Genomic DNA, 123,903 nt, shown 5'->3' with positions numbered 1-123,903 from the left:
CGGGGACACCTTTCCCCCATAGGGGCTTGGCAGCTGTACCCTATAAAAAATGGAGGCATCAAACAAATGTCAATGACTGTAAAGTGCTTAACTTTAATTACATTAAATCATACAGAAGGCTGTAACAGGAACTGTGACAGAATGACTTTTCCAAGCTAACAGTTAAATCTGTCCCAGAGAAGTTTTGTGCGTCAGTTCTAAGGGCACAGCACTTCTTGGCTTGCATCCCTTGGACAGCAAATGCAAGGGAGCAGGGCTACTAAATATTAAATAAAAATACCTACCGTTTCCCCTAAGGATGCAAACTCTAATTTCCCTTGCTCCAAAGCCCAATTTCTTCATCACTTTTTCTTGTTTTGTACTGGCAGCCTTTGGATATTCAGGGAAAGTAAATAGTGTTGCAGGACCCAAATGATATTGAAACCACTTAATAAAACACATGGAAGATGGGCCTTTGATTTATCTGCTTAGGAATGGATTTAGCAGTGCTGGCAATGAGCATTCCAAAGGCTTTTCCTGTCACTATCTTTATAGATAGATCCAAGCGGGAAGCTGTGTTGGTCTGAAGCAACAGAACAAGGCGGTAGACAACTTGCACCTTTAAGACCAGCTAAGTGTTATTCCGAATGTCAGTTTTCATATTTCTTTCCCTCCATGAAGGCGAGGCAATGGAGCAAGGCTTGCGGGACTGCTGCAGATCTATCCGAATAGGAAAGATCCTGATCCAGAGCGATGAAGAGACCCAGAGAGCCAAAGTGTACTATGCAAAGTTCCCACCTGATATCTACAGGAGAAAAGTCCTCCTCATGTACCCCATACTGAGTGAGTGCCTTGAGGTATTCTTTGAGCTGAACCCTGTTTAACTAGCAGGCCCTCTGTTGGAAAGGAGAGAGGCCAGGCAGTGTGTGGCTGGCTGGGGGCAGCGCAGGTGCATCAGCTGAACTACATCTGAGAGCCAAGCCTTGGCTGCTCATGGTGGATCCAGCAGTAGAAAATGAATGCCATTTGAGACACTGGGTGGCAAACAAGAAACGAGGATCCCAAAGCTGGCAGCAGCTAGAAGGTACCCGTTTTGATGGAGTGGAAGAGAAGCTTTCACAAAGTCTCACGAAAGACTGCTAAAAGGCAACGAAGTGGGTTTGATTCTGATATTGACACCAGTACTTTAATATAAAAATAAATGCCTGTAAAAATGGTTGACCACCTAACAAAGTTCGCAGTCTGACTCCGGTCCCATTCCTAAGCACTCGGTCGAAATGAATTCTGTTGAAATCAATGGGATTTGTTTCCAAACGAGGGTCAGGCTGTAAGTCTCTGCCCTGAAGGGCTAAAGCTGCTTATGCAGTGGATTGCCCAAAATTGCAAACATTTCAGGCATTTGCTGCGGCTGTAACAGCCGTTCCATTCAGTACTCAAAACCTTAAATGGTGTGAGCTGACTGCTTCTCTCTCAGCTGTCTGAATCCAGCCTTGTGTACCATCCGAACTGCAGGCGGAAGAGTTCCTGCCCAGCGGGAGGCTGCTGATCACAGCAACTATCAGTACAGTCATAATAGGCCGGTCCCTATGACAGATACATGGACATAAGTCTGACATTAGAAACCACAACATTCAAAAACTAGGGGGAGGGGGGGCATTTTAATCATCCAGGACATTCAGTTGCTGAGAGTAGCAGTTCTCTTACAAAGGAATTTCTAAGGGAGATTAGAGAGACTGCTGAATTGCAGCTGATAATGAAACTCAAGACAATGCATGCTCCTGGACTGCATAGGGACCCAGGTTTCCTGTCTTATTACCAGTGCTGGTTTCCTACTACCCCTCCACATATCACACCTATTCCAATCATGCCTGCTACTGCCATTCACCTGAAATCTGTCATTCATCTGAAATCACTCCATTCTCCAAGGTATAAGGACAGATGGACTCCCGTTCTAGCTGTATCTGAGGAAGTGAGCAGTGACTCACGAAAGCTCCACCCCGCCACAAACTTAGTAAAATGATTGACCACCTAACAAAGCTGTCCATTTATGGGGCTTCTGGATTCTTGCTCTTTGCTGCTGCTGCAGACAGACTAACACGGCTACTCATCTTGATCTTTGATTATTCCTGTTTCTCTTTCCCTCTTCCCTTTGTCCCGTTCCAGGCACTGGCAACACTGTGATCGAGGCTGTGAAGGTTCTTATAGAACACGGAGTGCAGCCGAGTGTCATAATCCTGCTGAGTCTGTTCTCTACACCCCATGGTATGTTCAAGCGACAGAGGGAGAGGCTGCTCAGAATTAGGATTTCGGATCTTCTGGTGGCATTAGCTTGGTATTCAGTGGGGACTCCTTCTGGCCAAATGAAATTATTTTGAAAATTTCAAATCTTTTCCTGTCCTGTTGGCTGAAAAGGAAAGGGACTGAACTCTTGGCTTTGTTTCACCGTCAAAGCAATTCTGTTGGGTCTCCCCAAGAAATCCTTGCTGTAGCCCCTACAGGAAATGTTTTTATCGTGACCATACATAAAATACATACTGCATGCTTGAATAAAAGGTCTCTTAATGGTTTCGTGTATTCATAGAGCAGCCAGTCATAGGATGGCTCATAAAGTTCTTTTGACCTTTCTGCCAGTGTAGAAAGAGTGTAATGGAGGGGGCAAACCCTGCTGACCAAAGAGCAGCTGGAAGGCCTGGTAGAGAAGGAAAGGAGGGTTTCTGGGGCCAGAGGAGAGTGGCTTTTGGTCACTCTGCCCCAGGTCCCCTTCCATGTTGGTATGTCTGCTCCGACCCCATGTGGCATTAGGGCACGTTTTGAGAATTGCGTGCAGTGCCTTTGGGCGCATAGCCTGTCGTAATCGTGACAATTTTGTGCGTGTGTGTTAGAAAGTACTGCTCCCCTTTTTGTGCTGTGTGTTGCAGGGGAACTGAGTAACGATGAACAATTTGACTTTTAGGAAAACTTGTCTGCTGTTTCTGCCTGCCTCGCTGAGGAGACCCAGGATTCTCTGGGAGTCGCAGTTTTGAAAGCCAGAACCCTACAGAGCCACGTGGGTTCAGAGGCACAGCACTCCTCAATTAGCCATTGCTGATAGAAGCTCATATGGCTTCTGGATCACTGAATGTCGCTTGCAAACCAAGCACAGCTGGTTCATCTGCAAAATACAGTGGGATGGGGAAATGAGCCTTTGAAGTTTCCTTTGAGCACAGCAGGAGTTACTACTCTAAGCGTGTAGTTAAATAAAATAATTGGATGAAGTCTGCAGATTAGATGGGGTAGGATCGAAATGCAAAAAGCAAGAAAAACACAAAACTCAGCTCCAAGTCCCAAGACGCAATGGGTGCTCTGTTGCAGAGCAACAAGAGAGGAACTTGGTTCAGGGGGAGAGCTTCTGCTTGGCATGTTGAGGGTCCAGGTTTGATCCCTGGTGTCTCCAATTAAAGTAACTGGAGGGGAGGGGAGACCATGGAGAGCCACTTCCAGTCTGAGACAGGACTGACCTTTCTGGAGCAGTGGTCTGATTCAGTCTGCCATTGTGTGCATTCAAGATGAAATGCATTGCAACACGGGCGTCAACTGATTACTTCCTTTTCCTCTTTTTCAAGGTGCCAAATCAATCATCCAGGAGTTCCCAGATATCACTATTTTAACAACAGAAGTTCATCCTGTTGCACCAACACACTTTGGACAGAAGTATTTTGGAACGGACTGAAGTACTTAATCAGTTTGTCTTTTATTACTGTATGATATGACTTCCCCCCCCCCTACATTTTGTAATTTGAAGTGGAGGAATCTGAGTGTATTTAACACTTTTCTTTTCTTTTTTTTGCTGAAGGTGAAAACTGCTGTCAACTTTTTTTTAATTTAAAAAGAGGATCTTCACTTTTTTTTCTATTTTAACTGAGTTTGGGGCAACATGAGGTTGCTGCCGATATCTAATGATGCATGTGTCTAAATTACGGCCTTCAAAAATCCCTTTATCTTCCGGAGCCAGGTTAATTGGCTGCTTGCTAACGCAAAATAAAATAACTGTGAAGGGCACCTTTTGCAGTCACGTTTAAGTTTGTCTTTCTTGCTCCCTTTCAGAGGAAGTGGGCATTCAGCTCCAACACAAGCGGCAGGTTTTGGGCAAAGCCTTCGAGCCACAGGTATTGGCTGCAGCGTGAAGGCGGTTGTGTTCACAAACCACATAGCTCTTATGTGGCTGCTTATAAAGACATGAAAAAGAAACAGCAGCCCTGGTCAAGAGCATATCCCTAAGATGAATACTTCACATCTGCCTGTGCATGAATAAGGAGGCTTTGGGACAAAATAGCAAGCGGCTTGTGTTGTCTTGAAACAAACAATGTGCAGTTGTGGAACAGGTCAAGATGGGCGGTCATATTAGTCTGTCTGCAGCAGTATAAAAGAGCGAGAGCCCAGGAGCTCCTTCAAAGAGTTTTTAAAAAAGTGGCGGGGGAGGAGGTTTTGTGAATCTCTGCTCACTTCAGATACAGCTAGAATACGAGTCCCTCTTTCCTACGTAGCTGAACAAAAGCTCTCCTGCCACAAATTCTGCTAGTCTTTAAGGATTCTTACTGGACTCTTCCTGTTTTCATTTGTGGAACAGTTCCTCTGTGCCCAACTGCTGGTTTTTCAGCCTGGAAATATTAAAGTATTTCAGTTTGGCTTTCCTGTGGTGATAAGTACGATGAACGAGTATTGCTCCTCCTAGTACTCTTTCTCCTCCTCCTCCCATTCTACAACCAAGCTTGGGCTTTCTTGGCTTATCAGTTGTGTTTTCTTTACAGAACTCCTTATATTTTGCTCCCATTGATAATAAGGGCTCTATGTGTGGCAGAGATGCTTAACTACATCACTTAATAGCAAGTTTCTGTCTCTTCTAACCATGGGGGGCGGGGGCGTGGAATATGCTTGAAAGTGTAGGCCATACCTGCTGAATTCTCAAAAGCCACAGGAGTAACTTGCTAAACTTTCTAGTGCATAGCTGTTTCTCTCCCTATGGCTAGTAATACCAAAATAAACTATACAACAGGGGTGGCCAAACTTGTTTAACGTAAGAGCCACATAGAATAAACGTCAGATGTTCAAGAGCCACAAGACACGAGCAGCAGATGTTTGACAGCCAAAAGGCATAGATTGAGGGGAGGAAGGAGGGAGAGAGAGGTGGAAAGAAAGCAACTTTAAATGCATTCTCCAAGCCACTGATTGTCTTGGCTGGGAGAAGTGATTCAAAGAGAGAACTGCCTCCTCCAAGCCAGCCGATGGGGCAGTGGGAGCGTCAAGAGCCGCACAGTATGTGTGAAAGAGTCACGTGTGGCTCCCGAGCTGCAGTTTGGCCACAGAAATATGCACATATGTGTACAGAATTAGAGCTGCTGGGTGCAGGACTATATATTTAGCAAGAAAGACACTTTTAAGCATTTAGTCTTTCTTGCTAAAAAATATAGTACTTTCTTAATTCTGACCGCTAGAAATTAGATCATCAAAGAGGTGTCCCTAATGAATGAAACCTCCTACCTCAGATTTTTCTGAAAGCATGAGACAAATCTGTCTTTGGGAAACATTTGTTGGCACTAAGGGGAGAAGCTGCTCCCCCAGGAAAGAGCCAAGATTGAGCAAGACTTCCAAGGTCTCCCTGAGGACATTTCAAAGCCTCCTCTCCTCTCCTCTCCTCTCCTCTCCTCTCCTCTCCTCTCCTCTCCTCTCCTCTCCTCTCCTCTCCTCTCCTCTCCTCTCCTCTCCTCTCCTCTCCTCTCCTCTCCTCTCCTCTCCTCTCCTCTCCTCTCCTCTCCTCACCTCACTTCACAGGCAGAACTCTCTTATCCTGTAAATTAAGTGCTCAGAGAAACATAAACTAAATTTATTTCAGAGCCGCTTTAATGTTGCCCCTCCAGTGTCATATGCTGCTAACTGCAGCATTCATATGACCAAAAAAATATATATATGCCAAACTCATGTACATCAACATAAAGCATTAGACACCCATTTGGAAATACAGTAACTTCAAAAAAGGCAGCGTAAACTCCATTTGATACGAACCACACCCTTGGCCTCGTTATATTCATTGTTTTAATGGGACATTACTTGTGCACTCCTTTTTTTCCTGAGCTTCCTAGGAAACTGAAATGTGTGTAATCTTCTGATTGGTTGCAATCTAGCATGTTGACCTTCCAAGTATCTACTGTATAGTTGCCTCATGGCTGGTGCTAATAAGAGCCACGAGTATGCAGAACCATTTCCAGTAACTGGCAGGCACCAGCTTTAGCATAAGAATTGTCTCCCAATCAGAAACAATTGTGTGCGCAGTTGGAATGTTCTGAGAATCGTGACTACCACAGCACTATAGGCACAGGTGGCTGTTCTGCACACAATGCCTAACCATTGTTTTCAGGGGGTGGGGTCCCACAATCCTCTTCACACGATTCCATCCAATTAGCTCCTCTCTAGTTCATAGTTAGTAGTCACATTTGAATCAACTAACATGTTTGCAACCCAGGATTACAAACCAACCTGTTGTTTATGTTCTTTGTCTTTGCCCAGTGGCATTTTTGCTGCTCCATTTCAAAAGAAATTGGACTGTGTGTTCACGTACCCGCAGGAAGTACATATGAACATATGAAGCTGCCTTCTACTGAATCAGACCCTTGGTCCATCAAAGTCAGTATTGTCTTCTCAGACTGGCAGACTGGCAGCAGCTCTCCAAGGTCTCAAGCTGAGGTTTTTCACACCTATTTGCCTGGACCCTTTTTTGGAGATGCCAGGGATTGAACCTGGGACCTTCTGTTTCCCAAGCAGATGCTCTACCACTGAGCCACCGTCCCTCCCCAAAAGTACTTTTGGACACCCAAATAGACAGCAGAGCATCCTGACTGTATATCTGGGTTATGTGGTACCCTTTGAGTGCATCGCAGTCTGCAGGTTTAGAACAGTGTTCACTCTGCTTAGGCTTGTCTGGTTAGTATCCACTCACTGCAGTGCAGAAGACTTTGTAGGCTCTGTACCTAGGCATTGAGGCAACTGGAAGAGCCCCATGGGAAAATCTACAGAAAGTCAAAGACGACAAACATACACCTTTAGGGTTTGTAGAATCTTTCGGGATCAAGTGCCGTGTTCTACTGGAGAAAGTTTTCCTTCCAGACGTTTCGTTCTCAGCTGCGGAGAACATCCTCAGTGGCGTTGCAGCCGGAGCAGGCGCTCAGACCTTCTTGGCTGCTGTGTATTGAGTGAAATAGCCTAGAAATAGCAGCTCTCCAGCAGCCCTGGCCTCACTCAATGCACAGCAGCCAAGAAGGTCAGAGCGCCTGCTCCAGCTGCAACGCCACTGAGGATGTTCTCCGCAGCTGAGAACGAAACATCTGGAAGGAAAACTTTCTCCAGTAGAACACGGCACTTGATCCCGAAAGATTCTACAAACCCTAATGATGTTACCAGCCGTGAAAACCTGAAATCTTTGAAAACATACACCTTATTGGTTTGAAGTGTCTAAAAGCCTGGTAGAAAATCTGAGCATCACAGGAATTTGGCATAACACATTTCAAGACTGTATTTAAAATAAATGTTTAACTGAGCTTTAGAAAACATTCTTCAAGGCTGTCATGAAATCAGACATCTTGAAAAATGAACAACCCCTAAGATAATTTGGACTAATCAATATTAGTGATCAAAAAGTTGGATCTTAAGAAAACGGAGAACATTGCTCTTGCCAAATGCTTAAAAAGTGTCTGTTCCATCTGCTACTTCTTGCAAAATTTGCACAGTATACTTTTGAAACTTAATCAGTAACACAACTTACTTTGTGATTAGACAGGAGAGTGTAAGGGTTGAGTTTCAGATGTATCCCTTCAGTCATGAAAGGTTTAAACTGAAATTTCTGTAAACTAATAATAGCAAGTTTAGCATAGAACCAATTAGGTGTAGATTCTTCCCACAAAAAGAGGGAGGTTTTTTTCTTAGTGAGATGACCTTAAGACTGATTATTGGCAAATCAGTACAGGAGATAGTTCATGCTATTCAACCAGTACACAGGGGGTGGAGCTGTGAAGGGAAACAGAGAAACAAGATGGAACGAAGAAACAAGATGGAATAGATCAGAACAAGAAAGATGAGTTAGCTAGACTGTTGCATTCTTTACATGTAATCCTTTCCCTAATTTAGAAGCAAAATTAGAAGTTAAACACGTGTGTCTGTGCTTCATTTACTCTGTTAAATATCGAACATGTAAGGTTATGGGCCCAAAATACTCTTAAGAAGCTCCTGTGTGTTCTTTAGCTTGCAGGCAACAGGGAGTGGAATATTTCTGAGAGGAATCAAATCTTTTTTTTTTGTTTGTATTTTTTCCCAAAACCTATTTTTGGGAAGCAAGCGAAAGGATTTTTTCCTAGAGTCTGCTTTGAAACAAGACAACAAGAAGATATCCCTTTTGCTTGATTTATGCCAAGGGGAGGGGAAGGTGTGCATCAGCAAAGAAAGGAGAATTTAAACTGCCTGCCGGCAAGAGAGACAGTGGGTGGTTCACACACACTAAATAATGTGCTTTGCAGCTGGATTTTTATTGTGTAAGAATGGCAAAACCCATTGCAAACAGTTACTGGGTGAAAGTGCCCAGAGTCTACCAATCACAGCAGCAACTCAGCTCACCAGCCTGTTAGTGAAAATATCCCTCTTTCCTTCAAGTTCCAAAGTTAAATGACCAGAGCTACCTAATGTGGAAATCAAGAGTTCTCTGTTTACTGGAGAGTCAAAGTATTGCATGCTATTAAAGGTGAATAAGGTGAATACTCCTCAGAATGTAAGAGAAAAGGAAAAATCCCAGGAAGCTGATGTCAAAACCATTTGGAATACCTCCATAAGTGATAAGGAGATCCCTCTAGTGGCCAGTAGTAATACTGCTAAAGAACGTTGGTTAAAGCTGGAGAATAAATATTGCAAAAGGTTGAATAAGCACTCCCAGCTCTTTATATGGAAATGTCATGGTGGAAAAGTGTGCCAAATTGTTTCCTTGAAGTTACTTTCTCCAAAGCTGAAGTTTCATCTCAAAGGCACAAATGCTGTTGTAAAATTCTGTCACAACTTTTTTTTTGACCCTGCATCTTCGTGTTGAGACAGTTTGGGTGTTCTGTAACATCCATCATAAAGGCAAGATCTTGAAGCCATCCCTTTCTTTACCATAAATATCTGCATTTTACTTTACAGTTCATAGAAGCGTTTCAGTACAGTTCCACAACTTAAGACATTGCACTTCAGTGTGATGTAGTAGCCCAGGTCTGATCGAGCTTTCCTCCAGAAGACTTAAATTGCCTGTGGTTGAGCTTGAATATATTTACCTATTTATTCATTCATTACATTCACTTTATTGGCCGCCCTTCCCTAAGAAATAGGGCTCAGGGCAGCTTACATCAGATGTATGGACAATAAATAAAAAGTTTAAACAGCGATTAAAATAGTTGAGCAGGAAATCAGTTCAATATATGAACATATGAAGCTGCCTTATACTGAATCAGACCCCTGGGTCCATCAAAGTCAGTCTTGTCTTCTCAGACTGGCAGCGGCTCTCCAGGGTCTCAAGCTGAGGATTTTCACACCTACTTGCCTGGACCCTTTTTTTGGAGATGCCAGGGATTGAACCTGGGACCTTCTGCTTCCCAAGCAGATGCTCCACCACTGAGCCACAGCCCCATTCATGGCTCTGCAGGATCTCCAGCTGAGGTTTTTCACACCTATTTGCCTGGACCCTTTTTTGGAGATGCCAGGGATTGAACCTGGGACCTTCTGCTTCCCAAGCAGATGCTCCACCACTGAGCCACAGCCCCATTCATGGCTCTCCAGGGTCTCAAGCTGAGGTTTTTCACACCTATTTGCCTGGACCCTTTTTTTGGAGATGCCAGGGATTGAACCTGGGACCTTCTGCTTCCCAAGCAGATGCTCCACCACTGAGCCACAGCCCCATTCATGGCTCTCCAGGGTCTCAAGCTGAGCATTTTCACACCTATTTGCCTGGACCCTTTTTTGGAGATACCAGGGATTGAACCTGGGACCTTCTGTTTCCCAAGCAGATGCTCTACCACTGAGCCACAGTCCCTCCCCTGACTGGCAGTGGCTCTCCAGGGTCTCAAGCTGAGGTTTTTCACACCTCTTTGCCTGGACCCTTTTTTGGAGATGCCGGGGATTGAACCTGGGACCTTTTGCTTCCCAAGCAGATGCTCTACCACTGAGCCACTGTTCCTCCTCCTACAGGTGGTGGACAAAAATTTTCCAGCCAACCTCTGGTAAGGAAGGAGGTGAGGTGGATATTAGAGTGCCAGACTGTCACTGTCATCAAATGCTGGTGGAACATCTCTGCCTTGCAACTCCCGTAGGTGTCAGGAACAAGTCCCTGACAGTTACGGCTTTGGTGTTTCACTGCTGTTTTCATTGCTGGTATTGTTAGCCTTGCTCATGAATGGTTCATTATTATTACACTGTATTTTAGCCTTCATGATTTACTAACCATATGCTGTAATTTGAATCATGAGGACTAACACCCGTTGATGTTCTTCGGGTATTTTATGTGTAGTGGGATGTTCTAGGCCTGCAGGTGAAAAGGGGCTGCGAGGAGACAGCTCTATTCTGGTTTCCCTGGGCAACGCTGATATGGACCAACTGAAAAGGGAAGAGTACTTGGAATGTGACCTTGATGGGAGGTAACACTGAGGCCTGAGAATGGACTTTATATTAATTCAAGAACCTTTTGGCAGGCATGGGAAAAAGAGGAGCCGTTATTCTGTAACCTGTATTTGCCTGATAAGTTTCGGTTCATTTCAGTCTGGCAAGACCTGGTCTTGTGAATGCCTGCCATTAATGTTTGCTTCAAGCCTCATCATTAAAAGCTTCTTTTGAACCAACCTAAGGAGCCTCGTGATTGAACTTGGGTAAAACCCTGCAGTAGGCTATGGATGTTTTCAGGCAGAGTGTTCCACCAGGTGGGGGCCAGGGCTGAAAAAGGCCTAGCTGAGGACAGCTGAACCTCTCTCAGGCCAGGGATCACCAAAAGGTTCTTATTATTCAAGCATAATGCTCTTCAAGGGACATACTGGGAGAGGCAGTCCCAAAGGTATGTGGCTCTCTGACCACTAAGGGCCTTAAGGGTTAAAACCAAAATCTTGAACTAGATCCAGTCTCCACTGGAAGCCAGCGCAGCTCATGCAACATAGGTTGAATATGTGCAGTTCGAAGGGTCCCTGTAAGGATCCGCACAGCCACATTCTGGATCAGTTGGAGCTTCCAGATCAGGCATAAGGCTAGGCCACGTAGAGCAAATTACAGTAGTCTATCCTGGAGGTGACCATTGCATGGATTACACTGGCTAGGTCAGGGCAAGACAAGTAGGGAGTCAGTTGCCTAACCTGGTGCTGTTGAAAAAAAAACACCTATCTGCTTTCCAAGTTTGGTGCAAATTGGATTGGGGGGGCAAGCTACAGCCCCCCAGATCAGGTGCTCCCAGTTAACTGCTCTCCTAAGGAGCTGGGGAAAGAAAGGGAAGCCGCCCTGCAGCTTCCAGTTGGTTTCACCCCCAGGAAGCTTGAAAACTGACTAGATGTGGCAGCTCTGCTCTCCTAGCCCCTGCACTTCTGTTCAGTTTCCTGTGAAACTGACTAGAAGCTGCAAAGGGCCAGGGAAAGTGGAATAGGTGCATCTAGTCAATTTCACTGGAAACTGACCAAAACTGCAGGGGCCAGGTGAGCAGAGTTGCAGCATCTAATCAGTTTCACTGGAAACTGACTAGAGCAGTGGTCCCCAACCTTTTTGGCACCAGGGACCGGTTTTGTGGAAGATGGTTTTTTCACGGACCGGGGCGGGGACAGCGATGGTTTGGGGATGATACAATTGTGCACTTTATTTCTAGGAAAATCACAAATACTCCCCCTCCACACAGACACACCCTTTCATACTTTAAATACAAACATACTTAAAACATTAACACTCTTGCAATACTTTGTTGGTGATGCCCCCGTGCAGCCTGGAGTGAGGGAGTCTACAAAACTAAACTGAAGTCTTTGTCTACAAAACTGTAGTCTTCCCCAGAAAAATAGCTGCAACTCCTAAGAGGAAGTACAATAATAGAGAGACAGCCAGGTATAGTGGTCAGTATGAGCCTACTATCTGGGAGGCTTAAATTCAAAATACCCAGTCTATAAAACAAAATGTGCTGGGTGAAGTTGGTCTGGAGTCTAGACAAACATTCTCACAGAGAGAGAGAGAGAAGCAAGGCACTGGGTTCCAACTTACTTTTGCAAACTGAGATGGGGGTGGGGAGGAAAGGAAGGGAAATAGATCTTAACTCTCCAGCTTCCCACAAGGAGCATGCTATGCAAGCATCCCCCCGCCCAACTCTCCTCAGGCTTCCTGTGACTTAAGGAAACTGAGTGGGGCCGGCTCTTGTGTAGCGTGCTCCTTGCAAGGAGCTACACAAGCGCCGCATGCTACGCAAGCATCATAGCTCTTCCCCTACCTCACTCTGGCGGCTCGAACTTTCCTTTGCAAACAAAGCGGGGGGGGGGAGATCAGCTTTCATGCAGCCCAGCTGCCAACAGTCCACAGACTGGAACCGGTCCACGGACTGGGGTTTGGGGACCCCTGGACTAGAGGCATGGGGGCAGGGGACAGTGGAGCTGTGGCATCTAGTCAGTTTCAGTGGAAGCGCAGGCCACCAGGGAAAGCAGAGCTGCCACTTCTAGTTTTACTGGAAACTGACCAGAAGTGCACATGCTGGTGCTAGGCTGTCTGGGAAAATGAAGCAAACACAAACCAAATGACATGCCAAAAAAACACACCTGGCTTATTTCATGTTCAGGTGCAGCAGATGAACCAGTTCAGAACAAATGACAAATTGGCCATTTTTAGCATGAATCAGGAGAATTCTTGGAGAACAGGAGAAGTGCCAGAAGATTATAGGCAGGCGAATGTTGTCGCAGTCTTCAAGAAAGGGAAAAAAGACAATCGGGGTAACTACCAATCCGTCAGCTTGACATCTATACCTGGAAAAGTTTTAGAACAAATCATCAAACAGTCGGCCCTGGAACATTTAGAAAGAATGGATGTGATTACTAAGCGCCAACATGGTTTTCTCAAGAACAAGTCATGTCAGTCTAACCTGATCTCTTTTTTTGAGAAAGTGACTGTAAAAGGTAAGAAGGACTCCTTTAAGTGGTGGAAAACCAGTCCAAGTGAGATTAGTAAAAGGGAACACAGGCTGTGGCAAATCAAATGTAAGACTGTGATCAGGCAGGCAAAAAGGGACTATGAGGAGCATATTGCAAAAAACATAGAGACCAACAATAAAACTTTCTTCAAATATATTAGAAGTAGGAAACCAGCCAGGGAGGCAGTGGGGCCCTTGGATGACCATGGGGTAAAAGGATTACTGAAGGAGGATAGGGAAATGGCTGAGAAGCTAAATGAATTTTTTGCCTCCGTCTTCACTGTGGAAGATGAGAACTTTTTGCCCGCTCCAGAACCACTAATTTTGGAAGGGGTATTGAAAGACCTGAGTCAGATTGAGGTGACAAAAGAGGAGGTCCTACAACTGATAGACAAATTAAAAACTAATAAATCACCGGGTCCGGATGGCATATATCCGAGAGTTCTGAAAGAACTCAAAGTTGAACTTGTGGATCTTCTAACAAAATCTGTAATCTGTAATCTTTCATTGAAATCTGCCTCCGTTCCTGAGGACTGGAAGGTAGCAAATGTCACCCCCATCTTTAAAAAAGGTTCCAGAGGAGACCCGGGAAATTACAGGCCAGTCAGTCTGACTTCAATACCGGGAAAGTTGGTAGAAACCATTATCAAGAACAGAATGAGTAGGCACATTGATGAACACGGGTTATTGAGGAAGACTCAGCATGGGTTCTGCAAGGGAAGATCTTGCCTCACTAACCTGTTACATTTCTTTGAGGGGGTGAACAAACATGTGGACAAAGGAGACCCAATAGATGTTGTTTACCTTGACTTCCAGAAAGCTTTTGATAAAGTTCCTCATCAAAGGCTCCTTAGAAAGCTTGAGAGTCATGGAGTAAAAGGACAGGTCCTCTTGTGGATCAAAAACTGGCTGAGTAATAGGAAGCAGAGAGTGAGTATAAATGGGCAGTCTTTGCAGTGGAGGACGGTAAGCAGTGGGGTGCCGCAGGGCTCGGTACTGGGTCCCATGCTCTTTAACTTGTTCATAAATGATTTCGAGTTGGGAGTGAGCAGTGAAGTGGCCAAGTTTGCGGATGACACTAAATTGTTCAGGGTGGTGAGAACCAGAGAGGATTGTGAGGAACTCCAAAGGGATCTGTTGAGGCTGGGTGAGTGGGCGTCAACGTGGCAGATGCGGTTCAATGTGGCCAAGTGCAAAGTAATGCACATTGGGGCCAAGAATCCCAGCTACAAATACAAGTTGATGGGGTGCGAACTGGCAGAGACTGACCAAGAGAGAGATCTTGGGGTCATGGTAGATAACTCACTGAAAATGTCAAGGCAGTGTGCGTTTGCAATAAAAAAGGCCAACGCCATGCTGGGAATTATTAGGAAGGGAATTGAAAACAAATCAGCCAGTATCATAATGCCCCTGTATAAATCGATGGTGCGGTCTCATTTGGAGTACTGTGTGCAGTTCTGGTCGCCACACCTCAAAAAGGATATTATAGCATTGGAGAAAGTCCAGAGAAGGGCAACTAGAATGATTAAAGGGCTGGAGCACTTTCCCTATGAAGAAAGGTTGAAACGCTTGGGACTCTTTAGCTTGGAGAAACATCGACTGCGGGGTGACATGATAGAGGTTTACAAGATAATGCATGGGATGGAGAAAGTAGAGAAAGAAGTACTTTTCTCCCTTTCTCACAATACAAGAACTCGTGGGCATTCGATGAAATTGCTGAGCAGACAAGTTAAAACGGATAAAAGGAGGTACTTCTTCACCCAAAGGGTGATTAACATGTGGAATTCACTGCCACAGGAGGTGGTGGCGGCCACAAGTATAGCCACCTTCAAGAAGGGTTTAGATAAAAATATGGAGCACAGGTCCATCAGTGGCTATTAGCCACAGTGTATGTGTGTATATAAAATTTTTTGCCACTGTGTGACACAGAGTGTTGGACTTGATGGGCCGTTGGCCCGATCCAACATGGCTTCTCTTATGTTCTTATGTTCTTATGACTACTTTGCTGGATCAAGGGAATGCTGTAGACGTCGTTTATCTTGATTTCAGTAAGGCTTTTGATAAGGTTCCACATACTATCCTTGTTGATAAGTTGTTAAAATGTGGTTTGGATCCTGTTACCATTAGGTGGATCTGTAACTGGTTGACAGATCGCACCCAAAGAGTGCTTGTGAATGGTTCCTCATCCTCTTGGGGAGGAACGACAAGTAGAGTGCCTCAAGGATCTGTCCTGGGACCTGTTTTGTTCACCATCTTTATAAACCATTTGGATGAAGGAATAGAGGGAATGCTTATTAGATTTGCCAATGATACTAAATTGGGAGGGGTTGCAAATACAGTAGAAGACAGAAGAAGGATACAGGATGACCTTGACAGGCTGGAAAACTGGGCTAAAACCAATAAAATGAATTTTAACAGGGATAAATGTAAAGTTCAGCATTTAGGTAGGAAAAATCCAATGCATGGTTATAGGATGGGGGAGACTTGTCTTAGCAGTAGTATGTGCGAAAGGATCTAGGGGTCTTAGTGGATCATACGCTGAACATGAGTCAACAGTGTGATGCGGTGGCTAAAAAGGCAAATGCAATTTTGGGCTGTAGCAACAGAAGTATAGTGTTCAGATCACATGATGTGATGGTATCACTTTACTCTGCTCTGGTAAGATCTGACCTGGAGTATTGTGTTCAGTTTTGGGCACCACATTTTAAGAAGGATATAGACAAGCTGGAACGGGTCCAGGGAGGGCGACGAAGATGGTGAGCGGTCTGGAGACCAAGTCCTGTGAGGAAAGGTTGAAGGAGCTGGGGATGTTTAGCTGGAGAGGTGGCGGCTGAGAGGTGATATCACTATCTTCAAGTCCTTGAAGGGCTGTCATATAGAGGATGGTGTGGAATTGTTTTCTGTGGCCCCGCATGGTAGGACCAGAACCAATGGGTTGAAATTAAATCAAAAGAGTTTCCAGCTCAACATTAGGAAGAACTTCCTGACTGTTAGAGAGATTTCTCAGTGGAACAGGCTTCCTCGGGAGGTGGTGGGCTCTCCTTCCTTGATGGTTTTTAAACAGAAGCTAGAAGGCTATCTGACAGCACTGAAGATCCTGTGAATTTTGGGGGAAGTGTTTGTGAGTTTCCTGCATTGTGCAGGGGGTTGGACTAGTTGACCCTAGAGGTTCCTTCCAACTCTATGATTCTAGGATTCATCGTTCAATTCATGCCCATCCCTAGTTGGGTTTCATCGGCATACTGATGACACCTAAGCTCCAAACCCCACACCAGCTGGGAAAGGGGGTGCATATAGGAGTGCTCCCTGAAGGACCCTACATTCTCGTGGGTACCTTGGGGACACTGACCCTCCCGATGCCACCCTCTATCCCCAAGCATGCAGAAATGAGATGAGCCATTGCAAGGCTACCCTGTGAATACCCGCAAATAAAATTAACAGTTTTTATGACCACACTCATAACATCCATTTTCAGTGTTTTGCTGCACAGAATTTCCTGGTACAAAATGCAATGGAAACTGGAAAACTGAAGTTGTGGGTTTGGAACTACCATTTTTTCTTTGAGTTTTGCAGCTACTCCAGCTCCCCCCAACCCAATTTGTGGTGCTCCATCTGTGGCCAGACTCACTACTTTTGCCCAGTCGACCCCATTTTATCCAGAATGCCTAACAAGTTCTTGAAGATTGTCATCACCTGTGGTTGTGTCTTTCACAGGATTGAGGTCTACAAATTCTTCCATGACGTGCATTTCTCTGTCAACTCCACGAATAAAGATTGCAAGCTGTGCTACATCAGTAACATCTGTGCTCTCATCTGTTGCCATTGAAAATGCAATAAAGCTTTTTCTGTCAGTTGCCCATGAAGATTGTCAGACGAATCAAAAACTCTTTCTGCAATCGTGTTTCTTGAGAGACATGCTGCTGATCTGGACAAACTACTTCTGCAGTCATGAGCATATACTTTTCGACAAATTGCCCTTCTGAAAAAGGTTTTGATGACACAGCTAGCTTATGTGCAATCCTATAGTTTAGTCTGTGCAGAGGCTGTTGCAGGAAGGTGACCAAATGCAAGTTTGCTGCGAAATTTGCTTGCAGGTTAAGGAAACGGCTCTAAGTTCTAAAAAGCAGCAGGGTGTGTACAATGAAAGACTGCTGCAGAAAGTCTACTCAGCCCCTTCCACCCTCCAGTTGGAGAAAATAAATACAGTTTGACTTTTGTTTTGTTTATATTAGATCTATAGATGCTAGAAAAATTCAAGAATTATGTTGCTGTTGTGAAAAGTAAGTTCAATAAAGCGCCAGAAGCCCCCTTTACAAACAATGGGATGGAATATTCTGGCCGTGAGTTCTAAGGATTCCTGGAGGAGGAAGGAATAGAGCATCAGACACGTGTGACTTATTCTCCTCAGAAAAATGGCTCGGCTGAACACCTTAATAGAAGCCTCTAGGAAATGGCACATTGCCTACTCTTACAAGCTCGTCTGCCTGACCCCTGCTGGGCAGAAGCAATAAACACAGTTTACCTCCACAACAGAATTTCTTCTAAACCTACCTGGTGTGGTTGGAAGGAAACCAGGTCTAAAGCATTTGAAGGCATTTAGCTTTAAAGCATGTGGCCATATACCCAAGGAAAGATGGGGAAAGATGGACCCCAGAACTTAAGAGGGAATTCTATGCTTAACATAGGAGCCACATAGAATAAGCATCAGATGTTTGAGAGCTGCAAGACATGGACTTCAGATGTTTGAGAGCTGCAAGGAAGGAAGGAAGCAAATAGATGGAGGAGGGGTGGGGTGGAAAGAAAGCAACTTTAAATGCATTTGCCAAGCCACTGGCTCACTTGGCTTGGAGAAGTGATATAAAGAGAGAAATGCCTTTTCCAAGCCAGCTGACGGGGTAGTGGGGGCTTTGAGAGACATACAATATGTGTGAAAGAGCTACATGTGGCTCCAGAGCCGCAGTTTGGCCACCCTTGATATAGAGTTATGAATTCTAAGATGCTTTTGGTTAAAGTATGCAAAGTGGTGCATCTTGATGATAGCAATGTACTCCAAGCTTCTAAAGAAATAGAATCTACTGTGCAAACCAGCCAGGAAGCTGAAAAAGTTTCTTTTACTGATGTGGCCAGATAGCTACCTGCTGGGACTGCCAATCAACTGGAAGTTCAACAAGAGACCCCCACAATCAGAAGGAGAGGCAGGAGAAGCTGGGCCAGAGAAGACAGAGACTACAAGAGAGATACCGCAGAACAACCAGTTCGCAATGAGGACGAAGAAGACCTGGGAGCAGAGGGTCGAGAAATACTCCAGATGGTGAGGAATGAGATGGTGGACATGGTGAGAGGGCTGAAGGACGAAATCCAAGGCAACGCCACGCTCATGGTGCAAGAAGTCAGGAGGCAACTCGACCGACTGGTGAGACCAGCACACCAGAGAGGGGCCCCGATGCCACAACCAGTAAGACCTCTGGCTGCACCCCCCGTGCTGGCTCTGTAACTGCCACCGGGAGCACCACCGCCGGCCCCACAAGAGTATGGCCGAGGACGAGAACTAGATACGACGTTTGATGGTGACCCCAAAGAAGTGGAATATTTCTCTATCCAAGCCAATAGTTACATGCACTATTGGGGGAATACCTTCCTGGACGAATTCAGCCAGGTAGACTACTTGGGGTCGAAACTAAAGGGGGCAGCCAAGCGATGGTACGTGAGCCTCTACGAGACCTGCAGCCCCAAACTTGACATGGTGGCGGCCTTCCTACAAGCCCTGCTCACCCAGTATGAAGACCCCTTGGAAGAAACAAGGGCGCTGACCGCATTGCGAGACATGCAACAAGGGGTGAAATCAATGCATGAATATGCCACTGAGTTCCGGGCGAACACGGCTAAAGTCCGGGGCTGGAACGAGCTGATGAAGATCGAGCAATTCACTAGAGGCCTGAATGCCAGCGTACTGGATCGAGCCCTGCAACAAGCTCGCCCCACTACGCTGGTGGGATGGGTGCAACTAGTGGGCGAAGTGGAGACCAACATGAAGCAAGTGGCCTTACAATGTCAACAGCAGCAAGGGGGGAAAGGGGGGACTTGAGTCTCGGTCAGGGGCGAAACCAGAGGGGAAGAAAGCCGCTTCTCCTGGAGGGGCTAGCAAACCGACTACCCCTAGACGCTGTTTCCGGTGTGGGGATCCAAACCACTTAGCAGCAAATTGCCTGGAGCGACCTCGAGGCCCCACCTTTCTTCGGAGCCCGGAACCCCGACTTCGAAGAAGACCACCAGCCACCCTAAGGAAGCGGCGAAGGGAAGCACCATAACCACTTCGGCGTTGGATGAAGAAACCATCGTCATAGACGAGCTAAGCGAGATGTCTTGGGAAGACGAACCGGTGGGAAACGGGAGCGACCTGCAATGAGAGGTGCCGAGCAGCAGGTCGTGTAAGTAACGGCATCGCTAAGGGTGAGAATAACCGGATCTTTATTCTTTGTCCCATTGTCTTTATTAAACTCAAAAGTAGAGATTCGTCCATGTGTGGGCCCTGATTGACTCGGGATGCATGAGAGAAATAATCACACCCAAATTAGTGGAGGCTTTGGGTTTCCCTACGACCCCCTTGCCGCTCTCTATACAGTTTGAACAGTAATGAAGGGAGAGCTGTGCATTGCTACAGGATTTTGCATATCTCCCAGAAAGGGATCAAACTGTCATACTCACTAGACTGGGGGGTGTATATAAAAGGTTGGAGGAAGTCCATCAAGCTCACCGAGGGAAAGAGGAGACGGATAGGCTTGAGTGCTTGAGGAATACACTAGTGAACCTAGATGAGCTCCCCCAGAAGCCAGACCCTGCCCCCCCCCCCAGTTGTTAAGCTGGTTGTTATGGAAGAAATGCACCAAATGCATCTAGAAGTAGGGCCTGGTAAACTATCAGATGTCCCACTGAGTAGTGATCTGTTAATTCTAGATACAGATTATACCCCACTCCAACACCAAATTAAATCTGACCTTGCAATTGGGGAACATTTTAATCGCTTTTTAGAGGAGCATGAGATTGGCACAACTGGCCCTCTCCCTGCTGGCTCTGTTGAGAGCCCCAATATAGTTCCTGCTTATACATATAGGAATGGGTCAATATTAGTTGATTCAAAGGAATTGGATAAAATAGAGAAGTCAGATTGACAATATGCAAATCAGAGTGAGTATAATATTAAGTGTATTTCCTGGAACGTGTCAGGCTGGTTTAACAAAATCTGTGACCCCATGTTTTTGCAATTTATAACTGGGTATGACATAATTTTTATTCAAGAGTCCTGGCTAACGTCAAAATTGATGTTAAATGGGTTTCTTACTTATTCGTTAAATGCCCTATCTCCCCCTGCTAAAGGGCGACCTAGTGGGGGTTTGGTTTGTCTGGTTTCAACTGCTTTGATTTGTGAGGTGATATCTCTTCCTTCCCTGTCCCTCCTAGCTATGGCCTGCCTTTTGAAATTTAAGAAATGGACTGTTTTGGCAGTCAATGTTTATATTCCACCTTACTCGTCTCCCCATTATGATAAGAATTGTTGGTCAGACCTGGAAGACTATATATGCGATCTTGAAGCTATTTACCCTGATACACAATTAATTTTGCTTGGTGATTTTAATGCTTGTATTGGCACTGGGCTTAATAGCGAATTTTACTATGGTAAGAGGCAGTCGAAAGACCTTGTTGTGAACAGACATGGTCAGTTTTTCAATTGATTGGTTGATAAGTTGGGTCTTTCAATAGTAAACGGCAATTCTGAAGGTGACAAAATTGGCGAATTTACTTATTTTAGTTGTATGGGGGCCAGTGTGATTGACTATTTATTAATTTCTCCATCTCTTTGGAGTAAGTTGGTTCACTTCGAAGTTGGATCGGTCCTGGAGAGTGACCACCAACCTCTCCTATTTTTCTTTTTGTCTCGAGACCCAATATGTCGCCCTGGGGTAGAGTCCCCTGAAATTGAGATTACGACCAATATACGCTTGAGGTGGTCGGAGGTACTCCAAAACGAATTACAGCAAGTGCTTGATAGCGACCCACTTCTGGAAATCAAAAGGAAAATTTTGGCTGAAGAAGATGGGGAGGCTATCTTGTCACTTTATGAAGAATTAACTGAGTTTTTAAATCCTTACCTGGTAAAGAAAGGTAAACCATTAATTGGAAGTCAACATATTAATAACAAATGGTTTGATAGAGAGTGTACTGATATGAAAAAACAGCTTAGGCATGCCATCAGAACCTATAAACAAAAGGAGGTAATTTTTTTACCTAAATCTTTTTTTGAGCTTCGTAGTACTTATAAGTCTCTAATTAGGAAGAAAAAAACAAAGTCAATAAGAGAATCTTGGCAAAAACTTGCCCTGGCTCTGAACCAGAGAGACACGTCAAAGTTTTGGACAATTCTAGCAGCTTTAGAAGGGAGGGCTCGGTGTGACTCAGATTCTTATATTTCCAAGCAACAATGGGAGCATTATTTTGTAAATCTGTTTAATGACCAGCTTGAAGATAACACAATAACAAATTGTGTATCCCCCTCCCTGACAACTGGTTTGCCTGAGTGGCCACCTGTAACTTTGTGTGAAATTAAATCTCTTATCTCCTCTATGAGGAGTAATAAAGCCCCAGGTGAAAATTTCATCCTGGCAGATATGTTTAAGGTTTTTCAATCTTGGTGGCTGCCTGTACTAGCCACTCTTTTTACTACTATTGACAAGACTAAAGATTCCCTAGGGAATGGTCCTCCTCTATTGTGGTCCCAATCTATAAGAAGGATGATCATTCCAACCCTGCAAATTATAGGCCAATAAGCTTGTTAGATGTTGCTGGAAAATTGTATGCTAGACATCTTTTATCCAAATTGGAATCATGGGTCTTTGACAACGATTTGTTAGCACCATATCAAGCAGGATTCAGGCAGGGTCATTCCACCCTGGACCATTGTATATTACTACGACACCTGGTTAACAAATACACAACTCGCCCTTTTAAAAAATTGTTTGTGGCATTTGTTGACCTTAAAGCGGCGTTTGATTCGATCTCGAAAACCTGCCTATGGGCAAAGCTAAGTAAATTGCGCATTGACCCAAGGCTCCTTGCACGGATAATAGGCCTGTATTCCAATACAAGCCTGAGGATCCAATTTGGCCCATAAGGCCAATTGTCCAGCCCAGTTAAAACAACAAAAGGTGTTCACCAAGGGTGTATTTTGGCTCCCCTTCTTTTTAATTTATATTTGAATGACAGTAGAATTCCTGGCAGGTCCTCACTTTTTTCCAGTTAAAGTTGGTGAGAAATTCATTTCTACTCTGCTATATGCAAATGACACCCTCTTAATTTCTCATACCCAAATTGGTCTAAGGAGATTATTGAGTTGCTTTAGCCAGTATTCCAAGGATAACCTATTACACGTAAATTATGATAAAACCAAGATTATGGTCTTTGCTCGAAGAACTAAATATTATAATTGGAAGATGGATGGGATACCACTTGAACAGGTTCCCTCTTTTAAATACCTAGGTGTCCTGTTCCACCACTCAGGCTCTTTGGCCCTCATATTGATTCTGCTAACCATAATATTGAAAATGCGATGATGGGGCCACTGAGATTTTATAGAAGAGGTGGATGCCTGGTTCGCCCAACTGTTGAGATATATCAAAGGAAATTATTACTGCAGCTGCTATATGGAGCGCCAGTGTGGGCCCCTGGTAATCTCCACCCTCTTGAAGTTTCCCAGAATAAATTTACGCGCAGGCTTCTTGCGGTTCCCCCTTCAACACCTTCACCAATGACTAGACAGGAGCTATCTCTACCTCAGATAACTACTTTAGTTTATAAAATAACTATCAACTTTTGGTTGAAGATTATTTTTCATATGGCACCGGAACTGTTAACCTTGGCATATGGGGAAATGAAGGATAGGGCTTGGCGCAGCTTTGTTCTGAATATAGTGGCCAAACTTGGGTTTTCAGTTGATTTTTTGGGTTCTCTTGGGTTTGACACGGCTAAATCCTTGGTCAAGCAAAGATTGTTAGATCAATCTATTCAAGCTGACATGGGAACTCTAGGTGAATTGAAAACAGCTGTGATTTATAATCATCTTTATCGTATCCGATATTTTCTTCATATTTTGTTACTTTAGCGAATCCCAAGCTTCGGAAAGCATTTATGAGGGCTCGCTTTGATTTATTACCTTTATTGGCCAATGAAGGTTGCTTTAGGCAGATTCTTTATTGGAAAAGAGTTTGTATTTGTGACCAAACTTCTATTGAGGACCTTCCTCATGCCATGTTTTATTGCCCTGATTTTAACTCTGAACGGAATAGGTTTCTGGGTCCTATTCTGTTGTCTCTTCTTGCGAAGTCAAATCAGGAGAAACTAGTTTTTTTACTATCTGATAGAGATAAATATACTACTTTTCAAGTTGCAAGGTTTGCGGCTGTCGTTATGGAAAAGAAAATGAAGATTACGCCTCATTGATTGCTCTCTATTATCACTCTCAGTTCCTTTCTAGTGTAGTCCTGGTTAAATTTTGTTGATGTTTTAAATTTTAAATTTAGATTGTAAAGGTTCTAAAAGTTTAGAATGTATAGATTTTTAGGCTTTAAAATTGTATTGATATTTTATTCTAGATACTTTTAGGATTGTATGACTTCTTATCGTAGTATGGAATGAGGTACTGGATGTTGCTTTGTGTTTTTTCTTCATTCCCTTTTATTTTATTGTTGTATTTGGTTGGTTGCTATGGCAATATTTTGCTAATGCAATAAAGATATTGTGTGTAAAAGATAAAAATGGAAGATTTGCAGCAGTAGAAATAATATTAAATGCAAAAAACCCGTTGTTATTGGGACTGTATGCACCAAATGGAGCAAAGGATGTTTTGTTTAAAGACATTATACAACAATTTGATGAAGTGACATATGATCAAGTTTTGATAATGGGGGATTTTAATGGAACAATCCAGAATACACTGGATAGGTCTGGGGGGAAAAAATAATAAGGAAGGAAAATTGCCAAAGTCTTTTTTTGAATTGGTCAAACAAGAAAACCTGGAAGATATATGGAGAAAATTTAACCCTAAAGTACGGGACTATACCTTTTTTTCCAGCAAGACATAATACTTTTTCCAGAATTGACATGTTGTGGGGCACTAAGGATTTAGGCCTTATAACAAAGAAAATAGAGATTTTACCTAAAATAGGGCTGATCATATCCCAATAATGTGAATTACAAAACTGTCTAAAATGTCGAGAAGATGGAGATTAAATGAAGATTTACTACACAATAAAGAAGTAGTGACATCTCTAGAAAATGAAACTAAAGTTTTCTTCCAAATAAACGTTAAAGAAGATATAGAATTTTAGACGGTGTGGGATACTTATAAAGCAGTAATGAGAGGAACATTGATTACACTGAATAATAAAGACAAGAGGGCAAAAGAAAAACAGATGTTGTACATTCAAAATGAAATAAAGAAAAAAGAAGGGGAATTGAGAAAAAGAACAGGGAAAAAGAAAATTATGAGAAAGATTACAATTTTACAAACACAAATGAGACATTTGTTAAATAAAGAACTGGAATGGAATCTGAAAAGATTACAGCAGAAATTTTTTGAGGGAGCAAATAAACCTGGAAAGTATTTGGCCTGGGAACTGAAAAAAAAGAGAGAAAGTAAAATTAATAATAAAATTGTGGTTGATGGAAGAGAGTTGGTAGATCAGGAAAGAATAAAAAGAGAATTCTTTAAGTACTATGCCAAATTATTTAAGGGTGTTAAAATAAATTAAGAAAAAATGGAAATCTATTTACAAAATATTAAAATAGCACCCTTAACAGAAAATATGAAAAAAGTTTTGAATGATCCAACTGAAAAAATAGAAAGTGAAGCAGCGATTAATGCAATGAAAAATGGAAAGGCACCTGGGCCAGATGGATATACAGCTAAATTTTATAAAATCTTCAAAGAGGAATTAATACCGAAACTTCAGAAATTAATGAACATTAAAAGAATAAAAAGGGAAATACCAAATACATGGAAGGAAGCTGTTATTTCGTTGATTCCAAAAGAAGATAGGGATGTCACGAATATAAAAAATTATAGACCAATTTCACTATTAAATAATGATTATAAAATATATACAAGAATATTGGCAGAATGGCTTAAACATCATTTGATAAATTTTATTAAGGAGGATCAAGTGGGGTTTCTTCCCAAAAGGCAAATAAAAGACAATATTAGAACTGTTGTAAATATCGTGGAATATTATGAAAGACAACCAGAAAAGGAAGTTGCATTATTCTTTGCGGATGCAGAGAAAGCATTTGATAATTTAAACTGGGACTTTATGTTTGCAGTAATGGAGAAAATGGAGTTGGGGGAAAACTTTATAAGGGTGATAAAAGCAATATATACTGAACAACGTGCAAGGTTATGTATAAATGCAGATCTTACAGAAGAAATGACAATTAGCAAAGGTACAAGACAAGGCTGTCTGCTTTCCCCACTGTTGTTTATAATGACTCTTGAAATATTACTGATGCAAATCCAAGAAGACAAAGAAATAGAAGGATTAAAAGTAAAAGGATTTACTTATAAATATAGGCCATTTGCAGATGATATAATGTTTATAAATGAAAATCCCATACAAGTAACACCTTTGTTGTTAGTTAAAATACAAGAGTATGGAGAACTGGCGGGACTTTATATTAATAAAGAAAAATCAAAACTGCTATGTAAAAATAAGCAAGTAAGCAAACAAAAGGAGCTGCAGAAGCTAACGAGCTGTGAAGTTACCTCTAAGGTAAAATATTTGGGTGTGGAGATAACAATGAAGAATATTGACTTAAAAAAAAAATAATTATGAGAAGCTATGGTGTAAAATGGATGAAGATATGATAAAATGGAATAAACTTAATTTGTCATTGCTTGGCAGAATAGCTGCAATTAAGATGAATATTCTGCCAAGAATAATGTATTTGTTTCAAACTATTCCGATTGTGAAAGACAGTAAACAATTTAATAAATGGCAAAGGAAAATTTCAGAATTTGTGTGGGCTGGGAAGAAACCAAGGATCAAAATGAAAATCTTAACAGATGCAAAAGAGAGAGGAGGATTCCAATTATCAGATTTAAAACTATATCATGAAGCAGTTTGTTTAGTGTGGATAAAAGAATGGGTGATGCTGTTAAACAAAAAACTCTTAGCGTTGGAAGGTCATGGAAATAAATTTGGCTGGCACACTTATATGTACTATGGGGAAAAAAGATGGATGTTTTTTTCTCTCACCATTATATAAGAAACAATTTGTTAAATACATGGATGAAATATAAGAAATATGGGGATGAGAGAAAACCGTTATGGATAGTGCCAGCAGAAGTAATAAAAATAACAGCTGAGACGGGTGAAGAAAAGTGGTTGTCATATAATCAACTATTAAAAATACAAAGTGGCAAAATAGAATTGAAAACTGCTGAAGAGCTGAATAATAAATATGATTGGTTCCAAATGCAACAAATAAAGAGATTGGTGGAAAATGATATTAAAACTGAAGGAATAAGAAAAGAGCAAACAGAAATGGAAAGAGTTCTGCTTGGAGACAATGAAAAATTAATTTCAAAATTATATCAATTACTCTTAAAATGGTCTACGGAAGATGAAGTAGTGAAATCTCAAATGATTAAGTGGGCAATTAATGTAAATAAAGAAATACAGATGGAAACTTGGGAATATCTGTGGAAGAATTCTATAAAGCTTTCGACATGTCATAGTATTAAAGAGAACTGTTTTAAAATGATGTATAAATGGTATATGACTTGTAAAAAGTTGGCAAAGATGAACAATAAGATGCCAGATAGATGTTGGAAATGTAAAAAACATGAAGGTTCTTTCTACCATATGTGGTGGACTTGTGAAAGAGCAAAAAAGTATTGGCAGATGATTTAACAAGAAATTTCTAGATCTTGGGATACGAAGAAAGTTGCAGAGACTTTTCTGTTGGGATTACAAATGGAAAAAATTCCAAAAGAAGATAGAACTATAATCTGGTACTTGCTTTCAGCTGCTAGGACATTGTATGCACAGTTGTGGAAGCAAGAAAAAATACCAGAGAAATGGGATTGGATTGTAAAAGTTATGACATGGAGTGAAATGGACAAATTAACAAGAATTTTAAGAGACTATGACTTAGTTTTTAAGATGGAGTAGAAAAAGTTTAGAAGATATGTAAAAAAAGAGTGGAAAATAAAAGGACATTGGACAATTTTTGATAATGATTAAGTCTTAGAAGAAAGAAGAATATTAATCTTGGTTGTTATTAGTTAAGGGTACCTTTAAATATTAGTATTTTAAGTAAAGAACACCAACGGGGGTCAAGTAATGGGGGGAGGGGTGGTTAAAAAGTAATATATGGGATAGATAAAAAGAAGTTATAATGATGCAAGAAATAGATATTGTCACCATATGTTACTAAATAATTTTTTTTAAATCAAAAGAACTCATGGATGTAATTTCTGAACCTCTGTCCATTATTTTTGAGAACTGGGAGAACAGAAGAAGAAGAGATTGGATTTATACCCTGCCTCTCACTCAGAGTGGCTTACACTCTCCTTCCCTTCCTCTCTCCACAACAGATGCCCTGTGAGGTAGGTGAGAGAGCTCTCTGAGGACTGCCCTTGAAAGAACAGCTCTGAGAGAACTGTGACTGACCCAAGGTCACCCAGCAGCTGCATGTGAAGGAGTAGGGAACCAAACCTGGTTCTCTTGATTCGAGTCTGCCACTCTTAACCACTACATCAAACTGGCTCTCAGGTGAGGTGCCAGAAGACTGGATGTGGGCAAATGTTGTCCCCATCTTTGAGATGGGGAAAAGGAGGATCCGAGTAACTACCAATGTGACAGCTTGACATCTATACCTGGAAAAATTTTCAGTCAGTCAGTCCTTGGGTATTTAGAAAGAATTACTGTGATTATTAAGTGCCAGCATGGATTTTTCAAAAACAAGTCATTTCAAACTAACTCTTTTAAAAAAGAAAGTTACTACCTTGCTGGTTCATGAGAATGCTGTAGTCATAGTTTATCTGGGTTTCAGTAAGGCTTTTGATAAGGTTCCACATACTGTTCTTGATGACGAGTTCGTAAAATGTGGTTTGGATCCTATTACTGTTACATGGGTCTGGAACTGGTTGAAAGATTGTACCCACAGAGTGCTTGTTAATGGTTCCTCATCCTCTTGGAGAAGAGTGACAAGTGATCTGTCCTCGGACCTGTTTTGTTTAATATCTTTATAAATGATTTGGATGAAGGAATAGAGGGAATGCGTCAGGGTACAAGTCCCTGACAATGATTTGTCTCTAATTTGTGGTTCAGAAACTGCCCAGTGATTTTCATAACAGTATTGTCATTGTTGATAAATAATCAATTATCCAAAATACATTAATGCATCCGTAACGGTACTGTTTTAGGTGTTCACACATATATTCACAACTGTAGTAACCCATATATTATAATACCAGTGTTCACTAACCCTCATATATGTTCATTGTATTCTTTTAAGATTGATTTAGAATAGTGTTGGGAACAAAGGAGGCCACAGTAGAGGGTAAACCACTGTGGGAAGCAAGGGCCTAATCTCGTCTCCCTGGTAACAGAAGATAGGAACCGACAAAAGATGTCTGTAAATTGCAATGTGACCTTGGAAAAGAGAAACACTGGAGTCTGGGAACTAATTCAAAGATTTTTGAGTGGGAGATGTTTAGGCAGGAGAAATGATGGGCCATTAACCTATAACCTATATTTGGACTGTAACTTCCGTTTTATGCCAGTCTGGTGCACATGCTACAAGCGTTTGGTACCTGATTCTTCATTAAATCTTCTTTTGCATTTACTCAAGAAGTCTTGTGATAGATTCTGGGCAAAACCTTACAGAACATTTATTAAATCTGCAGATGATACTAAATTGGGAGGAGTAGCAAATACAGTAGAAGACAGCATCAGGATACAGGATGATCCTGACAGGCTGGAAAACTGGGCTGAAACAAATAAAATGAATTTTAATGGGGATAAACGTAAAGTTCTGTATATAGGTAGGAAAAATCCAATACATCATTATTGGATGGGGGAGACTTGTATGGATGGTAATACGTGCGAAAAGGATCTAGGGGTCTTAGTGAACCATACAATGAACATGAGTCAGCAGTGTGATGCGGTGGCTAAAATGGCAAATTTGATTTTGGGCTCTATAATCAAAACATCGCACTCTGACTAGACCTCACCTAGAGCCACCAGGGGGTGGATGTATTTGTCAATTCCCTGCATTATCCAGGGGGTTGGACTAGAAGACCCTGGAGGTCCCTGCCAACTCTATGATTTTAAGTGGTAGCATGTGACCCTTATGCTGCAGTCTCTCAACATCCATACCTTACTTACTCAAAGCAGGCCATGCAATCCTTGACTTCCCAGTTCTGCACTGCTGTAAATTGGTGTTCTGGGGCTAGCTACTGCAGGGTCATGGAGTCCAGTGGCCTGATGTAGTGGTGGACTTGTTAAGGCCTTATTAATCACCACCTCTGCTCGCCATGAAGACAGCTGTCTGGGGATGGCTGTTACGAAGCTGTCACCTCAGCCAACCATTTCATGGTTTGAGACAGTGGGGGGAAATTCCCTTATGTCATATTTGTTGTGGCATTTTAGGTATTTCATGGTGACAGCAAAAAATAACCAATACAAAAACTGTGTTTCTTGCCCACTCCACATCCTACAAGCAGAATATCCTGTAAGCGTCGGACAGAAAGCATTCACTTTATATCATGCTATTCAATCTTACAACCATACATCTGAATGCAGCTGGTATACTGTTGCGTGCCTTGCTTACTCTAATTATTAGCTCCACCCCAATCCTAATGGTCAAAATTAACCAATGGAATAACGCTTCCAAAAGTCCTAGTTTTTCAAACCATAACTTACTAGTCGTTGTCACAAATACAATTTTTGGTAGACATTAATGAGACATCTTAAACTTCCGGTTAGAACATTCCTCACTGGAGGTCATGAGATGGAACCTGTCCCCCTGCCCTGGCATTGTCCTCAATATGATAACATTGAAAATCAGAAGTTATACGATTTTGTGTCTGCCTTTGAAGCACGTAGACATACTTTCCCTGCTCTTTAAATAGGTCAAATGGCAAATAATATCTCTATTATGGGATGAGACATCAAAGCATGCATCCCACTTTGGTGCTCTGATAGTTCCATACTTTTTTGTAGCAGGGACTCCTTTGCATATTAGGCCACACCCCACTTATGTAGCCAATCCTACAAGAGCTTACAGAGCTATTAGTATAGGGCCTACTGTAAGCTCTTGGAGGACTGCCTGTATTTTTTGCTATTATTTTTATTTGATTTGATTTGTATCCTGGCTCAGGGGTGTGTGGCCTAATATGCAAAGGAGTTCCTGCTACAAAAAAAGCCCTGGATCCATGTAGAAGAAGATGAAGAAGATATTGGATTTATATCCCGCCCTCCACTCCGAATCTCAGAGTCTCAGAGCAGCTTACAATCTCCTTTACCTTCCTCCCCCACAACAGACACCCTGTGAGGTAGATGAAGATATTGGATTTATATCCCGCCCTCCACTCCGAAGAGTCTCAGAGCAGCTCACAATCTCCTTGACCTTCCTCCCCCACAACAGACGCCCTGTGAGGTGGGTGGGGCTGGAAAGGGCTCTCACAGCAACTGCCCTTTCAAGGACAACCTCTGCCAGAGCTATGGCTGACCCAAGGCCATGCCAGCAGGTGCAAGTGGAGGAGTGGGGAATCAAACCCGGTTCTCCCAGATAAGAGTCCGCACACTTAACCACTACACCAAACTGGCTTGGAGGTCAACCATAGATGATGTATAATCTTCTTATAGGCAAAGAGGACAAACATAATGTGGCTAGTCTTTTATTAGTTACAAGGATGTCCACTGCTGGAGAGAGAAGAGGCCAGCATGCCTCGTGTTAGGGGTACGGGCCCATGTTTGGTTTAAATCTGTGGATGCAGCGCCTATGAAGCGCACTATGTTCCATGAGCATATTGGGTACTTTTGAAGCTTTGGGGTTTCTGCACCTGCAGGATAATGATATGGCTAAACTCTTGAGGCTGCAACTCACGAGCCCACTCATTCAGAGAACCCATCTCTGGCCAGGATGAGGCTGACAACCAAGAGAAAACCTGAAGTGACACTGGGCAGCTGAAAATGGCCTGCAGGAGTTGCTGCTCTAGCCCCAGAGATTGGCATTGGCCGTCAAACTCAATGTCAAGCACAGAGCATAAATTTTATTATCCTCCAAGTTCTTCAGCGTGGATATCAATATTTGCCACACAACTCTGCACAGTTTGACACCTTCCTCCTTAAATAGCTCTTCTGCTGGAGGAAAAAAACAATTTATTTACTTCTTTGGCACCTCGCTTTTCTCACCAACGGGGATTCAGACTGGCTTACAACGTTCTCCCCTCTGTTTTGTCCTTACAGCAGCAGCCCCGTGAGGCGGGTTTGGCTGAACATGTGGCCCAAGGTCACCCAGCAAGTTCCACAGCAGAGCGCAGATTGAAACCGCGGGCTCCCAGAGGCTAGCCTGACACTGTAACCACCATGCCACACTGGCTCCCACACCCATGGGCTGAAGGCATCAGACTATGCTGAGCAGAGGGGCAGGATCCTTGCCAAAGGCTGTAAAAGCCCTCTTTCGTTTTTTGCTAGCGGTTTTGCCTTCTTTCTCAACAGTAGTAATAAGGAATAACAATACTGAATTATTAGCAGCACAATCTAGGGTTTCAAGTTTAACAAGCTACTATCTCATTGGTCAAGCAGCTGCTGTTTCCTGGAATTCACTGACTGCCCAAAAGAAGGAAGGGAGTATTTGCCCTGGGGTCATGGCTCAGAAGCAATTCCCCATTACTGCTCTTGCCCCAAATACAGGTATAAAACAGAGGGACTCTAGCAGGGTCAGTCCTGATATGCTGTCACCATAATGCACCCTCCATCTATACAAAGAATGAGCTACAGCCTTGTGAGGAAATGACAGGATTTTGGGGTTCCACTTAAAAGCCATCAGTCTTGATAAAGGCAATGAAACATTTGGCAACGGCTAACCTGAACTGGCTTTGTGTCAATGAACTCATTCTTTAACCTTACACATAACTGAAATATTAGAGGACTGAGTTTGCATGACTGTTGAGTAATCTATTTGATGTGAGGATTCTGTGTCATTTCATGTGGAACCCATAAGAAGTGCCTGTGTGCACTCTTGGTGAAAGAATTCATCACAGACTGCTTTCAAGTGCTTTTGTTAATGTGCCATTTGCAGACTCTTAACCCTTAAAAAGTGCCTGCGTGCACTCTTGGGTATCCCATTGCGGACTGTTTAGAAGCAGAGGCTTTGGAATGTTAAAGTGCCTGTGTGTACTCTTGGGTATCTTATTGTAGATCGTTTAGAAGTGGAAGCTTTGGAATGTTAATGGGGTCCTTGCTGTGGGCTCACTCCTATGAATGCGTTGTAATATTTACGAGTCCTTTAAACCAGGGGTCTCGAACTTGTTTGTTAGGAGGGCCAGATCTGACATAAATGAGACCTTGTTGGGTTGGGCCATACGTGTCAAAATGTAATGCTAGGTAGCGGAGAAACTTGTGAAACATAATTAAAGATTTTGTATATCTCCTGTGTGACTGAGGGAACTGGGCAAAGGAAGCTCTGGCTCTTTCTCTCCCTCCCTGGGGGATGAGGAGGGGATGGAGCCTCAGCCAATAAAAGGAAGAGAGGCTTGGCTCAGTAGCTGTGCTGTGTGATTGAGAGAGCCTGACAAAGCTAGCTCTCCTTCCCCCCCTCCTCCCCAAGTGAGCAGCCTCAGCCAATGGAGAAAACAGAGGCTTTGCTCTGTAGCTCCTGTGTGATTGAGCAAGCCTGGCAAAGCAAGCTGTGACACAGAAGGAAACAAGCGAGAAGGAGAAGAAAGCAGACTTCCTCGCGGGCCTGATAGGGACCCTCTGGGAACCTGATCAATCCCCTGAGCTGCACGTTTTACATCCCTGTTTTAAACATATTGAGTTTTTCACATTGCCCTTTATAATTTCCTTGTAATAAATGCTTTGTTAGAATCATAAGTATTCATAGTTTCGCCTTTCATAGAAACCAATATCAGGCAGCTTCAGTTGAGAGTGAGCCCTTTGCAGAGGCCCTGGAGCAACCCACTGAAAGGAATGACATGAAGAAGTCACTCAGGCCTTCAAATCTCCCAGCTCCTGAGAGCTGACTTCTTGGTATGGATGCATTAAAATAATAAACAAACCCCAGCTATGGAAGAGCAGAGTTTTGACAAATCCATCTCTAGGTGACAGCAGTACAAAGTTTATAAGATGCTAACACTGGTCCCAGCAGCAGTGTCTCTCCAGTGTATGGTTTCTGTTCTTCCATTTATGACATCGTTACAGTGGAGGAATCTCTCAGGATAGAGTCTTATTTGGCAGGCCTTTCAGTATCAAAAGGGTCCAGAAGATTTTCGTGTGATGCAATCCAGGCAAAAGAAAAAGGCCTCACAGTTCCAGCATGCCTAATCAAAGGGCTGCTAAAGTTTTGGATGGAGATCCTTGATTTTTTTTTTTAAAGAGACATGCACAAATCCACAGCATCACTGCTCACGAGAAGAGCATTCAGAAGTCTGTGAATACTAGCACAGTTCACGGAGGGGCTCATATGAGGAGTGTTCCTTCATACAAAACAAAAATGACCTTTCCAAAAGAATTAGAAATCCAGGAGAAAGGTTCTAGCCTTCTCCCCAATGCGCTAGGGTCTTCTTTATACGCAGGAGTATGGGTGGAGGGCCCCTGACCTGGATGGCCCAGGCAAACCCAATCTCTGGGTGTCTCTTGCCTTGAAAACCCTGCGGGGTGGCCATAAGTCAGCGGCAACAATGGCATTTTCCTCCTCCTCCTCCTCCACCATCACAACGGGTGGGAGGAGGGGGATTTAATTGTGTGACCCTTGGGATTGGTGCAGCCCAGACAGTAAAATTGGTGGCACCTTGGCTGCTATTTGGCAGGTATCCCACTTCAGAATGTTGCTCAAGGGTGGGGTTTTTAGGGGGGGGGGCGTTAATAGATTTCAAAAGCACAGTTGCCTGCTGTGAGGACTGTGCTCAGGAGCTCCAGCAACCTCTAAGCATTTCAAGACCAAAAATGCTGGAGTTCCTCAAGGCTAGGCATTACTATGTCATGTATGTACAGAGAAGGCAATGGGAGGTGCCACTAAAGCCAGCACTTTTCTAACTATCCCACCTGGTTTGGCAAATGCCATTCCTGCCAAGAAGTGCTCAGTTGACCATCCGTTTGCAAAACCGCTTCTTGTTGCAGAGCCATCCCCACTTCAGCGAGATGAGACAGTAGCCATTCTGGCATTTAGGAATGCATTTGCACAAAGAACGTTCACTTATTTGCATTAAGACATAGATGCGGAATCAGTCATGAATGGCATTCATCACTCGCAAGCCACCGTGTGAAAATCAGGAACCTGCAGGAACTCTTGGAATCATGACCAAGGGAGCCATCCTGGAGAGCTCGGAGGAACAGCTGGTGATGAGGCTTTCTTCTCCTGAAAATCCACTTGCTTCCCTCCTGTGTTTTTCTACTCCAAGTGTCCATCATAGCAAGCAACTGATGGGAGAAAAGGAAGGTGTTACTCAAAAGGGGGTAGGCATAAGAATGAGTCTGACTGCAAGCAAAATCGCATTCTCTAAGGGTCAAAACAGACGTGGCAAAGATTGCAGATCTCCAGTGTGGGTTGGTTCCAATCAGCCTCCCTGCTGGTGAAAAGAAGTGGAAATGTCTCCTTTGACCATTCAAGAGGGAACACGAGACCTGTATGGACAAAAGCCATATGGAACAGGAGGGAGGGGCTGCAGTAAGGAGGGATCGTACTGGCTGGATCCAGCCCTGTGTGTTTGGACAGCTGTGATTCAAATTGGAGATGGGCAGGAGACAAGGAGGGAATCCAGTTCTTTAATTGCCACTCGCTAGTCAAAAGCTGGTTCTCCAAGATACTAGGGGGGGGGGGAGTTTAAAAACTTAGAGATACAGAGCTGAAAGGGACCTCAGGGGTCATCTAGTTCAACTCCCCACACAACACAGGAAATTCATAACTACCTCTCATTCCCCCAGTGACCCCAGCCCTATGCCCAGAGGAAGGCATGAAGCCTCCAGGAACCTTGGGCCAATCTGGCCTTGAGGAAAATCCCTTCCTGACCCAAAAGTGGCGATCGGCATGACCTTGGGCATGGAAGAAAAGGACACAAGAGCCAAGCCCTGGCTTCTTCCTTCCCCCCCTCTCATAATCTGCCTAATTTCACAGAATCAACGTTGCTGTCAGAAGGTCACGTAGCCTCTGCTAGGCTCTGCTAATCTCCAAAGAAGGAGAGCCCACCACCTCCCAAGGAAGCCTCTTCCATTGAGAAACTGCTCTCTCCAGAAGTTCTTCTTAACATTTAGCTGAAAACTCTTTTACTTTAATTTCAATCTATTGGTTTTTGTACGACCTTCCGGGGCAACAGAAAACGCCCACTCCATCCTCTGTATAACAGCCCTTCAGATACTTGACTGCTATTAAAGGGCAAGCAATTTTTTTTCTCAGTATTTTTGGTTTGGGTATCTACCAGTAAAGTATTCAGATCCAGGAATTTTCAAGAAATCCTGAATTTTACAGGGTCCAATAGACCCAAACTAAAAAATACCAAGGGGAGGGGAAGGAACAAAAAAAAAAATAAGCCTCTAAAAGCAGCTGAGCAGCAACGCAGCTGGGGCTCTTTTGGGTGCACTGTAAACTGGGCTGCCCCTAAGAGCTATCCAAGCAGCCACTGGGGTTCTGCTGGGCAGCCCAGTTTAAACCCGACTGCCCAACAGAGGTCACCCAGCAGCCAGTCCTGTAGAGAGAGCTCAGATGGGGCTCTACTAGACAGCCTGGCTTAAACGGGTTTGCCCAACAGAGCCCCCCTGCCCCCGCTCAGGAAGGCATCTCCCTGCAAGCTCCGCTAGGGCTCTGCAGGGCAGCCTGGCTTAGACTGGGCTGTGCAGCACAGCCCGCCAGGGGTCAATCCTGCAAGGAGAACTCTCCCCACAGGCTCCGCTGGGGCTCTCTTTGGCAGTTTGCTCAAACAGCCCCCAAAACCCCCAACTGAGCTGGCAGAGAGAGGCCCCCTCCAGCTGTTTTGTGGGCTGTTTAAAGGGACTGCAAAAGAAAGCCCCTGAACAGCTGAGTGACAGGGGCAATCTGCTCCATCCCTTCGTCTGTCATTTGTGTCGGATGTAATTCCTGAATATATTCGGGATTGTGGTGGTGGTGGTCTCCCAAAAAATCCCAGATACCTTTGGGAAACTGAAATATACTCCCAAAATACCAATAAGGTGTTTTTGGAGTATTTTTTGGTTCGGATGCACACTCCTAATGGCTCTCATATCACCCCTCAGTCATCTCCTCTCCAGACTAAATGCACCCAGCTCTTTCAACCTTTCCTCTGGACACATTCCAGCTTGTCAACATCTTCCTTAAACTGCGGTGCCCCAAACTGAACACAATACTCCAAGTGAGATCTGACCAGAGCTGAGCAGAGCAAAGCATGATGTGGGGAGTATGTTTCGGTTGATGCAGCCCAAAATTGCATTTGTCTTTTTAACTGCAGTCCTGCAGGGCCTGTGAGACGAAGCTCTTCTGCCGGGCTTTTAAGGGAATAAACAGCAACAGGGCTACAGCAGAGAGGAAGCGAAGCAAAATAACAAGCCATTGCAAATAATCAATATTGTAGTAGTCATCAGTGTGACATAAAGCTAAAGTCTCAAGTTCTGCATGTCAGGAAGGCTTATAGGGTGCTTCATTCGATTCCCCAACGACCCTCTCCTCAGTACCCTTTTCAACCGTGGCCAGAGACGGGGAATGCACCACCATCCCTCCCAAGGGGATGCTCAGGAAACACAAGCTGATCCAAAGCCTTCTATTTGGGCTATTTTGGACTAAGATTTTCTTTGAAGATCAAACTTTTACCTGAGTGCATGAGGTTTTTCATTGTATGCGTTTCAGTAGTGCTACGTCTCCATTTCTACTGCAAGAGAGGAACCCCAGCGACAATCTGGAGGGGCAAGCAGAACAACTGTGTCACCAACAGCAGCTTTCACAGTCACAGAATACAGCTTCAGAAACCTGGCAGGTGCATCAGTAAGATGCAATTCTAGGTCTCCTTTCTTTTCCTTTTATTTTGTACCCTTAGAAGCTCATTGATTCACAAATTTTCAGCAACAGAAGACACTTATTTCCTCTCTCTCTGCAAGGGCTAAAAGGATTGAGACAAATTTTGCAATTCCTAGAGTGTTCCTAGGTCCTTATCACTGAGCAAAAGAGCCAGTGTTTCCGGAGTATGGGGGGGGTGGGGAGATTCATTGAATTAAAACTTAATATAGTAATCACTCATAATCTCAAAAAATCTGCATTCTAGAAAGGCATAAAAGGATACATCAATCCTGTAAAGGCCACAGGAAGAAGAAAATGATTGAATTTATACCCCGCCCTTCACTACCAGAAGGAGTTTCAGAGCAGCTTACAATCTCCTTCCCTCTTCCCTCACAGCAGACTCACTGTGAAGTAGGTGGGGTTGAGAGACCTCTCCTAGAACTGCTCTTGAGGAGGAGGAGAAGGAGGAAGAGGAGACTGTAGATTTATACTCTGCCCTTCTCTCTGCATCAGAGTATCAGAACAGTTTACAATCTCCTATATCTTCTCCCCCACAACAGACACCCTGCGAGGTGGGTGGGGCTGAGAGGGCTCTCACAGCAGCTGCCCCTTCAAGGACAACCTCTGCAAGAGCCATGGCTAACCCAAAGCCATTCCAGCAGCTGCAAGGGGAGGAATGGGGAATCAGACCTGGTTCTCCCAGATAAGAGTCCGTGCACTTAACCACTACACCAAACTGGCTTTCCACTACACCAAGCTGGTTCTCAGGTTCTATCAGTGTAGGGCCTATTCTAAAAATCTCCCTTGCAAAACCACTGTAGGTATAATGTTCATTCTTGCTAACAAAAAAGCTCTGCAATAATGTGGGATGGTAACATAGTACATTGGGGGGGGGGGGGGGGTAAAGATTTTGGATGGGCTCTCAGGTTCAAACTACCATGGTCCATTTCAAGGACTCACTTTTTTGATCAGATGGGCTTTGGTTTTGCCCATCTCAGAAATACCATCACCCAGGGCTTTCATCCAAATTGACCTGTGGGTATCCCAAGTTAAAGCAGCTAACAAGCCATCTTCAGCAAAAAGCTGTTTTAATCTCAGTTTGAAGGCTTCCAAGGATATCTGTCCAAATTTTGCCCATAATATGAAGTCTGCATGCAGCAGAGAATATTCAATATTTTCCTTAAGAACTGGGCTAGTGGTTGATCAATATTATCAGAGATAGCTTTAATCCAAATAGCTGAACCATAAAATCAAATAAATAAATAAAATGGGAGGAAACACTTTCAAATTAAGGGAAACACTTTCAAATTAAGGGCTTATACTGCTCTAGGAATATATCCCCCCCCCCTTATTGTGGATAATCCTATTTATGGTGTTTGCACAAGGTTTTGCTTTATTAAACACTGTTCTAAACATCTCTTTGACTTGGAATCAAACTTTTAAAAAAGTTGCTACAACAGTGCTCTCAGAAAACATGGGAGGGGGGAGCAGCCTGAAAGCAAAGGGAGCACTAAAAGGGGGGGCAAATGCAGAAATACCCCCCCCCCAAGTTAATGGATATTGAAAGCAACAGGAAACACACATGCATATAGCTTAATTCTGAGGAAGTGAGCAGGGACTCAGGAAAGCTGCTACACGTCACAAATCGTTCATGGTTCAGCTATTTGGATTAAAGCTATCTCTGATAATATTGGTCTTCTATCGGGAGATGGTTTGCACCTTAGAGCGGTAGGGAAAAGGGTGTTTGGTAACAGCCTTGCTAACCTAATAAGGAGGGCTTTAAACTAAATTGTATGGGGGAGCGAGACAATAATTCAAAGCCTCGTATGATGCCAGAAACTGGGGATAAGAACATTAAAGATTTGCAGAGAGTGGCGCATATGCTAGGTAATGTGAACTTGCAGGCTTGTATGGAAACTAAACCCTTGGGATGCATAAAACGTGGATTCTGATGTCTCTACACTAATGCACAGAGTATGGGAAACAAACAGGAGGAACTGGAAGTCCTAATAAAGGAAGGAGACCTAATAAAGGAAGTCCTAATAAAGGAAGGAAGTCCTAATAAAGAAAGGAGTAATAGGCCTTACTGAAACTTGGTGGGATGACACAACTGGAATATTAGGATTTAGGGGTACAATTTATTTAAAAGGGACAGGCAAATGAGAAAGAGCGGAGGCTTAGAAGTATATGTGAAGGAGGTATATACTTGTGAGGAAATATGTGAATCTGAACATGATAGCTCAGTTGAGAGTCTCTGGGTAAAAATAAAAGGAGTAAGAAATAACAGTGATATTATTGTGGGGGTTTGCTATAGACAACCAAACCAGGCAAAGGACTTGAATGAGATACTCCTAAAACAGACTGCCTCAAGAAGGGATACAGTGATCATGAGAGATTTCAATTACCCGGACATCTGTTGGAAGTCCAACTCTGCTAAAAAGTCAAATAGATTCCTAACTTGTCTTGTTGACAACTTTTCCAGGAAGTGAGGAAGAAAACAAGGGGATCTGCTATCTTGGATTTGATTCTCACCAACAAGGAAGAATTGATTGAAGAAGTGGAAATAGTGGGCATCCTGGGCAGTAGTGACCATGTGTTTTCTGGAATTTACAGTCTTAGGGAAGGGAAAAGCTATACATAGTCAGACTTATAGATTGGACTTCAGAAAGGCAAACTTTGATAATTTGAGCAAATGGACGGGACGGTAATGAAGGGGGAGACGTGTGTAGAAGAAACCCAATTTTTCCCAGTAGGGTTTAAAGAGCACAGGGACATGGAGGTGTTTGTAATTGCACCCTCCTCATCCTTCGATGTAGTAGTGGGGGGGGATGGCTAGCGAGGCACCAACCAAACATCCAGTGGGCCGAGCAAACCATAGACTTTGACAGCAAAAAATGCACCCACCACCAATAGTCAGCAAAGTGGGCCCCCCCACTATGCCTAACAATAGAGGAAGTATGATCCATCCCGCAAGAGTATCGGGACTTACGTAGAGTGTTTAGTGAGGAAGAGGTGAACGAACTCCCCCCCCCCCCCCCACAGAAAGACTGTGCCATAGAACTCATACCGGTGCAAGAATTACCCAAAGCGAAACTGTATTCAATGGGATGGGCAGAGAAGGCAGAACTGAGAAAATTCTTGGACAAGAATTTAAAACGGGGGTTCATCCGACCGGCCACGGCCCCTCACGCAGCCCCAGTACTGTTCAGGAAGAAGAAGGATGGGGGGCTTAGACTTTGTACAGATTTTCGTGGGATAAATGCCATATCCATGTCAAATGCCTACCCCATCCCACTGATTAAAGACTTGTTAAGCACGGTATCGGAGGGGTCCATCTTTACAAAGTTAGATCTGAGAGACGCTTACTTCCGAGTCAGAATTAAAGAAGGAGATGAATGGATGACAGCGTTCAATACTCCCTTGGGACAGTTCGAGTATTTGGTGATGCTGTTTGGGTTGCAAGGGGCCCCCGGAGTGTTTATGAACTTCATCAACGAAGTACTGAGGGAGTACCTGTATAAAGGGTTGGTGGTGTACCTGGATGACATCATTATCTATTCGAAAGATCTACCCTCCCACATAAAGTTGGTGAGGAAAGTGCTCAACACCCTGCTAGAGCGCAAGCGTCCCACTCCAACCGCCGAACGACCCTGGTCAGTGGTGTCTATGGACTTTATAGCTGAACTACCTGTCTCGCAAGGACGGACAGTAATTTTAGTAGTGGTGGACACGTTTTCAAAACAAGCCAACTTCATTCCTTGCAAACAGCTCCCTACCGCTAAGAAACTGGCGCGCCTGTTTTTCCAGCACATTGTGAAACTACACTCATTCCCGGACAAGGTCATTAGTGACCATGGGTCACAGTTCGTTGCCAACTTCTGGCGGGAGTTTTGCAAACTGACAGGTATTGAACAGGGATTGAGTTCCGCCTACCACCCGCAAATGGACGGACAGACGGAACGAGTGAATTCTCTTCTCGAACAATATCTAAGGTGCTTCATCAATTACCAACAAGACAATTGGGTGGAACTATTGCCTTTTGCAGAGTATGGTTACAACAATAGCCTGCATAGCTCAACAAAAAACACCCCGTTCCAAATTGTGAATGGATACAAAGGGAAACCCTTCCCCAGTTTGCCAGCCACCAACCCTACAAGTTCCCCCACGTCATGTCACCAATGGTGGGAAACTCTTACCAAAGGCTGGGGAATAATCCAAGAAAACCTAGAAGTGGCCAAATGAGATTACAAGGTGCACTTCGACAAAAAACACTCGCCTGAATGGAACTTCAAATTGGGGGATACTGTGTTCCTCTCACCAAAAACTTACCATTACCACAATCATCCAGAAAATTGGCATACAAATACTTAGGACCTTTCAAAATCAAAAGAGTGATAAATGCAGTGACTGTTGAACTAGAACTGCCTAAAAAGTTTAGTAAAATTCACCGTTTTCCATTGCAGTCTTCTGAAAAAAGATCCTGGAGCTACGTCTTGGCATCCATGCCCTACGACGCCCACCCCCATTCAAGTGAGGGGTCAGAGTCATCATGAAGTGCAAGAGATACTAGATGCCAAGCTAAAACGAGGGATAGTGTACTTCCTGGTTAGGTGGAAGTACTTTCCCCCCTCTTGCGACAAGTGGGTTAAATCAACAGTTCTGAGGGCACCCCTTCTTTAAAAAAGATTTTACCTACTGCACCCAGACAATCCCCGAGCACGAGCTTAGGGGGGGCAGTATGTCAGGCTCTGTAACTCTATCATATTAAAATTGCAAAATACTAACCAAATGGACTCTTCATACTAACCCAAAGCCTTTGTTGTCCTGTAGCTAGCATGCATATCAAAGAGGGGGACATTTGATGTGTAAACTTTGTTTAAGTTGTAAAAGGAGCAAAGGAATGCGACCGTTAGTAGATACCGCGGCCAGCCAGCATCTTCCCAGAGGCAAAAAGATAAGCGGAAGCTCTCATGTGAAAGTTTGCACCTTCACTCCTCGTTGTTTTGAGAATAGTGGCTTTGTTTAGATATTGCTTTGATGTAGATTCCTTAAGGCTAAGAGACACCCATTCCCAGGTATTAGTCTCAACTTTTGTTTCCAACTATGAGTTTCCAATAAAGTATACATTGTTTCAATGAATATTGCCTTGAGTCTCCATCGCCTGACACCTAGAGGGGTTCCCCTGCCACACTCTTGATCAGAGAGTCCATTTTTGGGCACACGCAGCTTCCTGACCTTGGCTGTCGTCCTCCAGCCCATCTTCTTCCCACTGCTCCTCATTCTTCAAGAGGGGATTCCGAGCTTCGCTCAAGGTTCTCGCAGGGAAAAAGTGTCCATCCCCCTGACTGTAGAAATAAAGGGAGGCAGCGTCACTCCAGGGGAAAAGGAGAGCCTCTCTCTCCATGAGTGATATATTCAGCCAGTATTCCTCCTCCCACCTTCCCCAGCCCCACCCCTGAGCACTGGGAAAACCAGCAGCCCGCTGAGGTCAGGGAAGGTTTCACACACACTAGAGCCACGGCCTACATGGGGCCCCACCCGCACTGCTGGATGAGGCAGCAGCTGAAACGGTATGCGGCACGTTTCTCCTTTTCCCTCGAGCAAGACCAGAGCCAAGGGAAGAAGCCACCGCAGCTTCGACATTTGTCTAGAAGGAGCATTGCAGGGATAAGGGGCCACATGGAGCTTTGTCTAAAATGGACCTCCCCGTCCCAGGGATGCCAGCCTCCAGGTGGGACCTGGGGACTCCCTGGAACTTCCAGACTCATCCAGCTCAACTCCAGGCTACAGAAGATATTGAAGAAGATGATATTGGATTTATATCCCACCCTTCACTCCAAAGAGTCTCAGAGCGGCTCACAATCTCCTTTCCCTTCCTCCCCCACAACAGACACCCTGTGAGGTAGATGAATATATTGGATTTATATCCCGCCCTCCACTCCGAAGAGTCTCAGAGCGGCTCACAATCTCCTTTCCCTTCCTCCCCCACAACAGACACCCTGTGAGGTGGGTGGGGCTGGAGAGGGCTCTCACAGCAGCTGCCCTTTCAAGGACAACCTCTGCCAGAGCTATGGCTGACCCAAGGCCATTCCAGCAGGTGCAAGTGGAGGAGTGGGGAATCAAACCCGGTTCTTCCAGATAAGAGTCCGCACACTTAACCACTACACCAAACCGGCTCTCCGGAGAAAATGGAAATTTTGGCAGGTGGACTCTGTGGCCTTGTGCCCCACTGAGGTCCCTACCTTCCCCAGGCTCCACCCCCAAATCTCCAGGAGTTTTCCAACCTAGAGCTGGGACCCCTACCCCCAATCCCCCACTGGTGGCTGGGGAAGACCCAGCAACTCTACTCCAGCCCCACACTCTATCCTCTCCCACCCCCTACAGCCCTGGAGCAGGCAGTGGCTGCTTCCCTTCCCAGGCCCAACCCACCCCCTTGAGATCCTCCCCTGCAGGAAGCAGCTCCTCTCCCCGCTGAGAGCCCAATGCCTTCCCTCTTCAGAGGGGCTTTATATTGTTTCTCCTCAGGCCCTGCATCCCCAACCCCACCCGTCCAATCCCACAACACAAGGGGCTCCTGGGAGAGAATATCCCAGCCAGGTTTCCCAGCAGCAGAGAGGCTTCCTGGAGGCCTACAGGCTGCTGAGTCATGAGTGCAGGGTCAGAGCAAGGAGGGAATCCAGCCAGGGGCATCTTGTCGTGCAAGGGAGGGGAAAGCTGCAGTCCCCCCCCCCCCCACACACACACTGGATGGCTCCTCTTCAGTTTAAAGAAGGCAACCGCACCGTGACTGAAGACCAACAGAACTTTCTACTGCCTGCGGGTGGTTTCCTTTTCTCTTACCTGGAAACAACAGGTAGGAACCAGAGGCTTTTTTCCTCTCCAAACACCTGTTGGAGATTCTTTACAAGGCCTAGGTTGAATCCGTTTTTATCAGGGCCATTCTGAAACACGGGAGCTGAGAAAGCTTCTGCACACAAACACAGAGAGGGAGGACTGATTGTGAGCCACTTTTATTGATTTCACTCTGACGGGCACATGAACATATGAACATATGAAGCTGCCTTATAGTGAATCAGACCTTTGGTCCATCAAAGTCAGTATTGTCTTCTCAGACTGGCAGCGGCTCTCCAGGGTCTCAAGCTGAGATTTTTCACACCTATTTACCTGGACCCCTTTTTGGAGATGCCAGGGATTGAACCTGGGACCTTCTGCTTCCCAAGCAGATGCTCTACCACTGAGCCACTATCCCTCCATCTCCATCACCTACTGCCTGGACCCTTTTGAGTTGGAGATGCCGGGGATTGAACCTGGGACCTTCTGCTTCCCAAGCAGATGCTCTACCACGGAGCCACCGTCCCTCCCCAAAACATATGAACATATGAAGCTGCCTTATACTGAATCAGACCCTTGGTCCATCAAAGTCAGTATTGTCTTCTCAGACTGGCAGCGGCTCTCCAGGGACTCAAGCTGAGGTTTTTCACACCTATTTGCCTGGACCCTTTTTTGGAGATGCCAGGGATTGAACCTGGGACCTTCTGCTTCCCAAGCAGATGCTCTACCACTGAGCCACCGTCCCTCGCCTGTCACATGATTCAGGGACAGCGTGTGTGTGTATGTGTGTGTGTGTGTGGCAGAGAGAGAAAGAATTGTCTGACACTTGACTTTCATGACTGAGCGAGGTTTGGAACTCAGGACTCCCAAGCTAACTCCAGCACTGTAATCACAACACCACTCTGATCCTCACCAGGTGAAAGAGATTCTGTGCGATCCATGTCCTTACTATAGCATTATAGCTAGATTGGGAGAGGGGGGGACTGCTTTTCATTTCCTGGCTGTAATGGCTGGCAACTTTGCGGCTCTCCCTCACAAATAACCCTTCAAGCTTAAACAGGCTTAGATCCCTCTCAACTGCAGCCCCCACTGCAGGAAGGGGATTCCTGGGAAAATGCCCCCCTCCTTGGGACAGCAACTGTCCAGGGGACATCCAGCCTTTCAATGGTATTTCTAGCCCTTTCAAGAAGCCCTGAACAGTTCATAATGACCCCAGTCCTCATTTTATCCTAGTAGCCCTACAAGGCAGGGCCCAAGAACACCTGTGGTGGATCAAAGAACCCAGGACTCCACGGTCAAGTTCACCACTCTGTCCATTTCCTGATCCTGAAGGGTGTTTCATCTGTGTTGTGGCTGAACCACAGTGTCCACAGTAGTCCACATGAGTTTGGACTCTCTTCCCAGTATGGGAGCTACAGTTGCCACACCTAGTGAGTAGGCATCTAAAAGGCATCAAGTTCATCCCGCTTTGTACTTATAATGTGTGCCAGTTCACAATGCATTTGCTGGAATTAGGGTTTGTAGAATCTTTCGGGATCAAGTGCCGTGTTCTACTGGAGAAAGTTTTCCTTCCAGACGTTTCGTTCTCAGCTACGGAGAACATCCTCAGTGGCATTGCAGCCAGAGCAGGCGCTCAGACCTTCTTGGCTGCTGTGCATTGAGTGGGGCCAGGGCTGCTGGAGGGCCTACAAATAGTAGGCTGGAGGGCCTACAAATAGTAGGCTGGAGGGCCTACAAATAGTAGGCTGGAGGGCCTACAAATAGCAGCTCTCCAGCAGCCCTGGCCCCACTCAATGCACAGCAGCCAAGAAAGTCTGAGCGCCTGCTCCGGCTGCAACGCCACTGAGGATGTTCTCCGCAGCTGAGAACGAAACGTCTGGAAGGAAAACTTTCTCCAGTAGAACACGGCACTTGATCCCGAAAGATTCTACAAACCCTAATGATGTTACCAGCCGTGAAAACCTGAAATCTTTGATAACATTTGCTGGCACTTCGCAACTTACCAAAAAAGAACTCCTTGCATCCCCACCAATGAACTTAATAGCCTATGGGGAATATCTTACCTAATGTAGATCTGTTCTGACTTACAAGCCAGCAATGATAGCCAAAGAGGAAAAGGAGGCTGACAAGAAACATGATGGCCACAAAAAGCAGGAAAAGGACGTGGAACTTGGAGCGGCTGTTGGTCAGCTCCCCCTAGGAAAGAAAGCGAAACGGATGAACACAAACCTAGACCACACCCATGCAAGGTGCTTCTCTGGGCACATCATGACGAGTCTTGCGCAGCTGGGGAAGAGTCAAAGAGCTGGCCAGCCTGAAAGGCCAACCTGTGGCCAGATGGCCAGGGGAGCCTGTCTCAGGGCAAGGCAGCTTCCTATGCTCCCACCGTCAATATCAGGGATGTTCACTGGCTGGAACTAACTTGTTTTTCAGTAGAAAACATTTTAAAAAAACAAGTCTCCATTAAAAAAAAAAATTGGCCAGATCCTCAAGTTCATTGAGATTTCCTGGTTTCAAGGTCAGGTTCAAGCAGCCAGTAGCCGAGAGCTGCATGCAAAGGACATGCTCTGCCACATTCTATGGCTGATGCTTCCACGTTTCAAGGGTGTAGCAGGAGATAAGGACTCACCGTCCAAAACTTGATGAAATATTTGAAGACAGTAGCAGTGATGTACATGCAGTACAACAGAGAATATGCTAAAAACAGTAGAAAGAACTTGTAGTTGGAGAATCCAATGCAGTTGTTCACCCTATGGAGCAAAAGATACGTACAGCAGGCTCAAGAACCATTCCATATAATGGGACCCAAATCCAAGTGAAAATAAAGACAAACGTATGGGTGATCTTAAGAACGTAAGAAGAGCCCTGCTGGATCAGTCTAGTCCAGCCTCCTGTCTCACACAGAGGTCAACCAGTTCCTCTGTAAGGCCAACAACAGAGCATAGAGGTTGCGGTTTTCCCTTGATGTTGCCTCCCGGCTCTGGGATTCAGAAGTTTAGTGCCTCTGAATATGAAGGTTCCCCCTCAGCTACCATGGCTAGGAGCCATTGATAGACTTATCCTCCATTAACCTATTTTAAAGCTGTTTATTCTTGTGGTCATCACTCCAACTGGAGAGCCAGTTTTGTGTAGTGGTTAAGTGTGCGGACTCTTATCAGGGAGAACCGGGTTTGATTCCCCACTCCTCCACTTGCACCTGCTGGAATGGCCTTGGGTCAGCCATAGCTCTGGCAGAGGTTGTCCTTGAAAGGGCAGCTGCTGTGAGAGCCCTCTCAGCCCCACCCACCTCACAGGGTGTCTGTTGCGGGGGAGGAAGGTAAAGGAGATTGTGAGCCACTCTAAGACTCTGTCCTTGAAAGGGCAGCTGCTGTGAGAGCCCTCTCCAGCCCCACCCACCTCACAGGGTGTCTGTTGTGAGGGAGGAAGGGAAAGGAGATTGTGAGCCGCTCTGAGACTCTTCGGAGTGGAGGGCGGGATATAAATCCAATATCTTCTATCCTTTAGCTGCAAATTCCAAGTTTTCATCACGTCCATCCTGGACCTACCGCCCATCAGCTTCATTGGATGCTTTCAAGTTCTGGTATTTTGGGAGAGGAAGAAAAAGTTCTCTTTCTCTATTCTTTCCACCCCTTGCATAATTTTATAAACCTCTATCATGTCCCTCCTTAATTGTCCCTTTTCGAAATTGAAAAGTCCCAGATTCTTCAGTCTTTCCTCCTAGGGAAGGTCCTCCAGCCCCCTAATCATCTTGGTCGCCCTCCCTCCTCTGGACTCTGTACACAGCTCTGCAGTGTCCTCTTTGAGATAATATGGGACACAACTGGATGGCACAATCGGTTTGGTCCACAGCCCCTGGAAAGTGTGTTCCCTTCAGCATTCCACTCTCATGCAAGAAGCCAGTCCAATAGTCATGTGCCTGTTAAAGAGCAAAACTCTGAAAGACCACACCAGTCATGGGCAGAATTCTTCCTTTGGGTTTAAATTCTCTCCAGACTGCAGGGCGTTCAGCCATGAGATTTTTATTTATTTTATTTTATTTATTTATGATTTATATCCCGCCCTTCCCACAATTGGCTCAGGGCGGATGTTGGTTTGCTGGAAATAGTAAAGTAAAGTAAGTAAAGTAAAATTTTATTTATATCCCACCCTCCCCCGCCAAAGCAGGCTCAGGGCGGCTAACAACATCCACAAGCAAACAATACAGCAGATAAAAACATTAAATTAACATTATTTAAAACCAGTCAATACTTAATTAAAACATTACTAAATCCGACGGTAACATTGTTGTTTTGATGCTATCCCTGTCAGTTGACATAATAATAAACAAGGTCCCTGAACTGAACCATTTTGGCGTTTTCCTTTATTACAACTATAATTCAGCAGTTCATGAACGCCAGCTTGAAGAGGGTGGTCTTGCAGGCCCTGCGGAACTGGTCAAGGCTCCGCAGGGCCCGCACCTCCTCTGGGAGCTGATTCCAAATGAACAGCCATTGGACACATCTGGGATAACCATTTCCCACCAAAAATGGGAAAACATTTAAGAGACACACAGAATATGTTGGGATGAAATGTCATCCAGTTCTAATTTTCTTCTTGTGTTTGATTCTGGCTACAGTCCTAAAGCATCAGGAAACCAGATATGCTGGCCTTGGAAGAAGGTTCCATTAAGTGGATATATTTAGAGTTAGGCAAGTTTGGCCATTCCCAACCTCTCATGTGAAGTGCACAAAGAGCGTGGCCAGTGTTTGGGACCCAGAGACGCACAGCTGCTGCTCAGCTATTGCAGGAGGTCTCTCTCTGCAAAGGGGCACACCTGGATACATTTCCCACATGCACAAAGAGCAATATTTTGTTTCATAAAAAACACAGTCTTTTCTCTCCAATGAAAGCCCTGCATGGAACTCCAGCTCTGTCCTGAGCACCTACTGGATAGTGCCTGTGACATCAGTAGTGACTCAGCTTCTTCCCACCACACCAAGCGGTTTCACCCACCCATTCAGTGCTAGATTGTAGGATCTCCTCAACCTTTTTCCGATCCCAATCTGGCCACGGGCAGAGTGCTTCTCCTGCTGGCAACGCTAGAACATGGGCTGGGCATGGCTTTAGATAGGAGACCTGTCTGTCCCTCTCAAAGATCCAGCTCCTCTACTCCTTCTCAGGGTCACAGAACATACTAATGTCCCTGCATCCTAATAGGAGCTCGAGCAGCCCTGAGAATGGCCATCTGACAGCGCTGCTGATAGTGAATTAGGCGGATCATGAGAGGGAGGCAGGAAGGGTCGCATCAGTGCTTAGTTCTTGTGGCCCACGGAAATGCTGATCACCACCTTGGGGTCGGGAAGCAATTTGTTCTCCAGGGATCCTGGAGGCTTTTGCCATCTTCTGGGCACGGAGCCTGCAGGGGTCACTGGGAGGTGTTTGTGAAGTCCCTGCATTGTGCAGGGGGTTGGACTAGATGAACCTGGCGGTCCCTTCCAAATCTATGATTCTCGGATTCCCATGCCACTTCAATGCAAAATGACTTTTAAAAAGGCTGATTCATTGTGTCGGTCTGAAGCAGCAGAACGAAGTTTAAGTCCACTTTTAAGACCAACGAAGTTTAATTCTGGATACAAGCGTTCGTGTGCCTGCATCCAGGCATGAACTGAAAGGCCAAGAGAGCCATCTCTTCTGACAAGGCAAAACCCGCCTGCCTCTACTCACCAGGGGCAATGATGATCCATCTTCAACACGCACCTGTACAAAGAGAAGAGGGTACAGTGAAGGGAAGAGAAACACCAACTGCTCTTTTTTTTGGGGGGGGGGGTGACCTAAAAGTATACCATGTTTCACTTTGTGAGAAAGGATTGGGGTCTAACCTTCTCTCCGACTGGATGGCTGCAGACAAGCCCCCTTCTGCCCTGCCCCCATCTTCCCCAGCCTCAGGTGCCCTTCTGTAACACCAACATATTAATCTTGACCTACGTTGCACGAGAAAATGGATACATAAGTGCTCAGGGACCTGCATATCTACGGGACCGCCTTTCTCCACATATTCCCCAGAGAGCACTGCGTTCAGGGGCAAAAAACCTACTCTCGGTCCCCGGACCAAAAGAAGCCAGGCTATGCGTGACAAGATCTAGGGCTTTCTCGGTGGCAGCACCAGAGCTTTGGAATGCTCTTCCAGAAGCCATATGGGCCCTGCGGGATCTGTCTGCATTCCGCAGGGCCTGTAAGACCGAGTTGTTCAAGCAGGCCTTCGAGGCTTGACGAAGATGGCTGCCACCGGACATCACACAGAACGCCGGTGTTCACGGCTTGGAATTCTAATGCCGCTATAATGTATTCAGCACTATATAATGGTTTTAATAATCTCGAATTGTAATACGTTTTTAAACTGAAAATGTAAATTATGGTTTTATATATTTTATTTGTTTAATTGTCTAGATACTGTGAGCCGCCCTGAGTCCGCTTGCGGAGAGGGCGGGATATAAATCAAATGTAATAAATAAATAAATATAAATAGAACAAGCAACACTATACACTGTATTCTTTATAAAGTTCCTTGTGTATCTGCTCTGTGCACGCCCAAGCCCAGCAAGGGAGTCCTGTGCAAACAGGCTTCTGTGTGGACACCTCATAAACCTCACTGGATGCACCTTTTGAAGCAGATGGGACTCCTCTGTTCTGCGCTCAACTTGACTGAGGCCCCACGAGGTCCAATGTGTGCTTGAGATAGATCTAAAGAATTCCTGGCATGCATATTTCCCAAGGTTAAAAAGCTAAAGGTAGTCCCCTGCGCAAGCACCAGTCATTTTCGGCTCTGGGGTGACGTCGCTTTCACAACGTTTTCACGGCAGACTTTTTACGGGGTGGTTTGCCATTGCCTTCTCCAGTCATCTCCACTTTCCCCCCAGCAGGCTGGGTACTAATTTTACCGACCTCAGAAGGATGGAAGGCTGAGTCAACCTTGGGCCGGCTACCTGAACCCAGCTTCTGCCGGAATCGAACTCAGGTCGTGAGCAGAGAGTTCAGACCACAGTACTGCAGTACTGCTGCTTTACCACTCTGCGATGACAAGGAAAAGGAAAGATCCCCTGTGCAAGCACCAGTCGTTTCCGATTCTGGGGTGATGTTGCTTCACAACGTTTTCACGGCAGACTTTTTACGGGGTAGTTTGCCATTGCCTTCCCCAGTCATCTACGCTTTCCCCCCAGCAAGCTGGGGACTCATTTTACCAACCTCGGAAGGATGGAAGGCTGAGTCAACCTCGAGCCGGCTACCTGAACCAGCTTCCGCTGGGATCGAACTCAGGTCGTGAGCAGAGGGCTCTGATTGCAGTACTGCAGCTTTAATTAGGGTTGCCAAGTCCAATTCAAGAAATATCTGGGGACTTTGGGGGTGGAGCCAGGAGACTTTGGGGGTGGAGCCAGGAGACTTTGGGGCGGAGCCAGGAACAAGAGTGTGACAAGCATAATTGAACTCCAAGAGAGTTCTGGCCATCACATTTAAAGGGACAGCACACCTTTTTAAATGTCTTCCTTCCATAGGAAATAATGAAGGATAAGGGCACCTTCTTTTGGGGCTCATAGAATTGGACCCCCTGGTCCAATCGTTTTGAAATTTGGGGGATACTTTGGGGAGAGGCACTAGATACTATATTGAAAATTTGGTGCCTCTACCTCAAAAAACAGCTCCCCCAGAGCCCCCGAAACCTCCAGATCAATTCCCCATTATACCCTATGAGAAGACGTTTCCCTCTCCACCCCCCTCCACCCCGCCCCCCCCTTTCTGGGAAATCTGATGCAGGAGACAGAACTCACTCACCTCCGGAGGTGCAAAGGCACATGGTCCTTTGGGGGCGTGGCTGGGCTCCCCTCCCTTCACCGGCCAGCTGACTGGGGGCGGGAAGCAGCCTGAGAAAACGGAAGAGCTCTGGCTGCTGCGATCGGGGCTGGGTGCGAAGGGCTGCCGTTCTCCTCCTCCCCTCCCCCCCGCTTTCCCTTTTATGGCCAGCGGGGGGAGGAGGCTCCAAATCGGGAGTCTCCAGGCCTACCGGGGGATTTGGGACCCCTAGCTTTAATAATAATAATAATAATAAATTTTATTTGTACCCCGCCCTCCTCCGCTGAAGCAGGCTCAGGGCGGCTAACAACACAGTGACCAATGGTACATTAATAAATAAAACATTAATAAAAAACATAGTAACCAATGGTGCATTAATTAAAACCATTACATTAAGAACATTAAATTAAGCATTAACTTAACCTTAAAAACCAGTAGAACATTAATTAAAACAAACTATAACATTATCATTGACGCTATTCTAGTTAGTGCTAATGGCGGATTTTCTTCGTTGTAAAATTGTACTTCAGCTATTCATAAAAGCTAATTTAAAAAGAGTGGTCTTGCAGGCCCTGCGGAACTGATCAAGGTTCCGCAGGGCCCGCACCTCCTCTGGAAGTTGGTTCCAGAGATATGGGGCTGCAGCCGAGAAGGCCCGTGAGCGGGTGTTCTGTAGTTTAACTTCTCTTGGCCCAGGGGTAGTCAGTCTGTTTTTTCCTACTGACCTCAGTGCTCTCTGGGGCTCGTACGGGGAGAGGCGGTCCTTCAGGTAGGCCGGTCCTCGGCCATATAGGGCTTTAAAGGTAATAACCAGCGCCACTTTACCACTCTGCGCCACGGGGCTCTTATTCTCACAGCCCTTTCACCTCATTAGGCTTTGGTTCTTTTGCATGCAGCACAGGCTCACTTTTGGTGCAATTCTAAGTAACACTAAAATGCTTTCAAGCCGCAGCCAACTTCTGGTCTTCCGGGCAGGAGACATCAGGCCAATGTTACACCCCACTAGATCGGTTGAAGCCACTGGGCTTAGAAAGGTGCAACTCTACTTAGGATTGTGCTGTTAGTCTCCAGAGAATTCCCTGAACCACTAGGATTACAAGGAGGCTTCTGTGCCCTGGATCAGCGTCACCTTTCCCTCTTCCTCTCCTGCTTTTTACTGAGCATCTAGCTCAGGCAAGAGTACAGGGCAGCTACACAAAGACTGCTTCGTGTCTTTGACTTCGTTCTAGCAGAAGTATTATCATGCTGATATAATAAAGTGGCCCATAGCATTGTGAGACTGCGAGATGTGCAGATGTGTAGAATTTGTAAGCATCCCCCACAGAAAATGCTCCCTGCCAGTAAAGGATAGAAGAATACAGTACGTACAACGCATCATCAAACAGAAATCAAAAAGTGACAGCTGCCCCTCCCCCACAATTTCCTCATTAAACAGCTGCCCCTCCCCCACACCAGCCCCCACCTCCTGATCAGTAAATGAATGCCTGACGTAGTGGGATTGTACTTTTTTGCTGCCCCTTCTAATACATTAATTGTAACCATCCCAGCATTTTCTTACACATTAAATCCTAACATTTACCTAGCCACCTAACAGCATTTTAGATGCCTATTCTAATACATTAATTGTAAACATATAGCATTTTCTTACACATTAAATCCTAACATTTTTCTATCATCTTCAGTGCCTGTTCTCAGAGTGAGACAAAAGTATTTGACCTTAAAAGGTCAAGTGCTGAAATGTATATCTCGCAGACGTGGGAGGATATTCACCCTGTGAGAGAGAGCAAGAATCTTAGCAAATTATTTAATGCTGACACAGTTTAGACCTGGACAAAATAAACAGATGAAATTAGGTTCTCACGCAATAAATTTCCTGTTCTTATGGTCTGTGATTTAAAATAGCTTTTCCATCAAATTTATGTATGGGCTAATTGTGAGAATAGTGTTTGACCCCCAAAAATGGTCCTAAGAGGTCAAGGGGTTTTATGGCTGTGAAGTGCAGAAAAATGTAGACTTAAGAAAAATGCAAAAGCAGGACAGAGATATACAATTTAGGTTATTTTAAATATAAACAAAGATAGGATTTTCTGACATGTATAGAAACACACAGGTTACAGAATGCCCCATTGGTTTTTTTGTGGATATACTCTGACTGTGTCCAATATGTAGATAAAATAAAATTTTAAATAAAAACAAGCAACAGTAAGCAGTGTTTTAAATGATTTTAGTTCTACATGCCCTGTTAAATGTGCATTCACCCCATGTTCCCCAAGTATTGTTGACAACACAAATATTTACTGCCAACTTTGGTGATTTTTGATATGGTTCCACCAAGATCAGGATCTGAGCCTTTAATTGTATTCAAGTAGGCATTCATTTGCTTTTGATGGAACTCTTAACATCAGAAGATCTGGGGCTTAGTTCTGAGCCATGCAGCTCACTTAATATCTTGGCACACAATACAACTTTTTTCCATCGTCAGCATCCTCCACCTGTTAGCACTCCAAGGAGCTGTCTGGGGGTTACTTGAGCAATGAACAGGGCCCCGGCAGTAGGAGGTTGCCTAGGATTCTATAAGAAAAAGAAGAGCTTATCGTTGCTGCTTTAGGGAGAAGAGGGGGTTGTGGGTCACGGGCAGCCTAGGAACTGATCTCCTTGATGAACCAAGGGTGCAGAGAGAGGAGCGAATTCCACATTTTAATCACTCTCTGTGTAAAATAGTATTTCCTTTTGTCCACCCTGAATATGCTATCAGCCTCGTTGTATTGAGTTCTAGTATTTTGAAAGGGGGAAAAAGTTCTGTTTGTCAACTCTCTCCACCCCTTGCATAATTTTATAAACCTCTATCTTGACCCCACACCCTCCCCCTCCCCTAACATAGCCATCGCTTTTCTAAACTGAAAAGTCACTCATCAGCCTTTCCTCATAGAGAAGGTGCTCCCCCCCCCCCCCAACCCCCCCAATCAACTTTGCTGCCCTTCTCTGTACTTTTTCTAGCTCTGCAATGTCCTTTTGGAGATACGGTGACCAGAATTGTACACACTATTCCAAACAAGGCTGCGATATAGATCTATATGGGGGCATTACAATATAGGCTGTTTTATTCTCAATCCCGTTCCCAAGAATACCTACCACAGACTTTGCCTTTTTCACCGCTGCAGCACACAGGGTTGACACTTTCACCAAACTATCCTCAACACACTTGGGATTTTCCCCCCTCTCAGTCACAGCAAGTTCTATCCCTATTAGCTTATACGTGAAGTGGGGATTTTTTTTGACCCACTATGCCATCACCTTACACTTACCAGCACCTCACCCCTAGTTCCTAATCATTTATGAATAAATGAAATAGTCTTGCCCCCGTACCAATCCTTATCGGACCCCGTAGCATACTTCCCTACATTGTGAGAATTGTCCACAGATCCCCACTCTTTACTAACAGTCATTGAACCAGTTTTTTAATCAGAAAGAGAACCCATCCTCTTATCCCATGACTGCTAAGTTTACTCAGGAATCTCTGGCGAGTCTTTCTCAATGAACTCTAAAAGGTTGGTGAGGCAGGACTTCCCTTTGCAGAAGCCATGTAGGTGAAGAGTAGGTGGAATTCACTGCCACAGGAGGTGGTGGCGGCCACAAGTATGGCCACCTTCAAGAGGGGTTTAGATAGAAATATGGAGCACGGGTCCATCGGTGGCTATTAGCCACAGTGTATGTGTGTATATAAATTTTTTTGCCACTGTGTGACACAGAGTGTTGGACTTGATGGGCCGTTGGCCTGATCCAACATGGCTTCTCTTATGTTCTTATGTTCTTAAGATTAAAAAAACCAAAACAAAAAAACCTGGCACGATTGTGATCTGAGGGTGGAAAAATGTTTTTGTTTCAAACAGTCTTATTAGTAACATATGGCAATAAATTTCAATTTCTTACATCATTAATAATTACTTTTTATCTATCCCATATATTACTTTCTACCCACTCCTCCCCCGTTACTTGACACCCGCCGGTGTTATATACTTAAAATCTTAATATTAAAGGTACCCTTAATTAATAAGAACCAAAATTAATATCCTCCTCCCTCTTGTACTTAGTCATTATCAAAAATTGTCCAATGTCCTTTTATTTTCCACTCTTTTTCTACGTATCTTCTGAACTTTTTCCACTTCATCTTAATTACTTCTAAATCATAGTCTCTTAAGGTTCATGTTAACTTGCCCATTTCACCCCAGTGTCATAACTTTTAAAATCCAATCCCATTTTTCTGGTATTTTTTCTTGCTTCCACAACCGCGCATACAACGTCCTAACTTTTTCCACTCCATCTTAATTACTTCTAAATCATAGTCTCTTAAGGTTCATGTTAACTTGCCCATTTCACTCCATGTCATAACTTTTACAATCCTACCCCATTTCTCTGGTATTTTTTCTTGCTTCCACAACTACGCATGTTATGTCCTAGCAGCTGAAAGCAAGTACCAAATTATAGTTCTATCTTCTTTTGGATTTTTTTTTTCCATTTGTAATCCCAACAGGAAAGTCTCTGCAACTTTCTTAAATTCATATCCCGAGATCCTAGAAATTTCTTGTTGAATCATCCGCCAATACTTTTTTTTTGCCCTTTCACAAACCCACCACATACGGTAGAAAGAACCTTCATGTTTTTTTTTACATTTCCAACACCGGTCTGGCATCTTATTATTCATCTTTGCCAATATCACCCAGTGAGTTGCATTTGAACACGAGTCTCCTAGGTTCTTGTTTAGCACTTAACCCGCTAGAGCCAGCGGAGTATTTTACTTACTTTACTGTAGCCCCCCCTTTTTTGTTTTTGTTTTTTTGCTGAGACTGAAATGTAAGAACAATGTTCTCAACTAGGATAGGCATTAGAGGACCACACTAGGATCCGGAACCATCAAGTTCAAATCCTGACTCTGCCACGCAAGATTGCTGGTGACTTTGAGCCTATCACGCTCTCTTGCCTTAGCCTACCTCACAAGGTTGCTGTTGCGAAGATAAAATGGAAAAGGAGAAAAACAATTGATAAGCTGCTTGGTATCATGATTAGGGAGGGAAACAGGATGTAAAAACTAAGCACTACACCACAATGGTTTCAATGAAATGCGGAGGCTGGACAGTTGTAAGAGACCGCAGAGGCTACTGTTACACGGCTAACCCTACTGACGTCCAAGCTCTGACAAAATTGGGCTAGTCGGTTATATTCAGGCTTCCCATGAAACATTTACATGCGGATAATTAGAGAAATAAGAGCCCCAGTGGTGCAGAGTGGTAAAGCCGCAGCACAGCGGTTCTAACCTCTGCTAACGACCTGAGTTTCACGGTTAAAACAATTTTATTTGGTAACAAATTATATGTCCTGCATCATTAATAACTTCTTTTAACTATCCCACATATTACTTTCTAGCCATCCCTCCCCCATTACTTGACCCCCGCCAGTGTTATTTACTTAAAATACTAATGTTTAAAGGTACCCTTAACTAATAAAAAATGAAAATTAACATTCTTCTTTTTTTTCTAAGACTTCATCATTATCAAAAATTGTTCAACGTCCTTTTATTTTCCACTCCATCTTAAAAACTTCTAAATCATAACCTCTTAAAATTCTTGTTAACTCGTTCATTTCACACAATGTCATAACTTTTACAATCCAACCCCATTTCTCTGGTATTTTTTCATGCTTCCACAACTACGCATATAATGTCCTAGCGGCTGAAAGCATGCACCAAATTATAGTTCTATTTTCTTTTGGAAATTTTTCCATTTGTAATCCCGACAGAAAAGTCTCTGCGACTTTCTTAAATTCATATCCCAAGATCCTAGAAATTTCTTGTTGAATCATCCGCCAATACTTTTTCGCTCTTTCACAAGTCCACCGCATACGGTAGAAAGAACCTTCATGTTTTTTACATTTCCAACATCTGTCCGGCATCTTATTATTCATCTTTTGCCAATTTCTTAGGAGTCATATACCACCTGTACATCATCTTAAAACAATTTTCTTTAATACTCTGACACGTTGAGAGTTTCATAAAGTTCTTCCACAAATATCCCCAAGTTTCCATATATATTTCTTTATTTACATTAATTGCCCACTTAATCATTTGAGATGTCACTACTTCATTTTAAAAGTAACATATAGATTTTTGAAATTAATTTTTCATTGTCTCCAAGCAGAACTTTTCCCATTTCTGTTTGTTCTCATCTCATTCCTTCAGTTTTAATGTCATTCTCCACCAAACTTTTTATTTGTTGCGTTTGAAACCAATCATATTTATTATTCAACTCTTCAGCAGTTTTCAATTCTATTTTACAGCTTTGTATTTTTAGTAATTGGTTATACGACACCCTTTTTCCCTCTCCCATCTCCGCCGTTATCCTTATTACTTCTGCCGGCGATGAGGATAGAGAAATGTTACGACCGTTCCTTTGTCATAGATTGCTATTTGATCATGTTTTGCGCGCTTCGGTTTTAATACAAAGGCACGCAAATCGGGGCCCTCGGCGGTAGTTTCTAAAGCATCCGCGCAATTCGATGTTTTGATTACGCGTGTCTTAGACGGTCGTTGTATATAATCGAATAAAATATAATACGCGATCGCGATGTATAACGTTAGACAACCTTGTTACTCTGACTTTTGAAAACCCCGAGATAGGCCCCCTTCTGCGAATTCGGCTCAGCGGCCCACCACCAATAGGGGAGTCGCCGTTGTTCAAACGCGCCAGCGGGTGCGGGGGGGGGGGGGGTCGGCGCAGGATTCTCTTTAAATACGGGAAACCCGAGCGCCGTTCTGACGGCTCCGTACCACCATGGAGAAATTTTCTAACATGGAGGGACCCCTAGGCATCAAGCCTCACAAACATTCAAGAAAAGGCAACGGTGATGAGATAGAAGCGGAGAACACCGCCCCCGAGAAGACCCCTCTAGAATCTGTACCCGAAAACATGGAAGAGGAGAGTTTGGGGAACCAGGAAGCAGAAACAGATGCACAGGTAAGTTGTGAGAAAAGAGGAAAGTGGGGAGGATTGCCATGGCGGGTCATGTAGCGTTATGCCCTTTCTTTTTTTTTAAATTAGGCGGCGGAGGGATCAGAGACCAAAGTCGCTGATTTAGAGGATTTGATCATGTGTGGGATGCTAACCCTGGTGTTGCTCAAATCTTTAAGAAAGCGTGGTTCTAATCTCAAGAACTCAACACAGGTGGAGAATAATGAATCCCCTTTGAGGGAGAGTTCCACAAAGAAGGCTTGGGAAAAGGCAGAGCTCTCTGAGAATGGCGTCTCTATCAAGGAGTCAGAACGTGGAGGGAAGGCACAAGAAAATATGGAGATTGTGGAGGAAACGGTCTATTTTAAAGCGCTCTTTCCGAATGTAAGGCCTAAAAAAAAAAAACACCGAGGTGTATGGAATTGGGGGGTGGGGGGCCCGCTCATGAGACAGGATACTATTTTTTTTTCCTTCAAACTTTTAGGTAGAGAATGTGGCAGCGGTCAACTCAGGGAGGCCGGACACCTGTCACTGCCCATACTGCGGGGGTCTAGCACACTTTCAAGATTCAGATGAGGAAGATTCCCTAGCAGATGCCGAGCACGATACCGCCGGTGATTCCGGAGCGGACATGGAGGATACCTCTGGAGATTCTGAAGCAGACACGAAGGATGAAGCTGTGGAAAAGGCGAGGGAACCCCCGGTTGATGAAGCGCAAACACCGGAGTCTCCAAAGGAGGTTGATTCCCTCATGGAGGAAGAAGAAGAGGTTGCAAAGAAGGAAAAACATACAGATTAGAATCGAGAATGTCCCAACCACATGTAGATGAGAAAACACACACGTCTGTTGGTATATAAGACCCGTATCCTGAAGCGGATAGTAAGAACTGTATTTTTTCAGTAGGGTGGGGGAAATAGCACGCTTGTTTTTGTTTTCTCACATTGATAAAGCGGATGTATCGTTGCTACACTTTCTGTACATACACACGTGTCTAATCCTTGTGAATCGCAACACGACAAAGATGTACGCCGTGTATTTCTTACCCTGCCCCCCCACCCCTTGCAGGATTTCCCGGCAATCCCCCCTTCCCTCCTATTCGACACCAAAGTGGAAGACGCCTCATTCGCGGGGAACTGTAGACACGTGGGTCGGGATGCAGATTGTTGTTAATTAAAAAAAGCTACGCTTTGTATATTCTCGCTTTAATAAAATGCTTTTCTATTAGATATGACGGTATGAAACACGTGGTGTGCTCGACTGAAATAAGCTTAGAATTCCCACCGTAAAAATCCAAACACACATCGTTACGACGGTTGCACCGCAAGGTCATCTAACGTATTTTAGCATAACGCCTCAGTTCTCTAGAATGGAACTAACAAAACATACAAACTTAGGACCTGAACAATCTTTGTTTCCATTTGTTTGGTTTTTTGACGTTGCCAAGGTGGGTTGTGCTTCATTTAAACATTCAGGCCTAGACACCGATTTAAGCAACGTTATTAAAATTGTAAAAATATAGAGCGGACTCATCACGGGTACTTGTTCATAGTTTCATAGCGCTTGTTCATAGTTTCGAGTTCACGATGTACTTTTATCTCACGGCCATGAGGAAAGCTAATCCTGCTAGGACAAATCCGGCGGTCGCTATGATAGTGTTGCTTTTGGTATCGCACCGGCTGATTGAATCAGAACCGTGTTTGTTGAAGTAGCGGTAGAACCCTTCCCAGCCACCATGCGCCTCCAGCCACTCGCGCTTCTCCACAGACAGATAGATGACCAATGCCTCTGTCAGGCCGCCGATCTCCTCGTGGGCCCCCCGCTCAGCCAGAGCTGTTGCCAAGGTGCCGGTGAACACAAACAGCGCCACTACTCGACCCCAGTTAAGCCCGCCATCAGATGCCATCTGCACCGCCACACGTCTCAAATGGACGTCTGCCCTACCAGGCTCCGGCAAGATTGCCGTGGAGCAAATGGAGTGAAAGAATGTCTTCTCACGGCTCTCCAGCTTGTCAGCCACTCTCCGCAGGGTCTTGGCCGTGTGGCTGTGAGACAGCACCGAACCACTCAGGTTGCGTCGCAAGTAGCCATCCACCAGTCGCCTTGTCTCGGCTGTCAGATCGCTCAGCATAGCGACTCTTCGATGACTGCCGATGAATACGTCGGCCTGCTCCAACCGTGCCCCAATACCGCCGGTTCTATACAGATACGATTTTACAACCTACTTTCCCCCAATCGGTAGGTTTCTTACAAACCGAGAAGCCGACAAATTAAGCATCCGTAATAGATACGGTCATAGAAATGTAGAGGAAGTACCGGCCGAAAGAACATGGGTAAAAGAATGATGGGATTACCTACGTGTATAGACACGGAACATACCACCCCCCCCCCCCCTTTCCCTAACATGATCCAGCAGCGGACTATAACGCTGTTTCTCGTGTGTTACTTTGTAATATGTTTATTGTACCCCAGCCTGATTCCGGCCTCCCCCATTCTCACCTTTTCCCATTATGCTCACCCTCGGCCCCTTTGATTCGTAGCCATCTTTATACGATATTACACCAGCTTTCCTATATAAAATCAGATAGACTCCCTCCGTTTCTTACCCCGCCTGCCCCAGCTAATTTTAATCCGCCCAAGCAAACGCCGAAGAAACCTATCCTCCCACAATTGCGATCCGCAGCCTTTACACCGTCACTCCTACCCTGTTCAATAGGTCATATTTACAGGGGAGTGTTTCACCGTAAAGTGAAAATAAAGGAAAAAAGCTTATATGTAATAACAGGGTGTGTCCGATTATTCAGTGTATTTTTATACTTTGTTTCTTTGTTGCCCAAAGTGTTTTACAAAAAGCCATTAGCCAAAAATTGGCATGATTATACATTATTAAAACAAACCAGGAGAAGGACTTTCTGTGTTGGTGGTATCGGATGAGAGAAGAGACGGCCCCCTCCTTCAGCCGGGGCATAAGAATGGAACCGCTACAGAAAAAGACTTGCTCCGGCTTTTAAAGAACTTTTAAAGAGCTGTTCAGGATTATGTGGGAAAGAGCGTGCACGGTGTTGTTTTTTAAAGTAAGGAACCCGTGAAAACACGCTGTCGGTATTAGGACTTGTGTTTAAACAGCTCTCGGTCTATTTTAAGTTTTCTCGGTGCAGAGCCGTTATTTTCATCGTTATTGGTAAAACCATACGTCTATCGGCGTATCGGCGTCAATCTCCCTCTTACTGATAAAAAGCGACCTCCCTAAATGCAGCGTGATCTTTTTTAATATCGAATATTTTTTAGTATCAAAATTTGCACAAACTCAACGGCTTCTAAATACATTTTTATTTTTATACATGTGAATGTATAAAATGTACATTTATTACAGAAAGTTTTTAAAATTTATTTACAAAAGGGGGAAAAGAAAGGTATTCACAGATGTGCCATTCTGAAATGTATTATGCAGAAATTTCTCAACAAGTGTCACATAGGGTCGGTGGCATTTCTGAAACAACGTTCTCAATTGTTCACAGGGGGTCGGGGATGTTTGTACGCCTTCCACCAGGTTGGCCAACGTTATGACATGATTCTTGTTAATACCACAACAATCAAGAAAACACGCAATAACCGTGATCACATACAACACGGGGCCCATATTCAGATTGCGACAAACATATCTTAAGTTCTCATCGTAAAAAGCAGAGGACCACGTCAAACATACATGAGAATTCTGTCCGGGTCTATCTAAAATGCATCCGTCACACATAGAATAAGAGAGATCGTTGGAGCAATAATTGAGAACAGAATAAGCGGTGGCAGTTATCAGTTTGTACATCGCAGAACGTGACTTTTGCTTGTCCACAGGTGGAACGTCTTCATCGGACACTCCCACGTATTTTTGCAGGACGGTATGAATCGACGTCTGAACACCGGACAAGTCCACGAGACAAATTTTCTAAAAATCACAAACACACAAAATGAGAAAAGGAGCCTAAACAGAAACAACACAACCTTTTACACATCTTTCCCATGTTGTTCTACCCACCTTAAATGTATCTTGTTGTGACGGATTCACGGAGTCACAACTCTCACCATCCTGGAAACATCTACTCCGCTTCGGTGTACAGATTTCTGCCCCATCTTTCATTTTCTCGGGGGAAGCAAAAAGGCGTTTAGCAAGAACCGGCTGTACATTCTCCTTGTCAGAATCGGTGCTAGGTTTTTGAATCCTCGCTGTAGTTTTCCTCCTCACGGGTGCTCCAGGGACCACAGGATTAAAAACAGACAGGGGTGTATTCGCCATGGTGGTACGGAGCCGTCAGAACGGTGCTCGGGTTTCCCGTATTTAAAGAGAATCCTGCGCCGACCCCCCCGCACCCGCTGGCGCGTTTGAACAACGGCGACTCCCCTATTGGTGGCGGGCCGCTGAGCCGAATTCGCAGAAGGGGGCCTATCTCGGGGTTTTCAAAAGTCAGAGTAACAAGGTTGTCTAACGTTATACATCGCGATCGCGTATTATATTTTATTCGATTATATACAACGACCGTCTAAGACACGCGTAATCAAAACATCGAATTGCGCGGATGCTTTAGAAACTACCGCCGAGGGCCCCGATTTGCGTGCCTTTGTATTAAAACCGAAGCGCGCAAAACATGATCAAATAGCAATCTATGACAAAGGAACGGTCGTAACATTTCTCTATCCTCAGTGCCTGCGGAAGTAATAAGGATAACGGCGGAGATGGGAGAGGGAAAAAGGGTGTCGTATAAACTAAAAATACAAAGCTGTAAAATAGAATTGAAAACTGCCGAAGAGTTGAATAATAAATATGATTGTTTCAAACGCAACAAATAAAAAGTTTGGTGGAAAGCGATGTTAAAACTGAAGGAATAAGATGAGAACAAACAGAAATGGGAAAAGTTCTGCTTGGAGACAATGAAAAATTAATTTCAAAAATCTATATGTTACTTTTAAAATGAAGTAGTGACATCTCAAATGATTAAGTGGGCAATTAATGTAAATAAAGAAATATATATGGAAACTTGGGGATATTTGTGGAAGAACTTTATGAAACTCTCAACGTGTCAGAGTATTAAAGAAAATTGTTTTAAGATGATGTACAGGTGGTATATGACTCCTAAGAAATTGGCAAAAGATGAATAATAAGATGCCGGACAGATGTTGGAAATGTAAAAAACATGAAGGTTCTTTCTACCGTATGCGGTGGACTTGTGAAAGAGCGAAAAAGTATTGGCGGATGATTCAACAAGAAATTTCTAGGATCTTGGGATATGAATTTAAGAAAGTCGCAGAGACTTTTCTGTCGGGATTACAAATGGAAAAATTTCCAAAAGAAAATAGAACTATAATTTGGTGCATGCTTTCAGCCGCTAGGACATTATATGCGTAGTTGTGGAAGCATGAAAAAATACCAGAGAAATGGGGTTGGATTGTAAAAGTTATGACATTGTGTGAAATGAACGAGTTAACAAGAATTTTAAGAGGTTATGATTTAGAAGTTTTTAAGATGGAGTGGAAAATAAAAGGACGTTGAACAATTTTTGATAATGATGAAGTCTTAGAAAAAAAAGAAGAATGTTAATTTTCATTTTTTATTAGTTAAGGGTACCTTTAAACATTAGTATTTTAAGTAAATAACACTGGCGGGGGTCAAGTAATGGGGGAGGGATGGCTAGAAAGTAATATGTGGGATAGTTAAAAGAAGTTATTAATGATGCAGGACATATAATTTGTTACCAAATAAAATTGTTTTAACCGTGAAACTCAGGTCGTTAGCAGAGGTTAGAACCGCTGTGCTGCGGCTTTACCACTCTGCACCACTGGGGCTCTTATTTCTCTAATTATCCGCATGTAAATGTTTCATGGGAAGCCTGAATATAACCGACTAGCCCAATTTTGTCAGAGCTTGGACGTCAGTAGGGTTAGCCGTGTAACAGTAGCCTCTGCGGTCTCTTACAACTGTCCAGCCTCCGCATTTCATTGAAACCATTGTGGTGTAGTGCTTAGTTTTTACATCCTGTTTCCCTCCCTAATCATGATACCAAGCAGCTTATCAATTGTTTTTCTCCTTTTCCATTTTATCTTCGCAACAGCAACCTTGTGAGGTAGGCTAAGGCAAGAGAGCGTGATAGGCTCAAAGTCACCAGCAATCTTGCGTGGCAGAGTCAGGATTTGAACTTGATGGTTCCGGATCCTAGTGTGGTCCTCTAATGCCTATCCTAGTTGAGAACATTGTTCTTACATTTCAGTCTCAGCAAAAAAACAAAAACAAAAAAGGGGGGGCTACAGTAAAGTAAGTAAAATACTCCGCTGGCTCTAGCGGGTTAAGTGCTAAACAAGAACCTAGGAGACTCGTGTTCAAATGCAACTCACTGGGTGATATTGGCAAAGATGAATAATAAGATGCCAGACCGGTGTTGGAAATGTAAAAAAAAACATGAAGGTTCTTTCTACCGTATGTGGTGGGTTTGTGAAAGGGCAAAAAAAAAGTATTGGCGGATGATTCAACAAGAAATTTCTAGGATCTCGGGATATGAATTTAAGAAAGTTGCAGAGACTTTCCTGTTGGGATTACAAATGGAAAAAAAAAATCCAAAAGAAGATAGAACTATAATTTGGTACTTGCTTTCAGCTGCTAGGACATAACATGCGTAGTTGTGGAAGCAAGAAAAAATACCAGAGAAATGGGGTAGGATTGTAAAAGTTATGACATGGAGTGAAATGGGCAAGTTAACATGAACCTTAAGAGACTATGATTTAGAAGTAATTAAGATGGAGTGGAAAAAGTTAGGACGTTGTATGCGCGGTTGTGGAAGCAAGAAAAAATACCAGAAAAATGGGATTGGATTTTAAAAGTTATGACACTGGGGTGAAATGGGCAAGTTAACATGAACCTTAAGAGACTATGATTTAGAAGTAATTAAGATGAAGTGGAAAAAGTTCAGAAGATACGTAGAAAAAGAGTGGAAAATAAAAGGACATTGGACAATTTTTGATAATGACTAAGTACAAGAGGGAGGAGGATATTAATTTTGGTTCTTATTAATTAAGGGTACCTTTAATATTAAGATTTTAAGTATATAACACCGGCGGGTGTCAAGTAACGGGGGAGGAGTGGGTAGAAAGTAATATATGGGATAGATAAAAAGTAATTATTAATGATGTAAGAAATTGAAATTTATTGCCATATGTTACTAATAAGACTGTTTGAAACAAAAACATTTTTCCACCCTCAGATCACAATCGTGCCAGGTTTTTTTGTTTTGGTTTTTTTAATCTTAAGAACATAAGAACATAAGAGAAGCCATGTTGGATCAGGCCAACGGCCCATCAAGTCCAACACTCTGTGTCACACAGTGGCAAAAAAATTTATATACACACATACACTGTGGCTAATAGCCACCGATGGACCCGTGCTCCATATTTCTATCTAAACCCCTCTTGAAGGTGGCCATACTTGTGGCCGCCACCACCTCCTGTGGCAGTGAATTCCACCTACTCTTCACCTACATGGCTTCTGCAAAGGGAAGTCCTGCCTCACCAACCTTTTAGAGTTCATTGAGAAAGACTCGCCAGAGATTCCTGAGTAAACTTAGCAGTCATGGGATAAGAGGATGGGTTCTCTTTCTGATTAAAAACTGGTTCAATGACTGTTAGTAAAGAGTGGGGATCTGTGGACAATTCTCACAATGTAGGGAAGTATGCTACGGGGTCCGATAAGGATTGGTACGGGGGCAAGACTATTTCATTTATTCATAAATGATTAGGAACTAGGGGTGAGGTGCTGGTAAGTGTAAGGTGATGGCATAGTGGGTCAAAAAAAATCCCCACTTCACGTATAAGCTAATAGGGATAGAACTTGCTGTGACTGAGAGGGGGGAAAATCCCAAGTGTGTTGAGGATAGTTTGGTGAAAGTGTCAACCCTGTGTGCTGCAGCGGTGAAAAAGGCAAAGTCTGTGGTAGGTATTCTTGGGAACGGGATTGAGAATAAAACAGCCTATATTGTAATGCCCCCATATAGATCTATATCGCAGCCTTGTTTGGAATAGTGTGTACAATTCTGGTCACCGTATCTCCAAAAGGACATTGCAGAGCTAGAAAAAGTACAGAGAAGGGCAGCAAAGTTGATTGGGGGGGTTGGGGGGGGGGGGAGCACCTTCTCTATGAGGAAAGGCTGATGAGTGACTTTTCAGTTTAGAAAAGCGATGGCTATGTTAGGGGAGGGGGAGGGTGTGGGGTCAAGATAGAGGTTTATAAAATTATGCAAGGGGTGGAGAGAGTTGACAAACAGAACTTTTTCCCCCTTTCAAAATACTAGAACTCAATACAACGAGGCTGATAGCATATTCAGGGTGGACAAAAGGAAATACTATTTTACACAGAGAGTGATTAAAATGTGGAATTCGCTCCTCTCTCTGCACCCTTGGTTCATCAAGGAGATCAGTTCCTAGGCTGCCCGTGACCCACAACCCCCTCTTCTCCCTAAAGCAGCAACGATAAGCTCTTCTTTTTCTTATAGAATCCTAGGCAACCTCCTACTGCCGGGGCCCTGTTCATTGCTCAAGTAACCCCCAGACAGCTCCTTGGAGTGCTAACAGGTGGAGGATGCTGACGATGGAAAAAAGTTGTATTGTGTGCCAAGATATTAAGTGAGCTGCATGGCTCAGAACTAAGCCCCAGATCTTCTGATGTTAAGAGTTCCATCAAAAGCAAATGAATGCCTACTTGAATACAATTAAAGGCTCAGATCCTGATCTTGGTGGAACCATATCAAAAATCACCAAAGTTGGCAGTAAATATTTGTGTTGTCAACAATACTTGGGGAACATGGGGTGAATGCACATTTAACAGGGCATGTAGAACTAAAATCATTTAAAACACTGCTTACTGTTGCTTGTTTTTATTTAAAATTTTATTTTATCTACATATTGGACACAGTCAGAGTATATCCACAAAAAAACCAATGGGGCATTCTGTAACCTGTGTGTTTCTATACATGTCAGAAAATCCTATCTTTGTTTATATTTAAAATAACCTAAATTGTATATCTCTGTCCTGCTTTTGCATTTTTCTTAAGTCTACATTTTTCTGCACTTCACAGCCATAAAACCCCTTGACCTCTTAGGACCATTTTTGGGGGTCAAACACTATTCTCACAATTAGCCCATACATAAATTTGATGGAAAAGCTATTTTAAATCACAGACCATAAGAACAGGAAATTTATTGCGTGAGAACCTAATTTCATCTGTTTATTTTGTCCAGGTCTAAACTGTGTCAGCATTAAATAATTTGCTAAGATTCTTGCTCTCTCTCACAGGGTGAATATCCTCCCACGTCTGCGAGATATACATTTCAGCACTTGACCTTTTAAGGTCAAATACTTTTGTCTCACTCTGAGAACAGGCACTGAAGATGATAGAAAAATGTTAGGATTTAATGTGTAAGAAAATGCTATATGTTTACAATTAATGTATTAGAATAGGCATCTAAAATGCTGTTAGGTGGCTAGGTAAATGTTAGGATTTAATGTGTAAGAAAATGTTGGGATGGTTACAATTAATGTATTAGAAGGGGCAGCAAAAAAGTACAATCCCACTACGTCAGGCATTCATTTACTGATCAGGAGGTGGGGGCTGGTGTGGGGGAGGGGCAGCTGTTTAATGAGGAAATTGTGGGGGAGGGGCAGCTGTCACTTTTTGATTTCTGTTTGATGATGCGTTGTACGTACTGTATTCTTCTAAGGATTAACAACACTAGGAAGGAAGGTTCTAGCCCACTGACTCCTGCAGTGGTCCCCAACATGGTGCCCATGGGTGCCACGCCCTTTCCTGGGCACCTGCCAATTGTTTTAAGAAAGTGGGTGAGGCCAGGTGGAGCTACTGGCCGTTGGAGAGATGTCGATTTTTCACTTTGACAGCAGCTGCCAGCACGACACACCTGCTGATGTGACCTTAAGTCCGTCACAAGTTCTCGCAGAGCTGTTTTTCTCAAGAGCAGCTTCTGAAAGAGCTCTCTCAGCTCCACCTACCTCACAGGGTGTCTGTTGTGGGGAGGGGAAGGGAAAAGAGATTGGAAGCTGCTCTGAGACTCCTTCGGGTAGTGAAGGGGAGAGGCTGCTGGGATATGAAATCTCTCCTTCTTCTTCTTCTTCGCATGACTGATGGTAAGCTGTGTCAGCCCTTTTGTTGCTGTGCTGCCAGCACTGTCAGGATTCCAAAGGTGCCCACAGGCTCAAAAAGATGGCAGACCTCTGCACTGCTGTGTGAGTTTTCTGCTTCAGGTGTTGCTAGGGTTGCCAAGTCCAATCCCAGAAATATCTGGGGACTTTGGAGGTGGAGCCAGGAGACACTGGGGTGGGGCTAGGGGGGAGGGGGGAAACGGCGCCGGGGAGCGTGGCGAGCCACCCCGTCTCGGAGCGGGCGACGCCGCTGCGCAGCTACCGCCCCCCCCGCCCCACCGCAGCTGCTCCTCCGAGATGGGCTCAGGCTGAGCTCATCTCGGAGGAGCAGCTGCGGTGGGGCGGGGGGGGAGCGGCAGCTGCGCTTCGCTCTGCCTCTGGGGTGGAATCGGAGGGGGGGGTGGAGGGGGGCGGGGGGCGTGGCGAGCCGTGAGTCCGGGTCCTAGAAGGGCCCGGATTCGCGGCTCGCCATGCTCCTGGCCTGCCTCCGCCCTCCCTTTCTCTGGTTTTGCCTCGCTGGTTTTGCCTGCGCTGCTGCCGCCTCTTGGCTGCTCCTCCGAGATGGGCTCAGCCTGGGCCCATCTCGGAGGAGCAGCTGCGGTGGGCGGGGAGGGGGCGGCAGCGGTGTGGCGGCCTCGCCCGCTCCGGGATGGGGCGGCTCGCCATGCTCCTTGGCGCTGTTTCCCCCCTTCCCCCGCTTAGGGTGGCCAGACCGTCCCGGTCTCCCGGGACATTCCCGGATCTGGCCACCCAATCCCGGATCCCGGGCTGCCTATACCGGGACCATTAAAGGTCCCGGTTTAGGCAGCCCAGGAGCCGGTGGGCCGCGGGCGCGGGCGGGGAAGGCGGGGAGTGAGGGAGGGAGCGTCCCTGCGCCTGCGCAGGGCCCCTGCGCACGCGCAGGGACGCTCCCTCCCTCACTTCCCGCCTTCCCCGCCCGCGCGCGGGGCCCGGCGGCAGTGGTGGAGGCCTCTCCGTGGCCTCCGCTGGTCGCTGGAAGCCCTCCAGAGACTCTGGAGGGCCTCCAGCGACCAGCGGAGGCCGCGGAGAGGCCGCGGGGCACCCGGCGCTGGTCCCCGAAGGCCTTCCAGAGCCTCTGGAAGGCCTTCGGGGACCAGCGCCGGCCAGCGAAGGCTTCCCCGCGGCCTCCGCTGGTCCCTGTAGGCCCTCCAGACTCTCTGGAGGGCCTGCAGGGACCATTGGAGGCCGCGGGGAAGCCGCGGGGCACCCGGCGCTGGTCCCGGAAGGCCTTCCAGAGCCTCTGGAAGGCCTTCCGGGACCAGCGCCGGCCAGCGAAGGCTTCCCCGCAGCCTCCGCTGGTCCCTGCAGGCCCTCCAGAGTCTCTGGAGGGCCTGCAGGGACCAGCGGAGGCCGCGGGGAAGCCGCGGGGCACCCGGCGCTGGTCCCGGAAGGCCTTCCAGAGCCTCTGGAAGGCCTTCCGGGACCAGCGCCGGCCAGCGAAGGCTTCCCCGCGGCCTCCGCTGGTCCCTGCAGGCCCTCCAGAGTCTCTGGAGGGCCTGCAGGGACCAGCGGAGGCCGCGGGGAAGCCGCGGGGCACCCGGCGCTGGTCCCGGAAGGCCTTCCAGAGCCTCTGGAAGGCCTTCCGGGACCAGCGCCGGCCAGCGAAGGCTTCCCCGCGGCCTCCGCTGGTCCCTGCAGGCCCTCCAGAGTCTCTGGAGGGCCTCCAGGGAGCAGCGGAGGCCGCGGGGAAGCCGCGGAGCAGCCGGCGCTGGTCCCTGGAGGCCAGCGCCGGCAGCTCCCTCCCTCCCTCGCCGCGACGCCGCCGCCGGAGGACTCCCCGCCGCCGCCGCCGCTGGACTCCGCCGCCCTGGAATAAGGTAAGGGGGCCGAAAGCGGGGGGGGGGGGGCGGGGGGCGGCCTTCCTTCCTTCCCTCCCTCCTCCCTCCCTTCCTTTCTTCCTTCCTTCCCTCCCTCCCTTGCCTTCCTTCCTTCCTTCCCTCCCTCCCCCTTCCTTCCTTCCTTCCTTCCCTCCCCCCTTCCTTCCCTCCCTCCCCTTCCTTCCTTCCTTCCTTCCTTCCTTCCTTCCTTCCTTCCTTCCTTCCTTCCTTCCTTCCTTCCCTCCTTCCTTCCTTCCTTCCTTCCTTCCTTCCTTCCTTCCTTCCTTCCTTCCTTCCTTCCTTCCTTCCTTCCTTCCCTCCCTTCCTTCCTCCCTCCCTCCCTTCCCTCCCTTCCTTCCTTCCTTCCCTCCCTCCCTTCTTCCTTTCTTCCCTTCTTCCCTCCCTCCCTTTCTCCCTTCCTTCCTTCCTTCCCTCCCTCCCTCCTTATGTTGTTATGTGATGCAGAGTGTTGGACTGGATGGGCCACTGGCCTGATCCAACAGGGCTTCTCTTATGTTGTTATGTGATGCAGAGTGTTGGACTGGATGGGCCACTGGCCTGATCCAACAGGGCTTCTCTTATGTTCTTATGTGACACAGAGTGTTGGACTGGATGGGCCACTGGCCTGATCCAACAGGGCTTCTCTTATGTTCTTATGTGACGCAGAGTGTTGGACTGGATGGGCCACTGGCCTGATCCAACAGGGCTTCTCTCATGTTGTTATGTGATGCAGAGTGTTGGACTGGATGGGCCACTGGCCTGATCCAACAGGGCTTCTCTTATGTTGTTATGTGACGCAGAGTGTTGGACTGGATGGGCCACTGGCCTGATCCAACAGGGCTTCTCTTATGTTGTTATGTGATGCAGAGTGTTGGACTGGATGGGCCACTGGCCTGATCCAACAGGGCTTCTCTTATGTTGTTATGTGACGCAGAGTGTTGGACTGGATGGGCCACTGGCCTGATCCAACAGGGCTTCTCTTATGTTGTTATGTGACGCAGAGTGTTGGACTGGATGGGCCACTGGCCTGATCCAACAGGGCTTCTCTTATGTTATTATGTGACGCAGAGTGTTGGACTGGAGGGGCCACTGGCCTGATCCAACAGGGCTTCTCTTATGTGACAATACTGACTTTGGTGGACCCAAGCACTGATTCAGTGTAAGGGAGCTTTGTGTTTGTGTCTTCTAGTGCAATTTTGTTCTCAGATCCTGTATTTACTTCATCAGTATATGGGATAAGGCACTTTCTCAACTGTGCTGCATAATGCAGCCTATTTATTTTGTCCTGTTGGCTCTGTTGGCTCTATCTGCGCCACCTTCATCACTTTCGGGGTGTGGATCCCCCAGTGGAGTGGTCTCCCGACTCCCTCCGCCGGCTGTTTCTGAGAGCCCTGCGCCCCCTCTTTCATTTGATATGTGTCCCGTGCGGGTGCCACCCTCCCGCCGGGAGATGCCGCAAAATGAGCCCCCTTGAGGCTTATGGCGGCAGGGCTCGGGGGAAGCGAGCTAAACTGCTGTTCTTTTGAGGGGTTATAGAGTGTTTCGAGCCCGTCCCTGTGGCATCGGTCCCATCGTTGTGGGGCCCAGGGGGCCGGCGCAGCAGCACGCTGAAGCAGCCTGTCGGTCACTTCCAGGTTCCTGTCCTGCATCTTGACCGGTGTTATTAGTGACAGGCTGCTTCGGCGTGCCACTGCGCCGGCCCCCTGGGTCCCACAACGATGGGACCGATGCCACAGGGACGGGCTCGAAACACTCTATAACCCCTCAAAAGAACAGCAGTCTAGCTCGCTTCCCCCGAGCCCTGCCGCCATAAGCCTCAAGGGGGCTCATTTTGCGGCATCTCCCGGCGGGAGGGTGGCACCCGCACGGGACACATATCAAATGAAAGAGGGGGCGCAGGGCTATCAGAAACAGTCAGCGGAGGGAGTCGGGAGACCACCCCACTGGGGGATCCACACCCCGAAAGTGATGAAGGTGGCGCAGATAGAGCCAACAGAGCCAACAGGACAAAATAAATAGGCTGCATTATGCAGCACAGTTGAGAAAGTGCCTTATCCCATATACTGATGAAGTATATACAGGATTTGAGAGCAAAATTGTTTCCGGCGGTGATATTTGGGGGATTTTTGGGGACGTCACAGGAAGTGCTGTGAAGTCACTTCCTGTTTCCGGCAGGTGACGCGGGGGAAATGATGTCACAGGAAGTGATGCCACTTCCTGTTTCCGGTGGTGGCATGACATCACCGGAAGTGACGTCACCGGAAGTGGCGTCACTTCCTGTTTCCGGCGGCGCGCGCGCTTCGCGCGCGCGCACACCCCCCCCCCCCCGTGTCCCTGGCTGGCCTTCAGACATTATGGTCACCCTACCCCCGCTTCCGTTTTTTTGGGGAGCGGGGGAAGAGGCTGGAAATTCTGGGGTCCCCCGCCAGGGCGGGAAGGTTGGTAAGCCTAGGTGTTGGCGCTAATTTCCTGTGGCTTGTGTAGACCAGGCCCGAGTCAGCAATCACTCCAGGTACTTACATGGCACAAACAGAACAGTGGTGGCAGCGGTCAGGTTTGATCAGCTGACATCTGTCACAGAATCGAATGGCTGAGGATGAGCACAAAAAGATTGCCTTCAGAAATCATGCAGCTGAAGTCCCTGGTTCAAATCTTAGGTCTCAATTCTGCATCCCACTTGGGGTGTTCCTCAGTTCTCTTAAAGGCAAAGAGCAACTGAAGAGGGGATGATTTAACGCCACCCACCGCCCCAGTCCAGACCTCCTTCCCTCCAGATCGAGACATGGGGAAATGCTCAGAATGGGTCTCCGTCTATGAACATACGAAGCTGCCTTATACTGAATCAGACCCTTGGACCATCAAAGTCAGTATTGTCTTCTCAGACTGGCAGCGGCTCTCCAGGGTCTCATCTGAGGTTTTTCACACTTATTTGCCTGGACCCTTTTTTGGAGATGCCGGGGATTGAACCTGGGACCTTCTGCTTCCCAAGCAGATGCTCTACCACTGAGCCACAGCCCCTCCCTTGCTCTCCAGGGTCTCAAGCTGAGGTTTTCCACACCTATTTGCCTGGACCCTTTTTTGGAGATGCCGGGGATTGAACCTGGGACCTTCTGCTTCCCAAGCAGATGCTCTACCATTGAGCCACCATTCCTCCCCACCTAGTGTGGCCTGCAGGCTCTCTGACCCTCTCGGTCAGGGCCCCCCAACATCCTGCCTGCTGACACATTTCTAGGAATTGGGTGGGGGCCTGGTGGGGCTTTAACTCAGCAGTGCTTCTGACGGTTCACTGGAGATCTGATCGGCTGTGCAGGTTTTTTAAAAGTGACATTGGCAGAAGGTGCCACTTCAGCACGAGGCTCTCCATTGTGTGACTGAAGGTGTAGGAAGAAATATTTTTAATAATAATTTCATTCAGAAAGGCTTAAGCAGAGCTTCTGCCTGAAACGCTAAAGAGTTACTGTTAAGAGTTATGCTTGACTTGGTTCCCTGACATTTTGTGACTGGCTCTGCCTCTTGGGGCAGCCATTTTGTGGTTGTGCCCACCAGAATGCCAGTGTAGGCTCTAAAACGGTGGTCTCGTTACACTGCTCAGAGCTGATACACAATTCAGGTTCTCAAAGTCCAGAGCAGGCAGAGATGCAGGTAAGATACACACAAAGCAAGAAACATTTATGGGATATTTTTCCTCGACAAAGAAAGCTGGGGAAGGAAGTTATAAAGAAGTTCCTTTTCAGCTAATATTTTGCCCTCTGCTGGAGCGTTCTCAAGTCCCATGGCTGGTCCCAGCCTTTCAGTGGCAGGAGGGACAAGCTTCGCACACCGAGTGGCCAGTCTGTGCTGCTCAAACAGATGGATTTGGTGGAGATCATCAAACTGACCTCCATTCCCTGTTCTCGTGTAGACTGGCAATTCCCGTGCCATTTCCATGAGGATCTGCCGCTGCGCTTCAGGCCTCTCTTCATTTTCATACCGCTCTTTGTCAGCATAGGACATGTGGAACTGGAAGCAGAAGAGAACCCTCATGTACCTTATGGAAGACAGATCAGATGCACACAGGCAGCCCCACCATTGGTTAGAAAGCCACAGTTGAAGACCATGGCCTCTGCAAGAGAGGTTTTCACTGGTCTCGGATGGGATTTTGCTTCTGAGATAAGCAAATCGGTGTGCAGAGTTCTTTTGCTATGAGCAAAGGGGGTGAGGTTCAGCCAGGGCAGGGCTGTGGGAGGGGGCGGGGCAGCCACAGAAAGGGTGGGTCAATTGGCCAGTAGGTCCCTGGTTTTGTTGTTTTATAGTTAACCCCCTTGCATGCCCTTGAAGGCAGGGCTGAAAAGCTGAGAGAAACAGCATGAATTTCCAAATGAATGGATCAACACTGTGTGTTGTTCAACTGCCTGTAGTCCAACACATTGGATTTTGTGAAGACAGCAGACTATAAACCAAAACTGTGAAACCCTTCCCCCTGGAGAATCGCAAACGATTCCCCTCTTGGAGATCACAAAGAAGCCATCTTTTTGCTGGGAGCTGGAATTAGCCAGACGCACGGGGGCAAAGACATCAGTTCACAGGCTGAGAAAAATGCTAGCCCCGCCTCATTTTTTAAAAAAGTGATCAGTGATGAACCAGAAGAGGACAATTCTAGACCAATGAGAGAGACGAGACCCACAACTCGCCAGCTGCAGCCAGTCTCTGGGCCCCTTTAACAAGTCAGGCAGCATCATGCCAAAAAACAGGGGTGGCCAACTGGCGGGGGGTGGGGGGATGCAGCCCGTGTGGGACGACCCCTCCCCCAGCAGCGGCTGAGTGGGCACAGCAATGCCAGAGACCTCGGCCTCTAGATGAGAGTCCAGTGTCCCTTGGAGAGGCAGCAGAGGCATCCTCCTCTCACCCAGCAGGGGCCAGAAGCCCGCCCCCCCCCGCAGTGCTCTTTCCAAGTGGCACACAAGAAGAAGTGCGCATATGCCCAGCCCCGGCATGCACTGCCAGTCATAGGGTTGCCAATCCCCAGTTGGGGGCAGGGGATCCCCTAGTCTGGAGGCCCTTCCTCACTTCAGGGTTCTCAGAAAGCGGAGGGTGGGGAGCACTCCATTATAGTGAAAGTGGGGGAGGGGAAGGGAGACTGACTCCCATAGGGTATAATGGAGAATTGACCTGTGGGTATCTGGGGCACCAAATTCTCATCATAATATCTGGTTCCTCTCCTCACTGCCCCCCCCCCCAGTTTCAAAAAGATTGGAGCAGGGGGTCCAATTCTATGAGCCCCAAAAGAAGATGCCCCATTCATTATTTCCAATGAAAGGAAGGCATTTAAAAGGAGCGCAGCCCCTCTAAATGTGAGGGCCAGAACTCCAGCCACTCCTCCCATGTCATTAGAATCCTGGGGAGCAGCCCGAGGCCTTCCGTCCCTGCCTCTGCCATGGCTTGAGGGCTGCCCCCCCCCCCGTGATTCAAATTACATGGGGGTGTGGGGTGTGGCAGAAGCAGCCCCAGCTTCCAGGTGTGCTTTAAAGGCCCCCCCAGCCAGCTGGTGAGTGAGATCTTGACATGGCTGCTCCTGCCACCACCGCTCCTGAGCAATTTAACGGCAGGGGAGGGAGGAAGCTGCCAAGCCGTGGAGGAGGCTGCCGCTGACCCCTCCCTCCCTTCACAAGTCAAAGCACACGGGAGGGGCGGCAGGAGCAGCCCCTGGCCTCCCCAAGTGATGGAAAGATCCCACTGAGCAGCTGGTGGATGGGGTCTTTAAGTGGCAGGGGGAGGCCACCAGCTGCTTCTGCAGCCCCTCCTGTGTGACGGGAACGGAGGGGGCAAGGGTGGCCCTCCAGCCATGGCGGGGGCAGGGTGGTGGGGAGGGTAGGTTGGGTGGACGGCATAGTGGGGATTTTCTTAGGTGGGGGGGTGCTTTTAAAAAATTCAGATGCCTCCTGAATTCTTAAAAAGCCCCGCCATCCTAAAAAATTCTGGCTCCCCCCCACTGGTGCGCACACATATATTGGCCACTGTGTGACACAGAGTGTTGGACTGGATGGGCCATTGGCCTGATCCAACATGGCTTCTCTTATGTTCTTCTGTGACACAGAGTGTTGGACTGGATGGGCCACTGGCCTGATCCAACACAGCTTCTCTTATGTTCTTCTGTGACACAGAGTGTTGGATTGGATGGGCCACTGGCCTGATCCAACATGGCTTCTCTTATGTTCTTATGTGACACAGAGTGTTGGACTGAATGGGCTATTGGCCTGATCCAACATGGCTTCTCTTATGTTCTTACGTGACACAGAGTGTTGGACTGGATGGACCTTTGGCCTGATCCAACATGGCTTCTCTTCTGTTCTTATGTGACACAGAGTGTTGGAATGAATGGGCCATTGGCCTGATCCAACATGGCTTCTCTTATGTTCTTATGTGACACAGAGTGTTGGACTGAATGGGCCATTGGCCTGATCCAACATGGCTTATGTTCTTATGTGACACAGAGTGTTGGACTGGATGGACCTTTGGCCTGATCCAACATGGCTTCTCTTATGTTCTTATGTGACACAGAGTGTTGGACTGGTGCGGCCATTGGCCTGATCCAACATGGCTTCTATTATGTTCTTCTGTTCTTATGGTCTTGTGGCTCCTGTGGTACCACTACCAAATGGATCTATTAATTCCCCAAGGGCAGGAGCAGAGACTGCAGAGCTGTGTGGACCCTGGGCCCTTCCAGCAGCCCCAGGTTGAGGTGGGGGTTACCTTTTTGTCCGGTTGTTGTGGAGGAGTAAACACAGACTTCCAGTAGGTCCAGATGAAGAACACGAAGATCACATGGAATATCGTGAGGTAGGCCACTAAAGGAGAAGGAAGGACTCATGAATGGCATGGTGGCACTTCTTCCCTCTGCCCTCTTCACCTGAGCACTCGGCTTGCTGCTCTTCAAAGATCTAAAGAAGGCAGCTCATGAGCCTCTCCCTTGGTCTGCCACAGCTAAGAGTGAAATAATTCAAGGAATTATGTGCTCTACCAGACATGCTTCTGGCTTTCTGTGACTCCCTTCTGCCTGAGGGGTGGGAAGAGCAGCTGCTTGGCATGTATAAGTTCCCAGGCTCAATCCCCAGCATCACCAGTTGAAAGAATTAGGTAGGAGGTGATGGGAAAGACCCCTACCTGAGACCCGGGAGAGCTGCTTGCTGGTCTCAGTAGACAAGACTGGCTTTGATGGACCAACAGTCTGAGTCAGCTTCATGCGTCTGTGGGTCACAAAGGGCTCCTAACTGCAGAATCCAGCAGAGAAGGAACAGCTGGCTGCTGATAGGTGGGAAAACCGCAGGGGCCAAGCCAGTGTGGGGAGGGAGGTTATGTGAACTCCACCTGAGGAGGTCCGGTGCGGCCACAGACCACATGGACATAGGGACACATGAAGCTGCCTTCTACTGAATCAGACCCCGCTTGGTCCATCAAAGACAGTCTTGTCTACTCAGGCAGGCAGCAGCTCTCCAAGGTCGCAGGTAGAAGCAGACAGGAAGCCTCAGTGCCTAGCAGCTGTACCATGAGAAGAATCACACAAGCATGAAGAAAAGGAAGAAAGGGACCTGGAGAAAACCGTAAAAATAATCAATACGCTGCATGCAGTTCAAAAGGATGTGTACTTGAATGTGTAATTTGGCAGCAATGTTCAAAAAATACAAATTACACAATTACTAATCCAGAGAAAAATCAAACTATAGATACACAGAACTGTGCAAGATGTTACTCAGGCATTCCTTATTCATTAACAGGGTCATTACATGAGAATGGCATGTGAAAACCAGGTAGACCCACAGATTGGGATTCTGTTGCAGAGAACTCAGATGCTGATTCACCTACTGGCCAGTTTGTACTCTTAGGAAGAAATTGCAGTTCAGGTCCCATTTTTTTTCAGAGTTGGTAATTGAATCCAAAGGGAGCTATTTTGTTTTGAACTTACAAAAGAGCAAAGTTAATCGATAGAGCAGAATTATTAAGGGCAGAGAATGACCCTGTGAGTGACATACACAACGACGTCTGGATTTCAGTTCTGCATTACGCAGAGAAGCAGATCACATGGAAGGATGCAAAGATGCCCCTTTTTGGGTACAGAAGAACATCCTGAGAAAGCATTTGATAATTTGAACTGGACTTTTCTGATTAAGATCTTAGAAGAAATGGATTTTGGAGATAATTTTGTGAAATGGGTGAAGTCAATTTATGCTTAGACTCTAAGAAAACAATAAATAATAAACTTTTCTGGTGCATTTGAGTCCAAGAGTCATCAAGAAAGGGAAAAAGGAGGATCTGGGTAACTACCAACCTGTCAGCTTGATGTCTCTAACTGGACAAGTTTTTGAACAAATCATCAAACAGTAAGTCCTTGAGCATTTAGAAAAGATTGCTGTGATTACTAAGAGCCAGCATGGCTAGAGCAATTCCTCAGTGGAGGTGGTGGGCTCTCCTTTCAGATGGCCATCTGACAGCAATGCTGATTCTGTGAATTAGGCAGATCATGAGGAGGAGGGCAGAAAGGATTGCATCAATGCTTAATTCTCGTGGCCCTTTCTTACACGCCCAGCGAAAGGGGTAAGGAAGCAATGTTTCTCCAAGCCAGTTTGGCAAGGGGTGCTGGAGGTTTTTGCTATCTTCACCAGAGAGAAGGAGTCACTGGGCATGTATGTGTGTGTAGGGGGGAAGGTATTTGTGAAGTCCCTGCATTGTGCAGGGGGTTGGACTAGATGACCCCGCGGGTACCTTCCAGCTCTATGATTCTATTATTCCATTACATGCAACTTAACAATTAAGGTCAAACAGTGTTTCACAATGAGAAAACATGACATACTAAGCATCCACGCACCTTTTTCTACAGAGCTGGTCAGAGTCACTGAAAGAGAAAACAAAGCCATGTTCATACAATAGGTAGTATTTCCTGCAGTGGCCATTTTTGAGGACAAACTCAGACTAAATATAACCATGTAAAAGAAATCAAACCCAGATCCTGTATAACCCTCCACCATCTCGGCTGCATCTTAGTTCATTCATTTGCTTCACAGTAGACCACGTTCTTGCATTCATTCATTTTTGCACTTCTGTGTTTTCCACTGCTACAAAATCTTAATTTTTCTAGAGAGTCCCAATGGCATTGCTGACTGAGAGATAATCCACACCCTGCCTGCCCAAAACTGACGGGCTAGAGCCTGACTAAATCTTCCAGTGACAGAATAGAACTTTCCTCCCCGACTTCCTCTGCAGCCTACTGGTCTCCACCAAATGCTATCCCAGGTGTGTGTAGAATGATCCTGCAGGATGTCACAAAAGGGAACTACAGCAGGAGTCAGGAATCAATGGAAACTGTCCTTTTAGTCTGGATCCAGACCAACACCTTTACCCGTTTTCTATGACCTGCTTAGAACATCATGGACTTCAGCAGAGCTGCTTTAAAATTGTTGCCAGGGAGCCTGCCCTCCAGCCTGGGTTGGTCTTTCCCATAAGTATAGACACCCCAGTACTCAAAGAGATGGTCTCCATAGCAGTGCCCTCAGAAAAGTCAGGCTTGCCATTAATGATGGGTCTGCCTGGAGCCACTGCTGTACCTGAGAGAGAAAACAGGTTCACGGTGACAAGCTGGTTGCAACATTCCTCTGTGCTCCCCCCCCCCCCCGCCCGCAGTCTTCTCTCGCCTCTGGGAAACAAAGGATAAACAACTGCAATAATTCAAATGTCCCAGCTCCTAAGGGGCTAAGAGGTTACCTGTTGTCAGAAAAGGTGCTCAGACAAAAAAAATCCTGCCCCCAGCACATCTTCCACGGTATTGTAGCCAAGAGGCATGGGGATCCCCTTGCTCTGACCTGAACCAGAGATCCTGTCAAAACAGGCCAAGTGAGAACCTTCTCTGCCAGCCAAAGCTCTCAAAATGGGATTCCTGTCTAAGGTTACAAAACAGCGTCCTCGAGACTAGTTACCCCCATCCTGCAATGGAATGTCTGTATCACTGAGTTCTTTGTTGTTGTTCAGTCGCACAGCTGAGTCCGACTCTTTGCGACCCCATGGACAAAGTCATCCCAGGCCCTCCTATCTTTCACCATCCTCCGAAGTCTGCTCAAATTTGTGTTAGTTACATCAGTAACGCTGTCCAGCCACCTCATCTTTTGCCGTCTCCTTCTTCTTTTGCCTTCTGCCTTCCCCAGCATCAGGGTCTTCTCCAGTGAGTGCTCCCTTCTCATTTGGTGGCCAAAGTATTTGAGCTTCAGCTTCAGTATCTGACCTTCCAGGGAACAGTCTGGGTTGATTTCCCTTAGGACTGAGGGATTTGATCTTCTTGCAGTCCAAGGGACTCTCAAGAGTCTTCTCCAGCACCACATCTCAAAAGCATCTATTCTTCTGTGCTCAGCTTTCCTTATGGTCCAGCTCTCACAGCTATACATTACTACTGGGAATACTATCGCTTTGACTATATGGTATTTTGTTGGTAGGGTGATGTCTCTAATTTTATTATATTGCCCAGGTTTGCCATAGCTGTCCTCCCAAGGAGCAAACATCTTTTAATTTCATGGCTACAGTCACCATCTGCAGTGATCTTGGATCAGTCAGTCCTAAGGGAAATCAACCCAGACTGTTCTCTGGAAGGCCAGATACTGAAGCTGAAGCTCAAATACTTTGGCTACCAAATGAGAAGGGAGCATTCCCTGGAGAAGATCCTGATGCTGGGAAAGACAGAAGGCAAAAGAAGAAGGGGATGGCAAGAGTCTTCTCCAGCACTACAGCTCAGCATTGATTCTTCTGCGTTTGGCCTTCTACCAGTTCTACCAGGTAAGTATGTCTGGCAACATCTGCCTAATCCTCTCTAGCTTCCCAATACGCCATCCTGATACCTATTGTGTTATTCTATGCTAATGTGCAGATCCCTTACACAAACCCCCTTTCCTTTCTGCCTCCTCCCCAAAATACTCAAGTAAAATTAATCTCAGACATTAAAACATTATGGCTCTTCCTGACACACATCAGGAACTCATTCTCATCTTTCGTTTCAAACTGGGTAGCTAGGAAAGCCCATCAACAATAGTCAACTCAATCACATTCCAGGAGGAGGGACCACCTCTCTGAACATGAGAACAAACTTGGCCCCATCATGCATTCCGTGGGTGCCATATGCAGTTTGTACCCCCTATTACTCTATGTCATTGGGCCTCTTTGATGTGTCACACTGGTTGTACATGTCCCCATCTACATTTTTCTCTACATGGATGTCTGCACATCTGGACAGGTAAATATTGCCTCTGTAAGATGCCCTGAAAGTCTCTATTCCTCACTCCTAATTTTCCTAGCCTCTTGTGTGTATTTTGATTGCTTATGTGTGATTGTATTCCTACATATTTTTCTAAATAAACTTTTACAACTATTTTAAATCTGGAGTCTTCTTTCTGATACCACACTTTCGTATTATTGGTGAGAGAACTCGCTCCAAAATAGCTCTACCTATGGTCTATCTCTTGCTAATTCCCCTATCAAAAGAGTAGACACAAGCAATTCTGGTAACAGTATGAATGGATTATGTTTTGTTACATCCTGTCACTCTGATATTTCCTCCCACTAGCCATCTAGCCTCCCTCTAATCATCACATCTGGTGTGGACACAGCTATTCTAATGTTTGTCTACATTTGTCAAGCATTAGATCTCAAAATAACCAGGCCTTGATTTTGAAACAAAGTATTGGTTTATTGATAATCCATTGTGCTCGAGTAGGCACCAGATTGGAAGTGATATAGTGTAACTCAAGAATACTAACTTTAAGGGGGCACATCAAAGATACCTTAGAAATTTCTACTCAGGCGTGTGAAATTCACACGCTTGCTACTTTATCTATTACTGTGGTTTAGCAACATCTTGGGTCCAGGTCTGAGCCTGGGAAAGTATCCCCGGAGGCCTTATCTTCAAAGAGGACATCCCATTTTGCTGTGTCCCTTGTGTTCTGCTGACCACTCACAAAGCAGCGCCTCGATCCCTGACAGGCCTTCCCATCTATGGGACTGGTCATTCTACACACACTCTTTCCTTTGTCCATCTTCAGGCTGTACCATTCTGCAAGATCTGGGGAAGTATTACCCTCTCCTCCCTGTGTTTCTATATCTTGGGTGAAAGCCACCCCATTTGCGTGCGCGTGTGTTTAAATATTTTATTTCCTTTTATAAATAAAGCTCATTTAGTAAAAGCTGACCCGGTCATTGGTTCTAATAAGAGGATCTATTTGGGACCATCTCTGTAAACATAGATAACAGGTCCTGCTCTACCCCACCTCTTGCTACACTCTGCCTTTGCAGCTAATTTTCTCCAAATAAAAGATCAAAGGCAAATATTTATAATTCTGTCAGGGGCAACGATCCTTTGCCAATTTTACCACCCCCTGAGGTAAGTTCCTGTATCCTGCAACATGGATTCATGAAAAACAGCTTACTGTATTCTGGGATATAAAGCAACTCTGGATTATCCCCATATCACTTGGGGGAGGGTAAAAGGCAATGGCTGCCTAAACCATCTTGCGAGTTCTCAGGAGATGTGCGGTTTGGGTTGGGAGCCCCACACATAGACCTGATTTCCCCATTGCCCAAATGCAAGAATTGAAAACTCATTGGAGCAGGGACCTTTTTATCATGTTGCTCTGCCTTGTGCATTAAAGAAATAAAGATGAAGGTGACTGGCTTCGTGTTCGTTTGCCTCCTCTCAGCAGAAAGGGCAGGTTTCACCCACCTGGAACACACATGAATACACACAGAGCTGCCTCCAACTAAATCAAACCCTTGGGTCCATCATGATCACTCAGTCTGGCAGTGGCTCTCCAGGGTCTCAGGCTGAGGTCTTTTCACATCACCTGCTAACTGGAGATGTCGGGGATTGAATGTGGGACTTCTGCATACCAAGCAGATGCTCTACCACTGAGCCATGGCCCCTCCTCATAAACATGGAGCTGCCTGATACCAAATCAGGCCCTTGGCCCCATCAAAGCCAGTATTGTCTACACAGGCCGACAGCAGAGCTCCACATGACCGACTGCCTAGTCCTCTTAACTGAACCTTCTGCAGGCTGCGCAGGTGCTCTAGCTCTGAGCCGCAGCCCCTTCTGGACTGTCCCCAAAGGCATCTGCAGAAGTACTTCCAAGCCTCTCCACTCTAGGCATGCAACCATTCAGAGGACAGACCAGTCCCAGTCCCCCTGCCCACGGTGTGCCTCTCAGAACATCCAGGTCAATGCTGAGCTAAGAAGCTTTAGCTGTTATAGAAGCCAATGGCTGCAATTCACCTGAAGGTCGTCCAGCCTGGCACCTGCCCTTCAGTCACATCTTCTGAATCTAAATAATTCCAAACCTTTTCTGTCACAGAGAGCTGAAGCCAGGAGACTACCTCAGCGTACCTTTTAGCGCCTCTTACGAAGCACCCACCAGAATGGAAAGGCCTCCTCCTTGTTCTCAGGTATCTTGCAAAGCAGGAGGTAGTCCTACCTAATGGGACTTCTCCCTTTCAGTGACAATCACAATGGTCACATCTTGTGCCCACCGGCTGCCACTCACTCCCTCTGGTCCTCCTTCCTCCCTATCCCCTCTCAGAGCACGGCTTCTTAAGCCTCTGAGCCAAGGCCCATTTTCCAAGACATTCCAATGTAAGTGCAGACTGGAGTGGGATCCCGCAGAGGGGAGGGGAGAAGAGCGAGAGCATGCAGAAACAAGGTCCTGATGCCTTGGGATGGCCACAGTAAGGCTGGGGGCTGCAAAAGGCTGGCTGCCTGGACTAGACAGCGAGCTCAAACCCTTTCTTTGATGGTTGTCCTGTTAGTGCTGGTGGAGCTACAGGTGAAACGCTCTGTTTGCCTCCTGCCATCACAGAGAACCGGACTGGGGTCCCCAAATTATGGCAGGGGTGGTTTGTTCAGTTTTTTGGTTTGGAATGACAGCATCTTGTTTGCACCTTGTTTCATAGCATCTTGTCTGGCTCTTTTGCTCTGGAAGCAATCCCTGTGGAGGACTATCCTCTCCGATTCCAGCTGCCCGTTAGCCAGAGAGAGGCGTGGCTGCAGCCGCCCTGCGGGAGACAAAATCATCAGCTGCTTCTGTCTTGAGGCAAGCAGGATATGTGTGGAAAGAACACTGGAGGAAAGCGGATGTGACTGGACTTAACATGCCTACAACTTGCTTGTGGGGTTTGACCCCTGGAAATGCAGGTGCAAACTCCAGACCTGAATGAGTTAAAGGGGGTGTGTGCTTTTTAACAACAAGACTGACAACAACAACAACAACAATCCTTCCAGTCGTCATTTTTCCAAGGGCCCTTGAAAAGCACCACTGAGGCAGCTCTGGTCTTTCCTGGGGCTGCTGCTGACTCTCATACAAGGCACTGCCTATCTGAAGCTCTGAGCAAAAGAGAAGGGACATTAATCATCTTGTGGTTTTGCAACAGCTTGTTCTTCCTCCTCCTCCCTGACACAGAGCCTATGGCACGGCTGTCCCTTCCCGTTGTTGTGCTGCGGCAGGTCCAAGAAGAAGAAGAAGAAGATGATATTGGATTTATATCCCGCCCTCCACTCTGAAGAGTCTCAGAGCGGCTCACAATCTCCTTGACCTCCCCCCCCCCAACAGACACCCTGTGAGGTAGATGAAGATATTGGATTTATATCCCACCCTCCACTCCGAAGAGTCTCAGAGCGGCTCACAATCTTCTTTCCCTCCACCCCCCCACAACAGACACCCTGTGAGGTAGATGAAGATATTGGATTTATATCCCACCCTCCACTCCGGAGAGTCTCAGAGCGGCTCACAATCTCCTTTCCCTTCCTCCCCCACAACAGACACCCTGTGAGGTAGATGAAGATATTGGATTTATATCCCGCCCTCCACTCCAAAGAGTCTCAGAGCGGCTCACAATCTCCTTTCCCTCCCTCCCCCACCACAGACACCCTGTGAGGTAGATGAAGATATTGGATTTATATCCCGCCCTCCACTCCGAAGAGTCTCAGAGCGGCTCACAATCTCCTTTCCCTTCCTCCCCCACCACAGACACCCTGTGAGGTAGATGAAGATATTGGATTTATATCCCGCCCTCCACTCCGAAGAGTCTCAGAGCGGCTCACAATCTCCTTTTCCTTCCCCCCCCACAACAGACACCCTGTGAGGTAGATGAAGATATTGGATTTATATCCCACCCTCCACTCGGAAGAGTCTCAGAGCGGCTCACAATCTCCTTTACCTCCCCCCCCCCACAACAGACACCCTGTGAGGTAGATGAAGATATAAGATTTATATCCCGCCCTCCTCTCCGAAGAGTCTCAGAGCGGCTCACAATCTCCTTTACCTTCCTCCCCCACAACAGACACCCTGTGAGGTGGGTGGGGCTGGAGAGGGCTCTCACAGCAGCTGCCCTTTCAAGGACAACCTCTGCCAGGGCTATGGCTGACCCAAGGCCATTCCAGCAGCTGCAAGTGGAGGAGTGGGGAATCCAACCCGGTTCTCCCAGATAAGAGTCCGCACACTTAACCACTACACCAAACTGGCTCTTGGCCACCAGCCAGATGCTGGGCCAAGTCTCCTCTCCCTCCACACCAAGTCTGGTCTCCTATCCAGACCCTCCCGCAGGATTTGCAACATAATTGGGATGAGGCTTTCCCCCTGGCATGGGGCAGAAGGCTGCCAGGTTGCGTCCGGCTCCTGTCCTTCCATGGGAGCAAAAGACAACGCATGGGAGTCAGAGGGGAGCACCACAGGCGTCTGATGCAAAGCACACAAAGAAGTGTCTGCACCAACTTGGAAGAACTGTTTTTCAAAGGGGGAGGGGGAAGCACCAAACCCTAAAAAGGTCATAATTATCTCCATAAGGAATTTTATGGGTCTCTTCTGCTGAGATTCCCATGTTACCAAACGAAGCCCTCCGGATCCCTGGAATTTACAAGGAAAAGAAGAGGAAGAGGAGACACAGGGCTGCAGGCATGCGTCCTTCTGGCCTGAATGAGCCAAGCCAGAACAAAAGGCTCCGGTCTGAGAATGAAGTCCTTTTCAGCAGCTTCATGTGTTACCTGAGAAGATTTCTAACCCTTTCAGCTGTGGAGAGAAGCCTGAAGGTATGCAGGGAGAGCTTGCCGGTGGCTCAGAAAGCAGAAGAGGGTGTTCAAGAGTGACAGCCTCACATCACAAAGAGCCCTGGTCCCATCTCTGTATCAGCTAATGCCTCCAGCTCTCTTAGATAGCCATGTCCCTGAAAACGACAGTCTGCAACAAAACACTTTTTAAAATGTATATCAGTATGTTGCAGTGGTTACAGTGTCAGATTAGAATCTGGGACACCCAGGTCTCCCATCCAGGAACCAACCAGGTTCTGAGATCTGATGAGATTCGACTAGCCTGGGCCATCCAAGTTGAAAGGGGGGGGGGCAGGAATATTCAATACAAATTGAGTTTTTCATCACTATCTCTACAGGTACATGCTACCTGCCTATCCCACCCTTTCCCCAAAGAGCCTTGATGAGCTACTCCCCATTTCTGCTGAGAACAACACTGTGAAGCAGATTAGGCTGAGAGAGAGAAACTGGAGGGATGAATGGAGATGGAACTGCCAGGCTCCCTCGGTTGAGCCTCTGCCATTCAAGCAAGCCGCCCATTTCCTCAGCTGAGGATCGCTTCGGAAGCAGGAGTTCATAACAGCCGAACTCCCTCCTCCCCCTCCCCAGCACTCCCCATTCAGCATCAGATCCTGCAGGTTTCTGAAGCGCCCATTGAGATAAGACAAGGCCCCACCCAGCCACACCTCAAGGAGGTTTTCTTCATCTTTTCAAAGGAATCAGTAAGGCAGATCTAACCAGGCAGCAACACAACTGTGGACAGGTCCCTGGCACTGTGACTGAGTTCTTGCCTTGTTGGCTCAAGAGAGAAAACCCCTGTCTTGGCAGGGCAATCCAGTGCATATTTACTTAGCAATGAGTCAACCAGTGTTCAGGGGAACTTACTGCCAAGTATGAGCACTTAAGAGAAACTGCAAACTGTCGGGCAACACAGACTCAAAGACAATCTGTTGCACTAAGAATAGGGAGGCTTGAAATAAAATCCACACCAGTCCCTGAAGCTCCCTAGATGCCCTTTGGCCACTCACTCACTGCCTTATCTATCCCACGGGGAAATGGAAAAGGAAGTGGGGATGGCATGGTCGAATGGAGGAAAAGCATCATTAAAAAAATTAAATACATGTTAATATCTCCTTCTTCCCTCTTCCTCCAGGGATGTGTCCAATTCCAGTTTTTCTTCTTAACCACATGGTTGACAGGCAGATTTGAACCCAGGTGCCCCAGACCAAGCCCAGTCTTCTGCCTACTGCCCCCTGTTGGCTCAGTTGCTAAAAAGAGCCATTTAATGGATTTCTCCCTGTCACACAGAACTTTTTTCAACAGCAAAAAACAGATGGTGGCAACAAAGTGGGAATCTGGGGCTTGCTGTGCTCATCTCCCATTGTGTGAATCAATCCCCATTTTACAAAGAGGAGCAGTTTGCACTGACTAGTTCCGTTCTTCCAAGAAACCTTTCCTCTTTATCACTCACTGAAGAAGGCAGGGAGGTCTCAGGCATCAAATCACCAGACTAGCTTCTACCTGAGTCCTTCCAAAGCTCCACACATCCAAATGCAAATCACACCAGTCCTCTCGGAATCTAACATGATCATTATTATAAGGCATATTTTGTTCCTATTCATTTATCAAATTATTACAAAACAATTTCAAATGAAACCCATGACTACAGTAACCCATTTACAATATTTTACTTTTAGTTTAATCTAAATCTGCCATTTAATTTTTCCAGCACTTTCTATGCAACCAAATAGGGATCAGTCCTGATATGAGAAAACACGTTCACTATAACTTGAAAACAAGGGTTCAACAAGTAAGAAGTCATTTCTTATTAATCATCATTTCCTCATTCTTCTGGTTTGCGTTAGACCTTATTACATACATCCTACCCACAATGCAATCAGGGCAAGATCCAGTAGGTGAGGAAATACCAGACAGGGATGAGATTTGCAAGCCTTTCTCAAGACCTGGCTGAAAACCACCAAGCAGCCAGCTGACTTTTGAGTTTCACAGTCTTGGTGTTAATTACAAAAGAAGGGAAGAGGAAGGAAGGCTTCTGAGACACCAGAAATCTTGCAGCCAGAAATCCTCTGTCCCCAGATTCCAGAGAGGATCAGAGTGTAAACCCCCGCTTCCCCTCAGCCTAATGTACCTGTTGTAAGAGTGGAAAGGCAGTGTGCTGTTGTAGTCAAGACTGGCTGCCAAAGCCCCATTCCTCCACAGAAGGGGCTGCGTGACCTTGCATCTACCTTTCAGGGTGATGGGGGGAGGGAAGGTGGGGACTTTTTTTAATGCAACCATGGAGCCTCGTGGGTGCCCGTGGAGCGCTGTCTGTCTAGGGGCCCGAGGGTGCAGGAGCCCTCCCACCGGAGATGACCTTCTCCCCCTTCTCCGCCTTCCTCGCAGGGCTGTTGTGTTAGCCCCCAAGGGGGAAATACCCCGGGCGAGAGGCTGCGCGGGATCCCCCTGCCTAGGGAGACTGAGCCCCGGGGAGCTGCCGCCGGCCTGGAGGGGTCTACTCGGGAGTAGGGCCCCGCCTGCAACGAGGCTCCCTCGCAGCCCCGCCCCGCTCCTTACCCAGGCAGAGCTCGAAGACGTAGGCGTAGTAGGACCAGAGCACCACCAGGGCGATGATCAGCACCGGCACCCAGCCGAAGACCCGCTGGCAGCACCGCAGCCCCCTGGACAGCGCCATCTTCCTCCGCCCCGGCGGCCGCATCGGCCCTCCACTGAGCGCGCCTGGCGGGGAGAAAGGAGCGCGGCGCGGCGGGCGGGCGGTTGCTCGGAGCTCGACTCGCAAGCCTGCAGCGCCAAAGGGGAGTGAGGAGGAGCCAGACTTCCGGACCCCGAGCGCCCTGCCGAGGGCAAAGGTCTCCTCCTGCTCTCTTGGTTCTTCCAAGGCGCCTCTGGAGCGAGCTGGGCTGCGGGGCCTTCTGTTGCTGATGAACTCCCGCTAGGGTTGCCAAGTCCAATTCAAGAAATATCTGGGGACTTTGGGGGTGGAGCCAGGAGACTTTGGGGGTGGAGCCAAGATCAAGGCTGTGATAAGCATAATTAAACTCCAAAGGGCGTTCTGGCCATCACATTTAAAGGGACGGCACACCTTTTAAATGCCTTCCTTCCATAGGAAATAATGGAGAGGGGCACCTTCTTTGGGGCTCATAGAATTGGACCCCCTGGTCCAATCGTTTTGAAACTTGGGGGGTATTTTGGGGAGAGGCACTAGATGCTGTACTGAAAATTTGGTGCCTCTACCCCAAAAAACAGCCCCCCCCCAGAGCCCCAGATACCCGTGGATCAATTTTCCATGATTTTCTATGGGAATAAATCTCCATAGGGAATAACAGAGTTCCCAGCAGACATTTCCCTCCCCTCCCCCCGCTTTCTGACGACGCTGAAGGGGGGGGGAGGGCCTCCAAACCGGGGGATCCCCTGCCCACATCTGGGGATTGGCAACCCTAACTCCCCCCGTCGCCACTGCCACCACATTGCAGGCAGTGCATTTCCCCGGGCTCTGGCAGGACCAGCATAGGGGGAGGAGGGAACTCAGTTGGATATGATGCATCAAGCCCTCTGAAGCAGCCATTTGCTCCAGGAGAAAGTAGCTTTGAAAACCTCCAGGTGGTGGCTGGAGATTTGGGATTACAATTGATCTCCAGATTCACGCACCTGGAGGAAAGAGCCACTTCGGGAGGGGGACTGTGATACTATATTCTGCTGAGGTCCCTTCCTACCCACCCCCCTCTTTAGGATCCACCCCCTCAAAGAAAAAATCTCCAGAAATTTCCCAACCCACAGCTGGCAGTTCTAACCTGGAGAACCGATCTCTGTAGTCTGGAGAACAGTTGCAATTCTGGGAGGTCTCCAGGCCCCACCTGGAGGTTGAGAATACAATCCGAGAGAGGTCACTATAGCGGATAACACAACAAAAAATGCAAGCGAGTGACCAATTTACTAAGAAGTATATAGAAATCTGTCCAAATGTCCAAAACGTGTATATTCAAGTCCCAAAGCAGTGTGGTGACAAGCCAATCGATTAACTACTTGTTTCTTTCTGGTCTTCATCAGACCTGGGACCAATATTGATTCAATTATATAGATTCTTTACACAATTTTCAAAAAAGAGGGGTGCAGAGCGTCTCCAGCAGCAATTTCACATCGGCTACAGCTCAGTATGTGGCTTCTTGTGCAAGAAGAAAATTGTGTAAAGAAGCTATATAATTGAATCAATACTTAATCGATTGGCTTGTCACCACACTACTTTGGGACTTGAATATACATGTTTTGGACATTTGGACTGATTTCTATATACCTCTTAGTAAATTGGTCACTAGCTTGCTTTTTTTTTTTTTTCCGAGCTTCGTAGTGGCTATAAGTCTCTAATTAGGAAGAAAAAGGCAAGATCAGTAAGAGAATCTTGGCAAGAACTTGCCCTGAGCTCTGAACCAGAGAGATACATCAAAGTTTTGGAGAATTCTAGCAGCCTTAGAAGGGAGGGCTCGGTGCGACTCAGATTCTTATATTTCCAAGCATCAATGGGAGCATTATTTTGTAAACTTGTTTAATGTCCAGCTCAAGGATAACACAATAACAAATTGTGTATCCCCCTCCCTGACAACTGGTTTGCCTGAGTGGCCACCTGTAACTCTGTGTGAAATTAGATCTCTTATCTCCTCTATGAGGAGTAATAAAGCCCCAGGTGAAAATTTCATCCCGCCAGATATATTGAAGGTTTTTCAATCTTGGTGGGCGCCCGTATTAGCCACTCTCTTTACTACTATTGATAAGACTGGAAGATTCCCTAGGGAATGGTCCTCCTCTATTGTGGTCCCAATCTATAAGAAGGATAGGCCAATAAGCTTGTTAGATGTTGCTGGGAGACCTTGAGCCCACTAATTAAAGGAGACCCCAAAATCTTCCAAGCTTCCAAAGGGTTTGTTGGAGCCCTCCATGTATTGAAAAGGGAGAGGCTGGGGGTTTGTCTATCAGCCCTGCCTGGCTTTGAGGCCTGGTGCTGAGGAGCGGAGCGCACAAATCAAGCTGTGCTCTCATCAGACGCCATTGCCTTCTTGATTAAACTCTCTTTTAGAGCCCTGGTCAGTGAGGGATGGGTGGGATGACTAATTCCTGCTAACTCCATATTCTGATTCATACTGGGAAAGGAGCTCAAGAGCCAGTTTGGTGTGGTGGTTAGAAGGGTGGACTCTAATCTGGGAGAACTGGGTTTGATTTCCCACTCCTCCACCTGCGCCTGCAGATGTGACTTTGAGTCAGTCACGAGTTCTCTCAGAGCAGTCCTTGGACGAGCTCTCTCAGCCCCACCTACCTCACAGGGTGTCTGTTGTGGGGAGAGGAAGGGAAAGGAGACTGTAAGCTTCTCTGAGACTCCAAGTGAAGGGCAGGGTAGAAATCCAATCTCCTTCTCCTTCATCAAATCTCCACTATGAAAACGGAGGGAAGCAAGTGAAAGCAAGAACAGACTCTCTTGATATGATCACACTAGGAAGTTGCTGTGGCAGTCTCCCGGCTTTGAAAAAGCTGGTACAGTTTGAGGCATGCCACCGCAATCAGATGGTGCATGCCTGGCTGCTGAGAGAGGCCTGGTCTGTGCATGTACCGGAGGAGCATTCGCACAGCTCCTGCGTATGCGCAGTGCATCCATGGTGTGTTCTGGTTGTTCAGACAGCTATAAACACATCATGGAGATATGTAGGGTTGCCAATCTTCAAGTGGGGGCAGGGGATCCCCCGGTTTGGAGACCCTCCCCCCGCTTCAGGGTCGTCAAAAAGCGGGGGGGGGAGGGAAATGTCTGCTGGGAACTCTGTTATTCCCTGTGGAGATTTATTCCCATAGAAAATCATGGAGAATTGAGCCGTGGGTATCTGGGGCTCTGGGGAGGGGGCTGTTTTTTGAGGTGAAGACACCAAATTTTCAGTACAGCATCTAGTGTGTCTCCCCAAAATATCCCCCAAGTTTCAAATAGATTGGACCAGGGGGTCCAATTCTATGAGCCCCAAAAGAAGGTGCCCCTATCCTTCATTATTTCCTATGGAAGGAAGGCATTGAAAAGATGTGCCGTCCCTTTAAATGTGATGGCCAGAACTCCCTTTGGAGTTCAATTATGCTTGTCACACCCTTGCTCCTGGCTCCACCCCTAATGTCTCCTGGCTCCACCCCCAAAGTCTCCTGACTCCACCCCCAAAAGTCCCCAGATATTTCTTAAATTGGACTTGGCAACCCTAGAGGTATGGCAAGGAGTTTGCTACTGAGAAGTTCCTGGTGGCCATTTATTTTGTTCCCAGCCCATCCCATGACAAGGTAAGGATAGGCGGGTTGCAGAGGGTAGATGTGCTCATGTGATGTGATCACACCTGTAAAATCCGGAGGTGGGGGTTTGGCTAAAGTGGGGCAAAAATCCCGTTTGAATGCCCCCTTCCCCTTGATGGATGGAGTGTGATATCTGCATGCAGGCTGAGCATTTAGGGCCAAATGTAAATGTTTCATGAAAGCCTTCTCTGCCGTCCCTGAAGCAGGTCAGCTTTGTCCAGCTGGCCCAAGCATTGCAGCAATGATATGACACATCCCGGGCTTGCCGCAGTGTCAGTTCCTTTCTTCCCCCTCTTTTTACATTTTTATTGTACTTTTGATTTTAAGCCTTTTAATCACTCTTTTAATCCCACTGCTTCCCATGCCAACACTGGTAGAAAGAGATGGCAGCAATATTTACATTAAACAACTAAAGAACTGACACCCATTTCCCCGGAGATTAGGGGCTTCCTTCTGACTGGCTGTGCATGGGATCCCCCCATCAAGGAACATAAAGCCTTTCCTGGCAGGATTGGGAGTCAAACTGAGCTAGCAGAGAGCAAGGAACACTGGAGAATGATCCCCGCAGGAAGTTAACCTGCAAACTGAGTTTGTTGAGACGTTTTTCCATCTTGGTCCTTGTGATATATTTCAGGAGCATGGAAATATGTTTAAACATCTCCCAATATAACCTAACAACATAAAAGTGGATTATATGTTAAATATCTTAGCAAGGGCTACTTTGAAGGTGGATTTGCACACAGCACTGGAGCCATTTATTAAACAATAATAGCGGAAAACTGGCCACTCTTGTTTGAAACGGGATCAAAGCACATCTACATGGTGTCATGGCAAGGGTTTGGAGGCCTGCTAAAATGGTAGGATTTCTGCAACCTTTCATTAATCTTATTAGCATTTTCCACTTGATGGAGCCAGATAATAACTAACATCTACAGTGCATGACTTGCAATAAGGATCAGTTGTGAGTTTTCTGTATGAAAGGAGTTCTAGTCCTATGGAACAGGTGTCAGCCTCGGCTATTCTTTTCCCTCTCTTGCCAGATGAAGGGGCAGCCCTCAACACAGCCTGTTTGTGCCTTGACACTCAGGAAAAGGCAAAGGAATCATCTGCTCGATAGGCCAAAGTCTATTTGGGCCAAAATGATGTTTTCTACAAAGAGTTGTCAACTCCAGTTAGGGAAATTTCTGGATATTTGGAGGTGGAGCGGCATTTAGAGAGGAGAAGGAGCTCATCAGGGGTGTGATGCCATACAGACCACCTTCTGAAGCTGCCATTTTTTCCCGGGGAACTGACCTCTGTGGTCTGGAGCTCAGCCGTTATTCTGAGAGAATGGTTAGGACTAGGTTTGCCAGCTCTGGGTTGGGAAATACCTGGAGATTTTTGAGGGCTGAGCTGAGGGAGCGGGGTATGAAGAGGACTGGGTATTGGAAGTACCTGGTGTGATGCCCCTGTGCCTCAGACCTCCAGAAGCAAGTGACCACAGAGTAGGCAGGGCAGGCAGACACACAGTAAGTACCTTCCTGTTTACTCTCTATTGTCACGGTCTCCTAGGGAAAAGCAACCTCCCTTCTGCATCCATCCCCACCTGCTAGTTAGATAGCACAGGATCTTTATCTCTTACCCTGCACTACCCTGCACTATCAGACATGCATTTACACAATAAAGTAGCTATTATTTTGTTACAACTTGAAATGGTGGCTCTGTGTAACTTGGCAATCACATGGTCTGTTCTGATTCAATACAAGCACCTCAGGGTTAAAGCCTCATGTGCTCTGCTAACTAAAGGTGGATCTGAACCACCAGAACCAGTACAGGGACCTCAGCAGAGTCCAATGCCATACAGACCAACCTCCCAAGCAGCCATTTCCTCCAGGGAAACTGATATTGGGCATCTGGAGATCAATTATAATAGTGGGAGATCTCTAGGTGCTACCTGGAGGTTGGCAACCTTAGACAGGCTTGACCTGGGGGTTGGCAACCCTATACAGCAGGCAGCCTCTGGAAGCTACAAAGCAGGTCCAAGGATGGGATGGTTTTACTGGCATCTGGTGCACAGAGGATTGTTGCTTCTGCCAATGGGGTTCAAGAGGGCAAATGGCTATCAATAGACCACGTTCTGTGCTTCTTCTCTAGTGAAAACCTTTCTCAGCATCTGTCAATGAAAAGGACTTGGGGAGATTTTACAGACTTCTGGGAGCTGAAGCTTGCCTCTTTTCTACGTTAAAAGGTCTGTGTTTAGAATGTGGAAAGAGTAAGAGAATTCTGCTGCTTGAATTCTGGCAGGATAGTAACGGTTTCAGATAAGGTATATAACCTGTGTACCTCCTACCCCTCCTCAGTTTAGACACTTCCCTGGAAGTGTCTGTCATCTATCATTCAAAATACTTATCCTGACTACATGGAGAGTGTCTTTTATTAAAGATAGCAGAAGAGCTGACACCTAGAAGAAATAGTCAACTTGTTCCTCTCTTCTGGGATCTTTGAAGGAGGTGGTGTATGACCACTCTTAAAGAAACCATCTTTGGACCTTATGGTCCTATCCAACTACCACCCAGTATTGAACTTACGATTCCTGGGCAAATGTGAGGTTTTTCCAAGTAACACTCAAATAGATTTCAGGTATGAAAACATAGGAAATCTTTATTGATGTGTTACAGCAGCATACTCATCCCTTGGGAGGCTTTGCCTGAAGTAAGAGCAAAAAGCACAGGTAGTGTTTTATGATTCCAAAAAGCACAGGCTCTCCTCCCCACCAGGCCTTCAAAGGCTTCACTTTTATAGCATAGGTCACAGGTCATAAAGAACTCTCTTGGAAAGCAAAAGCTATTCACAGTCAGATGGCAGAAGAAAGGCCAACTCCCACTGCATTCCCAGGCGCTCGCTAACAATTCCACAGGGGGGAGGGATTGGGTGAGGTCCCAGTAACTTTCACAAGACCAGTACACAGGGACAACAATACACAGTGAGATAATGATACCAGAAGAACATGGTAGGAGACAGAACATGGATCCTGACAGTAAGGTAGTTGAGAGGGCAGCTGCTGAGCAGCTCCAGGTTTACCTGGATGAAGCAGCTGTTTGCTACCTGGTGGTTAAGGTCATGACAGATGGTGCTAGATGCCCTCACAAATAACCTTCAGAGACACCTGGATTGAGGTGGGTTGGCTGTTGTTGCTGTTAGATCTGATAGCAGCATTCAACATGGTCAACTATGACCTGTTTACCCGCCACCTCGCCAACAGAGGAGTTAGAGAGACAATGGTTTTCTTCTTTTCTCCATGGCTGGGGACAGAGGGTGGTGCTCGGTTAGTCGGTCTCCCAGTGATACCCACTGGAATGTGGAGGGCTGCAAGGGGTGATCCTCTCACTTACGTTGTTTAACACCTATATGTGCCCCCTTACCCAGCTGGTATGGAGGTATGGGCTGGGTTGGATACTGATGACACCCAACCTTATCTGTTGGTGGATGGCTGCCCAGATTCTGCCCCAGAAGATCTTGACTGGGCTCTGGGGGCTGTGGCTGGGTGGCTCAAACAGAGCTGACTGAAACTTAATCCATCAAAGACCAAGTTCCTGTGTCTGAGCCAGGATGGGATTGGTGCCGGTGCAGAGGGTTAGAAGCCTTGGGGTGATGCTGGATGCTTCCTTTTCTATGGAGGCCCAGGTCACTGTAGTTACCAGATCTGTCTTTTATCATCTCCGGCAGGTCAGGCAATTGATTCCTCACCTCTCTGTCCAGGATCTTGCCACTGTGAACTATGCAATCGTCACCACCAAGTTAGAGTTATGTAACTCGCTCTATGTGGGCTTGCCCTTGAACCTGACCTGGAAACTCCAGCTGGTACAAAATGTGGCAACGGTGGAGGGACGGTGGTTCAGTGGTAGAGCATCTGCTTGGGAAGCAGAAGGTCCCAGGTTCAATCCCTGGCATCTCCAAAAAAGGGTCCAGGCAAATAGGTGTGAAAAACCTCAGCTTGAGACCCTGGAGAGTCGCTGTCAGTCTGAGAAGACAATACTGACTTTGATGGACCGAGGGTCTGATTCAGTATAAGGCAGCTTCATATGTTCACACCTGCTGACTGCAATGCCTGTGGGGCATGTATTCAGTCAGTGCTCCACCAGTTGCTTAATGGATCCACTTCAAGGTGATGGTTCTAACCTTTAAAGCCATTAACAGCTTTGAACCAGCATATCTAAGGGACTGTCTCTCCTCTTATACCCCCCAGAGAGCTTTATGCTGAGCAACACCTTTGGTTATTCCTGGCCCCAAAGATGTCCACTTAGCCTCAACTAGGGCCAGGGTTTTTTCTGTCTTGACCCTACATGGTGAACCATGCTTCCACGCAGGGCTTCTTTTGAGCAGGAACACACAAGAATGCAGTTCTGGCTGACTTGGTGTCAGGGGATGTGGCCTAATATGCAAATGAGTTCTTGCTGGGCTTTTTCTACAAAAAAGCCATGTGCAAAACAATGGCAATGTCAGGGTGTGTGGCCTAATATGCAAATGAGTTCCTGCTGAGCTTTTCCTACAAAAAAAGCCCTGCTTCCAATGGAGATCAGGGCCATGCAAAGTTTGTTGCAATTCTGCAGGGCCTGTAAAATTGAGATGTTCCACCAAGCCTTGAATTGAGGCGGTGGACATTTAAACGTCCAGCCTCCCTGCCAAAAGTTGCCCTTTCAACAGCCCGCTGAGTTGGAGTACTGAGATTGCATAATACCATCTGTCCATTTTACTGCTCCACTAAGGGCTTATATTGTCATCTTGATTTGTTCTGATTGAACTGTTTTAGTTGTCCCGCCTCAATCTCCTCTTCTTCAGACTGAACATTCTCAAGGCCCTCAGCTTTTCCTCATAGTGTTCTACTTCCAGGCCCTTGATCATCCTCGTCGCTCTCTCCTGCACCCACTCAATTTCGTCCACATGTTTTTTGAAGTGAGGCCTCCGGAACTGCACACAGTATTGCAGGTGTGGCCTGACCAACGCAGTGTACAGCAGAGCTATGACCTCCTGTGGTTTTGATGCTATAGCCCTTTTGATACAACCCAGGAATGAATTTGCCTTTTTTGCCACAGCATCACACTGACTGCTCATATTTAGTTTACAGTCCACTAGTGCCCCAATATCTCTTTTGCATACACTGCTTCCCAAAAGTGCATCCCCCATTCAGTATTTGTGCTTCACATTTTTGTGGCCCAGATGTAAGACTTTGCACTTCTCTTTGTTGAATTGCATCTTGTTCACAACTGCCCACTTCTCCAGATTATTCAGATCTTGTTGAATTTTAACTCTATCCTCCTGGGTGTTTGGTACCCCTCCCAATTTGGTATCATCATCAAATTTTATGAGCAGCCCTTCCACCCCTTCATCCAGATCATTGATAAAAATGTTGAAAAGAACTGGGCCCAAAACCCAGCCCTGCGGCACCCCACTGGACACCTCTCTCCAATCTGACAAAACTCCACTGACAACCACTCTTTGGGTATGGTCCTTTAACCATTTTCCTATTCATCAAACTCTCCTATAGTCTAGTCCACAGTCTTCCAGTTTGCTCATCAGAATGTCATGGGGAACTTTATCAAAAGCTTTACTGAAATCCAGGTAAACCACATCAACAACATTCCCACAATCCAGTAAGCTTGTCACTCGATTAAAGAAGGAAACCAGGTTGGTCTGACAAGACCTGTTGGAGACAAATCCATGCTGACTTCCTCGAATCACCAAGTTGTCCTTCAGATGCTCACAGATTGACCCCTTTGAAATCTGCTCAAATATATTTCCAGCAACAGAAGTCAGACTAACTGGTTGCAGTTTCCTGATTCATCCTCCTTTCCCTTTTTAGATTGGGATAATGTTTGCTCTCTTCCAATCTTGTGGGACATCCCCAATCCTCCAGGACGTCTTGAAGATGATGGACAAAGGCCCTGCTAGTTCTTTAGAAAGTTCTTTGAGCACTCCCAGGTGCACACCATCCAGCCCAGGGGATTTGTGCTCATCCAGAGCAGCAAGGTGGCTCTCCACAATTTCTCTTTTGCAGATGGGTGCCAGGTGTAAGTGAAGTCCAAGCAATACTGATCATTCCATGCGGAGGCCATTCAGTGACCTGACTTACCTCATCCCTTTAACCTAACAGGTGGGCCCACTCAGGCATTCCCCCTGTGCATGGTGGCAAGTGGGAAAGTATAAATGGGGTAAATATATAAATAAAGCCTTGTTTTAAAGTAATACAAATATCTTAGCTGATTTCTTGGCAAACCACCAAGTGTATGAGATGATATCACACAAGAAGCATTCCTATTGCAGTAATAAGTTCATCATCACTGTATAATATATATATATATATATTTAAGAATTATGCAATATGTTTTTATAAATTGACTCTGATAAGCTAGAACTTGTGACAATAGTTCACGCCCACACAGAAGATTGGGGGTGGGTGGGGTGGAGAGACTGTTGGTAGTCGAACAATATTTTTTCCATCAGACCATCTTGGAAATATATTTGGAGTTTCTCTGAGGATTCAGATCTTCAAAGAGTTCCCTAAGAGTTGAAGAACGTCCAAGGCAAACTGAAGTCAGTTCTCCACCCTTGTAGACCACAACTCCTCCCTTGATATGATTTTAATATTAGGGATGAAAAATAATTTTTTTACTCTTTGAAACCTGTTCTTTCTAATTGTGATGCGTTTTGATTTTTACAACCACACGAATCCAAATCACTTTTCAAAGCTGCAAAGAACAAGGACAAGGATTTAGTATATAAAAATGGGGTCTCTTCCAATGGGTGACGAGATGTTTCCAGTCAGCAGGCTGTGCAAAAAAGAAAATGAGTCATTAACAATCAGGTATTTTTATAGACAGTCTTTGCAAACATACTATCTCTGGTGATCTTTCTTATAAAGGTGAAAAGGTTAAAACAGTAATCTGGAAATAATCAGACTAATAGAGAATCTGGGAGGTTATTAGTTTTTCTCATCTGATCCCTCAGTCAGTCCCAAGGGCACTGCAAGCAGAGCTGCAATGAAGAAAACATTAACTAAAGGCTCCATTGAGTCAAGAAGACCCGCTCATGCAGGTGGCTGCCTGCTGCAACTCTGCTTGATTTACTGTTCTGTCTGTCTGTCTGTCTTTCCAGTCAACCTCCGCAGGCTTAACCTGTAGAGTTTCTCTCAACATCATATATGACTGGATCATTTGGGCGCTCCTGATACCACTGCACCAGAACTATGCACTTAGAGAAGAGGAAGATCCTTGTTGTGCTTCTGTATGAGTCTCTGCCTCAGTCCTTTCAAGAAGGAGGTGTTTCTGGATCACTGACTGCAGAAACCAGAAGGGTGAGCAGGAGCAGGTTGTGTGAAAAGCTAAGAAAGAGGTGCACAGCACTGTTCTCCTCTAAGAAAGGGACGCCCAGACTCTGCACTGGAGTACCATGATGCGCTGTGAGAAAACTGCTACTGGGCTAGAGAAATACAGGGAAAAGGAGGCTGCTTATTGCTCTGGCCTTGCCTCATTTCAGTCATCCCCTGGTGCCAACCCATCTCAAGTGCAGTTTGATCATCCAGTCCTCCTCATACAGAGACACAACAGAATCCTTCATCCTCAAAAGAGCCTACCCATTGTGTCTGTGAGTGCTCTGAAATCTTTCCAATCAGGATTTGTGTCTAGATCATTGCCATGCCAATAGGCACTCTTCCACTCCTTCTCTGGAGTAAGGACATCTAGAGTCGGGCTTCTTAGGAACATCTTCACAGTCCATTCTCATCTCACTTCTTAGCTCAACAACATGTTCCGCTGAACTTCGCTTGGCATGACTAGCCTCACTCGTGTCGGTCTGGATGTCATGAACATTTTTATTTATTCATTTATTTCTCAGATTTATATCCCGCCCTCCCCGCCGAAGCAGGCTCAGGGCGGCCATGAATGGGTATGTTTCTTTTTATTGTCAGTATGTGAACTCTGTGTTAACATATAGAAAAGTTGGGATATAAAACCTTAAGGAGGTTGTATAAGGAAAGCACTGAGGGAAATGGAAACTTCGCCCCACTGTTGAGGAAGGTAGAAGGTGGTATATTGAGCATGGGCTAGCCATCCCAGTCTGCATGATTCAGCTCCCCCCACCACCAACACTGAGCACTGATTGTAGCCAAAATGGCTGGGGTGCCTGCCAAACGGTCATCATGGGGTAACTGCGGGGAGCCCCTGTTGGAAATCTTGTCATGTGTCAAGATTATGTTATATGTGTTATGTTTCTGTTCTTGCTGCCTATGTTACGTTTCACTTCTTCCCTGCTGACCTATGAACCATGTATTGTAGTGTCTGAGAGTGCTCAGGAGGTGGGAGGTGATGGAGGCTGGTTATTTTGCACCTTTTGCTTTTTACCGTTATATTGCTTATCTTGTAACCATAGCAATGGGCACATCCTTGCTTGAGAATGCAACTGCCAACTTCGAAGATAAATCAGGGAGTGGAGCCTAATATGCGAAGGAGTCCCTGCTACAAAAAAAGACCTGCCTGTACCTAATCTTTTATAAATTCTAACCATGTTTTCATGAAAACGAGTTTGTTGGATTGATAACTGGCAGAACCTTACATCATGTGTGCCTTTCTGTCCTTTCACATTTGCCTTTGGAGAACTGTGGGTGGCCCGGTCAGCCCAACAGAGCCAGTTTGGAGTAGTTGCTAAGTGCGTGGACTCTTATCTGGGAGAACCAGGTTTGATTCCCCACTCCTCCACTTGCACCTGCTGACCTTGGGTCAGTCACAAGTTCTCTCGGGGCTGTTCTGCTCAAGAGCAGTTATGGAAGAGCTCTTTCAGCCCCCTCCACCTCACAGGGTGTCTGTTGTGGGGAGGGGAAGGGAAAGGAGGGAGCACCTTTGCTAGGAGACTGTAACTGGGACCCCAGAAACGTAACCTGCACATTTTGTAAAGAGACAGTAGAGGAGTGGGTGGCAGCATGAGGTTCCCTGTGTGTTTGGTGTATGCAGATTGCAGGGGGTTCATTCCATAAACTTTTGAGATGTGCCTGACATTTCCGGCCAAAGCATTTTCTGGCTTGATCTTGGTCCTGTTGGGTTTGCAATGTCACAGTAGCGCTGGTACTGCTGGGCTTGCAAAAATGCTCCCCCCTTTCAGTTTCTACTGCAGAGTCTCTGGGACTTTGATTCTGTATTGTGGGGCTTCTATTGCCCTTACTTTTCTTTCTTTCTTTGCTTGGGGCTGTAACTCAAACCTCGTCAATTCAATCCTCACCAAATCTGGAGGGCAGGTAGAGGATAGTCAGCCAGAGACCTGTTGCAAGTTTGGTGTCTCTAGCTTGCACGGATTCCAATCTATACACTACTGAACCTCCTGAGCCTTCACCTGTCATTTCCCCAGAAAGCACTTTTCTGGGGGCACCTTCTTGAGGGGCTGTAACTTGAACCCTGCAAATCCAATCACCCAATGTGGAGGCGGGTAGAGGAGAATCAGCTGGAGACCCCCTGCACGTTTGGTGCCTCTCGGTGCATTACAAACCTCATAGACCGAACCAGTCCCTGTAACATCAAACGTTTGTGACAGTCTGAACACCATGCAAGCCGCACACCAGGAACTGATATGAACTGCATTTTCCATTTTTGTGCCCATTCCTAACTGTGACTTACATCACTTTCAAACCATAAGAACATAAGAGAAGCCATGTTGGATCAGGCCAATGGCCCACCCAGTCCAACACTCTGTGTCACATAAGAACATAAGAGAAGCCCTGTTGGATCAGGCCAGTGGCCCCTCCAGTCCAACACTCTGTGTCACATAAGAACATAAGAGAAGCCCTGTTGGATCAGGCCAATGGCCCCTCCAGTCCAACACTCTGTTTCACATAAGAGAAGCCCTGTTGGATCAGGCCAATGACTCATCCAGTCCAACACTCTGTGTCACATAAGAACATAAGAGAAGCCATGTTGGATCAGGCCAGTGGCCCATCCAGTCCAACACTCTGTGTCACATAAGAACATAAGAGAAGCCATGTTGGATCAGGCCAGTGGCCCCTCCAGTCCAACACTCTGTGTCACATAAGAACATAAGAGAAGCCATGTTGGATCAGGCCAATGGCCCATCCAGTCCAACACTCTGTGTCACATAAGAACATAAGAGAAGCCCTGTTGGATCAGGCCAGTGGCCCATCCAGTCCAACACTCTGTGTCACATAAGAACATAAGAGAAGCCCTGTTGGATCAGGCCAGTGGCCCCTCCAGTCCAACACTCTGTGTCACATAAGAACATAAGAGAAGCCATGTTGGATCAGGCCAGTGGCCCCTCCAGTCCAACACTCTGTGTCACATAAGAACATAAGAGAAGCCATGTTGGATCAGGCCAATGGCCCATCCAGTCCAACACTCTGTGTCACATAAGAACATAAGAGAAGCCCTGTTGGATCAGGCCAGTGGCCCCTCCAGTCCAACACATAAGTGTCACATAAGAACATAAGAGAAGCCATGTTGGATCATGTCAATGGCCCATCCAGTCCAACACTCTGTGTCACATAAGAACATAAGAGAGGCCATGTTGGATCTGGTCAATGGCCCATCCAGTCCAACACTCTGTGTCACATAAGAACATAAGAGAGGCCATGTTGGATCTGGTCAATGGCCCATCCAGTCCAACACTCTGTGTCACATAAGAACATAAGAAAAGCCATGTTGGATCAGGCCAATGGCCCATCCAGTCCAACACTCTGTGTCACACAGTGGCAAAAAAAAAAAAAAATCCAAGTGCCTTCAGGAGGTGCCCTTCCACTTTGCCCCCCCCCCCCAAGCACCAGGAATACAGAGCATCACTGCCCCAGACAGTTCCAATAATATGCTGTGGCTAATAGCCAATTTATTTGGTTTCCCTTCAAAAACATAGTGTAGGTGTTGTACATTCCCTCTAGCTTACAGTTGCAGAACCACTGTTCTGTAGTAAATTGCTCCTCCTAGCAGACTATCTAAAGGGCTACAGATAAAAATCTTTCAATAAGCTTGGACAAACCTGGAAGTTTCCTTCCTATGCCATCTTGACAATGATTGTGTATGTGTTGTTTTTTTTTTTTATTGCCTTCTTTAAAGATGAAGAACCTGTATTGGAGATGAATTAAGCAATTCAGCTTGCACAACATACACGAGCCTCTTCCTTGTCCTCTGCCACCACTTCCCCTGGATTGTCCTTTATTTAACAATAGGTGACTCATGGTGGCACTCATGGCACTGTCCCCCTCCCCCCGAAACACACACACCATATTTGTGCTGCAGCCTCAGTTGCAGATTTGCTTTCCTAGCTTGGAAACAGACAGCCAGGGCTTTGAATGAGAGCCTCTTATGACTATGCAGTCTGGGACCAATATATCTGCAGGACCATCTCTCCTGGCATACCCCCTAAAGAGGATTATGCTCTTCTAATAACAGTACACTGGAGACCCTGGGACCAAGAAGTATTCACCTGGCTTTGACCAGAAACAGCCTTTTCAGTGGTGGCTCCAACTTGATAGAATGGACTCCCAACTGAGATCCGGGCCTTGGGAGATTTGGTACAATTCCACAGGGCCTGTAAGATGGAGATGTGCCATCAAGCATATGGATGAGGTCAGGGGAACTCCCATCTATGCAGTTCAGCTACCTTGCCTCCTCCCTCTTTCCCCCTGGGGCAGCAGTATAGTAAATGTCTGGGCCATCATAGAAATTGCATTGTTGGAGAGCCAGTTTGGTGTAGTGGTTAAGTGTGCGGACTCTTATCTGGGAGAACCGGGTTTGATTCTCCACTCCTCCACTTGCACCTGCTGGAATGACCTTGGGTCAGCCATAGCTCTGGCAGAGGTTGTCCTTGAAAGGGCAGCTGCTGGGAGAGCCCTCTCCAGCCCCACCCACCTCACAGGGTGTCTGTTGTGGGGGAAGATGATATAGGAGATTGTAAGCCACTCTGAGACTCTTCGGAGTGGAGGGCGGGATATAAATCCAATATCTTCTTCAACTTAAACGTTTCAATCTGATGTATGTGTTATTTATTATATGTTGGAACTTGCTCTGGCCCCACATTAGTGGGGAAGAGCAGGATACAAATAAGAAATAAATAACAACAATAATGAAAACCTTGCTCATAGACTTTAATACAATTTCTGATTTTTCAGGGTATTCCTGAACTGTAACTCAAAGTATGAAAGAACATTAGGGTTTGTAGAATCTTTCGGGATCAAGTGCCATGTTCTACTGGAGAAAGTTTTCCTTCCAGACGTTTCGTTCTCAGCTGCGGAGAACATCCTCAGTGGCGTTGCAGCCGGAGCAGGCGCTCAGACCTTCTTGGCTGCTGTGCATTGAGTGGGGCCAGGGCTGCTGGAGAGCTGCTATTTCTAGGCTGGAGGGGGTGTGATGAAAGGGCAATTGGTTTGTGGATGTGCCCATTGTTTGGTGGGGCTTCCTGGAAGGGTAGTGATAAGGAAACTGGCTGTTGAATGTGACCATTGTTCCGTGTTAATTGCTGGGAGGGTTGGAAGGGGTTTGAAGATAAGGAAGATGGTTGTTGACTGTGCTGATTGTTCTGTGGAATTTGCTGGTTGTTCTGAGACTTATGAAAGAATAGCTCAAATGACATGCATTAGCTATGAGAGAGGGTGTGTATTCTGTGTTTAAAAGGTTAACAGTTCAGCACCCAGGAACCCGCTTGAAAAAAATCAAATTACTCTTAAATTTCAATTAGTCATTGTAAAGAAGCCTAAAAGTATGCATCTGGAGTCCCACAGAGAATGAAGCACCCCTTTCCCACTGCCCCCCCCCCCAACATTGGGCACCTCTGCATGGACTCGGGTCCAATCCGCCTTCAGGGGCAGCCTCGAAGCACTTCCCTTTTCTCCCCTGCATCTTCATCTTTGTGCCAATTGGAAGGTGTTAATATAATTACTACTGTAAGCAATATGACTTTTAACCCCCCAGTTCTCTTTAAAAAGGAGCAAGAGGTAGTGCAAACGCTTCAGCCCATTTACTAGTGAGGTGAAGGCTTAAATTATGTGGCTAATTAATGTTATATTTCCTCTGGCTACCCCCCAAAATCTGGAGTTGCTCAACATTCCTGGAATTAGTTTTTTTGCCAAGAATTCAGGAATGCTATTAAAAAGAAAGCAAAAAAAAAAAAAAAAGGGAGGGGGAGGGAGCTGAGGTCACACTTCCTGAAAGGCGTGTGTACGTGTGCGCACACACACACACACACACAAGTCCAGAAAAGCAAATAAATAAGTTGTCATGTCAAATTCAAAACAGGCACATGGTTGAGATTAAGGGGCAGCAGTCTATACCCATAGCAACGTAACACAAGCGATTAAACAAAAGGAAAAACCATCTTTCTGCCAGCAACAATATGAGGGGGGCGGGTGGGAAGGGGAGGACCACGAATGTGGATGGTGACAATAAAAGGACTGAAGAATGACTCTCTGTCCCAAAGAAAACCTTGCCTCTGAGGAGAGAATTGCAGAAGTAAATCTTGGAGTTTTTGTGTATCTAACAACAAACCCTGCCCCAAAGCTTTGTTCTTTGCACATACCGACAAAGCTATTCACATGTGCTTTTCATTTATGGCCCATTAATTAAAAACGAGAGACCAGGCCAGGCTTTCAAATGGATCAGTGAGGACAGAGCTGTGATGTTCTGCACAGAAAGGCTGATGCAAACGGGGCAGTCTGGAGATGGATGGACATGGCTGCCTTTGTGACCAAATTTGCCAGGGCCCGTCCAGGTGTGCATAGCCAGTGCCTGGGCTTTCTATGAGCCATTAAGTCTGCTTTCATGCTGTCAAATCCCCAAGGACTCCCTGGGTCTGTGGCAATTTTCATAGATGCAGAGGTCAGTAATGACTCAGTGCTTGCACAGGGGCTACCTTTACCTGTTTTTTTTTAGCGCAGATGAAAGAGCCCCGTGGCAGAGTGGTAAGTTGCAGTACTGCAGTCGAAGCTCTGCTTACAACCTGAGTTTGATCCTGGTGGCAGCTGGGTTCAGGTAGCCAGCTGAAAGTTGACTTCCGGGGTCGGTAAAATGAGCGCCCAGGTTGCTGGGGGGAAGGGTAGATGACTGGGGAAGGCGAGGGCAAACCACCCCGTAACTAAAAGTCTGCCAAGAAAACGTCACGATGTGATGTCACCCCATCGAGAAGACTTCAAGCCCCTCAGTTTTGCCTCCTCCTGGGGAAAGCACAACCAAGGGGTTTGAAGTCTTTCCTCCCATTGAAAAGGATCAGCACAGTGCTCACCTATCCTTTTAAATGTGTGTGTGTGTGTGGGGGACTTCAAGGCCCTTGGTTTTGCTTTCTCTGGCTCCAGAGCTGTGGAAAGCCAACCTGAGGGGCTGAATGTCCCCTCGCACTGAAAAGGGTCAGCACAGCACAGTACCTTTCTCCCTGAGTTGCTCTGCAGTGGCAGCACAGCTCAGCAAGGGAAGGGAAGGTCCCCCCCCCCTTTCAAAACAAGTTTATTGTAGATAATACATGACAAGAGAATACGAAATAACAATAATAACAAAATACAATACAAAATAATAACTAGCAACCTAACAGTAGACAAAATAACAATAATAACAAAATAACATAAACAAGCAAAACACCCACCACCATCCCACCTAATAACAATCACACTACAAACTCCTCAATCGTACAAGGAGCGTTCGAGGTCTAATAATTTACAATCTCTATTATTCCAGTTCTAAGCCTTTTCCTTTCACCCAAAAATAAACTGGATTCCACATCTCATTACATTTTTGCATGTTACCCTCCTGTAATCTTGTGGTCAACATATCCATCTCTGCGGCTTCCAATAGTTTTAAAGAGACATACTTTCCCTTCCCTGGCTGAGGTGTGCAATGACCCCAAGCTGCAGCGCAACTCCAGGAGAAAGGGGTATGGAGCCAAATAATGTTGGCAATACCAATTCTCCCTGAATCCCAATATCGTACCAATGTTGGATTTGGGAAGATTAGTGCATACAGATATTTTGGGGGTTTGGTTTCCGCAAACCTGAAAAATACCATTCCCCCCCCCCTCCACATATACCCCTCCACAGGACAACTGAGCAGTTGTGTTTGTTGTTGTGTTTTTAATCAATGGCTTTGCTGTGGTTGGCAGCTTCAGAGCAGAAAACTCTTGGTTCTCTAAGATTTGTTATTCTAGCTGTGGGCTTCCATGAACCGGGAGATACCTGAGTTACATCACTACCTTTATACAGAACAGTAAAGACAGATTTCAAGCACAGGGGCGCCCTGAGAATATCTTTGCTGCCTCTAGTAGATACTTCAACAACTGAACTCCAACTGACAGTAAAGCTGGGCACATCTTTCCTCCTTGTCTTCACAATGATGCTGTAAAGTAGAACAAAGTTTGAGTCCAATGGCACCTTTAAGACCAAAAAAGTTTATTCCTGGTATATGTTTTCCTGTGCACACTGTTGCACACAAAAACTTACACCAGGAATAAAATTTTGTTGGTCTTAAAGGTGCCTATAGACTCAAAAAGGATATTATAGCATTGGAGAAAGTCCAGAAAAGGGCAACTAGCATGATTAAAGGACTGGAACACTTTCCCTAGGAAGAAAGGTTGAAACGCTTGGGACTCTTTAGCTTGGAGAAACGGGGTGACATGATAGAGGTTTACAAGATGATGCATGGGATGGAGAAAGTAGAGAAAGAAGTACCTTTCCCCCTTTCTCACAATACAAGAACTCGCGGGCATTCGATGAAATTGCTGAGTAGACAGGTTAAAACGGATAAAAGGAAGTACTTCTTCACCCAAAGGGTGATTAACATGTGGAATTCACTGCCACAGGATGTGGTGGTGGCCACAAGCATAGCCATCTTCAAGAGAGGTTTAGATAAAAATATGGAGCAGAGGTCCATCAGTGGCTATTAGCCACAGTGTGTGTGTATATATAATTTTTTTTTGCCACTGTGTGACACAGAGTGTTGGACTGGATGGGCCATTGGCCTGATCTAACATGGCTTCTGTCATGTTCTTATGTTCTTATTCTGCTTTATTTGTTTGTTTATTATTTCAATTTGTATTCTGCTCTCCCTGCAGACAAGCTCAGGGTGGATTACAACTAGAGTTGCCAAGTCTAACTAAGAAAATAGGACTTTGGGGGTGTGGCCGGGAGACTTTCCCATTCCCTAAAATTAAGAACTAAAAATACTGCAATGCTGTTCTCCTGAATACAGTCATTTCCTCATTCCCTAACAGCTGGCTGCTCTCTCTCTCTCTTACACATGCACACACTCACTCACTCTGGTTGCCAAATTTTCGAACCTTTCCAGTCGAGGCCTTTGCGGGAGTGGGGATGCAAATGACGTTTTGGACTACTTCTGGTAAAATCAGAAGTAGCCCAAACAGGAAATGGCTGGCAGTCATTTGAGTGGTATATAGGGGGTAAAAACAGACCACTCAAATGGCTGCCTATCATTCCACGGCCAGTTTCTCTCCCCCACTTCTACTCACGGGGCCGGGGGGAGAGGAGCAAAACGGATCCCTGGAAAGGGATAGCCTAAGCGAGCTGCAAGATTGCAGCCATTCGAGTTGTCCTTTTTGTTTCCCCAGGGGAAGCAAAAAGGACTGTTCGAGTTGCTAGCAGCCATTGAAGTGGTCCTTTGTGCTTCCCCACTCAAATGGCTGCTCTGGGGCAGCACTTCCATTGTTTCGGGTCGCTTCTGGTTTTACCAGAAATAGCCCCCCCAAACCTCATTTTGGGGTCGGATTTCTGCCGCTGGCCAGCTGGCCAGTGGCAGAAAAGCGCTCCCCAAATCGGGGGATCCTCCGCTGGGACTGGGGGATTGGGATCCCTAATTACAACAGAATTTAAAACATCAGAAAAACTACAGTAGTTAAACAAATTAAAAGTAGCACAGTTTATAACAGATCAAATAAGTATCCATACACATGATTTTCAGTTGCCACCACTAGACCTATAGGATAGTCTAGTATGGCCTTCTAAGATGGCAACATCGATTTCAGCAGAGGAGGCCCAGAGTTTTATTGGAGGCCAGTTGCCTTAGCCAAAGGCCTGGAGGAACAGCTCTGTTTTACAAGCCCTGTGGAAGGGCAATAAGTTCCACAGGGTCCTGAACTCAACTGGGAGCATGTTCCACCAGGCCGGGGCCAGGGCAGAAAAGCTCCGGCCCTGGTAGAAGCTATCCTTTGGGCCAAGGACAACCAACAGATCTTTGCAGGGCACATATGGGAAGAGGTGGCCCCTCAATTATGTCAGTCCCAGGTCACGCAGGATTTGAACCTGAGTCTCACCATCCTACTGAGTGTTCAAACGTGCTACTTTACAGTAGTAACAGCATCAGTACCTCTTGATCTGGGAGATGAGCAACAAGGTCCTTTTAGTGTAAAATTTAGAATTCCCATTAAGTGTAAACTTAATTTCAAAAGGAAATGTGCTTTATGAGCCAAAATCTGGGGAATTCTGCAATAGCCTCTTTTGGCCATGGGCACTGTCACTGTCGAATGAAGAAAAAAAAAAAATCACCCAGAGTTTAACATGGTGAAGGTTTACTTTGTGATCCCTAAAGAAATGGAAGCAAACATTTAGGTACCTGGCCCTCTGACTCTGATTTACTTCTCTATTATCTGTCCCATTGTAATGTATGTCTGGGGTTGGAAGCCAGCACCAAAACTGCAAGGAATGTGCAACAAGCTGAAGGCTGCGGATTTTTATGTGTCTCAGCTATTTGGGAATTACGGGAAAAGAACTTGGCTTCTCATGGCGTGAAGTCAGGCATGCCAGTCACACAGATGTAATAAACCAACAGCACTTGCCGTTCCCATGCCACATTATTAGAAGCTGAGAGACTCTCTAAATAACCAAAAGGAACTGCCAAGAGATTAATTGCTGTGGGGGAGGAAAGGTGACGCTGAGGGGGGCACCTACAAACATTCTTCCAGCCCACATCTGCTTTTGCAAAAGGGACGCAAAGATAACAACAGCATTTCCCTTTGCACAAGGTTTTGCTTCTCTTGGAGATGTCATGACGTATTAAATGTCCAAACTCCATCAACATGTGCATTGAGCGTTTCATCATGACCTCAGCGGCATCAAAGCTGCTTTTCGCATGTTTGGAATGCACATCAAGCAAATGTACCAGTTTGCCCACAGGATAGCTCCAGAACTATTTTTGACCAATAGTTCACCTATGGTAAATGAGAGCACATAGCAATAGTAAGCTTAATGACCAGTTGTGCACTGCAGTGACTAGAGTGCTGGGTGGGGAGCAAGGTAGGGTTACCATCATAAGAACATAAGAGAAGCCATGTTAGATCAGGCCAATGGCCCATCCAGTCCAACATTCTGTGTCACACAGTGGCCAAATATACACACACACACACACACACACACACACTGTGGCTAATAGCCACTGATGGACCTCTGCTCCATATTTTTATCTAAACCCCTCTTGAAGGTGGCTATGCTTGTGGCCGCCACCACCTCCTGTGGCAGTGAATTCCACATGTTAATCACCCTTTGGGTAAAGAAGTACTTCCTTTTATCCATTTTAACCTGTCTGCTCAGCAATTTCATCGAATGCCCACAAGTTCTTGTATTATGAGAAAGGGAGAAAAGTACTTCTTTCTCTACTTTCTCCATCCCATGCATTATCTTGTAAACCTCTATCATGTCACCCCGCAGTCGACGTTTCTCCAAGCTAAAGAGCCCTAAGCGGTTCAACCTTTCTTCATAGGGAAAGTGTTCCAGCCCTTTAATCATTCTAGTTGCCCTTTTCTGGACTTTCTCCAATGCTATAATATCCTTTTTGAGGTGCGGCGACCAGAACTGCACACAGTGCTCCAAATGAGACCGCACCATCGATTTATACAGGGGCATTATGATACTGGCTGATTTGTTTTCAATTCCCTTCCTAATAATTCCCAGCATGGCGTTGGCCTTTTTTATTGCAATCGCATACTGCCTTGACATTTTCAGTGAGTCGTCTACCACGACCCCAAGATCTCTCTCTTGGTCAGTCTCTGCCAGTTCACACCCCATCAACTTGTATTTGTAGCTGGGATTCTTGGCCCCAATGTGCATTACTTTGCACTTGGCCACATTGAACCGCATCTGCCACGTTGACGCCCACTCACCCAGCCTCAACAGATCCCTTTGGAGTGCCTCACAATCCTCTCTGGTTTTCACCACCCTGAACAATTTAGTGTCATCCGCAAATTTGGCCACTTCACTGCTCACTCCCAACTCTAAATCATTTATGAACAAGTTAAAGAGCATCCTCCAGGTGGGACCTGGATATCTTCCAGAATTGTAACTGATCTACGGATGACAGAAATCAGTTTCCCCAGAGAAAATAATTGCATTGGAAGGTGGATTCGGTGGCATCACACCCTGCTGAGGTCCTTGCTCCCCAGTCCTCAGTTTGTCCAAGCTTCACCCCCAAATCTCTAGGAGTTGGCAGCCCTAGATCAAGGAGACTCAGCTGGAAAACTGACTCAACTAGAAAGCTGTCTGGGTGACCCTCTGCCTGCCTTTCTCTCAACATCACGTACCTTGCAAGGTTGCTATGAAGATGAAATGGGGAAGTGAGACCCATATAGACCATCCTCAGTAGCTGGAAGGAAAGGCAGGATAAAAATATAAATAGAGATAAAACAATGGTAAACTTAAAAATGCAAACAGTGGACCGAATCCTTTCTCTTTAGTTGCGTGGGCCTTGGTCTGATGTCCTGCTGGGCTGGGAGGAGGCGTCACATAAATGCCAATGCTGGATGGGTGCAGACAGGGCTTTTTTCCTGGGGGGATGCTCCAGAATGGAGTTCCAGATCCTCTTTGTGGAAACAAAATTACCAAAAATGTTCTAAAGGTTCATGAGGAGCCCTGGGAGAGCATGACGGTCTTCGGTCCAACAAAGTACATTGAAACATAGATGCTTCAAGGTCATCATTCAGCATCAGGCACCGAAAGCAAGACCCAAAAAAGAACTGAGGAAGTTGGTGACATCATCTAAATTTTGGAAACTGCTTTAAAGTAGCGGCAAGCCATAGCACATGAAAATAATATTGTTTCAAAGAATTCCATGTGTTTCCCCTTCATTTCCCTCTTGAGAGTTCCAACACCTCTTTTTCCAGGAAAAAAGAAGCCGTGGGTGCAGGTGACCTGGTGGGAATCTGTCCCTTTCACCCAAATGTAGTCAACAGCTTGCCAGAAGCAGATGCCTCAGGCCTTGTGGCAAGAGCCTCTTTAGGCAAGGCACAGCAAGAGAGAGAAGATTCTTATGTCCTGCTGCTTTATTTCAGCGCAAACAGCTCTGCTCCTGCCTGCTCCAGATCCCAGAGTGGCCTGATGGCCTCTGCCACACAGTGAGATCTGGGATGAGCGTACAGTTGCCAAGTTGCAGATGGGTAAAGACAGCACACTCCAAGTTGCGGATTTCTCACAGAATTATAGCTGATCTCCAGACTAAAGAGATGTCCCCCCACAGAAAATGTCAACTTCAGAGGGAAAACTGTATGGTATATCGTAGATACTAGGTGAAATCCCTCCCCCACCCCCAAATCTCCAAGAATTTTCCAGCCCAGACCTGGCAGGCAGCAGCCAGTCGTGATCACAGACTAGGCTTCCACTAGGGAAACAAGCCAAAATTTCCCTGCCTTCTCACATGACCACAAGGCCACTTCGTTGTACTTGTAGCTTCCAGTTCTGCACAAGATCCCTAGCACTGTGTGTGAGAGAGTGTTTGTACGTCTGGCCTAGTACCAAGACAGATAGAAGGGTGACTTGCCCTCTCTGTGTGACCTCATTGCACCTTGATCAGCTAAGCCACATTGAGTATCTGTTTGCACTTTGGCACCCACGATGCCCTCTCATGGATTTCTGCCTTGTCGTGGTGAGAGGGCTTGCACAGTTTAATGAGGCTGTGGGCTATGCCATGCAGGGCCACCTAAGATGGACAGGCCACAGCTGAGAACCCAGACTAAACGTGATCCACTGGAGAAGGAAATGGCAACCCACTCCAGTATCCTTGCCAAGAAAACCCCATGAACAGAAACAAAAGGCTAAAAGATATGGGGCTGGAAGATGAGCCCCTCAGGTCAGAAGGTGCCCAATATGCTATTGCGGAAGAGCGTTCAAGTAACCACAGAAAGAGTGAAGCGGCTGCGCCAAAGCTGAAAGGATGCTCAGCTGTGGTTGTGTCCGATGATGAAAGAACAGTTCGATGCTGCAAAGAACAATACTGCATCGGAACGTGGAATGTAAGATCTATGAATCAAGGTAAGCTAGATGTGGTCAAACAAGAGATGACAAGACTGAACATCAGCATCTTGGGAATCAGTGAACTAAAATGGCCTGAATTTAACTCAGAGGATGAGTTAAGTGAACTAAATGGGTGAATTTAACTCAGAGGGTCACTACATCTATTATTGTGAGCAAGAGTCCCGTAGAAGAAATGGTGTGGCCTTTATAGTTAACAAGAGAGTGAAGAAGCCAGTAATGACAGAATGATCTCAGTCCATATCCAAGGCAAACCATTCAATAGCACAGTAATCCAAGTCCAACCACTGATGCAGAAGAGGCTGAAGTGGACCAGTTCTATGAAGATTTACAACACCTTCCAGAATTAACACCAAAAAAAGATGTCCTCCTCATCGTAGGGGACTGGAATGCCAAAATAGGAAGTCAAAAGGTAATCGGAACAACTGACAAGTTTGGCCTTGGAGAACAAAATGAAGTTGGGCAAAGGCTAATAGAATTTTGTCAAGAGAACAAGCTGGTCATAGTGAACACCCTCTTCCAGCAACCTAAAAGACAACTCTACATGTGGACATCACCTGATGGGCAACACAGAAATCAGATTGATTATAGACTCTGCAGTCAAAGATGGAGAAGCGCCTTACAGTCAGCAAAAACAAGACCTGGAGCTGACTGTGGCTCAGATCATGAGCTACTCATCGCAAAATTCAGGCTTAAACTGAAGAAAACTGGGGAAGCCATTAGGCCATTCAGGTTTGACCGGTGGAGGTGAAGAAGAGGTTTAAGGAACTAGAGTTGATAGAGTGCCTGAAGAACTATGGATGGAGGTTCGTGACATTGTACAGAAGATAGCAATCAGCACCATCCCTAAGAAAAACAAATGCAAGAAAGCAAAGTGGCTATCTGATGAGGCTTTACAAATAGCTGAGGAAAGAAGGAAAGCGAAAGGCAAAGGTGAAAAGGAAAGATTTGTGAAAGCAGCGTGTTTGTTACATCAGTAACACTGTCCAGCCATCTCATCTTTTGCTGTCCCCTTCTTCTTTTGCCTTCTGTCTTTCCCAGCATCAGGGGCTTCTCCAGTGAGTGCTCCCTTCTCATTTGGTGGCCAAAGTATTTGAGCTTCAGCTTCAGCATCTGACCTTCCAGGGAACAGTCTGGGTTTATTTCCCTTAGGACTGACTGATTTGATCTTCTTGCAGTGCAAGAGACTCTCAAAAGTCTTCTCCAGCACCACATCTCAAAAGCATCTATTCTTCTGTGCTCGGCCTTCCTTATGGTCCAGCTCTCACAACCATACATTACTACTGGGAATACCATTGCTTTGACTATACGGACATTTGTTGGCAGGGTGATGTCTCTGCTTTTAGCTGATAGTAAAACAATATGTTGGGAAATGCTGACTAGGGCTCTCAGGAGAAGACAAAGATGTTATCATATATGAATGGAGGGGTTTCCAGGTGTAAACAGGAACTTTTAATATTTCTGTTGGAATGTGACTAGGAATGTGAGAGCTTAACAATCCACTGATGATCCTTGATTGCTGAAGAGAAAAGGCTACCCAGTTGTGGGGATGGTCCATTGATTAAGGTGACAAGAGTAGGAAGGGAGGACCAAGTGTTGGAGGTTTGTGATAAGGAGCGGTTTCTCCTTTCCTGTGGGCTCCTATAGGTAGAAATATCTCTCAACAGAGAGCCAGTTTGGTGTAGTGGTTATGTGCATAGACTCGTATATGGGAGAATCGGGTTCGATTCCCCACTCATGCACCTGCTGATATGACCTTGAGTCAGTCACAAGTTCTCATAGAGCTGTTTCTCTCAAGAGCAGTTTCTGTTGGAACTCTCTCAGCTCTACCTACCTCACAGGGTGTCTGTTGTGGGGAGGGAAAGGAAAAGATGGTAAGCCACTAATAATAATAATAATAATAATAATAATAATAATAATAATAATAATAATAATAACAATAATAATAATAATAATATTTTATTTATATCCTGCCCTCCCCACCGTAGCAGGCTTAGGGCGGCTCACAGAATATGGCATAAAAACAGGTTACAATAATAAAACATTATATCCAACAATATACAGTTCACGATATTTGCTACTACATTAAAAACATTATAATTAAAACCATTAATTTAATTAGATTCTAACATTTCCAGGTGCTATATTCTAGATGTTCTCCTCTTGCAATTTATGATGACCTGGTATAATAGGCTAGGATCCACATTATGAGAAGGCCAGCTGGAAGAGAGTGGTCTTGCAGGCCTGTGAGATGCCTTTGGGTATAAATCCCATCTCCTCCTTCTCTTTCTTTCTTTTTTTTTTTTAGAGGGGGTGGGGACCAAATGTCTGGAGATGCCCTAGAACCATCTCTCAGAATAACAAGTCAGCTTTGTGCTTTGCTGCCAAGAACCATTTTGTTTGATCCTACTTCATCTTAGTTGTTATGTACACTTCCAGCCCTACTCCGGCCCACTCCTGGGCCAAATAAAGCTAGCGCTTGTACGTTAAGAGGTGGAGGTGAAGGATGATGAGGGATGAGGAACGTCTTTTACCCAAGGTGCCCTTTGAAAGGGTTCATAGGGGGCCTAATAATGAAGTTGGATAAAAGTGTTTTTTGAAGCTACATTAGCTTCTTCAGCAGTAATGCTGGATGCAGGGTACTAGGTGCAGTATCACCCCTAAGCTGTTAACCAGGGCTTTTTTTGGTAGCAGGAACTCCTTTGCATATTAAGCCACACACCCCTGATGTACTCAATCCTCCTGGAGCTTACAGTAGGCCCTGTACTAAGAGCCCTGTATTCTCTTGGAGGATTGGCTACATCATAGGAGTGTGGCCTAATATGCAAAGGAGTCCCTGCTACAAAAAAGCCCTGCCATTAACTGAGACAGGAAGGGTCAGCTGAACTAAACTATTACCACCTATTCAAATGCCCATCCCATTCATATATAAAGCTGGGAACAGACAGTTTCATTTTTATAGCATGACTGGCAGCTGAGCTCTCCCCCCTTCCCATCTTTTCAGACACGTTGCATATTAGGCCACACACCCCTGATGTTTCCCTACCCTTTTATGTATGCACAGCCAGTTCCCTGGCCAAGGAACTGCTTGGGTGCCAATGAAGTGCAGGGGTCTGGCTAGCTCACATCCAGCAGTGGCACAAGAGAAGATCAGCATCCCCTCCTGGACCTGGTGCAAGTTAAGCTGTCGCTGTGGTGCCACCTGAAAAGGAGATGCAGACCCTTGCTTGGGGTAACAAAATTCCTTGCACCGGCCCTTTGTGTCGCTCAGCCTGATAATAAAAACAATTGTTTGCTAGCTTTGAATTATTTACAAAGTGGCCTTATGGAAAGAATTATAAAAGACCTTCATCATCTTTCTTTTTGGCTGTAAAAGATTTTTCGCAATCAACACATACTTGTTGGGTGCCAAAGGATTTAGCATACCCTTTATGCATGTCGGCACTGACAAGACAGCCTCTGCTCCAGCCCTTAAGCAACACCGATTGTTTAAGCACTTTAATAAGTTGCTTAGGAAGATATATTATACTGGAAAAGACAGCCAAAGAGTTGTCTGCAACTAGGAACGTACTTTCCCAATTTTTTAGAGAAAACCAAAAAGCCGATCAAATGTTAGTCCACAATTCCTTTGCTTTGCTTCATTAGATGTAAAAGACAACCAATACCAGAAAGCAGGATCACAAGGCAGACAGAACCAGGGCTGGCGCATGGAAGTAGGCAGGGTATGCGGCGGCCTTGGGTGCTACCCCATCTGGGGGCGCTATGAGGCACCCTCTTACTCCTAGGCTTCCCAACCCTCCCGCCCTGGCGGGGGACCCCAGGATTTCCACCCTCTTCCCCTGCTCCCCAAAAAAATGGAAGCAGGGGGAGGGGGTGGAAATGGCTCCGGGGAGCATGGCGAGCCGCCGGATCCTGCAGTGAGTGAGGCCACCGCGCCGCTGCCGCCCCCTCCCCACCCACCGCAGCTGCTCCTCCGAGATGGGCCCAGGCTAAGCCCATCTCGGAGGAGCAGCCAAGAGGCGGCAGCAGCGCAGGGGAGGGTGAGGCAGGCCAGGAGCATGGCGAGCCGCGACTTGCGGCTCGCCACGCCCCCGGCCCGCCTCCACCCCCCCCCGCTTCCACCCCAGAGGCGGAGTGGGCGAGGCCGCCGCGCTGCTGCTGCCTCCTCTCTGCTCGCTGTGGCTGCTCCTCCGAGATGGGCTCAGCCTGAGCCCATCTCGGAGGAGCAGCCACCGCGAGCGGAGAAGAGGCCGCTGCGCCGCTGCCGCCTCTTCTCTGCTTGCCGTGGCTGCTCCTCCGAGATGGGCTCAGGCTGAGCCCATCTCGGAGGAGCAGCCACGGCAAGCGGAGAAGAAGCGGCAGCTGCGGGGCAGCTCACCACGCTCCCCGGCGCCGTTTCTCCCCTCCCCCATAGCTCCACCCCAGTGTCTCCTGGCTCCACCCCCAAAGTCCCCAGATATTTCTGGGGTTGGACTTGGTAACCCTACTTACTCCCCTACACTCTTTGGATGCTTTTTTGGAAGCATAGTTTCTCAGCGGCGTTGCCAGTAGACACTTAAGAGATTTTTGCATTTAGTAGAGGCACAGGATTGGCCTGCTTTAAATTTTACACTTAAGTGGCTTGAGCTAATTTGTTGTCAAAGGAATAGCTTGTTTGAAATTAAAATTAAAAATAATTAAATATAGAGAGCAGAAGAGCAATTGGCCATCCAATAGAACAGCTTGCTTCCGATAAAAATATTGTAGAGAGCCTTAAAGGCCAGCAAACTCCAGAAGCCTTGTGAAACTGGTTACAAAAATAAGTTTGGACTGGCTTTAGCTCATAATAGAAGTACATGCACTTAAGTGTCATTGAGTGTCTTTTGGTTTATTCCAGGATGAAAGAACTTGAAGATGGTGTAGAAGAGCATTTAGATTGGGTTGTAACAAAAGGCTGGTGATCCTGGAAGAGCTGTATGAAAGATTACTCCTGAGGAAGTCCATTCAAATGAGCTTACATCCAGGCGCCCATAGGACTTTTCTTGTCATATGGAAATGTGAAAATGGATCTGTCATACGATGAAGTACAAAAAGATATCTGCAAAAGTTTTAAAGTGATTTTAATAAATATCGTTAGCCAGCACATCACAGTAGTTGTTTCTTGTATTACCTGTCTTATAACTATGGTCTCTTTTTGTTGATTATAGTTCCAGGCCCCGCACGCGGGAGTAGGTTATGTAGGAGGCTGCCTCGGGTGCCGCATGGCCTACAGGGCACCGCAAGGCACCCCCTCCCTACGTGCCAGCTGGCGTAGCTCTGCCTCTTTCCCCCTCCCGAAACTTGGGTGGAGGAAAGAGGCAGTTTGGCTTTGCTTCCAGGCTGCCTCTCCTGCAAGGAAGACAGACTGAGAGCGATGACAAGCCCCTGCACCAGCTCGGCTTTGCTCTCGGGCTGTCTTCCCTGCAGGAAAGGCAGCCTGAGAGCGAAGAGGAGGCCCCGTGCCAGCTCTTTCTCCAGCACGAGACTGGGGCAGAGGAAAGAGGTGCGGGAGGGTTGAGGTAGGGTTGCCAAGTCCAATTCAAGAAATATCTGGGGACTTTGGGGGTGCAGCCAGGAGACTTTGGTGGTGGAGCCAGGAGACATTACAGGTGGAGCCAAGATCAAGGCTGTGACAAGCCTAATTGAACTCCAAAGGGAGTTCTGGCCATCACATTTAAAGGGACAGCACACCTTTTCAATGCCTTCCTTCCATAGGAAATCATGAAGGATAGGGGCACCTTCTTTTGGGGCTCATAGAATTGGACCCCCCTGGTCCAAACTTTTTGAAACTTGGGGGGTATTTTGGGGGAGAGGCACTAGATGCTATACTGAAAATTTGGTGCCTCTACCCCAAATAACAGCCCCAGATACTCGCACATAAATTCTCCATGATTTTCTATGGGAATAAATCTCCATAGGGAATAATAGAGTTCCCAGCAGACATTCCCCTCCCCTCCCCCCGCTTTCTGACAACCCTGAAGCGGGGAGAGGGTCTCCAAACCGGGGGATCCCCTGCCTCCACCTGGGGATTGGCAACCCTAGGTTGAGGGGGGGAGTGTTTGCATAGAGCACTGCAAATGGCACTGGGGGCCCTCCCCCTCCGGAGGCGGGTGGAGCCTGCTGCCTTTCCAGACTTTGCTGGGGTCTCCCGAGGCTCAGGAGTCCTCGGCAAAGTTGGGGAGTGTGTGACAGTGACGTCATTGTGATGTCACTAGCGCATGCGCTTTGCGCATGCTAAAATAATGGGGGAGGGGGGCAGATTATCACAGTCCGGCCTAGGGGCACAGGCACCTCTAGCACCGGGCCTGCATAGTTCCACATTGGTCAGGCCACACCTAGAGTGTTGTGTGCAGTTCTGGAGGCCTCACTTCAAGAAGGATGTGGACAGAACGGAGGGGCTGCAGAGGAGAGCAAGGAGGATGATCAGGGGCCTGGAGACGAAGCCCAGGAGGAAAGGCTGAGGGACTTGGGAATGTTCAGTCTGGAGAAGGTTGAGGAGGGACATGACTATAAGTATTTGAAGAGCTGTCACTTAGAGGAGGGAACAGGCCCGTAGCCAGAAAATTTTAGGTGGGGGGGGCAGGGGATAAAATTTTAGGCGGAGGGGCCATAGAGCCCCAAATGATGTCAAAATATAAAAATAAATAAACAAAACCCCGAGCAGCCGGCTGCAAGATAAATAAAATCCTTGTGTGGCAGTCGGCTGCAAGAGTCCCTCCCCCAGAGAAGGCTGACCAATCCCTCTGTTTCCCCCATCTCTTTCCTCTGCTGTCAGGCTGGTGAAGGGATTACTATTCCACAGCCTAAACTTGTTTGTAATAGCTGTAAGATGCATCCTTCAGTTGAGGGGAACTTTTATCCCCCCCCCCCCCCCAAACTCTACTTCTTTTAAATCAGGGGTGTCAAACTCATTTGTTATGAGGGCTGGATCTGACATAAATGAGACCTTGTTGGGCCGGGCCATGTGTGTACCTATGTAAGATTAGGTAGCAGAGATATAAATTTTATAAAGGACACAGACGAACACAAATATATATTTAAAAACTTAAAACATGCTTAAAATGTTAACGCTCATTGGTCTTAAGGGTACTTTCTTTGTATTTCTCCTATGGGATCCAGGGAACTGGGCGAAGGAAGCTGCGGCTCTTCCTTCCTTCCCCAGGGGACTGGGGCAGCAGCCTCAGCCAACGGAAGGAAGGGAGGCTTGGCTCAGTAGCTCCGCTGTGCAATTGAGCAAGCCTTGCAAAGCAAGCTGTGTTGCAGAAGGAAGCAAGAGAGAGGGAGAAGAAAGCAGATGACAGCCAGCTGCTCGGGGGCCTGAGAGGAGCCCTCCAGGGGCCTGAGTCGGCCCCCAAACTGCATGTTCGACACCCCTGTTTTAAATTAACATAAAGCACTGAACGCGAGAGGAGGTGAAATAAACTGTGGTGCGTGACCATTCCTAAAACAATGGCAGATTCTCCCGCACTTTGAGATTGGCTCCCCTTTCCCGATATATGCAGCAGACCAAACCGAAAAGGCATTTCTCGCATTGCTTTCCTGACATTAGACCTTTGGGGGCGGGGGGGAGGGGGCTGAGAGGTGTCCCCTTTGGAAAAACCTGCTTTCTCCAGGCCTGGGGAGTTCTGGGTGGGGGAGGCAACAGGCTTCCTGTCCTCCTTTGGCTGTCAGGTTTTTGCAGAGCGCCAAGTCGCCTTGCAGCTCACCAGCTCTCTTGGCAGCCACAACTGGGAGGCCGTGCTGGGCCAATCTGTTCAGCCACCTCCAGCCTTTGCTCAAATCCCCCCAAAGTGGCAGACAGCCCTTTGGGTAAGTGGCCAGCAGGGGCCCTCCCAAGGGACTAGAAGCAATACAAGTGGGGGTGTCGCCTTTCCCCCGGCCAATTGTGGCCTGAGCCCTGCACTGAGAGTGGCGGGAGCTCAGCTGACAATCTGAACAGGCCCCCACCAGGTGGCCACTGCAGTAAATGGGCCAGGCTGGCTGGGCTCCAGAAGGGCCCTCCACCTCCCAGAGCGTCAGCCCTGGCTGGGAGGGAAGCAAAGCTTTCTCCGCGAGAGAGGGGCCGAGAAAGCCGCTACGGAGAGGCCAGCCTCCTTGGAAGTCAGTGCTCCAATCGAAGGGCCATACAGTTAGAAGGGGAATTTGAAAGGATGGGCCCAGCCCCCTGGGCCCCACCATAGCTACGGGCCTGGGAGGGCAGGAAGCTGTTCCTGTTGGCAGCAGAGGAGAGGACTTCTAATAATGGGTTTAAATTAAGGGTGGGATGGTATCAACCAGATATTGGGAAAAACTTAGTAAAAGAAAGAGTTGTTCAACAATGGAATCAGCTACCGAGGGAGGTGACAAGTTCCCCCTCACTGGCAATCGTCAAGCAGTGGCTGGATGAACACTGATCAGGGATGCTCTAAGCTGATCCTGCATGGAGCAAGGGGTTGGACTAGATAGCCTCTATGGCCCCCTCCCAATTCTGTGATTCTATGATTCTACGAGGTCATAGTCCCCTTCCTGTATTAGGACTTCCAGTTCCTCCTGTTTGTCTCCCGTACTCCTTGCATTAGTGTAGAGACATCAGAATCCATGTTTCATGCTCCCTGAGGTTTTTGTTTCTGTACATACCTGCAATTTAATGTTACCTAGTGCATGTGCCACTCCCTGCAAAACTTTAGTGTTCTTATCTCCAGTTATTGACATCATACTAGGCTTTGAATTATTGTCTTGCTCCCCCATACAATTTTGTTTAAAGCCCTCCTTGTTAGGTTAGTTTAGAGGGACTAACTTAGTTTAGAGGAAACACTGCCAAACACCCTTTTCCATACCTTCATGAGGTGCAAGCCGTCTTCCGATAGAAGAAAACCATCTCGAAAATGTAAACCATGGTTCAAACACCGGAACCCCAACCATGTCTGCACAAGTGCATATTGTATGGAGATAGACAAGATTGGCATGATGTTGGGATAGTCCTGATTTTAATAGACTGCATTTGATTAGGAAGTGAAGCTATGTATCCAGCTCCAGAGTTTTGTAATGAAAAGGGAGTTGAAAGCATACTTATCTTAGAAGATTTAAAAAAAAACTCAATTTGGGGTCCAGTATATTACCTGGGAAGGTAATTGAGAAAGCGGTGGCAGAGCAGTTTCA

At 46.2% G+C, this 123,903-nt stretch overlaps 3 protein-coding genes across 3 annotated transcripts in view; 1 reads left to right on the top strand and 2 right to left on the bottom strand.

Annotated features, from left to right (window-relative positions):
- Positions 1–4,017, top strand: part of UPRT (uracil phosphoribosyltransferase homolog) — a 14,935-nt gene extending 10,918 nt beyond the window's left edge. The window contains exons 5-7 of the mRNA XM_060249321.1: positions 661–822; positions 2,143–2,241; positions 3,582–4,017. Of these exons, the coding sequence (XP_060105304.1) occupies positions 661–822; positions 2,143–2,241; positions 3,582–3,688 (368 nt within the window). The 3' untranslated portion in view covers positions 3,689–4,017. The remainder of the gene's footprint in view (positions 1–660; positions 823–2,142; positions 2,242–3,581) is intronic.
- A 33,214-nt stretch (positions 4,018–37,231) lies between these two features.
- On the bottom strand, positions 37,232–89,902 carry ZDHHC15 (zinc finger DHHC-type palmitoyltransferase 15). The gene is made up of 11 exons (XM_060249278.1): positions 89,745–89,902; positions 79,932–79,958; positions 77,822–77,916; positions 74,971–75,091; positions 73,613–73,682; positions 49,949–49,981; positions 46,875–46,995; positions 46,309–46,441; positions 44,255–44,381; positions 42,650–42,759; positions 37,232–37,316 (listed from the first exon to the last, which is right to left on the bottom strand). The coding sequence occupies exons 1-11, from the start codon at positions 89,884–89,886 to the stop codon at positions 37,273–37,275; spliced, it is 1,023 nt and encodes a 340-aa protein (XP_060105261.1). The 5' UTR covers positions 89,887–89,902; the 3' UTR covers positions 37,232–37,272.
- Positions 60,663–61,199, bottom strand: LOC132578884 (anti-apoptotic protein NR13-like). Its single transcript, XM_060249002.1, has one exon. It carries the CDS (start codon positions 61,197–61,199, stop codon positions 60,663–60,665), a length of 537 nt encoding a protein of 178 aa, XP_060104985.1.
- Positions 89,903–123,903: the final 34,001 nt, after the last annotated feature.

This window comes from Heteronotia binoei, chromosome 11, assembly GCF_032191835.1.
Source record: "Heteronotia binoei isolate CCM8104 ecotype False Entrance Well chromosome 11, APGP_CSIRO_Hbin_v1, whole genome shotgun sequence".
Taxonomy (NCBI): domain Eukaryota; kingdom Metazoa; phylum Chordata; class Lepidosauria; order Squamata; family Gekkonidae; genus Heteronotia; species Heteronotia binoei.
Note: the sequence above shows the minus strand (reverse complement) of the source record. Positions and strands in the feature narration are given on the sequence as shown.

Bases quoted from the DNA above. Each gene is read 5' to 3' on its own strand.
- LOC132578884 (XM_060249002.1), bottom strand. From the start codon at position 61,199: ATGCTGAGCGATCTGACAGCCGAGACAAGGCGACTGGTGGATGGCTAC.
- ZDHHC15 (XM_060249278.1), bottom strand. From the start codon at position 89,886: ATGCGGCCGCCGGGGCGGAGGAAGATGGCGCTGTCCAGGGGGCTGCGG. The intron at 49,982-73,612 runs GTAAGTACCTGG...CTCTTTGTACAG, and splicing joins CACTGTTCTGTTTGTGCCAT to GTGCGTGTTGAAGATGGATC. The intron at 44,382-46,308 runs GTAAGATATTCC...GTTTGTGTGCAG, and splicing joins TCAGAACAGATCTACATTAG to AAGCTTTCTCAGCTCCCGTG.